At 43.7% G+C, this 144179-nt stretch overlaps 1 protein-coding gene across 1 annotated transcript; it reads right to left on the bottom strand.

Moving 5' to 3' along the window:
- Positions 1 to 45762: 45762 nt before the first annotated feature.
- LRWD1 (leucine rich repeats and WD repeat domain containing 1) lies at positions 45763 to 125267 on the bottom strand. The gene is made up of 10 exons (XM_078779540.1): positions 125179 to 125267; positions 112920 to 113043; positions 88157 to 88254; positions 79594 to 79795; positions 79243 to 79315; positions 78806 to 78946; positions 56839 to 56939; positions 53910 to 54077; positions 53685 to 53788; positions 45763 to 48407 (listed from the first exon to the last, which is right to left on the bottom strand). Exons 4-10 carry the CDS (start codon positions 79628 to 79630, stop codon positions 48231 to 48233), a joined length of 801 nt encoding a protein of 266 aa, XP_078635666.1. The 5' UTR covers positions 79631 to 79795; positions 88157 to 88254; positions 112920 to 113043; positions 125179 to 125267; the 3' UTR covers positions 45763 to 48230.
- Between the last annotated feature and the right edge of the window lie 18912 nt (positions 125268 to 144179).

Genomic DNA, 144179 nt, shown 5'->3' with positions numbered 1-144179 from the left:
CTTTTCGCACTTGTGTTAGTGTTGAAAAACCACTTTTCGCACTTGTGTTGGTACAGGAAACCACTTTTGCACTTGTATTAGTGTGGAAAAACCACTTTTCGCACTTGTGTTAGTGTTGAAAAACCACTTTTTGCACTTGTGTTAGTGTTGAAAAACCACTTTTCGCACTTGTGTTAGTGAAGGAAACCACTTTTCGCACTTGTGTTAGTGTTGAAAACCCACTTTTCGCACTTGTGTTAGTGTTGAAAATCCACATTTCGCACTTGTGTTGGTGCAGGAAACCACTTTTGCACTTGTATTAGTGTGGAAAAAACACTTTTTGCACTTGTGATAGTGTTGAAAAACCACTTTTCGCACTTGTGTTAGTGTTGAAAAACCACTTTTCGCACTTGTGTTGGTGCAGGAAACCACTTTTGCACTTGTATTAGTGTGGAAAAAACACTTTTTGCACTTGTGATAGTGTTGAAAAACCACTTTTCGCACTTGTGTTAGTGTTGAAAAACCACTTTTCGCACTTGTGTTGGTGCAGGAAACCACTTTTGCACTTGTATTAGTGTGGAAAAATCACTTTTCGCACTTGTGTTAGTGTTGAAAAACCACTTTTTGCACTTGTGTTGGTGCAGGACACCGATTTTGCACTTGTATTAGTGTGGAAAAACCACTTTTCGCACTTGTGTTATTGTTGAAAAACCACTTTTCGCACTGGTGTTGGTGAAGGAAACCACTTTTCGCACTTGTGTTAGTGTTGAAAAACCACTTTTCGCACTCGTGTTAGTGTTGAAAAACCACTTATCGCACTTGTGTTGGTGCAGGAAACCACTTTTGCACTTGTATTAGTGTGGAAAAACCACTTTTCGCACTTGTGTTAGTGTTGAAAAACCACTTTTCGCACTTGTGTTAGTGTTGAAAAACCACTTTTTGCACTTGTGTTGGTGCAGGAAACCGATTTTGCACTTGTATTAGTGTGGAAAAAACACTTTTTGCACTTGTGATAGTGTTGAAAAAACACTTTTTGCACTTGTGTTAGTGTTGAAAAACCACTTTTCGCACTGGTGTTGGTGAAGGAAACCACTTTTCGCACTTGTGTTAGTGTTGAAAACCCACTTTTCGCACTTGTGTTAGTGTTGAAAATCCACTTTTCCCACTTGTGTTGGTGCAGGAAACCACTTTTGCACTTGTATTAGTGTGGAAAAAACACTTTTTGCACTTGTGATAGTGTTGAAAAACCACTTTTCGCACTTGTGTTAGTGTTGAAAAACCACTTTTCGCACTTGTGTTGGTGCAGGAAACCACTTTTGCACTTGTATTAGTGTGGAAAAAACACTTTTTGCACTTGTGATAGTGTTGAAAAACCACTTTTCGCACTTGTGTTAGTGTTGAAAAAACACTTTTCGCACTTGTGTTGGTGCAGGAAACCACTTTTGCACTTGTCTTCGTGTGGAAAAACCACTTTTCGCACTTGTGTTAGTGTTGAAAAACCACTTTTCGCACTTGTGTTAGTGTTGAAAAACCACTTTTCGCACTTGTGTTAGTGAAGGAAACCACATTTCGCACTTGTGTTGGTGTAGGAAACCACTTTTGCACTTGTATTAGTGTGGAAAAACCACTTTTCGCACTTGTGTTAGTGTTGAAAAACCACTTTTTGCACTGGTGTTGGTGAAGGAAACCACATTTCGCACTTGTGTTGGTGTAGGAAACCACTTTTGCACTTGTATTAGTGTGGAAAAACCACTTTTCGCACCTGTGGTAGTGTTGAAAAACCACTTTTCGCACTTGTGTTAGTGAAGGAAACCACATTTCGCACTTGTATTGGTGTAGGAAACCACTTTTGCACTTGTATTAGTGTGGAAAAACCACTTTTCGCACCTGTGTTAATGTTGAAAAACCACTTTTCGCACTTGTGTTGGTGCAGGAAACCACTTTTGCACTTGTATTAGTGTGGAAAAAACACTTTTTGCACTTGTGATAGTGTTGAAAAACCACTTTTCGCACTTGTGTTAGTGTTGAAAAACCACTTTTCGCACTTGTGTTGGTGCAGGAAACCACTTTTGCACTTGTATTAGTGTGGAAAAAACACTTTTTGCACTTGTGATAGTGTTGAAAAAACACTTTTTGCACTTGCGTTAGTGTTGAAAAACCACTTTTCGCACTTGTGTTGGTGCAGGAAACCACTTTTCCACTTGCATTAGTGTGGAAAAAACCACTTTTCGCACTTGTGTTAATGTTGAAAAACCACTTTTCGCACTTGTGTTAGTGTTGATAAACCACTTTTCGCACTTGAGTTGGTGCAGAAAACCACTTTTGCACTTGTATTAGTGTGGAAAAACCACTTTTCGCACTTGTGTTATTGTTGAAAAACCACTTTTCGCACTGGTGTTGGTGAAGGAAACCACTTTTCGCACTTGTGTTAGTGTTGAAAAACCACTTTTCGCACTCGTGTTAGTGTTGAAAAACCACTTTTCGCACTTGTGTTGGTGCAGGAAACCACTTTTGCACTTGTATTAGTGTGGAAAAACCACTTTTCGCACTTGTGTTAGTGTTTAAAAACCACTTTTCGCACTTGTGTTAGTGTTGAAAAACCACTTTTTGCACTTGTGTTGGTGCAGGAAACCGATTTTGCACTTGTATTAGTGTGGAAAAAACACTTTTTGCACTTGTGATAGTGTTGAAAAAAGACTTTTTGCACTTGTGTTAGTGTTGAAAAACCACTTTTCGCACTGGTGTTGGTGAAGGAAACCACTTTTCGCACTTGTGTTAGTGTTGAAAACCCACTTTTCGCACTTGTGTTAGTGTTGAAAATCCACTTTTCGCACTTGTGTTGGTGCAGGAAACCACTTTTGCACTTGTATTAGTGTGGAAAAAACACTTTTTGCACTTGTGATAGTGTTGAAAAACCACTTTTCGCACTTGTGTTAGTGTTGAAAAACCACTTTTCGCACTTGTGTTGGTGCAGGAAACCACTTTTGCACTTGTATTAGTGTGGAAAAAACACTTTTTGCACTTGTGATAGTGTTGAAAAACCACTTTTCGCACTTGTGTTAGTGTTGAAAAAACACTTTTCGCACTTGTGTTGGTGCAGGAAACCACTTTTGCACTTGTATTAGTGTGGAAAAACCACTTTTCGCACTTGTGTTAGTGTTGAAAAACCACTTTTCGCACTTGTGTTAGTGTTGAAAAACCACTTTTCGCACTTGTGTTAGTGAAGGAAACCACATTTCGCACTTGTGTTGGTGTAGGAAACCACTTTTGCACTTGTATTAGTGTGGAAAAACCACTTTTCGCACTTGTGTTAGTGTTGAAAAACCACTTTTTGCACTGGTGTTGGTGAAGGAAACCACATTTCGCACTTGTGTTGGTGTAGGAAACCACTTTTGCACTTGTATTAGTGTGGAAAAACCACTTTTCGCACCTGTGTTAGTGTTGAAAAACCACTTTTCGCACTTGTGTTAGTGAAGGAAACCACATTTCGCACTTGTGTTAGTGTTGAAAATCCACTTTTCCCACTTGTGTTGGTGCAGGAAACCACTTTTGCACTTGTATTAGTGTGGAAAAAACACTTTTTGCACTTGTGATAGTGTTGAAAAAACACTTTTTGCACTTGTGTTAGTGTTGAAAAACCACTTTTCGCACTTGTGTTGGTGCAGGAAACCACTTTTGCACTTGTATTAGTGTGGAAAAACCACTTTTTGCACTTGTGTTAGTGTTGAAAAACCACTTTTCGCACTTGTGTTAGTGTTGAAAAACCACTTTTCGCACTTGTGTTGGTACAGGAAACCACTTTTGCACTTGTATTAGTGTGGAAAAACCACTTTTCGCACTTGTGTTAGTGTTGAAAAACCACTTTTCGCACTTGTGTTAGTGTTGAAAAACCACTTTTCGCACTTGTGTTAGTGAAGGAAACCACTTTTCGCACTTGTGTTAGTGTTGAAAACCCACTTTTCGCACTTGTGTTAGTGTTGAAAATCCACATTTCGCACTTGTGTTGGTGCAGGAAACCACTTTTGCACTTGTATTAGTGTGGAAAAAACACTTTTTGCACTTGTGATAGTGTTGAAAAACCACTTTTCGCACTTGTGTTAGTGTTGAAAAACCACTTTTCGCACTTGTGTTGGTGCAGGAAACCACTTTTGCACTTGTATTAGTGTGGAAAAAACACTTTTTGCACTTGTGATAGTGTTGAAAAACCACTTTTCGCACTTGTGTTAGTGTTGAAAAACCACTTTTCGCACTTGTGTTGGTGCAGGAAACCACTTTTGCACTTGTATTAGTGTGGAAAAATCACTTTTCGCACTTGTGTTAGTGTTGAAAAACCACTTTTTGCACTTGTGTTGGTGCAGGACACCGATTTTGCACTTGTATTAGTGTGGAAAAACCACTTTTCGCACTTGTGTTATTGTTGAAAAACCACTTTTCGCACTGGTGTTGGTGAAGGAAACCACTTTTCGCACTTGTGTTAGTGTTGAAAAACCACTTTTCGCACTCGTGTTAGTGTTGAAAAACCACTTATCGCACTTGTGTTGGTGCAGGAAACCACTTTTGCACTTGTATTAGTGTGGAAAAACCACTTTTCGCACTTGTGTTAGTGTTGAAAAACCACTTTTCGCACTTGTGTTAGTGTTGAAAAACCACTTTTTGCACTTGTGTTGGTGCAGGAAACCGATTTTGCACTTGTATTAGTGTGGAAAAAACACTTTTTGCACTTGTGATAGTGTTGAAAAAACACTTTTTGCACTTGTGTTAGTGTTGAAAAACCACTTTTCGCACTGGTGTTGGTGAAGGAAACCACTTTTCGCACTTGTGTTAGTGTTGAAAACCCACTTTTCGCACTTGTGTTAGTGTTGAAAATCCACTTTTCCCACTTGTGTTGGTGCAGGAAACCACTTTTGCACTTGTATTAGTGTGGAAAAAACACTTTTTGCACTTGTGATAGTGTTGAAAAACCACTTTTCGCACTTGTGTTAGTGTTGAAAAACCACTTTTCGCACTTGTGTTGGTGCAGGAAACCACTTTTGCACTTGTATTAGTGTGGAAAAAACACTTTTTGCACTTGTGATAGTGTTGAAAAACCACTTTTCGCACTTGTGTTAGTGTTGAAAAAACACTTTTCGCACTTGTGTTGGTGCAGGAAACCACTTTTGCACTTGTCTTCGTGTGGAAAAACCACTTTTCGCACTTGTGTTAGTGTTGAAAAACCACTTTTCGCACTTGTGTTAGTGTTGAAAAACCACTTTTCGCACTTGTGTTAGTGAAGGAAACCACATTTCGCACTTGTGTTGGTGTAGGAAACCACTTTTGCACTTGTATTAGTGTGGAAAAACCACTTTTCGCACTTGTGTTAGTGTTGAAAAACCACTTTTTGCACTGGTGTTGGTGAAGGAAACCACATTTCGCACTTGTGTTGGTGTAGGAAACCACTTTTGCACTTGTATTAGTGTGGAAAAACCACTTTTCGCACCTGTGGTAGTGTTGAAAAACCACTTTTCGCACTTGTGTTAGTGAAGGAAACCACATTTCGCACTTGTATTGGTGTAGGAAACCACTTTTGCACTTGTATTAGTGTGGAAAAACCACTTTTCGCACCTGTGTTAATGTTGAAAAACCACTTTTCGCACTTGTGTTGGTGCAGGAAACCACTTTTGCACTTGTATTAGTGTGGAAAAAACACTTTTTGCACTTGTGATAGTGTTGAAAAACCACTTTTCGCACTTGTGTTAGTGTTGAAAAACCACTTTTCGCACTTGTGTTGGTGCAGGAAACCACTTTTGCACTTGTATTAGTGTGGAAAAAACACTTTTTGCACTTGTGATAGTGTTGAAAAACCACTTTTCGCACTTGTGTTAGTGTTGAAAAAACACTTTTCGCACTTGTGTTGGTGCAGGAAACCACTTTTGCACTTGTATTAGTGTGCAAAAACCACTTTTCGCACTTGTGTTAGTGTTGAAAAACCACTTTTTGCACTTGTGGTAGTGTTGAAAAACCACTTTTCGCACTTGTGTTAGTGAAGGAAACCACATTTCGCACTTGTGTTGGTGTAGGAAACCACTTTTGCACTTGTATTAGTGTGGAAAAACCACTTTTCGCACTTGTATTAGTGTTGAAAAACCACTTTTCGCACTTGTGTTAGTGTTGAAAAACCACTTTTCGCACTTGTGTTGGTGCAGGAAACCACTTTTGCACTTGTATTAGTGTGGAAAAAACACTTTTTGCACTTGTGATAGTGTTGAAAAACCACTTTTCGCACTTGTGTTAGTGTTGAAAAAACACTTTTCGCACTTGTGTTGGTGCAGGAAACCACTTTTGCACTTCTATTAGTGTGGAAAAACCACTTTTCGCACTTGTGTTAGTGTTGAAAAACCACTTTTCGCACTTGTGTTAGTGTTGAAAAACCACTTTTCGCACTTGTGTTAGTGAAGGAAACCACATTTCGCACTTGTGTTGGTGTAGGAAACCACTTTTGCACTTGTATTAGTGTGGAAAAACCACTTTTCGCACTTGTGTTAGTGTTGAAAAACCACTTTTTGCACTGGTGTTGGTGAAGGAAACCACATTTCGCACTTGTGTTGGTGTAGGAAACCACTTTTGCACTTGTATTAGTGTGGAAAAACCACTTTTCGCACCTGTGTTAGTGTTGAAAAACCACTTTTCGCACTTGTGTTAGTGAAGGAAACCACATTTCGCACTTGTGTTAGTGTTGAAAATCCACTTTTCCCACTTGTGTTGGTGCAGGAAACCACTTTTGCACTTGTATTAGTGTGGAAAAAACACTTTTTGCACTTGTGATAGTGTTGAAAAAACACTTTTTGCACTTGTGTTAGTGTTGAAAAACCACTTTTCGCACTTGTGTTGGTGCAGGAAACCACTTTTGCACTTGTATTAGTGTGGAAAAACCACTTTTTGCACTTGTGTTAGTGTTGAAAAACCACTTTTCGCACTTGTGTTAGTGTTGAAAAACCACTTTTCGCACTTGTGTTGGTACAGGAAACCACTTTTGCACTTGTATTAGTGTGGAAAAACCACTTTTCGCACTTGTGTTAGTGTTGAAAAACCACTTTTTGCACTTGTGTTAGTGTTGAAAAACCACTTTTCCCACTTGTGTTAGTGAAGGAAACCACTTTTCGCACTTGTGTTAGTGTTGAAAACCCACTTTTCGCACTTGTGTTAGTGTTGAAAATCCACATTTCGCACTTGTGTTGGTGCAGGAAACCACTTTTGCACTTGTATTAGTGTGGAAAAAACACTTTTTGCACTTGTGATAGTGTTGAAAAACCACTTTTCGCACTTGTGTTAGTGTTGAAAAACCACTTTTCGCACTTGTGTTGGTGCAGGAAACCACTTTTGCACTTGTATTAGTGTGGAAAAAACACTTTTTGCACTTGTGATAGTGTTGAAAAACCACTTTTCGCACTTGTGTTAGTGTTGAAAAACCACTTTTCGCACTTGTGTTGGTGCAGGAAACCACTTTTGCACTTGTATTAGTGTGGAAAAATCACTTTTCGCACTTGTGTTAGTGTTGAAAAACCACTTTTTGCACTTGTGTTGGTGCAGGACACCGATTTTGCACTTGTATTAGTGTGGAAAAACCACTTTTCGCACTTGTGTTATTGTTGAAAAACCACTTTTCGCACTGGTGTTGGTGAAGGAAACCACTTTTCGCACTTGTGTTAGTGTTGAAAAACCACTTTTCGCACTCGTGTTAGTGTTGAAAAACCACTTATCGCACTTGTGTTGGTGCAGGAAACCACTTTTGCACTTGTATTAGTGTGGAAAAACCACTTTTCGCACTTGTGTTAGTGTTGAAAAACCACTTTTCGCACTTGTGTTAGTGTTGAAAAACCACTTTTTGCACTTGTGTTGGTGCAGGAAACCGATTTTGCACTTGTATTAGTGTGGAAAAAACACTTTTTGCACTTGTGATAGTGTTGAAAAAACACTTTTTGCACTTGTGTTAGTGTTGAAAAACCACTTTTCGCACTGGTGTTGGTGAAGGAAACCACTTTTCGCACTTGTGTTAGTGTTGAAAACCCACTTTTCGCACTTGTGTTAGTGTTGAAAATCCACTTTTCCCACTTGTGTTGGTGCAGGAAACCACTTTTGCACTTGTATTAGTGTGGAAAAAACACTTTTTGCACTTGTGATAGTGTTGAAAAACCACTTTTCGCACTTGTGTTAGTGTTGAAAAACCACTTTTCGCACTTGTGTTGGTGCAGGAAACCACTTTTGCACTTGTATTAGTGTGGAAAAAACACTTTTTGCACTTGTGATAGTGTTGAAAAACCACTTTTCGCACTTGTGTTAGTGTTGAAAAAACACTTTTCGCACTTGTGTTGGTGCAGGAAACCACTTTTGCACTTGTCTTCGTGTGGAAAAACCACTTTTCGCACTTGTGTTAGTGTTGAAAAACCACTTTTCGCACTTGTGTTAGTGTTGAAAAACCACTTTTCGCACTTGTGTTAGTGAAGGAAACCACATTTCGCACTTGTGTTGGTGTAGGAAACCACTTTTGCACTTGTATTAGTGTGGAAAAACCACTTTTCGCACTTGTGTTAGTGTTGAAAAACCACTTTTTGCACTGGTGTTGGTGAAGGAAACCACATTTCGCACTTGTGTTGGTGTAGGAAACCACTTTTGCACTTGTATTAGTGTGGAAAAACCACTTTTCGCACCTGTGGTAGTGTTGAAAAACCACTTTTCGCACTTGTGTTAGTGAAGGAAACCACATTTCGCACTTGTATTGGTGTAGGAAACCACTTTTGCACTTGTATTAGTGTGGAAAAACCACTTTTCGCACCTGTGTTAATGTTGAAAAACCACTTTTCGCACTTGTGTTGGTGCAGGAAACCACTTTTGCACTTGTATTAGTGTGGAAAAAACACTTTTTGCACTTGTGATAGTGTTGAAAAACCACTTTTCGCACTTGTGTTAGTGTTGAAAAACCACTTTTCGCACTTGTGTTGGTGCAGGAAACCACTTTTGCACTTGTATTAGTGTGGAAAAAACACTTTTTGCACTTGTGATAGTGTTGAAAAACCACTTTTCGCACTTGTGTTAGTGTTGAAAAAACACTTTTCGCACTTGTGTTGGTGCAGGAAACCACTTTTGCACTTGTATTAGTGTGCAAAAACCACTTTTCGCACTTGTGTTAGTGTTGAAAAACCACTTTTTGCACTTGTGGTAGTGTTGAAAAACCACTTTTCGCACTTGTGTTAGTGAAGGAAACCACATTTCGCACTTGTGTTGGTGTAGGAAACCACTTTTGCACTTGTATTAGTGTGGAAAAACCACTTTTCGCACTTGTATTAGTGTTGAAAAACCACTTTTTGCAATGGTGTTGGTGAAGGAAACCACATTTCGCACTTGTGTTGGTGTAGGAAACCACTTTTGCACTTGTATTAGTGTGGAAAAACCACTTTTCGCACCTGTGTTAGTGTTGAAAAACCACTTTTCGCACTTGTGTTAGTGAAGGAAACCACATTTCGCACTTGTGTTAGTGTTGAAAATCCACCTTTCCCACTTGTGTTGGTGCAGGAAACCACTTTTGCACTTGTATTAGTGTGGAAAAAACACTTTTTGCACTTGTGATAGTGTTGAAAAAACACTTTTTGCACTTGTGTTAGTGTTGAAAAACCACTTTTCGCACTTGTGTTGGTGCAGGAAACCACTTTTGCACTTGTATTAGTGTGGAAAAACCACTTTTTGCACTTGTGTTAGTGTTGCAAAACCACTTTTCGCACTTGTGTTAGTGTTGAAAAACCACTTTTCGCACTTGTGTTGGTGCAGGAAACCACTTTTGCACTTGTATTAGTGTGGAAAAACCACTTTTCGCACTTGTGTTAGTGTTGAAAAACCACTTTTCGCACTTGTGTTAGTGTTGAAAAACCACTTTTCGCACTTGTGTTAGTGTTGAAAAACCACTTTTTGCACTTGTGTTGGTGCAGGAAACCGATTTTGCACTTGTATTAGTGTGGAAAAAACACTTTTTGCACTTGTGATAGTGTTGAAAAAACACTTTTTGCACTTGTGTTAGTGTTGAAAAACCACTTTTCGCACTGGTGTTGGTGAAGGAAACCACTTTTCGCACTTGTGTTAGTGTTGAAAACCCACTTTTCGCACTTGTGTTAGTGTTGAAAATCCACTTTTCCCACTTGTGTTGGTGCAGGAAACCACTTTTGCACTTGTATTAGTGTGGAAAAAACACTTTTTGCACTTGTGATAGTGTTGAAAAACCACTTTTCGCACTTGTGTTAGTGTTGAAAAACCACTTTTCGCACTGGTGTTGGTGAAGGAAACCACTTTTCGCACTTGTGTTAGTGTTGAAAACCCACTTTTCGCACTTGTGTTAGTGTTGAAAATCCACTTTTCCCACTTGTGTTGGTGCAGGAAACCACTTTTGCACTTGTATTAGTGTGGAAAAAACACTTTTTGCACTTGTGATAGTGTTGAAAAACCACTTTTCGCACTTGTGTTAGTGTTGAAAAACCACTTTTCGCACTTGTGTTGGTGCAGGAAACCACTTTTGCACTTGTATTAGTGTGGAAAAACCACTTTTCGCACTTGTGTTAGTGTTGAAAAACCACTTTTCGCACTTGTGTTAGTGTTGGAAAACCACTTTTCGCACTTGTGTTAGTGAAGGAAACCACATTTCGCACTTGTGTTGGTGTAGGAAACCACTTTTGCACTTGTATTAGTGTGGAAAAACCACTTTTCGCACTTGTGTTAGTGTTGAAAAACCACTTTTTGCACTTGTGTTAGTGTTGAAAAACCACTTTTCGCACTTGTGTTAGTGTTGAAAAACCACTTTTCGCACTTGTGTTAGTGAAGGAAACCACATTTCGCACTTGTGTTGGTGTAGGAAACCACTTTTGCACTTGTATTAGTGTGGAAAAACCACTTTTCGCACTTGTGTTAGTGTTGAAAAACCACTTTTTGCACTGGTGTTGGTGAAGGAAACCACATTTCGCACTTGTGTTGGTGTAGGAAACCACTTTTGCACTTGTATTAGTGTGGAAAAACCACTTTTCGCACTTGTGTTAGTGTTGAAAAACCACTTTTTGCACTTGTGTTAGTGTTGAAAAACCACTTTTCGCACTTGTGTTAGTGTTGAAAAACCACTTTTCGCACTTGTGTTAGTGAAGGAAACCACATTTCGCACTTGTGTTGGTGTAGGAAACCACTTTTGCACTTGTATTAGTGTGGAAAAACCACTTTTCGCACTTGTGTTAGTGTTGAAAAACCACTTTTTGCACTGGTGTTGGTGAAGGAAACCACATTTCGCACTTGTGTTGGTGTAGGAAACCACTTTTGCACTTGTATTAGTGTGGAAAAACCACTTTTCGCACCTGTGGTAGTGTTGAAAAACCACTTTTCGCACTTGTGTTAGTGAAGGAAACCACATTTCGCACTTGTATTGGTGTAGGAAACCACTTTTGCACTTGTATTAGTGTGGAAAAACCACTTTTCGCACCTGTGTTAGTGTTGAAAAACCACTTTTCGCACTTGTGTTGGTGCAGGAAACCACTTTTGCACTTGTATTAGTGTGGAAAAAACACTTTTTGCACTTGTGATAGTGTTGAAAAACCACTTTTCGCACTTGTGTTAGTGTTGAAAAACCACTTTTCGCACTTGTGTTGGTGCAGGAAACCACTTTTGCACTTGTATTAGTGTGGAAAAAACACTTTTTGCACTTGTGATAGTGTTGAAAAACCAATTTTCGCACTTGTGTTAGTGCTGAAAAAACACTTTTCGCACTTGTGTTGGTGCAGGAAACCACTTTTGCACTTGTATTAGTGTGCAAAAACCACTTTTCGCACTTGTGTTAGTGTTGAAAAACCACTTTTCGCACTTGTGTTAGTGTTGAAAAACCACTTTTCGCACTTGTGTTAGTGAAGGAAACCACATTTCGCACTTGTGTTGGTGTAGGAAACCACTTTTGCACTTGTATTAGTGTGGAAAAACCACTTTTCGCACTTGTGTTAGTGTTGAAAAACCACTTTTTGCACTGGTGTTGGTGAAGGAAACCACATTTCGCACTTGTGTTGGTGTAGGAAACCACTTTTGCACTTGTATTAGTGTGGAAAAACCACTTTTCGCACCTGTGTTAGTGTTGAAAAACCACTTTTCGCACTTGTGTTAGTGAAGGAAACCACATTTCGCACTTGTGTTAGTGTTGAAAATCCACTTTTCCCACTTGTGTTGGTGCAGGAAACCACTTTTGCACTTGTATTAGTGTGGAAAAAACACTTTTTGCACTTGTGATAGTGTTGAAAAAACACTTTTTGCACTTGTGTTAGTGTTGAAAAACCACTTTTCGCACTTGTGTTGGTGCAGGAAACCACTTTTGCACTTGTATTAGTGTGGAAAAACCACTTTTTGCACTTGTGTTAGTGTTGAAAAACCACTTTTCGCACTTGTGTTAGTGTTGAAAAACCACTTTTCGCACTTGTATTAGTGTGGAAAAACCACTTTTCGCACTTGTGTTAGTGTTGAAAAACCACTTTTCGCACTTGTGTTAGTGTTGAAAAACCACTTTTCGCACTTGTGTTAGTGAAGGAAACCACTTTTCGCACTTGTGTTAGTGTTGAAAACCCACTTTTCGCACTTGTGTTAGTGTTGAAAATCCACATTTCGCACTTGTGTTGGTGCAGGAAACCACTTTTGCACTTGTATTAGTGTGGAAAAAACACTTTTTGCACTTGTGATAGTGTTGAAAAACCACTTTTCGCACTTGTGTTAGTGTTGAAAAACCACTTTTCGCACTTGTGTTGGTGCAGGAAACCACTTTTGCACTTGTATTAGTGTGGAAAAAACACTTTTTGCACTTGTGATAGTGTTGAAAAACCACTTTTCGCACTTGTGTTAGTGTTGAAAAACCACTTTTCGCACTTGTGTTGGTGCAGGAAACCACTTTTGCACTTGTATTAGTGTGGAAAAACCACTTTTCGCACTTGTGTTAGTGTTGAAAAACCACTTTTTGCACTTGTGTTGGTGCAGGACACCGATTTTGCACTTGTATTAGTGTGGAAAAAACACTTTTTGCACTTGTGATAGTGTTGAAAAAACACTTTTTGCACTTGCGTTAGTGTTGAAAAACCACTTTTCGCACTTGTGTTGGTGCAGGAAACCACTTTTCGCACTTGTGTTAGTGTTGAAAACCCACTTTTCGCACTTGTGTTAGTGTTGAAAAACCACTTTTCGCACTTGTGTTAGTGTTGAAAAACCACTTTTCGCACTTGTGTTGGTGCAGGAAACCACTTTTGCACTTGTATTAGTGTGGAAAAACCACTTTTCGCACTTGTGTTAGTGTTGAAAAACCACTTTTCGCACTTGTGTTAGTGTTGAAAAACCACTTTTCGCACTTGTGTTAGTGAAGGAAACCACATTTCGCACTTGTGTTGGTGTAGGAAACCACTTTTGCACTTGTATTAGTGTGGAAAAACCACTTTTCGCACTTGTGTTAGTGTTGAAAAACCACTTTTTGCACTGGTGTTGGTGAAGGAAACCACATTTCGCACTTGTGTTGGTGTAGGAAACCACTTTTGCACTTGTATTAGTGTGGAAAAACCACTTTTCGCACCTGTGTTAGTGTTGAAAAACCACTTTTCGCACTTGTGTTAGTGAAGGAAACCACATTTCGCACTTGTGTTAGTGTTGAAAATCCACTTTTCCCACTTGTGTTGGTGCAGGAAACCACTTTTGCACTTGTATTAGTGTGGAAAAAACACTTTTTGCACTTGTGATAGTGTTGAAAAAACACTTTTTGCACTTGTGTTAGTGTTGAAAAACCACTTTTCGCACTTGTGTTGGTGCAGGAAACCACTTTTGCACTTGTATTAGTGTGGAAAAAACACTTTTTGCACTTGTGTTAGTGTTGAAAAACCACTTTTCGCACTTGTGTTAGTGTTGAAAAACCACTTTTCGCACTTGTGTTGGTGCAGGAAACCACTTTTGCACTTGTATTAGTGTGGAAAAACCACTTTTCGCACTTGTGTTAGTGTTGAAAAACCACTTTTCGCACTTGTGTTAGTGTTGAAAAACCACTTTTCGCACTTGTGTTAGTGAAGGAAACCACTTTTCGCACTTGTGTTAGTGTTGAAAACCCACTTTTCGCACTTGTGTTAGTGTTGAAAATCCACATTTCGCACTTGTGTTGGTGCAGGAAACCACTTTTGCACTTGTATTAGTGTGGAAAAAACACTTTTTGCACTTGTGATAGTGTTGAAAAACCACTTTTCGCACTTGTGTTAGTGTTGAAAAACCACTTTTCGCACTTGTGTTGGTGCAGGAAACCACTTTTGCACTTGTATTAGTGTGGAAAAACACTTTTTGCACTTGTGATAGTGTTGAAAAACCACTTTTCGCACTTGTGTTAGTGTTGAAAAACCACTTTTCGCACTTGTGTTGGTGCAGGAAACCACTTTTGCACTTGTATTAGTGTGGAAAAACCACGTTTTCGCACTTGTGTTAGTGTTGAAAAACCACTTTTTGCACTTGTGTTGGTGCAGGACACCGATTTTGCACTTGTATTAGTGTGGAAAAACCACTTTTCGCACTTGTGTTATTGTTGAAAAACCACTTTTCGCACTGGTGTTGGTGAAGGAAACCACTTTTCGCACTTGTGTTAGTGTTGAAAAACCACTTTTCGCACTCGTGTTAGTGTTGAAAAACCACTTATCGCACTTGTGTTGGTGCAGGAAACCACTTTTGCACTTGTATTAGTGTGGAAAAACCACTTTTCGCACTTGTGTTAGTGTTGAAAAACCACTTTTCGCACTTGTGTTAGTGTTGAAAAACCACTTTTTGCACTTGTGTTGGTGCAGGAAACCGATTTTGCACTTGTATTAGTGTGGAAAAAACACTTTTTGCACTTGTGATAGTGTTGAAAAAAACACTTTTTGCACTTGTGTTAGTGTTGAAAAACCACTTTTCGCACTGGTGTTGGTGAAGGAAACCACTTTTCGCACTTGTGTTAGTGTTGAAAACCCACTTTTCGCACTGTGTTAGTGTTGAAAATCCACTTTTCCCACTTGTGTTGGTGCAGGAAACCACTTTTGCACTTGTATTAGTGTGGAAAAAACACTTTTTGCACTTGTGATAGTGTTGAAAAACCACTTTTCGCACTTGTGTTAGTGTTGAAAAACCACTTTTCGCACTTGTGTTGGTGCAGGAAACCACTTTTGCACTTGTATTAGTGTGGAAAAACCACTTTTCGCACTTGTGTTAGTGTTGAAAAACCACTTTTCGCACTTGTGTTAGTGTTGAAAAACCACTTTTCGCACCTGTGTTAGTGTTGAAAAACCACTTTTCGCACTTGTGTTAGTGAAGGAAACCACATTTCGCACTTGTGTTAGTGTTGAAAATCCACTTTTCCCACTTGTGTTGGTGCAGGAAACCACTTTTGCACTTGTATTAGTGTGGAAAAAACACTTTTTGCACTTGTGATAGTGTTGAAAAAACACTTTTTGCACTTGTGTTAGTGTTGAAAACCACTTTTCGCACTTGTGTTGGTGCAGGAAACCACTTTTGCACTTGTATTAGTGTGAAAAACCACTTTTTGCACTTGTGTTAGTGTTGAAAAACCACTTTTCGCACTTGTGTTAGTGTTGAAAAACCACTTTTCGCACTTGTGTTGGTGCAGGAAACCACTTTTGCACTTGTATTAGTGTGGAAAAACCACTTTTCGCACTTGTGTTAGTGTTGAAAAACCACTTTCGCACTTGTGTAGTGTTGAAAACCACTTTCGCACTTGTGTAGTGAAGGAAACCACTTTTCGCACTTGTGTTAGTGTTGAAAACCCACTTTTCGCACTTGTGTTAGTGTTGAAAATCCACATTCCACATTTCGCACTTGTGTTGGTGCAGGAAACCACTTTTGCACTTGTATTAGTGTGGAAAAAACACTTTTTGCACTTGTGATAGTGTTGAAAAACCACTTTTCGCACTTGTGTTAGTGTTGAAAAACCACTTTTCGCACTTGTGTTGGTGCAGGAAACCACTTTTGCACTTGTATTAGTGTGGAAAAAAACACTTTTTGCACTTGTGATAGTGTTGAAAAACCACTTTTCGCACTTGTGTTAGTGTTGAAAAACCACTTTTCGCACTTGTGTTGGTGCAGGAAACCACTTTTGCACTTGTATTAGTGTGGAAAAACCACTTTTCGCACTTGTGTTAGTGTTGAAAAACCACTTTTTGCACTTGTGTTGGTGCAGGACACCGATTTTGCACTTGTATTAGTGTGGAAAAACCACTTTTCGCACTTGTGTTATTGTTGAAAAACCACTTTTCGCACTGGTGTTGGTGAAGGAAACCACTTTTCGCACTTGTGTTAGTGTTGAAAAACCACTTTTCGCACTCGTGTTAGTGTTGAAAAACCACTTATCGCACTTGTGTTGGTGCAGGAAACCACTTTTGCACTTGTATTAGTGTGGAAAAACCACTTTTCGCACTTGTGTTAGTGTTGAAAAACCACTTTTCGCACTTGTGTTAGTGTTGAAAAACCACTTTTTGCACTTGTGTTGGTGCAGGAAACCGATTTTGCACTTGTATTAGTGTGGAAAAAACACTTTTTGCACTTGTGATAGTGTTGAAAAAACACTTTTTGCACTTGTGTTAGTGTTGAAAAACCACTTTTCGCACTGGTGTTGGTGAAGGAAACCACTTTTCGCACTTGTGTTAGTGTTGAAAACCCACTTTTCGCACTTGTGTTAGTGTTGAAAATCCACTTTTCCCACTTGTGTTGGTGCAGGAAACCACTTTTGCACTTGTATTAGTGTGGAAAAAACACTTTTTGCACTTGTGATAGTGTTGAAAAACCACTTTTCGCACTTGTGTTAGTGTTGAAAAACCACTTTTCGCACTTGTGTTGGTGCAGGAAAGCACTTTTGCACTTGTATTAGTGTGGAAAAACCACTTTTCGCACTTGTGTTAGTGTTGAAAAACCACTTTTCGCACTTGTGTTAGTGTTGAAAAACCACTTTTCGCACTTGTGTTAGTGAAGGAAACCACATTTCGCACTTGTGTTGGTGTAGGAAACCACTTTTGCACTTGTATTAGTGTGGAAAAACCACTTTTCGCACTTGTGTTAGTGTTGAAAAACCACTTTTTGCACTTGTGTTAGTGTTGAAAAACCACTTTTTGCACTTGTGTTAGTGTTGAAAAACCACTTTTCGCACTTGTGTTAGTGAAGGAAACCACATTTCGCACTTGTGTTGGTGTAGGAAACCACTTTTGCACTTGTATTAGTGTGGAAAAACCACTTTTCGCACTTGTGTTAGTGTTGAAAAACCACTTTTTGCACTGGTGTTGGTGAAGGAAACCACATTTCGCAATTGTGTTGGTGTAGGAAACCACTTTTGCACTTGTATTAGTGTGGAAAAACCACTTTTCGCACTTGTGTTAGTGTTGAAAAACCACTTTTTGCACTTGTGTTGGTGAAGGAAACCACATTTCGCACTTGTGTTGGTGTAGGAAACCACTTTTGCACTTGTATTAGTGTGGAAAAACCACTTTTCGCACCTGTGTTAGTGTTGAAAAACCACTTTTCGCACTTGTGTTAGTGAAGGAAACCACATTTCGCACTTGTGTTAGTGTTGAAAATCCACTTTTCCCACTTGTGTTGGTGCAGGAAACCACTTTTGCACTTGTATTAGTGTGGAAAAAACACTTTTTGCACTTGTGATAGTGTTGAAAAAACACTTTTTGCACTTGTGTTAGTGTTGAAAAACCACTTTTCGCACTTGTGTTGGTGCAGGAAACCACTTTTGCACTTGTATTAGTGTGGAAAAACCACTTTTTGCACTTGTGTTAGTGTTGAAAAACCACTTTTCGCACTTGTGTTAGTGTTGAAAAACCACTTTTCGCACTTGTGTTGGTGCAGGAAACCACTTTTGCACTTGTATTAGTGTGGAAAAACCACTTTTCGCACTTGTGTTAGTGTTGAAAAACCACTTTTCGCACTTGTGTTAGTGTTGAAAAACCACTTTTCGCACTTGTGTTAGTGAAGGAAACCACTTTTCGCACTTGTGTTAGTGTTGAAAACCCACTTTTCGCACTTGTGTTAGTGTTGAAAATCCACATATCGCACTTGTGTTGGTGCAGGAAACCACTTTTGCACTTGTATTAGTGTGGAAAAAACACTTTTTGCACTTGTGATAGTGTTGAAAAACCACTTTTCGCACTTGTGTTAGTGTTGAAAAACCACTTTTCGCACTTGTGTTGGTGCAGGAAACCACTTTTGCACTTGTATTAGTGTGGAAAAACACTTTTTGCACTTGTGATAGTGTTGAAAAACCACTTTTCGCACTTGTGTTAGTGTTGAAAAACCACTTTTCGCACTTGTGTTGGTGCAGGAAACCACTTTTGCACTTGTATTAGTGTGGAAAAAACACTTTTTGCACTTGTGATAGTGTTGAAAAACCACTTTTCGCACTTGTGTTAGTGTTGAAAAACCACTTTTCGCACTTGTGTTGGTGCAGGAAACCACTTTTGCACTTGTATTAGTGTGGAAAAATCACTTTTCGCACTTGTGTTAGTGTTGAAAAACCACTTTTTGCACTTGTGTTGGTGCAGGACACCGATTTTGCACTTGTATTAGTGTGGAAAAACCACTTTTCGCACTTGTGTTATTGTTGAAAAACCACTTTTCGCACTGGTGTTGGTGAAGGAAACCACTTTTCGCACTTGTGTTAGTGTTGAAAAACCACTTTTCGCACTCGTGTTAGTGTTGAAAAACCACTTATCGCACTTGTGTTGGTGCAGGAAACCACTTTTGCACTTGTATTAGTGTGGAAAAACCACTTTTCGCACTTGTGTTAGTGTTGAAAAACCACTTTTCGCACTTGTGTTAGTGTTGAAAAACCACTTTTTGCACTTGTGTTGGTGCAGGAAACCGATTTTGCACTTGTATTAGTGTGGAAAAAAACACTTTTTGCACTTGTGATAGTGTTGAAAAAACACTTTTTGCACTTGTGTTAGTGTTGAAAAACCACTTTTCGCACTGGTGTTGGTGAAGGAAACCACTTTTCGCACTTGTGTTAGTGTTGAAAACCCACTTTTCGCACTTGTGTTAGTGTTGAAAATCCACTTTTCCCACTTGTGTTGGTGCAGGAAACCACTTTTGCACTTGTATTAGTGTGGAAAAAACACTTTTTGCACTTGTGATAGTGTTGAAAAACCACTTTTCGCACTTGTGTTAGTGTTGAAAAACCACTTTTCGCACTTGTGTTGGTGCAGGAAACCACTTTTGCACTTGTATTAGTGTGGAAAAAACACTTTTTGCACTTGTGATAGTGTTGAAAAACCACTTTTCGCACTTGTGTTAGTGTTGAAAAAACACTTTTCGCACTTGTGTTGGTGCAGGAAACCACTTTTGCACTTGTCTTCGTGTGGAAAAACCACTTTTCGCACTTGTGTTAGTGTTGAAAAACCACTTTTCGCACTTGTGTTAGTGTTGAAAAACCACTTTTCGCACTTGTGTTAGTGAAGGAAACCACATTTCGCACTTGTGTTGGTGTAGGAAACCACTTTTGCACTTGTATTAGTGTGGAAAAACCACTTTTCGCACTTGTGTTAGTGTTGAAAAACCACTTTTTGCACTGGTGTTGGTGAAGGAAACCACATTTCGCACTTGTGTTGGTGTAGGAAACCACTTTTGCACTTGTATTAGTGTGGAAAAACCACTTTTCGCACCTGTGGTAGTGTTGAAAAACCACTTTTCGCACTTGTGTTAGTGAAGGAAACCACATTTCGCACTTGTATTGGTGTAGGAAACCACTTTTGCACTTGTATTAGTGTGGAAAAACCACTTTTCGCACCTGTGTTAATGTTGAAAAACCACTTTTCGCACTTGTGTTGGTGCAGGAAACCACTTTTGCACTTGTATTAGTGTGGAAAAAACACTTTTTGCACTTGTGATAGTGTTGAAAAACCACTTTTCGCACTTGTGTTAGTGTTGAAAAACCACTTTTCGCACTTGTGTTGGTGCAGGAAACCACTTTTGCACTTGTATTAGTGTGGAAAAAACACTTTTTGCACTTGTGATAGTGTTGAAAAACCACTTTTCGCACTTGTGTTAGTGTTGAAAAAACACTTTTCGCACTTGTGTTGGTGCAGGAAACCACTTTTGCACTTGTATTAGTGTGCAAAAACCACTTTTCGCACTTGTGTTAGTGTTGAAAAACCACTTTTTGCACTTGTGGTAGTGTTGAAAAACCACTTTTCGCACTTGTGTTAGTGAAGGAAACCACATTTCGCACTTGTGTTGGTGTAGGAAACCACTTTTGCACTTGTATTAGTGTGGAAAAACCACTTTTCGCACTTGTATTAGTGTTGAAAAACCACTTTTTGCAATGGTGTTGGTGAAGGAAACCACATTTCGCACTTGTGTTGGTGTAGGAAACCACTTTTGCACTTGTATTAGTGTGGAAAAACCACTTTTCGCACCTGTGTTAGTGTTGAAAAACCACTTTTCGCACTTGTGTTAGTGAAGGAAACCACATTTCGCACTTGTGTTAGTGTTGAAAATCCACCTTTCCCACTTGTGTTGGTGCAGGAAACCACTTTTGCACTTGTATTAGTGTGGAAAAAACACTTTTTGCACTTGTGATAGTGTTGAAAAAACACTTTTTGCACTTGTGTTAGTGTTGAAAAACCACTTTTCGCACTTGTGTTGGTGCAGGAAACCACTTTTGCACTTGTATTAGTGTGGAAAAACCACTTTTTGCACTTGTGTTAGTGTTGAAAAACCACTTTTCGCACTTGTGTTAGTGTTGAAAAACCACTTTTCGCACTTGTGTTGGTGCAGGAAACCACTTTTGCACTTGTATTAGTGTGGAAAAACCACTTTTCGCACTTGTGTTAGTGTTGAAAAACCACTTTTCGCACTTGTGTTAGTGTTGAAAAACCACTTTTCGCACTTGTGTTAGTGTTGAAAAACCACTTTTTGCACTTGTGTTGGTGCAGGAAACCGATTTTGCACTTGTATTAGTGTGGAAAAAACACTTTTTGCACTTGTGATAGTGTTGAAAAAACACTTTTTGCACTTGTGTTAGTGTTGAAAAACCACTTTTCGCACTGGTGTTGGTGAAGGAAACCACTTTTCGCACTTGTGTTAGTGTTGAAAACCCACTTTTCGCACTTGTGTTAGTGTTGAAAATCCACTTTTCCCACTTGTGTTGGTGCAGGAAACCACTTTTGCACTTGTATTAGTGTGGAAAAAACACTTTTTGCACTTGTGATAGTGTTGAAAAACCACTTTTCGCACTTGTGTTAGTGTTGAAAAACCACTTTTCGCACTGGTGTTGGTGAAGGAAACCACTTTTCGCACTTGTGTTAGTGTTGAAAACCCACTTTTCGCACTTGTGTTAGTGTTGAAAATCCACTTTTCCCACTTGTGTTGGTGCAGGAAACCACTTTTGCACTTGTATTAGTGTGGAAAAAACACTTTTTGCACTTGTGATAGTGTTGAAAAACCACTTTTCGCACTTGTGTTAGTGTTGAAAAACCACTTTTCGCACTTGTGTTGGTGCAGGAAACCACTTTTGCACTTGTATTAGTGTGGAAAAACCACTTTTCGCACTTGTGTTAGTGTTGAAAAACCACTTTTCGCACTTGTGTTAGTGTTGAAAAACCACTTTTCGCACTTGTGTTAGTGAAGGAAACCACATTTCGCACTTGTGTTGGTGTAGGAAACCACTTTTGCACTTGTATTAGTGTGGAAAAACCACTTTTCGCACTTGTGTTAGTGTTGAAAAACCACTTTTTGCACTTGTGTTAGTGTTGAAAAACCACTTTTCGCACTTGTGTTAGTGTTGAAAAACCACTTTTCGCACTTGTGTTAGTGAAGGAAACCACATTTCGCACTTGTGTTGGTGTAGGAAACCACTTTTGCACTTGTATTAGTGTGGAAAAACCACTTTTCGCACTTGTGTTAGTGTTGAAAAACCACTTTTTGCACTGGTGTTGGTGAAGGAAACCACATTTCGCACTTGTGTTGGTGTAGGAAACCACTTTTGCACTTGTATTAGTGTGGAAAAACCACTTTTCGCACTTGTGTTAGTGTTGAAAAACCACTTTTTGCACTTGTGTTAGTGTTGAAAAACCACTTTTCGCACTTGTGTTAGTGTTGAAAAACCACTTTTCGCACTTGTGTTAGTGAAGGAAACCACATTTCGCACTTGTGTTGGTGTAGGAAACCACTTTTGCACTTGTATTAGTGTGGAAAAACCACTTTTCGCACTTGTGTTAGTGTTGAAAAACCACTTTTTGCACTGGTGTTGGTGAAGGAAACCACATTTCGCACTTGTGTTGGTGTAGGAAACCACTTTTGCACTTGTATTAGTGTGGAAAAACCACTTTTCGCACCTGTGGTAGTGTTGAAAAACCACTTTTCGCACTTGTGTTAGTGAAGGAAACCACATTTCGCACTTGTATTGGTGTAGGAAACCACTTTTGCACTTGTATTAGTGTGGAAAAACCACTTTTCGCACCTGTGTTAGTGTTGAAAAACCACTTTTCGCACTTGTGTTGGTGCAGGAAACCACTTTTGCACTTGTATTAGTGTGGAAAAAACACTTTTTGCACTTGTGATAGTGTTGAAAAACCACTTTTCGCACTTGTGTTAGTGTTGAAAAACCACTTTTCGCACTTGTGTTGGTGCAGGAAACCACTTTTGCACTTGTATTAGTGTGGAAAAAACACTTTTTGCACTTGTGATAGTGTTGAAAAACCAATTTTCGCACTTGTGTTAGTGCTGAAAAAACACTTTTCGCACTTGTGTTGGTGCAGGAAACCACTTTTGCACTTGTATTAGTGTGCAAAAACCACTTTTCGCACTTGTGTTAGTGTTGAAAAACCACTTTTCGCACTTGTGTTAGTGTTGAAAAACCACTTTTCGCACTTGTGTTAGTGAAGGAAACCACATTTCGCACTTGTGTTGGTGTAGGAAACCACTTTTGCACTTGTATTAGTGTGGAAAAACCACTTTTCGCACTTGTGTTAGTGTTGAAAAACCACTTTTTGCACTGGTGTTGGTGAAGGAAACCACATTTCGCACTTGTGTTGGTGTAGGAAACCACTTTTGCACTTGTATTAGTGTGGAAAAACCACTTTTCGCACCTGTGTTAGTGTTGAAAAACCACTTTTCGCACTTGTGTTAGTGAAGGAAACCACATTTCGCACTTGTGTTAGTGTTGAAAATCCACTTTTCCCACTTGTGTTGGTGCAGGAAACCACTTTTGCACTTGTATTAGTGTGGAAAAAACACTTTTTGCACTTGTGATAGTGTTGAAAAAACACTTTTTGCACTTGTGTTAGTGTTGAAAAACCACTTTTCGCACTTGTGTTGGTGCAGGAAACCACTTTTGCACTTGTATTAGTGTGGAAAAACCACTTTTTGCACTTGTGTTAGTGTTGAAAAACCACTTTTCGCACTTGTGTTAGTGTTGAAAAACCACTTTTCGCACTTGTATTAGTGTGGAAAAACCACTTTTCGCAGTTGTGTTAGTGTTGAAAAACCACTTTTCGCACTTGTGTTAGTGTTGAAAAACCACTTTTCGCACTTGTGTTAGTGAAGGAAACCACTTTTCGCACTTGTGTTAGTGTTGAAAACCCACTTTTCGCACTTGTGTTAGTGTTGAAAATCCACATTTCGCACTTGTGTTGGTGCAGGAAACCACTTTTGCACTTGTATTAGTGTGGAAAAAACACTTTTTGCATTTGTGATAGTGTTGAAAAACCACTTTTCGCACTTGTGTTAGTGTTGAAAAACCACTTTTCGCACTTGTGTTGGTGCAGGAAACCACTTTTGCACTTGTATTAGTGTGGAAAAAACACTTTTTGCACTTGTGATAGTGTTGAAAAACCACTTTTCGCACTTGTGTTAGTGTTGAAAAACCACTTTTCGCACTTGTGTTGGTGCAGGAAACCACTTTTGCACTTGTATTAGTGTGGAAAAACCACTTTTCGCACTTGTGTTAGTGTTGAAAAACCACTTTTTGCACTTGTGTTGGTGCAGGACACCGATTTTGCACTTGTATTAGTGTGGAAAAAACACTTTTTGCACTTGTGATAGTGTTGAAAAAACACTTTTTGCACTTGCGTTAGTGTTGAAAAACCACTTTTCGCACTTGTGTTGGTGCAGGAAACCACTTTTCGCACTTGTGTTAGTGTTGAAAACCCACTTTTCGCACTTGTGTTAGTGTTGAAAAACCACTTTTCGCACTTGTGTTAGTGTTGAAAAACCACTTTTCGCACTTGTGTTGGTGCAGGAAACCACTTTTGCACTTGTATTAGTGTGGAAAAACCACTTTTCGCACTTGTGTTAGTGTTGAAAAACCACTTTTCGCACTTGTGTTAGTGTTGAAAAACCACTTTTCGCACTTGTGTTAGTGAAGGAAACCACATTTCGCACATGTGTTGGTGTAGGAAACCACTTTTGCACTTGTATTAGTGTGGAAAAACCACTTTTCGCACCTGTGTTAGTGTTGAAAAACCACTTTTTGCACTTGTGTTAGTGTTGAAAACCCACTTTTCGCACTTGTGTTAGTGTTGAAAATCCACATTTCGCACTTGTGTTGGTGCAGGAAACCACTTTTGCACTTGTATTAGTGTGGAAAAAACACTTTTTGCACTTGTGATAGTGTTGAAAAACCACTTTTCGCACTTGTGTTAGTGTTGAAAAACCACTTTTCGCACTTGTGTTGGTGCAGGAAACCACTTTTGCACTTGTATTAGTGTGGAAAAACACTTTTTGCACTTGTGATAGTGTTGAAAAACCACTTTTCGCACTTGTGTTAGTGTTGAAAAACCACTTTTCGCACTTGTGTTGGTGCAGGAAACCACTTTTGCACTTGTATTAGTGTGGAAAAACCACTTTTCGCACTTGTGTTAGTGTTGAAAAACCACTTTTTGCACTTGTGTTGGTGCAGGACACCGATTTTGCACTTGTATTAGTGTGGAAAAACCACTTTTCGCACTTGTGTTATTGTTGAAAAACCACTTTTCGCACTGGTGTTGGTGAAGGAAACCACTTTTCGCACTTGTGTTAGTGTTGAAAAACCACTTTTCGCACTCGTGTTAGTGTTGAAAAACCACTTATCGCACTTGTGTTGGTGCAGGAAACCACTTTTGCACTTGTATTAGTGTGGAAAAACCACTTTTCGCACTTGTGTTAGTGTTGAAAAACCACTTTTCGCACTTGTGTTAGTGTTGAAAAACCACTTTTTGCACTTGTGTTGGTGCAGGAAACCGATTTTGCACTTGTATTAGTGTGGAAAAAACACTTTTTGCACTTGTGATAGTGTTGAAAAAACACTTTTTGCACTTGTGTTAGTGTTGAAAAACCACTTTTCGCACTGGTGTTGGTGAAGGAAACCACTTTTCGCACTTGTGTTAGTGTTGAAAACCCACTTTTCGCACTTGTGTTAGTGTTGAAAATCCACTTTTCCCACTTGTGTTGGTGCAGGAAACCACTTTTGCACTTGTATTAGTGTGGAAAAAACACTTTTTGCACTTGTGATAGTGTTGAAAAACCACTTTTCGCACTTGTGTTAGTGTTGAAAAACCACTTTTCGCACTTGTGTTGGTGCAGGAAACCACTTTTGCACTTGTATTAGTGTGGAAAAACCACTTTTCGCACTTGTGTTAGTGTTGAAAAACCACTTTTCGCACTTGTGTTAGTGTTGAAAAACCACTTTTCGCACCTGTGTTAGTGTTGAAAAACCACTTTTCGCACTTGTGTTAGTGAAGGAAACCACATTTCGCACTTGTGTTAGTGTTGAAAATCCACTTTTCCCACTTGTGTTGGTGCAGGAAACCACTTTTGCACTTGTATTAGTGTGGAAAAAACACTTTTTGCACTTGTGATAGTGTTGAAAAAACACTTTTTGCACTTGTGTTAGTGTTGAAAAACCACTTTTCGCACTTGTGTTGGTGCAGGAAACCACTTTTGCACTTGTATTAGTGTGGAAAAACCACTTTTTGCACTTGTGTTAGTGTTGAAAAACCACTTTTCGCACTTGTGTTAGTGTTGAAAAACCACTTTTCGCACTTGTGTTGGTGCAGGAAACCACTTTTGCACTTGTATTAGTGTGGAAAAACCACTTTTCGCACTTGTGTTAGTGTTGAAAAACCACTTTTCGCACTTGTGTTAGTGTTGAAAAACCACTTTTCGCACTTGTGTTAGTGAAGGAAACCACTTTTCGCACTTGTGTTAGTGTTGAAAACCCACTTTTCGCACTTGTGTTAGTGTTGAAAATCCACATTTCGCACTTGTGTTGGTGCAGGAAACCACTTTTGCACTTGTATTAGTGTGGAAAAAACACTTTTTGCACTTGTGATAGTGTTGAAAAACCACTTTTCGCACTTGTGTTAGTGTTGAAAAACCACTTTTCGCACTTGTGTTGGTGCAGGAAACCACTTTTGCACTTGTATTAGTGTGGAAAAAACACTTTTTGCACTTGTGATAGTGTTGAAAAACCACTTTTCGCACTTGTGTTAGTGTTGAAAAACCACTTTTCGCACTTGTGTTGGTGCAGGAAACCACTTTTGCACTTGTATTAGTGTGGAAAAACCACTTTTCGCACTTGTGTTAGTGTTGAAAAACCACTTTTTGCACTTGTGTTGGTGCAGGACACCGATTTTGCACTTGTATTAGTGTGGAAAAACCACTTTTCGCACTTGTGTTATTGTTGAAAAACCACTTTTCGCACTGGTGTTGGTGAAGGAAACCACTTTTCGCACTTGTGTTAGTGTTGAAAAACCACTTTTCGCACTCGTGTTAGTGTTGAAAAACCACTTATCGCACTTGTGTTGGTGCAGGAAACCACTTTTGCACTTGTATTAGTGTGGAAAAAACCACTTTTCGCACTTGTGTTAGTGTTGAAAAACCACTTTTCGCACTTGTGTTAGTGTTGAAAAACCACTTTTTGCACTTGTGTTGGTGCAGGAAACCGATTTTGCACTTGTATTAGTGTGGAAAAAACACTTTTTGCACTTGTGATAGTGTTGAAAAAACACTTTTTGCACTTGTGTTAGTGTTGAAAAACCACTTTTCGCACTGGTGTTGGTGAAGGAAACCACTTTTCGCACTTGTGTTAGTGTTGAAAACCCACTTTTCGCACTTGTGTTAGTGTTGAAAATCCACTTTTCCCACTTGTGTTGGTGCAGGAAACCACTTTTGCACTTGTATTAGTGTGGAAAAAACACTTTTTGCACTTGTGATAGTGTTGAAAAACCACTTTTCGCACTTGTGTTAGTGTTGAAAAACCACTTTTCGCACTTGTGTTGGTGCAGGAAAGCACTTTTGCACTTGTATTAGTGTGGAAAAACCACTTTTCGCACTTGTGTTAGTGTTGAAAAACCACTTTTCGCACTTGTGTTAGTGTTGAAAAACCACTTTTCGCACTTGTGTTAGTGAAGGAAACCACATTTCGCACTTGTGTTGGTGTAGGAAACCACTTTTGCACTTGTATTAGTGTGGAAAAACCACTTTTCGCACTTGTGTTAGTGTTGAAAAACCACTTTTTGCACTTATGTTAGTGTTGAAAAACCACTTTTTGCACTTGTGTTAGTGTTGAAAAACCACTTTTCGCACTTGTGTTAGTGAAGGAAACCACATTTCGCACTTGTGTTGGTGTAGGAAACCACTTTTGCACTTGTATTAGTGTGGAAAAACCACTTTTCGCACTTGTGTTAGTGTTGAAAAACCACTTTTTGCACTGGTGTTGGTGAAGGAAACCACATTTCGCAATTGTGTTGGTGTAGGAAACCACTTTTGCACTTGTATTAGTGTGGAAAAACCACTTTTCGCACTTGTGTTAGTGTTGAAAAACCACTTTTTGCACTTGTGTTGGTGAAGGAAACCACATTTCGCACTTGTGTTGGTGTAGGAAACCACTTTTGCACTTGTATTAGTGTGGAAAAACCACTTTTCGCACCTGTGTTAGTGTTGAAAAACCACTTTTCGCACTTGTGTTAGTGAAGGAAACCACATTTCGCACTTGTGTTAGTGTTGAAAATCCACTTTTCCCACTTGTGTTGGTGCAGGAAACCACTTTTGCACTTGTATTAGTGTGGAAAAAACACTTTTTGCACTTGTGATAGTGTTGAAAAAACACTTTTTGCACTTGTGTTAGTGTTGAAAAACCACTTTTCGCACTTGTGTTGGTGCAGGAAACCACTTTTGCACTTGTATTAGTGTGGAAAAACCACTTTTTGCACTTGTGTTAGTGTTGAAAAACCACTTTTCGCACTTGTGTTAGTGTTGAAAAACCACTTTTCGCACTTGTGTTGGTGCAGGAAACCACTTTTGCACTTGTATTAGTGTGGAAAAACCACTTTTCGCACTTGTGTTAGTGTTGAAAAACCACTTTTCGCACTTGTGTTAGTGTTGAAAAACCACTTTTCGCACTTGTGTTAGTGAAGGAAACCACTTTTCGCACTTGTGTTAGTGTTGAAAACCCACTTTTCGCACTTGTGTTAGTGTTGAAAATCCACATTTCGCACTTGTGTTGGTGCAGGAAACCACTTTTGCACTTGTATTAGTGTGGAAAAAACACTTTTTGCACTTGTGATAGTGTTGAAAAACCACTTTTCGCACTTGTGTTAGTGTTGAAAAACCACTTTTCGCACTTGTGTTGGTGCAGGAAACCACTTTTGCACTTGTATTAGTGTGGAAAAACACTTTTTGCACTTGTGATAGTGTTGAAAAACCACTTTTCGCACTTGTGTTAGTGTTGAAAAACCACTTTTCGCACTTGTGTTGGTGCAGGAAACCACTTTTGCACTTGTATTAGTGTGGAAAAACCACTTTTCGCACTTGTGTTAGTGTTGAAAAACCACTTTTTGCACTTGTGTTGGTGCAGGACACCGATTTTGCACTTGTATTAGTGTGGAAAAACCACTTTTCGCACTTGTGTTATTTTTGAAAAACCACTTTTCGCACTGGTGTTGGTGAAGGAAACCACTTTTCGCACTTGTGTTAGTGTTGAAAAACCACTTTTCGCACTCGTGTTAGTGTTGAAAAACCACTTATCGCACTTGTGTTGGTGCAGGAAACCACTTTTGCACTTGTATTAGTGTGGAAAAACCACTTTTCGCACTTGTGTTAGTGTTGAAAAACCACTTTTCGCACTTGTGTTAGTGTTGAAAAACCACTTTTTGCACTTGTGTTGGTGGAGGAAACCGATTTTGCACTTGTATTAGTGTGGAAAAAACACTTTTTGCACTTGTGATAGTGTTGAAAAAACACTTTTTGCACTTGTGTTAGTGTTGAAAAACCACTTTTCGCACTGGTGTTGGTGAAGGAAACCACTTTTCGCACTTGTGTTAGTGTTGAAAACCCACTTTTCGCACTTGTGTTAGTGTTGAAAATCCACTTTTCCCACTTGTGTTGGTGCAGGAAACCACTTTTGCACTTGTATTAGTGTGGAAAAAACACTTTTTGCACTTGTGATAGTGTTGAAAAACCACTTTTCGCACTTGTGTTAGTGTTGAAAAACCACTTTTCGCACTTGTGTTGGTGCAGGAAACCACTTTTGCACTTGTATTAGTGTGGAAAAACCACTTTTCGCACTTGTGTTAGTGTTGAAAAACCACTTTTCGCACTTGTGTTAGTGTTGAAAAACCACTTTTCGCACCTGTGTTAGTGTTGAAAAACCACTTTTCGCACTTGTGTTAGTGAAGGAAACCACATTTCGCACTTGTGTTAGTGTTGAAAATCCACTTTTCCCACTTGTGTTGGTGCAGGAAACCACTTTTGCACTTGTATTAGTGTGGAAAAAACACTTTTTGCACTTGTGATAGTGTTGAAAAAACACTTTTTGCACTTGTGTTAGTGTTGAAAAACCACTTTTCGCACTTGTGTTGGTGCAGGAAACCACTTTTGCACTTGTATTAGTGTGGAAAAACCACTTTTTGCACTTGTGTTAGTGTTGAAAAACCACTTTTCGCACTTGTGTTAGTGTTGAAAAACCACTTTTCGCACTTGTGTTGGTGCAGGAAACCACTTTTGCACTTGTATTAGTGTGGAAAAACCACTTTTCGCACTTGTGTTAGTGTTGAAAAACCACTTTTCGCACTTGTGTTAGTGTTGAAAAACCACTTTTCGCACTTGTGTTAGTGAAGGAAACCACTTTTCGCACTTGTGTTAGTGTTGAAAACCCACTTTTCGCACTTGTGTTAGTGTTGAAAATCCACATTTCGCACTTGTGTTGGTGCAGGAAACCACTTTTGCACTTGTATTAGTGTGGAAAAAACACTTTTTGCACTTGTGATAGTGTTGAAAAACCACTTTTCGCACTTGTGTTAGTGTTGAAAAACCACTTTTCGCACTTGTGTTGGTGCAGGAAACCACTTTTGCACTTGTATTAGTGTGGAAAAAACACTTTTTGCACTTGTGATAGTGTTGAAAAACCACTTTTCGCACTTGTGTTAGTGTTGAAAAACCACTTTTCGCACTTGTGTTGGTGCAGGAAACCACTTTTGCACTTGTATTAGTGTGGAAAAACCACTTTTCGCACTTGTGTTAGTGTTGAAAAACCACTTTTTGCACTTGTGTTGGTGCAGGACACCGATTTTGCACTTGTATTAGTGTGGAAAAACCACTTTTCGCACTTGTGTTATTGTTGAAAAACCACTTTTCGCACTGGTGTTGGTGAAGGAAACCACTTTTCGCACTTGTGTTAGTGTTGAAAAACCACTTTTCGCACTCGTGTTAGTGTTGAAAAACCACTTATCGCACTTGTGTTGGTGCAGGAAACCACTTTTGCACTTGTATTAGTGTGGAAAAACCACTTTTCGCACTTGTGTTAGTGTTGAAAAACCACTTTTCGCACTTGTGTTAGTGTTGAAAAACCACTTTTCGCACTGGTGTTGGTGAAGGAAACCACTTTTCGCACTTGTGTTAGTGTTGAAAACCCACTTTTCGCACTTGTGTTAGTGTTGAAAATCCACTTTTCCCACTTGTGTTGGTGCAGGAAACCACTTTTGCACTTGTATTAGTGTGGAAAAACCACTTTTCGCACTTGTGTTAGTGTTGAAAAACCACTTTTTGCACTTGTGTTGGTGCAGGACACCGATTTTGCACTTGTATTAGTGTGGAAAAACCACTTTTCGCACTTGTGTTATTTTTGAAAAACCACTTTTCGCACTGGTGTTGGTGAAGGAAACCACTTTTCGCACTTGTGTTAGTGTTGAAAAACCACTTTTCGCACTCGTGTTAGTGTTGAAAAACCACTTATCGCACTTGTGTTGGTGCAGGAAACCACTTTTGCACTTGTATTAGTGTGGAAAAACCACTTTTCGCACTTGTGTTAGTGTTGAAAAACCACTTTTCGCACTTGTGTTAGTGTTGAAAAACCACTTTTTGCACTTGTGTTGGTGGAGGAAACCGATTTTGCACTTGTATTAGTGTGGAAAAAACACTTTTTGCACTTGTGATAGTGTTGAAAAAACACTTTTTGCACTTGTGTTAGTGTTGAAAAACCACTTTTCGCACTGGTGTTGGTGAAGGAAACCACTTTTCGCACTTGTGTTAGTGTTGAAAACCCACTTTTCGCACTTGTGTTAGTGTTGAAAATCCACTTTTCCCACTTGTGTTGGTGCAGGAAACCACTTTTGCACTTGTATTAGTGTGGAAAAAACACTTTTTGCACTTGTGATAGTGTTGAAAAACCACTTTTCGCACTTGTGTTAGTGTTGAAAAACCACTTTTCGCACTTGTGTTGGTGCAGGAAACCACTTTTGCACTTGTATTAGTGTGGAAAAACCACTTTTCGCACTTGTGTTAGTGTTGAAAAACCACTTTTCGCACTTGTGTTAGTGTTGAAAAACCACTTTTCGCACCTGTGTTAGTGTTGAAAAACCACTTTTCGCACTTGTGTTAGTGAAGGAAACCACATTTCGCACTTGTGTTAGTGTTGAAAATCCACTTTTCCCACTTGTGTTGGTGCAGGAAACCACTTTTGCACTTGTATTAGTGTGGAAAAAACACTTTTTGCACTTGTGATAGTGTTGAAAAAACACTTTTTGCACTTGTGTTAGTGTTGAAAAACCACTTTTCGCACTTGTGTTGGTGCAGGAAACCACTTTTGCACTTGTATTAGTGTGGAAAAACCACTTTTTGCACTTGTGTTAGTGTTGAAAAACCACTTTTCGCACTTGTGTTAGTGTTGAAAAACCACTTTTCGCACTTGTGTTGGTGCAGGAAACCACTTTTGCACTTGTATTAGTGTGGAAAAACCACTTTTCGCACTTGTGTTAGTGTTGAAAAACCACTTTTCGCACTTGTGTTAGTGTTGAAAAACCACTTTTCGCACTTGTGTTAGTGAAGGAAACCACTTTTCGCACTTGTGTTAGTGTTGAAAACCCACTTTTCGCACTTGTGTTAGTGTTGAAAATCCACATTTCGCACTTGTGTTGGTGCAGGAAACCACTTTTGCACTTGTATTAGTGTGGAAAAAACACTTTTTGCACTTGTGATAGTGTTGAAAAACCACTTTTCGCACTTGTGTTAGTGTTGAAAAACCACTTTTCGCACTTGTGTTGGTGCAGGAAACCACTTTTGCACTTGTATTAGTGTGGAAAAAACACTTTTTGCACTTGTGATAGTGTTGAAAAACCACTTTTCGCACTTGTGTTAGTGTTGAAAAACCACTTTTCGCACTTGTGTTGGTGCAGGAAACCACTTTTGCACTTGTATTAGTGTGGAAAAACCACTTTTCGCACTTGTGTTAGTGTTGAAAAACCACTTTTTGCACTTGTGTTGGTGCAGGACACCGATTTTGCACTTGTATTAGTGTGGAAAAACCACTTTTCGCACTTGTGTTATTGTTGAAAAACCACTTTTCGCACTGGTGTTGGTGAAGGAAACCACTTTTCGCACTTGTGTTAGTGTTGAAAAACCACTTTTCGCACTCGTGTTAGTGTTGAAAAACCACTTATCGCACTTGTGTTGGTGCAGGAAACCACTTTTGCACTTGTATTAGTGTGGAAAAACCACTTTTCGCACTTGTGTTAGTGTTGAAAAACCACTTTTCGCACTTGTGTTAGTGTTGAAAAACCACTTTTCGCACTGGTGTTGGTGAAGGAAACCACTTTTCGCACTTGTGTTAGTGTTGAAAACCCACTTTTCGCACTTGTGTTAGTGTTGAAAATCCACTTTTCCCACTTGTGTTGGTGCAGGAAACCACTTTTGCACTTGTATTAGTGTGGAAAAAACACTTTTTGCACTTGTGATAGTGTTGAAAAACCACTTTTCGCACTTGTGTTAGTGTTGAAAAACCACTTTTCGCACTTGTGTTGGTGCAGGAAACCACTTTTGCACTTGTATTAGTGTGGAAAAACCACTTTTCGCACTTGTGTTAGTGTTGAAAAAACACTTTTCGCACTTGTGTTAGTGTTGAAAAACCACTTTTCGCACTTGTGTTAGTGAAGGAAACCACATTTCGCACTTGTGTTGGTGTAGGAAACCACTTTTGCACTTGTATTAGTGTGGAAAAACCACTTTTCGCACTTGTGTTAGTGTTGAAAAAACACTTTTCGCACTTGTGTTAGTGTTGAAAAACCACTTTTCGCACTTGTGTTAGTGAAGGAAACCACATTTCGCACTTGTGTTGGTGTAGGAAACCACTTTTGCACTTGTATTAGTGTGGAAAAACCACTTTTCGCACTTGTGTTAGTGTTGAAAAACCACTTTTTGCACTTGTGTTAGTGTTGAAAAACCACTTTTCGCACTTGTGTTAGTGTTGAAAATCCACTTTTCCCACTTGTGTTGGTGCAGGAAACCACTTTTGCACTTGTATTAGTGTGGAAAAAACACTTTTTGCACTTGTGATAGTGTTGAAAAACCACTTTTCGCACTTGTGTTAGTGTTGAAAAACCACTTTTCGCACTTGTGTTGGTGCAGGAAACCACTTTTGCACTTGTATTAGTGTGGAAAAACCACTTTTCGCACTTGTGTTAGTGTTGAAAAAACACTTTTCGCACTTGTGTTAGTGTTGAAAAACCACTTTTCGCACTTGTGTTAGTGAAGGAAACCACATTTCGCACTTGTGTTGGTGTAGGAAACCACTTTTGCACTTGTATTAGTGTGGAAAAACCACTTTTCGCACTTGTGTTAGTGTTGAAAAACCACTTTTTGCACTTGTGTTAGTGTTGAAAAACCACTTTTCGCACTTGTGTTAGTGTTGAAAAACCACTTTTCGCACTTGTGTTAGTGAAGGAAACCACATTTCGCACTTGTGTTGGTGTAGGAAACCACTTTTGCACTTGTATTAGTGTGGAAAAACCACTTTTCGCACTTGTGTTAGTGTTGAAAAACCACTTTTTGCACTGGTGTTGGTGAAGGAAACCACATTTCGCACTTGTGTTGGTGTAGGAAACCACTTTTGCACTTGTATTAGTGTGGAAAAACCACTTTTCGCACTTGTGTTAGTGTTGAAAAACCACTTTTTGCACTGGTGTTGGTGAAGGAAACCACATTTCGCACTTGTGTTGGTGTAGGAAACCACTTTTGCACTTGTATTAGTGTGGAAAAAACACTTTTCGCACTTGTGTTAGTGTTGAAAAACCACTTTTTGCACTTGTGTTAGTGTTGAAAAACCACTTTTCGCACTTGTGTTAGTGTTGAAAAACCACTTTTCGCACTTGTGTTAGTGAAGGAAACCACATTTCGCACTTGTGTTGGTGTAGGAAACCACTTTTGCACTTGTATTAGTGTGGAAAAACCACTTTTCGCACTTGTGTTAGTGTTGAAAAACCACTTTTTGCACTGGTGTTGGTGAAGGAAACCACATTTCGCACTTGTGTTGGTGTAGGAAACCACTTTTGCACTTGTATTAGTGTGGAAAAACCACTTTTCGCACCTGTGGTAGTGTTGAAAAACCACTTTTCGCACTTGTGTTAGTGAAGGAAACCACATTTCGCACTTGTATTGGTGTAGGAAACCACTTTTGCACTTGTATTAGTGTGGAAAAACCACTTTTCGCACCTGTGTTAGTGTTGAAAAACCACTTTTCGCACTTGTGTTGGTGCAGGAAACCACTTTTGCACTTGTATTAGTGTGGAAAAAACACTTTTTGCACTTGTGATAGTGTTGAAAAACCACTTTTCGCACTTGTGTTAGTGTTGAAAAACCACTTTTCGCACTTGTGTTAGTGAAGGAAACCACTTTTCGCACTTGTGTTAGTGTTGAAAACCCACTTTTCGCACTTGTGTTAGTGTTGAAAATCCACATTTCGCACTTGTGTTGGTGCAGGAAACCACTTTTGCACTTGTATTAGTGTGGAAAAAACACTTTTTGCACTTGTGATAGTGTTGAAAAACCACTTTTCGCACTTGTGTTAGTGTTGAAAAACCACTTTTCGCACTTGTGTTGGTGCAGGAAACCACTTTTGCACTTGTATTAGTGTGGAAAAAACACTTTTTGCACTTGTGATAGTGTTGAAAAACCACTTTTCGCACTTGTGTTAGTGTTGAAAAACCACTTTTCGCACTTGTGTTGGTGCAGGAAACCACTTTTGCACTTGTATTAGTGTGGAAAAACCACTTTTCGCACTTGTGTTAGTGTTGAAAAACCACTTTTTGCACTTGTGTTGGTGCAGGACACCGATTTTGCACTTGTATTAGTGTGGAAAAACCACTTTTCGCACTTGTGTTATTGTTGAAAAACCACTTTTCGCACTGGTGTTGGTGAAGGAAACCACTTTTCGCACTTGTGTTAGTGTTGAAAAACCACTTTTCGCACTCGTGTTAGTGTTGAAAAACCACTTATCGCACTTGTGTTGGTGCAGGAAACCACTTTTGCACTTGTATTAGTGTGGAAAAACCACTTTTCGCACTTGTGTTAGTGTTGAAAAACCACTTTTCGCACTTGTGTTAGTGTTGAAAAACCACTTTTCGCACTGGTGTTGGTGAAGGAAACCACTTTTCGCACTTGTGTTAGTGTTGAAAACCCACTTTTCGCACTTGTGTTAGTGTTGAAAATCCACTTTTCCCACTTGTGTTGGTGCAGGAAACCACTTTTGCACTTGTATTAGTGTGGAAAAAACACTTTTTGCACTTGTGATAGTGTTGAAAAACCACTTTTCGCACTTGTGTTAGTGTTGAAAAACCACTTTTCGCACTTGTGTTGGTGCAGGAAACCACTTTTGCACTTGTATTAGTGTGGAAAAACCACTTTTCGCACTTGTGTTAGTGTTGAAAAAACACTTTTCGCACTTGTGTTAGTGTTGAAAAACCACTTTTCGCACTTGTGTTAGTGAAGGAAACCACATTTCGCACTTGTGTTGGTGTAGGAAACCACTTTTGCACTTGTATTAGTGTGGAAAAACCACTTTTCGCACTTGTGTTAGTGTTGAAAAACCACTTTTTGCACTTGTGTTAGTGTTGAAAAACCACTTTTCGCACTTGTGTTAGTGTTGAAAAACCACTTTTCGCACTTGTGTTAGTGAAGGAAACCACATTTCGCACTTGTGTTGGTGTAGGAAACCACTTTTGCACTTGTATTAGTGTGGAAAAACCACTTTTCGCACTTGTGTTAGTGTTGAAAAACCACTTTTTGCACTGGTGTTGGTGAAGGAAACCACATTTCGCACTTGTGTTGGTGTAGGAAACCACTTTTGCACTTGTATTAGTGTGGAAAAACCACTTTTCGCACTTGTGTTAGTGTTGAAAAACCACTTTTTGCACTGGTGTTGGTGAAGGAAACCACATTTCGCACTTGTGTTGGTGTAGGAAACCACTTTTGCACTTGTATTAGTGTGGAAAAACCACTTTTCGCACTTGTGTTAGTGTTGAAAAACCACTTTTTGCACTTGTGTTAGTGTTGAAAAACCACTTTTCGCACTTGTGTTAGTGTTGAAAAACCACTTTTCGCACTTGTGTTAGTGAAGGAAACCACATTTCGCACTTGTGTTGGTGTAGGAAACCACTTTTGCACTTGTATTAGTGTGGAAAAACCACTTTTCGCACTTGTGTTAGTGTTGAAAAACCACTTTTTGCACTGGTGTTGGTGAAGGAAACCACATTTCGCACTTGTGTTGGTGTAGGAAACCACTTTTGCACTTGTATTAGTGTGGAAAAACCACTTTTCGCACCTGTGGTAGTGTTGAAAAACCACTTTTCGCACTTGTGTTAGTGAAGGAAACCACATTTCGCACTTGTATTGGTGTAGGAAACCACTTTTGCACTTGTATTAGTGTTGAAAACCCACTTTTCGCACTTGTGTTAGTGTTGAAAAACCACTTTTCGCACTTGTGTTAGTGAAGGAAACCACATTTCGCACTTGTGTTGGTGTAGGAAACCACTTTTGCACTTGTATTAGTGTGGAAAAACCACTTTTCGCACTTGTGTTAGTGTTGAAAAACCACTTTTTGCACTGGTGTTGGTGAAGGAAACCACATTTCGCACTTGTGTTGGTGTAGGAAACCACTTTTGCACTTGTATTAGTGTGGAAAAACCACTTTTCGCACCTGTGGTAGTGTTGAAAAACCACTTTTCGCACTTGTGTTAGTGAAGGAAACCACATTTCGCACTTGTGTTAGTGAAGGAAACCACTTTTCGCACTTGTGTTAGTGTTGAAAACCCACTTTTCGCACTTGTGTTAGTGTTGAAAATCCACATTTCGCACTTGTGTTGGTGCAGGAAACCACTTTTGCACTTGTATTAGTGTGGAAAAAACACTTTTTGCACTTGTGATAGTGTTGAAAAACCACTTTTCGCACTTGTGTTAGTGTTGAAAAACCACTTTTCGCACTTGTGTTGGTGCAGGAAACCACTTTTGCACTTGTATTAGTGTGGAAAAAACACTTTTTGCACTTGTGATAGTGTTGAAAAACCACTTTTCGCACTTGTGTTAGTGTTGAAAAACCACTTTTCGCACTTGTGTTGGTGCAGGAAACCACTTTTGCACTTGTATTAGTGTGGAAAAACCACTTTTCGCACTTGTGTTAGTGTTGAAAAACCACTTTTTGCACTTGTGTTGGTGCAGGACACCGATTTTGCACTTGTATTAGTGTGGAAAAACCACTTTTCGCACTTGTGTTATTGTTGAAAAACCACTTTTCGCACTGGTGTTGGTGAAGGAAACCACTTTTCGCACTTGTGTTAGTGTTGAAAAACCACTTTTCGCACTCGTGTTAGTGTTGAAAAACCACTTATCGCACTTGTGTTGGTGCAGGAAACCACTTTTGCACTTGTATTAGTGTGGAAAAACCACTTTTCGCACTTGTGTTAGTGTTGAAAAACCACTTTTCGCACTTGTGTTAGTGTTGAAAAACCACTTTTCGCACTGGTGTTGGTGAAGGAAACCACTTTTCGCACTTGTGTTAGTGTTGAAAACCCACTTTTCGCACTTGTGTTAGTGTTGAAAATCCACTTTTCCCACTTGTGTTGGTGCAGGAAACCACTTTTGCACTTGTATTAGTGTGGAAAAAACACTTTTTGCACTTGTGATAGTGTTGAAAAACCACTTTTCGCACTTGTGTTAGTGTTGAAAAACCACTTTTCGCACTTGTGTTGGTGCAGGAAACCACTTTTGCACTTGTATTAGTGTGGAAAAACCACTTTTCGCACTTGTGTTAGTGTTGAAAAAACACTTTTCGCACTTGTGTTAGTGTTGAAAAACCACTTTTCGCACTTGTGTTAGTGAAGGAAACCACATTTCGCACTTGTGTTGGTGTAGGAAACCACTTTTGCACTTGTATTAGTGTGGAAAAACCACTTTTCGCACTTGTGTTAGTGTTGAAAAACCACTTTTTGCACTTGTGTTAGTGTTGAAAAACCACTTTTCGAACTTGTGTTAGTGTTGAAAAACCACTTTTCGCACTTGTGTTAGTGAAGGAAACCACATTTCGCACTTGTGTTGGTGTAGGAAACCACTTTTGCACTTGTATTAGTGTGGAAAAACCACTTTTCGCACTTGTGTTAGTGTTGAAAAACCACTTTTTGCACTGGTGTTGGTGAAGGAAACCACATTTCGCACTTGTGTTGGTGTAGGAAACCACTTTTGCACTTGTATTAGTGTGGAAAAACCACTTTTCGCACTTGTGTTAGTGTTGAAAAACCACTTTTTGCACTTGTGTTAGTGTTGAAAAACCACTTTTCGCACTTGTGTTAGTGTTGAAAAACCACTTTTCGCACTTGTGTTAGTGAAGGAAACCACATTTCGCACTTGTGTTGGTGTAGGAAACCACTTTTGCACTTGTATTAGTGTGGAAAAACCACTTTTCGCACCTGTGTTAGTGTTGAAAAACCACTTTTTGCACTGGTGTTGGTGAAGGAAACCACATTTCGCACTTGTGTTGGTGTAGGAAACCACTTTTGCACTTGTATTAGTGTGGAAAAACCACTTTTCGCACTTGTGTTAGTGTTGAAAAACCACTTTTTGCACTTGTGTTAGTGTTGAAAAACCACTTTTCCCACTTGTGTTGGTGCAGGAAACCACTTTTGCACTTGTATTAGTGTGGAAAAAACACTTTTTGCACTTGTGATAGTGTTGAAAAACCACTTTTCGCACTTGTGTTAGTGTTGAAAAACCACTTTTCGCACTTGTGTTGGTGCAGGAAACCACTTTTGCACTTGTATTAGTGTGGAAAAACCACTTTTCGCACTTGTGTTAGTGTTGAAAAAACACTTTTCGCACTTGTGTTAGTGTTGAAAAACCACTTTTCGCACTTGTGTTAGTGAAGGAAACCACATTTCGCACTTGTGTTGGTGTAGGAAACCACTTTTGCACTTGTATTAGTGTGGAAAAACCACTTTTCGCACTTGTGTTAGTGTTGAAAAACCACTTTTTGCACTTGTGTTAGTGTTGAAAAACCACTTTTCGCACTTGTGTTAGTGTTGAAAAACCACTTTTCGCACTTGTGTTAGTGAAGGAAACCACATTTCGCACTTGTGTTGGTGTAGGAAACCACTTTTGCACTTGTATTAGTGTGGAAAAACCACTTTTCGCACTTGTGTTAGTGTTGAAAAACCACTTTTTGCACTGGTGTTGGTGAAGGAAACCACATTTCGCACTTGTGTTGGTGTAGGAAACCACTTTTGCACTTGTATTAGTGTGGAAAAACCACTTTTCGCACTTGTGTTAGTGTTGAAAAACCACTTTTTGCACTGGTGTTGGTGAAGGAAACCACATTTCGCACTTGTGTTGGTGTAGGAAACCACTTTTGCACTTGTATTAGTGTGGAAAAACCACTTTTCGCACTTGTGTTAGTGTTGAAAAACCACTTTTTGCACTTGTGTTAGTGTTGAAAAAACACTTTTCGCACTTGTGTTAGTGTTGAAAAAACACTTTTCGCACTTGTGTTGGTGCAGGAAACCACTTTTGCACTTGTATTAGTGTGGAAAAACCACTTTTCGCACTTGTGTTAGTGTTGAAAAACCACTTTTCGCACTTGTGTTAGTGTTGAAAAACCACTTTTCGCACTTGTGTTAGTGAAGGAAACCACATTTCGCACTTGTGTTGGTGTAGGAAACCACTTTTGCACTTGTATTAGTGTGGAAAAACCACTTTTCGCACTTGTGTTAGTGTTGAAAAACCACTTTTTGCACTGGTGTTGGTGAAGGAAACCACATTTCGCACTTGTGTTGGTGTAGGAAACCACTTTTGCACTTGTATTAGTGTGGAAAAACCACTTTTCGCACCTGTGTTAGTGTTGAAAAACCACTTTTCGCACTTGTGTTAGTGAAGGAAACCACATTTCGCACTTGTGTTGGTGTAGGAAACCACTTTTGCACTTGTATTAGTGTGGAAAAACCACTTTTCGCACCTGTGTTAGTGTTGAAAAACCACTTTTCGCACTTGTGTTGGTGTAGGAAACCACTTTTGCACTTGTATTAGTGTGGAAAAACCACTTTTCGCACTTGTGTTGGTGAAGGAAACCACTTTTGCACTTGTATTAGTGTGGAAAAAACACTTTTTGCACTTGTGATAGTGTTGAAAAACCACTTTTCGCACTTGTGTTAGTGTTGAAACCCCACTTTTCGCACTTGTGTTCGTGTTGAAAATCCACTTTTCGCACTTGTGTTGGTGCAGGAAACCACTTTTGCACTTGTATTAGTGTGGAAAAAACACTTTTTGCACTTGTGATAGTGTTGAAAAACCACTTTTCGCACTTGTGTTAGTGTTGAAAAACCACTTTTCGCACTTGTGTTGGTGCAGGAAACCACTTTTGCACTTGTATTAGTGTGGAAAAAACACTTTTTGCACTTGTGATAGTGTTGAAAAACCACTTTTCGCACTTGTGTTAGTGTTGAAAAACCACTTTTCGCACTTGTGTTGGTGCAGGAAACCACTTTTGCACTTGTATTAGTGTGGAAAAACCACTTTTCGCACTTGTGTTAGTGTTGAAAAACCACTTTTTGCACTTGTGTTGGTGCAGGACACCGATTTTGCACTTGTATTAGTGTGGAAAAAACACTTTTTGCACTTGTGATAGTGTTGAAAAAACACTTTTTGCACTTGCGTTAGTGTTGAAAAACCACTTTTCGCACTTGTGTTGGTGCAGGAAACCACTTTTCCACTTGCATTAGTGTGGAAAAACCACTTTTCGCACTTGTGTTAATGTTGAAAAACCACTTTTCGCACTTGTGTTAGTGTTGATAAACCACTTTTCGCACTTGAGTTGGTGCAGAAAACCACTTTTGCACTTGTATTAGTGTGGAAAAACCACTTTTCGCACTTGTGTTATTGTTGAAAAACCACTTTTCGCACTGGTGTTGGTGAAGGAAACCACTTTTCGCACTTGTGTTAGTGTTGAAAAACCACTTTTCGCACTCGTGTTAGTGTTGAAAAACCACTTTTCGCACTTGTGTTGGTGCAGGAAACCACTTTTGCACTTGTATTAGTGTGGAAAAACCACTTTTCGCACTTGTGTTAGTGTTGAAAAACCACTTTTCGCACTTGTGTTGGTGCAGGAAACCGATTTTGCACTTGTATTAGTGTGGAAAAAACACTTTTTGCACTTGTGATAGTGTTGAAAAAACACTTTTTGCACTTGTGTTAGTGTTGAAAAACCACTTTTCGCACTTGTGTTGGTGAAGGAAACCACTTTTCGCACTTGTGTTAGTGTTGAAAACCCACTTTTCGCACTTGTGTTAGTGTTGAAAATCCACTTTTCCCACTTGTGTTGGTGCAGGAAACCACTTTTGCACTTGTATTAGTGTGGAAAAAACACTTTTTGCACTTGTGATAGTGTTGAAAAACCACTTTTCGCACTTGTGTTAGTGTTGAAAAACCACTTTTCGCACTTGTGTTGGTGCAGGAAACCACTTTTGCACTTGTATTAGTGTGGAAAAAACACTTTTTGCACTTGTGATAGTGTTGAAAAACCACTTTTCGCACTTGTGTTAGTGTTGAAAAAACACTTTTCGCACTTGTGTTGGTGCAGGAAACCACTTTTGCACTTGTATTAGTGTGGAAAAACCACTTTTCGCACTTGTGTTAGTGTTGAAAAACCACTTTTCGCACTTGTGTTAGTGTTGAAAAACCACTTTTCGCACTTGTGTTAGTGAAGGAAACCACATTTCGCACTTGTGTTGGTGTAGGAAACCACTTTTGCACTTGTATTAGTGTGGAAAAACCACTTTTCGCACTTGCGTTAGTGTTGAAAAACCACTTTTTGCACTGGTGTTGGTGAAGGAAACCACATTTCGCACTTGTGTTGGTGTAGGAAACCACTTTTGCACTTGTATTAGTGTGGAAAAACCACTTTTCGCACCTGTGTTAGTGTTGAAAAACCACTTTTCGCACTTGTGTTAGTGAAGGAAACCACATTTCGCACTTGTGTTGGTGTAGGAAACCACTTTTGCACTTGTATTAGTGTGGAAAAACCACTTTTCGCACCTGTGTTAGTGTTGAAAAACCACTTTTCGCACTTGTGTTGGTGTAGGAAACCACTTTTGCACTTGTATTAGTGTGGAAAAACCACTTTTCGCACTTGTGTTGGTGAAGGAAACCACTTTTGCACTTGTATTAGTGTGGAAAAAACACTTTTTGCACTTGTGATAGTGTTGAAAAACCACTTTTCGCACTTGTGTTAGTGTTGAAACCCCACTTTTCGCACTTGTGTTCGTGTTGAAAATCCACTTTTCGCACTTGTGTTGGTGCAGGAAACCACTTTTGCACTTGTATTAGTGTGGAAAAAACACTTTTTGCACTTGTGATAGTGTTGAAAAACCACTTTTCGCACTTGCGTTAGTGTTGAAAAACCACTTTTTGCACTTGTGTTGGTGCAGGAAACCACTTTTGCACTTGTATTAGTGTGGAAAAAACACTTTTTGCACTTGTGATAGTGTTGAAAAACCACTTTTCGCACTTGTGTTAGTGCTCCGCATCCCGGGCCACCGTCAAAAACCACCAGCCGCTCCGCGTCCCGGGCGAGTTCGTGCCCGACGCTACCAGTCCCTGGTCCACCGCTCGCCAGCGCTCGGACCTCCAGGAGGCCGCCCGGCGGTTTGCCCCTGTGCCAACGTCCCGCCACGGTGGCCCCCAGTCCTACGTCCCCCCGGCGCTTCGCACAGCGGAGTACGTCTTTGTGCGTCATGACGCGCACCGGGCGCCACTCCGGCCGCCGTACGACGGGCCCTTCCGGGTCCTGCGACGGGACGACAGGTCATTCGTCGTCGACTTCGGCGGCCGGTCGGACCGGATTGCTATGGACCGCCTCAAACCGGCGCATGTGGACGTCGACCGACCACCACGGTTGGCCCTTCCTCCACGGCGAGGTTCGCCCCCCGTCCACAGTTCCCCCCGCTTGACCACCCACCACCACATCGGACCCCCCCCCCCCCTACGTCCCTCCAGTGGTCGCTTCGGCCGGGTCATCCGGACCCCCCCTTAAATTGACCCTGCCGGTGCAGGTCGATTCTGGAGGGGCGTGTGTAGCGGTTACCGCTGGGTGTACACAATCGCCTTGCACCTGCCAGGACGCGGCCAGGGCGCAATCGCCATGCCGGGCATGCCCGAACTCGCTGTCCCTGGGCTCGCCCGAACCTCCCGGGCACGCCCGCTCTCGCCTTTCCAGGGCTCGCCCAGAGCGTCCGGGCATGCCCGCTCTCGCCTTTCCAGGGCTCGCCCAGAACGCCCGGGCATGCCCGCTCTCGCCTTTCCAGGGCTCGTCCAGGACGCCCTGGCATGCCCGCTCTCGACTTGCCAGGCCTCATCCAGCACGCCCGGGCAGGTCCAGACTCGCCTTTCCAGGACTCGCCCTTGACACCCGGGCATGCCCGGTCTCGCTTTTCCCGGGCAAACGCTCCGGCATAAATGTGTATATATATTGCTGCCCGATAAACGGGCTTTTCAGAGTACCCGAGTTTGATACGTGCAATAAAGCCACTCGGACGAATTTCCGTCTTTGGTCGCGTCAATTCTTTCGACTCGCGTTGGAGCACAGCTCCTTCAACCTCGAGGAAATGTTGTTCCATGCTTGAGGACATGCTCTGTGAGAAAGACAAAGCACACAAAGCTGCTCCATTGTTAAAGCTCATTCAGTTTATCTTAGTCGCTCGGCCAATCTAACAAGCAATTTCAACGTAAAATATCAACTTGAGTAGCAAAATCATGTCAATGTGAAGTTTAACAAGTACAAAAAGTTTTAATTAAAACAAAAGCCGCGTCGATGTTACACAATGCCTAGATGCAGCGTTGCCTATAACGTCGATGTTATAGGCACAGGACATTCCTATTGATTCGATTACTTGATGTTATTTTTGTGCAAAGTGAAAATATATCTCGGCAATTTCCCGTGTGTGGCGACGAATTTTTTATATATCTCGGCATTTTCCCGTCTGTTATTTCAGGCGGTGTATGACTGACCATGCCGCGATTTAAAAAAATATATATCTCGGCAATTTCCCGTGTGTGGCGACACGTGAACGAAGCTATGCTCCTCTCTCCACATTATTGTGACGACGTATAAATTAAATATTTCATCGTGACGATTGTCATCAAATGGACGAATTTTTAATATATCTCGGCATTTTCCGGCTGTTATTTCGGGCGGTGTATGACTGACCATGCCGCGATTTAAACAAAATATATATATCTCGGCATTTTCCCGTCTGTTATTTCGGGCGGTGTATGACTGACCATGCCGCGATTTAAACAAAATATATATATATCTCGGCATTTTCCCGTCTCTTATTTCGGGCGGTGTATGACTGACCATGCCGCGATTTAAAAAATATATATCTCAATGGACTTGAAGTTACAGGCCTTTGAGAATTCATTTCGTTCTATAAAGGGCAACTTTCATCGGATTTTCTTCACGTTTTTTTTCAACCGAGTCTAAAACTATGTTAGCGACTGTGAAAAATGAAATGATATATCGAATTTGATTTGAAAGCAAACTGTGTGAGAGAGCAAGACACCACGGGCCTACAAAACAGGCCTCAAAGCTATGCGAGTTAATAAAATGGTGTATATTTGTTTATATGAAGCCTCTCCCACAATGGGTGGAGCTATGGTTCCCAGAATGGGTGGAGCTTTGAGGTTTTGTCTTCTCTGCAAGAACAAGCAGAACAAGAAGAAGAACAACAACAACATCAGAGGGCACTCTATGAGCAGCGTCTGCGACGCGGCTAAAACTAATGGAGTAGAAATGTTAAACAATTCCATCAAAGGTTTCATTCATCCCCAACTTTCTCATCTATGGAAGTGTCTCTAAGTGCGATGGCTCCCACACTTCCTCGTAAATCTGCTACCAACTTCCTCTTTGCCTTACGTGGGAGTTGATCCATAAATTCTGTTTTGCAAGACAAGTGACCACAACTATTCACATTTCCTTGGTATTGACCAAAACAATTCACATTTCCTTGGTATTGACCACAACAATTCACATTTCCTTGGTATTGACCACAATAATACACAATTCCTTGGTATTAACCACAATAATACACAATTCCTTGGTATTGACCACAATTCACAATTCCTTGGTATTGACCACAATAATACACAATTCCTTGGTATTGACCACAACAATTCACAATTCCTTGGTATTGACCACAATAATACACAATTCCTTGGTATTAACCACAATAATACACAATTCCTTGGTATTGACCACAATTCACAATTCCTTGGTATTGACCACAACAATTCACAATTCCTTGGTATTGACCACAATTCACATTTCCTTGGTATTGACCACAACAATTCACAATTCCTTGGTATTGACCACAATTCACATTTCCTTGCTATTGACCACAACAATTCACAATTCCTTGGTATTGACCACAACAATTCACAATTCCTTGGTATTGACCACAATTCACAATTCCTTGGTATTGACCACAACAATTCACAATTCCTTGGTATTGACCACAATAATACACAATTCCTTGGTATTGACCACAACAATTCACATTTCCTTGGTATTGATCACAACAATTCACATTTCCTTGGTATTGACCACAATTCACAATTCCTTGGTATTGACCACAATAATACACAATTCCTTGGTATTGACCACAATTCACATTTCCTTGCTATTGACCACAATAATACACAATTCCTTGGTATTGACCACAATTCACATTTCCTTGGTATTGACCACAATTCACATTTCCTTGGTATTGACCACAATAATACACAATTCCTTGGTATTGACCACAATAATACACAATTCCTTGGTATTGACCACAATTCACATTTCCTTGGTATTGATCACAACAATTCACATTTCCTTGGTATTGATCACAACAATTCACATTTCCTTGGTATTGACCACAATTCACATTTCCTTGGTATTGACCACAATAATACACAATTCCTTGGTATTGACCACAATTCACATTTCCTTGGTATTGACCACAATTCACAATTCCTTGGTATTGATCACAACAATTCACATTTCCTTGGTATTGACCACAATTCACAATTCCTTGGTATTGATCACAACAATTCACATTTCCTTGGTATTGACCACAATTCACAATTCCTTGGTATTGACCACAATAATACACAATTCCTTGGTATTAACCACAATAATACACAATTCCTTGGTATTGACCACAATTCACAATTCCTTGGTATTGACCACAATAATACACAATTCCTTGGTATTGACCACAATTCACAATTCCTTGGTATTGACCACAATAATACACAATTCCTTGGTATTGACCACAATAATACACAATTCCTTGGTATTGACCACAATTCACATTTCCTTGCTATTGACCACAACAATTCACAATTCCTTGGTATTGACCACAACAATTCACAATTCCTTGGTATTGACCACAATTCACAATTCCTTGGTATTGACCACAACAATTCACAATTCCTTGGTATTGACCACAATAATACACAATTCCTTGGTATTGACCACAACAATTCACATTTCCTTGGTATTGACCACAATTCACAATTCCTTGGTATTGACCACAATAACACACAATTCCTTGGTATTGACCACAACAATTCACAATTCCTTGGTATTGACCACAATAATACACAATTCCTTGGTATTGACCACAACAATTCACATTTCCTTGGTATTGATCACAACAATTCACATTTCCTTGGTATTGACCACAATAATACACAATTCCTTGGTATTGACCACAATAATACACAATTCCTTGGTATTGACCACAATAATACACAATTCCTTGGTATTGACAACAACAATTCACAATTCCTTGGAATAATGCGCTACATTATAAACGCGCTTCACCAAGATAACCTTAAAAGGGTTACCATAAACTACAAGGGGAGTGAGGAGAGAAACTGGTACGAGCGGGTGGTGACGTTGCTGAGGATGGTGAGGATGGTACCACAGGGCTAGGCATGGGGATGGTGAGGATGGTACCACAGGGCAATCACTGGGAATGGTGAGGATGGTACCACAGGGCAATCACTGGGAATGGTGAGGATGGTACTACAGGGCAATCACTGGGAATGGTGAGGATGGTACCACAGGGCAATCACTGGGAATGGTGAGGATGGTACTACAGGGCTAGGCCTGGGGATGGTGAGGATGGTACCACAGGGCAATCACTGGGAATGGTGAGGATGGTACCACAGGGCAATCACTGGGAATGGTGAGGATGGTACCACAGGGCAACCACTGGGAATGGTGAGGATGGTACTACAGGGCTAGGCCTGGGGATGGTGAGGATGGTACCACAGGGCAATCACTGGGAATGGTGAGGATGGTACCACAGGGCAATCACTGGGAATGGTGAGGATGGTACTACAGGGCTAGGCCTGGGGATGGTGAGGATGGTAACACAGGGCTAGGCCTGGGGAGTACCACGCCAAATGCACACCGAGTTCTTGTTTGTTAAAGCTACCACAAAGCGCAACCGCGGATCCATTGCCAAGCTGTTAATGAGGAGATTCTCTTTTTCTTTTCTCTCATCATTTTCTTCCTCTTCTTCGCACTCGTTACCTTTTCCCGGCCACTGCACGATCTGTGAGGCGGCAGTCAGTGTGTTTGCGACATGTCAGGTGTGTACGTGTCACCAGCATTTGGCTCCATTTTAACAGGGTAAATGACGGATCAGTGATGAGCCATTTTAACAGGGTAATGGCGGATCAGTGATGAGCCATTTTAACAGGGTAATGGCGGATCAGTGATGAGCCTTTTTAACAGGGTAATGGTGGATCAGTGATGAGCCTTTTTAACAGGGTAATGGCGAATCAGTGATGAGCCTTTTTAACAGGGTAATGGCGGATCAGTGATGAGCCTTTTTAACAGAGTAATGGCGGATCAGTGATGAGCCTTTTTAACAGGGATAATGGCGGATCAGTGATGAGCCTTTTTAACAGAGTAATGGCGGATCAGTGATGAGCCATTTTAACAGAGTAATGGCGGATCAGTGATGAGCCATTTTAACAGGGTAATGACGGATCAGTGATGAGCCTTTTTAACAGAGTAATGACGGATCAGTGATGAGCCTTTTTAACAGAGTAATGACGGATCAGTGATGAGCCTTTTTAACAGAGTAATGACGGATCAGTGATGAGCCTTTTTAACAGAGTAATGACGGATCAGTGATGAGCCATTTTAACAGGGTAATGACGGATCAGTGATGAGCCTTTTTAACAGAGTAATGACGGATCAGTGATGAGCCTTTTTAACAGAGTAATGACGGATCAGTGATGAGCCTTTTTAACAGAGTAATGACGGATCAGTGATGAGCCATTTTAACAGGGTAATGACGGATCAGTGATGAGCCTTTTTAACAGGGTAATGGCGGATCAGTGATGAGCCTTTTTAACAGAGTAATGACGGATCAGTGATGAGCCATTTTAACAGGGCAATGGCGAATCAGTGATGAGCCTTTTTAACAGAGTAATGACGGATCAGTGATGAGCCATTTTAACAGGGCAATGGCGAATCAGTGATGAGCCTTTTTAACAGGGTAATGGCGGATCAGTGATGAGCCATTTTAACAGGGTAATGGCGGATCAGTGATGAGCCATTTTAACAGGGTAATGGCGGATCAGTGATGAGCCTTTTTAACAGGGTAATGGCGGATCAGTGATGAGCCTTTTTAACAGGGTAATGGCGGATCAGTGATGAGCCATTTTAACAGAGTAATGACGGATCAGTGATGAGCCATTTTAACAGAGTAATGACGGATCAGTGATGAGCCTTTTTAACAGGGTAATGGCGGATCAGTGATGAGCCTTTTTAACAGGGTAATGGCAGATCAGTGATGAGCCTTTTTAACAGGGTAATGGTGGATCAGTGATGAGCCATTTTAACAGGGTAATGGTGGATCAGTGATGAGCCTTTTTAACAGGGTAATGGCGAATCAGTGAGGAGCCTTTTTAACAGGGTAATGGCAGATCAGTGATGAGCCTTTTTAACAGGGTAATGGTGGATCAGTGATGAGCCATTTTAACAGGGTAATGGTGGATCAGTGATGAGCCTTTTTAACAGGGTAATGGCGAATCAGTGATGAGCCTTTTTCACAGGGTAATGGCGGATCAGTGATGAACCTTTTTAACAGGGTAATGGCGGATCAGTGATTAGCCATTTTAACAGGGTAATGGCGAATCAGTGATGAGCCTTTTTAACAGGGTAATGGCGGATCAGTGACTAGCCATTTTAACAGGGTAATGGCGGATCAGTGATGAGCCATTTTAACAGGGTAATGGCGAATCAGTGATGAGCCTTTTTAACAGGGTAATGGCATATCAGTGATGAGCCTTTTTAACAGGGTAATGACGGATCAGTGATGAGCCATTTTAACAGGGTAATGGCGGATCAGTGATGAGCCTTTTTAACAGAGTAATGACGGATCAGTGATGAGCCATTTTAACAGGGTAATGGCGAATCAGTGATGAGCCTTTTTAACAGGGTAATGGCAGATCAGTGATGAGCCTTTTTAACAGGGTAATGGCGGATCAGTGATGAGCCTTTTTAACAGGGTAATGGCAGATCAGTGATGAGCCTTTTTAACAGGGTAATGGTGGATCAGTGATGAGCCTTTTTAACAGGGTAATGGCGAATCAGTGATGAGCCTTTTTAACAGGGTAATGGCGAATCAGTGATGAGCCTTTTTAACAGGGTAATGGCAGATCAGTGATGAACCTTTTTAACAGGGTAATGGCGGATCAGTGATTAGCCATTTTAACAGGGTAATGGCGAATCAGTGATGAGCCTTTTTAACAGGGTAATGGCATATCAGTGATGAGCCTTTTTAACAGGGTAATGGCGGATCAGTGATGAGCCTTTTTAACAGGGTAATGGCGAATCAGTGATGAGCCTTTTTAACAGGGTAATGGCGGATCAGTGATGAGCCTTTTTAACAGGGTAATGGCGGATCAGTGATGAGCCATTTTAACAGGGTAATGGCGGATCAGTGATGAGCCTTTTTAACAGGGTAATGGTGGATCAGTGATGAGCCTTTTTAACAGGGTAATGGCGGATCAGTGATGAGCCTTTTTAACAGGGTAATGGCGGATCAGTGATGAGCCTTTTTAACAGGGTAATGGCGGATCAGTGATGAGCCATTTTAACAGGGTAATGGCGGATCAGTGATGAGCCTTTTTAACAGGGTAATGGCGGATCAGTGAGGAGCCTTTTTAACAGGGTAATGGCAGATCAGTGATGAGCCTTTTTAACAGGGTAATGGCGGATCAGTGATGAGCCTTTTTAACAGGGTAATGGCAGATCAGTGATGAGCCTTTTTAACAGGGTAATGGCGGATCAGTGATGAGCCTTTTTAACAGGGTAATGGCAGATCAGTGATGAGCCTTTTTAACAGGGTAATGGTGGATCAGTGATGAGCCTTTTTAACAGGGTAATGGCGAATCAGTGATGAGCCTTTTTAACAGGGTAATGGCGAATCAGTGATGAGCCTTTTTAACAGGGTAATGGCGGATCAGTGATGAACCTTTTTAACAGGGTAATGGCGGATCAGTGATTAGCCAATTTAACAGGGTAATGGCGAATCAGTGATGAGCCTTTTTAACAGGGTAATGGCATATCAGTGATGAGCCTTTTTAACAGGGTAATGGCGGATCAGTGATGAGCCTTTTTAACAGGGTAATGGCGAATCAGTGATGAGCCTTTTTAACAGGGTAATGGCGGATCAGTGATGAGCCTTTTTAACAGGGTAATGGCGGATCAGTGATGAGCCATTTTAACAGGGTAATGGCGGATCAGTGATGAGCCTTTTTAACAGGGTAATGGTGGATCAGTGATGAGCCTTTTTAACAGGGTAATGGCGGATCAGTGATGAGCCTTTTTAACAGGGTAATGGCGGATCAGTGATGAGCCTTTTTAACAGGGTAATGGCGGATCAGTGATGAGCCATTTTAACAGGGTAATGGCGGATCAGTGATGAGCCTTTTTAACAGGGTAATGGCGGATCAGTGAGGAGCCTTTTTAACAGGGTAATGGCAGATCAGTGATGAGCCTTTTTAACAGGGTAATGGCGGATCAGTGATGAGCCTTTTTAACAGGGTAATGGCGGATCAGTGATGAGCCATTTTAACAGGGTAATGGCGGATCAGTGATGAGCCTTTTTAACAGGGTAATGGTGGATCAGTGATGAGCCTTTTTAACAGGGTAATGGCGGATCAGTGATGAGCCTTTTTAACAGGGTAATGGCGGATCAGTGATGAGCCTTTTTAACAGGGTAATGGCGGATCAGTGATGAGCCATTTTAACAGGGTAATGGCGGATCAGTGATGAGCCATTTTAACAGGGTAATGGCGGATCAGTGATGAGCCTTTTTAACAGGGCAATGGCGAATCAGGGATGAGCCTTTTTAACAGGGTAATGGCGGATCAGTGATGAGCCATTTTAACAGGGTAATGGTGGATCAGTGATGAGCCTTTTTAACAGGGTAATGGTGGATCAGTGATGAGCCTTTTTAACAGGGTAATGGTGGATCAGTGATGAGCCTTTTTAACAGGGTAATGGCGGATCAGTGATGAGCCTTTTTAACAGGGTAATGGTGGATCAGTGATGAGCCTTTTTCACAGGGTAATGGCGGATCAGTGATGAGCCATTTTAACAGGGTAATGGCGGATCAGTGATGAGTCTTTTTAACAGGGTAATGGTGGATCAGTGATGAGCCATTTTAACAGGGCAATGGCGGATCAGTGATGAGCCTTTTTAACAGGGTAATGGCGGATCAGTGATGAGCCTTTTTAACAGGGTAATGGCGGATCAGTGATGAGCCATTTTAACAGGGTAATGGCGGATCAGTGATGAGCCATTTTAACAGGGTAGTGGCGGATCAGTGATGAGCCTTTTTAACAGGGTAATGGCGGATCAGTGATGAGCCTTTTTAACAGGGTAATGGTGGATCAGTGATGAGCCATTTTAATAGGGTAATAGCGGAGCCGTGATGAGCCATTTTAACAGGGTAATGGCGGATCCGTGATGAGCCATTTTAACAGGGTAATGGCGGATCAGTGACTAGCCATTTTAACAGGGTAATGGCGAATCAGTGATGAGCCTTTTTAACAGGGTAATGGCAGATCAGTGATGAGCCTTTTTAACAGGGTAATGGTGGATCAGTGATGAGCCATTTTAACAGGGTAATGGTGGATCAGTGATGAGCCTTTTTAACAGGGTAATGGCGAATCAGTGATGAGCCTTTTTAACAGGGTAATGGCGGATCAGTGATGAGCCTTTTTCACAGGGTAATGGCGGATCAGTGATGAGCCTTTTTCACAGGGTAATGGCGGATCAGTGATGAACCTTTTTAACAGGGTAATGGCGGATCAGTGATGAGCCAATTTAACAGGGTAATGACAGATCAGTGATGAGCCATTTTAACAGGGTAATGGCGGATCTGTGATGAGCCATTTTAACAGGGTAATGGCAGATCCGTGATGAGCCATTTTAACAGGGTAATGGCGGATCAGTGACTAGCCATTTTAACAGGGTAATGACGGATCAGTGATGAGCCATTTTAACAGGGTAATGGTGGATCAGTGATGAGCCTTTTTAACAGGGTAATGGCGAATCAGTGATGAGCCATTTTAACAGGGTAATGGTGGATCAGTGATGAGCCTTTTTAACAGGGTAATGGTGGATCAGTGATGAGCCTTTTTAACAGGGTAATGGTGGATCAGTGATGAACCTTTTTAACAGGGTAATGGCGGATCAGTGATGAACCTTTTTAACGGGGTAATGGCGAATCAGTGATGAGCCTTTTTAACAGGGTAATGGCGGATCCGTGATGAGCCTTTGTCAAATCCCAAGCATTCAGTCTTACCTGGGGATTGCATTTTCCTGCATTTTCATTTCCATCGATCATGTCTCTTAGGTTGTACACGTAGAGAGAGCCACCCACAGCTCCACTCACCAGGTAATGGTGGCCTAGCATGGAGGCACACATTAGCATACTCAACAACCACTCTATCAAACTTGTACCAACCAATCAAACACATCGTCGATCCACAAAGGCTAAAAAAAAGCAGATACGCAAATGTCCAATCACCTGGAACGGACGCCAGGCCGGTGTACAACTCCTGTGTGATCATCCAAGGTAGCACGGCGAGAATGACTGCCCGACATGGCCGACTAATCCGAGCGGGCCAACCCTCCACCTGTACACTCTGGGCCCAGCTCCACAGGTACAACGATCCCTGCCCCACACTCCTTGAAGCTTTGTGAAGGAAAATAATAAATTGTCACAAAATTACTGGTTGGGTAGAAAACGTGTGAACTGGCTATCTTGTACTGGTGTGTGTGTGTGTGTATGTGTGTGTGTGTGTGTGTGTGTGTGTGTGTGTGTGTGTGTGTGTGTGTGTGTGTGTGTGTGTGTGTGTGTGTGTGTGTGTGTGTCGTTGGTTGTTATCTCCATTTGCGGGTTTCAGGAGATGGATCGGAGTCCTCCAAGGACCCAAAGTATCCATCTCCTCTTCTGCAAGGGATCACGGATCATGGACCAAGCTGTTCATCTTTTTCACAGTTTTGTTCCAAGTTTTCTTTTCAGGATCGTCACTGAACCCCAGATTGCCTCCAGTTTTAGTTCATTTGTGGTAATATTCCCGGAGATGATTTTTTAAATCTCAGTGAGGTTCTTCTTCATCATTCCTATTGATCCAATTATCACTCGTACAATTTTGATGCTCTTCAGCTTCCAACATCTATTGACCTCATTTTTGAGGTCCTTCTATTTGGTCATTTTCTTCATTTATGCATTGTTTAAGCCAAAATCGCTGGGTACTGATATCTCAATCATCAATGCTGTCTTTTCCTTTTTGTTCCTGAGTACAATGTCCGGACGCGATGCTTTGTTTTCGATGTTCACATTCGATGGAATCATCAGGTTGTATATGAGCACGACGTCCTCATTTCCAATGATTGACCTTGGTTCGTGTTTCCATGAGTTTTCTGGTTCTGGGATGTTTACATTTTTTTGCAGATTTGCCAATGAATCGCTTGGCATACTTTGTTGTGTCGTTGTGTGTAAAGTTGTTCTGATAATAGTTTTTTGCATCCCCAGAGCAGATGACTAGTACTTCCTGTTTCTGTCTTGCAGAATCTACACTTGTCCGTCTGGCTCAGTCCCGCAATCTTTTAAAATCCATTGGTGTAATGTCCTTGATCTTGTGGATTTATTATGATTCGTTCTCCGTCCCAGTTGAGCTGACCTCTTCTTAGACATTCCAATGAGCCTTCTTTGTCTATCCCCACTCTGTCCAATTATTTTTTGGTTTTTGTCTGTTATTTTGTCATTCTTCCAGTTGTTGGTGTATATTTCTTGATATTTCTCTTTGTATATTTATTTTGTCTTTTTTTGCAATTTGTTGCCGTTTCATTTTCCTGTGCGGCATCTTCTATTCACACCTGTTATTGGAAATTATTTGCAAGGTGAGTTAGGGATACTTTTTCAGGTTTTGTTGTGTTCATGTTTGTTTACAAATTGCATCCGATAGTCTGTTGAACATTTCACATACTCGTCGCTCTGCGCACCTGGTTGAGTTCCATCAGGCCGCTCCCTCCCTCTCGTCACGGCAGGTACATTCTCGGGATGCACTGGTTTTTGTAGAACATTTTGTGGATGGTGAGGAGTTTTCTTGTTTTGATGTCTAACTTGTTGATTTCTGATTGGGCCCAGTTTATTATTCCGCAGCTATATTGTAACAGTTAGTGCGAGCTGGTTTATGGCTTTGATTTTGTTTCTTGGGGAGAGGTATGTTTTCAGGATCAGCTTCGTTCTACGTAAGTATTCTTTGGTGATTGTTTTGCACATTTGTTTGTGACATATTTGGTGGCCCTCTTCGACTCCGAGGTATTTGAATGATGCTTCGTTTTCTAACTGTTGTATTGTTGTTTCAAGGTCAATTTTTATGTTGTGTTTTTGTTGGTTTACCTTGTACAAATGTGCACTTGGCACACCTGTCTTGTCCAAATTCCATTTATATGTCCTCGGAAAACCACTTTACTAGTTTTAGTTGTTCTGTCAATTTTATTGTCATTTGTTGAGAAGAGCTTTAAATCATCCATGTATAGTAGATGTGTGACCTGTCCTATTTCTTTGGATGTTCTTCTATTGGTTGTTAAGGCGTATCCGCGTCCTTGTTCATTGATGAGGTTACTTAGTGGGTCCAGAGCCAGACAAAACAGAAGGGGGGAAAAACTGTCTCCCTAGAAGATCCCACAACGTATCGTCACATCTGGTATTTCGATATTCCCTTCCGAGTGCTGTAATATCGATGTGGTATTCCAGAGCTCCATTGCTTTCTCAATCGGTTTGATTATTTAAGGATTGATTTTGTATATTTGCATTTTATCATCCACGAATGTGGGACACTGTCAAAAGCTTTGTTATTGTCTATCCAGTCGGTGGACAATTTAGTTCTTCACATTTTGCAATTTTCATGTGTGGCCTTGTTCAGTAGTAGGTGATCATTTGTTCAATAACACCCTCTCTTACATCCCTTTTGTTCTGCCTCTAAACCTCCTTGCTGTGTTAGATGATGGTACATCATTTATGTGATGACTCCTGTCAGCAGTTTGTATGTTAGTATGTTGGTCGACATGTTATCGGCCTGTATTTGTGGGGAAGTTGGGTTTTCTCCCATTTTGGGATGAGAAGGTTGTTCTCTTCTCTGAGCCACTCATCCACTGCCTTTTCCTCTTGGATCAGTTTGTTAAATGTCCTGGCGTAGTGATTGTGAAGAGCATCAAGTTTGTTTCAACCAGAAATTTGGAATTCCATCTGGGCCTGGGCTTTTGAAGTTTCTGTGTATTTTTGTGTTTGTGTGTTTTTTTTGTGTGTTTGTGTGAATGTTTTTGTTTTTGCGTATGTGTGTGTTTGTGTGTATGTTTTTGTGTGCTTTTGTGTGTTTTTTGTGTGTTTGTGTGTGTGTTTTTGTGTGTTTGTGTGTGTATGTTTTTGTGTTTGTGTCTGTACCAACCAATGACATCATCTGACACAAAAACAAGAGCATCCACGGTCCTCCAATCAGCATTCTTGGTGTTTTTTACAACGGGAAAAGAGAACTTCACATGGTGATGCCTGGGGGGAAGCAGACCAACAACAGGGTAGAGGGATACTTCGTGGAAGAATGGGCATGTGGGGGAATGTGGAACTGGCAGGCAATCTTGTGGTGAGGCAGTTTACCTCAAACAACTTGCGTTCGCCTCTTGGAAGGCAAATACAACTGAAGATAATCTCAGTTCCTTTCACAAAGCCTGGAACAAGTGTGTGTCCACCCTCAGGAGAGCCAGGAAACAATATCTCTCTACTCTCAAGACTGAACTCTCAAACCTGTCTCCCTCCTCCAAATCCTGGTGGCATCTGGTCAAATCTGTTTCTGGTGTTTGTTCCCCCTCCATCCCCTGCCTCACCTCAAATGGATACACAGCTGACTCCGCACGTGACAAAGCCGAATGCCTCAACTCTGTTTGCCTCAAAATCTTGTGTCCCAAACCCATCTCTCTCTGTACCCACCTTACCCAGTCGAACCCACCTTACCCTTACCTTACCCAGTCGATCCTGGACTCTGTGTCCTTCTCTCCTGACAAGGTGGAGAAGTTTTTGTCAAATCTCGACTCTGATTCTGCAAATGGACCAGACGGCATCAGCCCACGGGTACTAAAATCCTGCTCTGCCGCTCTATCTCACCCTCTCTCTGCTCTTTTCACCCTATCTTTTCCTCAAGGTCATCTGCCATCATCTTCGAAATAAGCCAACATTACCGCTTTACACAAAAAAGGGGCAAAAACAGATCCTTGCAACTACAGACCAATCAGCCTGCTCCAAATAATCAGCAAAGTCATGGAATCCATCATCGCTTCTGACATCAAATCCTTCCTCTTCTCCAAAGGCTTGATCTCTGATCATCAATTTGGATTCAGATCAGGTCATTCTACTCTGGACATGTTGCTTCTGCTGTCTCAACAATGGATGGAGGTCCTCAATGCCAAACAGGAAATCAGAGCTGTCTCCCTTGACATCGATATGGTCTGGCACCCCGCTCTGCTCACCAAACTCTCCTCTGATGGTTTCCATGGAAATCTCCACGCATGGCTGGCGGACTTCCTCTCTGGTCGTAGTCAACGTGTGGCCCTGAATGGGGTTCTCTCATCTCCCCTTCCTGTTCAGGCTGGAGTTCCCCAAGGCAGTGTTCTGGGCCCTGTGCTTTTTCTGGTCTTCATCAATGATCTCTCCGACTCTCTTGAAAATCCTCTTTATCTCTTTGCTGAGGACTCCACTCTCTGCCGCTCCATTCCTCATCCCTCAGACCAGCAGTCTGCAGCCTCCTCACTCTCTGCAGACCTGGACAAAATCACAGACTGTTCAAACAAGTAGAACATGTCTTTCAATCCTGACACATCTCACACTCTTACAATGTCTCTCCGAAAAGACCGACTGGACAACCCTCCCATCTACGTTCTGAATAATCCTCTCCAAGAAGTTCTGTCGCTCAAGCTTTTGGGTCTCACTATCTGCCCTGATCTTTCCTGGGAAAACCACATTTCCAAGCTGGCCTCCAAACCCAGTCGCCGACTGGGCATCCTCCGTCGTGCAAAGTCCTCCCTTGGCACACCTGAGCTCCTCACCACATACAAGGCTTTCATCCGCAGCTCAATGGAATACTGCTCTCCTCTCTGGGCTGGTGCTCCTGCCTCACACCTAGCTCGGCTTCACACTAAAGAAACCAAAGCTTTCAGAATCATTGGAATCTCCCACGCTGAAGCTGATTCTGAGGATATTTCTCTCTCACCGCAGGCAGGTTGGTGGTCTTTCTGTCTTCGACCGACTCCTCTCCGGCCTTGCCCCCCCCCCCCCCAGCTCTCTCTGGGCTCTGTCCCCCCAAATATTCCTACAGGTCGCACAAGATCTGCCAGCAACCCTCTTATGGTCAAACTGCCAAAATCAAGACTCTCTGCTCACCTTCACTCTTTCATTCCTCTTTTTTCCCGCCTCTGGAACAAACTCCCTCACTCTCTTCAATCCATCTCCTCCCTCCAATTCTTTAAAACAGCTGTTCACCACCATCTCTTATCCTCCCCCATCCAAAACCTTCATCTTTCTCCCCCCATTAATACACCCCAAATCCACCTCCTTCAAATTCCATTTTCTTTCCTGAAATCCCCTGTAGTGTCCATCTTGTTTATCCCATGTACCTCCCTCACCCTCTCTACTGTTGTTGTGCTTCCCTCTCTCGTCTCCTGCTCCCTTTATTATATGTTCTTTTTGTTAGCTATTATACGAGCCTCAACTAGGTATACAAAAAAAGAAAAAAGGCAAATGCCTCACCACAGTATTCTGTGTACCAGTGGCAAGAATATTTTTATTTACAGTAGTGAGGCTCGGGGAAGAGGAAGGTAGAACTGACAGTGGGACAAACATCAAGGCAATGAAAAACCATGAAAAGAGGAGATGGAGAAGGTTAGGAAACACTGAACCTCACAAGTAATATGGTTGGGCTATGAAATGTTAATGGGGTAATGAAGATCATGGGCCAGGACTGGGGATGACAAGAGATGGTGTTACACTGAATACTTGAAGCCCTTGAGGGAAGAGAGAGACAGGACAGTCTCTGTAAGGTGAGGTGAGTAATAAAGGTGAGTATGGATGGGTTTGGTGAGTAATAAAGGAGTTGAGGTGTGCAGTCAGCCTGGATTTTAACCAGGATGAGTTTATTGAAATAACGCATCCTGGGTAGATGGGGAGGGTCAGAGGACAGAGAGCAAAGGGGAGCAATTTTGGAAAATAGACAGTGGAGAACAAAGACCAGAGACCTACCTGTGATGTGAGAGCAACATAACATACATTGTGCTTCATCCTCATCACACAGAATTCCAATAATTTTGAGAGCCTTAGTTTCAACAAAACCCAGGACAGACCGATGTGGTCCCGAGGTGCCAGCCTATAGGGGAGAGCAGTGCTCCACTTAGCCATGGACAAAGGTGTTGTATTGTGATATTCTGATTTTCCAAAGAACGTTGGATTGGCGTAGGATGCCATGTCTGCAGTTGGCTTTGGTGGCCAGCTTTGCTATGTGGTCCATCCAGGAAAGGTCATGACCGATGGCAAAGCCTAGAACTTCAAGACTGAACCTCTTCCAGTGGATGACCAAGGATTCAAAATATGGGTTAGTTTAACGATCCTTCTGGAGTTACAGGATGATACTGTGAGATTTTCTAGGTTTGAAGGACATATTTTCTAGGTCTGTACGACACAATGTGGAGTCATCTGCAAAAAGGAAGAGGGTTTTCTGGAGCATCAGCGAGGTCATTTATCTAGATGAGGATTGAGGACCAAGACTGGGCCAAAACACTGCATTGGGGAACTCCAGCCTCCACTGGGAGAGGGGAGGAAATGGCTCCATTGATGGCAACCCATTGACTGTGAAGTGGAGGAAGTCAGAAATCCAGGAATGAAGGCTACATTTTATGCCATAGGCAGAGAACCTGGCACACAAAGCAGGATTCCAGATTGTGGCAATTGCCCTCGACACTTGAAAAATACGGTTGTAACCTCATGATCGAGATTGAGCGCCTCCAACCATTGCTAAGAGGGGAGCAGCAGCAGTGCAGAGTTGTGGCCAGGATGGATGCCAAACTGATGGAAAGGGATCAGGTTGTTTGAAACCAGGAAATACTTGACATCATTAGCAATGATGGATTTCATGACTTTGCTTGAATTGGAAGGATGGGATGTCCTTACACTGTCTTACACTGCTTGGTATGGCAGTTCAACATGGGAAGACCGATCCCAACTCGACAGGATAGTAAAGACTGCTTATAAAACTAGATGGTATTCATAGAATACTTACTCTGCGCAGTCAACTTGATGTGATCCAACTCTTCTGTTTTTGAGCGTTTCTTTTTTTTTATCCAATATGGCTGCCAGACCACGTGAGCGATGACATCATAAATTTATATTCTCTAAATAATTGTTGCATAGATCATGCTCAATAAATTTCAAACTGATCAGACTAAGCGTTGTCCCTGTCGAATTATGACGTCATAATTATGGCACCAATGACGTCATCGTTAACAACACCTATTCCCCATATGTAGTTATTTACAATGAGCCACGTTTCAATTTTTTCCATAGAGTGGTTTTGGAGATATAGAGGTGCAACGTTTATCGGTTATTCCAAAATGGCGCCTGTAACACATGACCTATGACGTCATGACTGTCATTAAAATATTCTAAAGGAGGAGGTGCTCCTATGGTGAAAATTTCGTGTCCATCCGACCAACAGTTGCTGAAATTTTTGAAATAATGATCGGATGGATAAGTGTTATATTTGTCGAATTATGACGTCATAACAAAGAAACCGATGACATCATCATTAACATATCTTATTCCCCATGGGGAGTCGGTGACAATGAGCCAGGTCTCAATTTTTTCCATGGAGTGGTTTCAGAAATATAGAGGTGCGAAGTTTTTCCAAGACTGCACCTGTACCACGTGACCTATGACGTCATAATAATCATTGAAATATTCTACAGGAGGATGCCCTCCTATGGTGAAAATTTCGTGTTAATCGGACCAAGAATTGCAGAGAAAAAAATTCATACTGATCGAATCAAGCGTTGTACTTGTCAAATTATGACGTCATAATTAAAATCAAAGCAAGGTTGTATCAAAGCAAGGTTGTATCAAAGCGGGGTTGTATCAAAGCGGGGTTGTTTCAAAGCTTGGTTGTATCAGAGCGGGGTTGTATCAAAGCGGAGTTGTATCAAAGCAGGGTTGTATCAAAGCAAGGTTGTATCAAAGCAAGGTTGTATCAAAGCAAGGTTGTATCAAAGCTCGGTTGTATCAAAGCAAGGTTGTATCAAAGCAAGGTTGTATCAAAGCTAGGTTGTATCAAAGCAAGGTTGTATCAAAGCAAGGTTGTATCAAAGCGGGGTTGGATCAAAGCAAGGTTGTATCAAAGCGGGGTTGGATCAAAGCAAGGTTGTATCAAAGCTAGGTTGTATCAAAGCAAGGTTGTATCAAAGCAAGGTTGTATCAAAGCGGGGTTGTATCAAAGCAAGGTTGTATCAAAGCGGGGTTGGATCAAAGCAAGGTTGTATCAAAGCAAGGTTGTATCAAAGCAAGGTTGTATCAGAGCGGGTTTGTATCAAAGCAAGGTTGTGTCAGAGCGGGGTTGTATCAAAGCAAGGTTGTGTCAGAGCGGGTTTGTATCAAAGCAAGGTTGTGTCAGAGCGGGGTTGTATCAAAGCAAGGTTGTATCAAAGCAAGGTTGTATCAGAGCGGGGTTGTATCAAAGCAAGGTTGTATCAAAGCAAGGTTGTATCAAAGCAAGGTTGTATCAGAGTGGGGTTGTATCAAAGCAAGGTTGTATCAAAGCAAGGTTTTATCAAAGCGGGGTTGTATCAAAGCGTGGTTGTATCAAAGCGGGGTTGTATCAAAGCAAGGTTGTATCAAAGCAAGGTTGTATCAAAGCAAGGTTGTATCAAAGCAAGGTTGTATCAAAGCAAGGTTGTATCAAAGCAAGGTTGTATCAAAGCAAGGTTGTATCAAAGCAAGGTTGCATCAAAGCAAGGTTGTATCAAAGCAAGGTTGTATCAAAGGGGGGATGTATCAAAGCGGGGTTGTATCATAGCATGGTTGTATCAAAGCGGGGATGTATCAAAGCAAGGTTGTATCAAAGCGGGGATGTATCAAAGCGGGGTTGTATCAAAGCATGGTTGTATCAAAGCGGGGTTGTATCAAAGTGTGGTTGTATCAAAGCATGGTTGTATCAAAGTGTGGTTGTATCAAAGCGTGGTTGTATCAAAGTGGGGTTGTATCAAAGCGTGGTTGTATCAAAGCGTGGTTGTATCAAAGCGGGGATGTATCAAAGCGGGGATGTATCAAAGCGTGGTTGTATCAAAGTGTGGTTGTATCAAAGCGGGGTTGTATCAAAGCAAGGTTGTATCAAAGCAAGGTTGTATCAAAGCGGGGTTGTATCAAAGCAAGGTTGTATCAAAGCGGGGTTGTATCAAAGCAAGGTTGTATCAAAGCGGGGTTGTATCAAAGCGTGGTTGTATCAAAGCAAGGTTGTATCAAAGCGGGGTTGTATCAAAGCGGGGTTGTATCAAAGCAAGGTTGTATCAAAGCGGGGTTGTATCAAAGCGTGGTTGTATCAAAGCGGGGTTGTATCAGAGCAAGGTTGTATCAAAGCAAGGTTGTATAAAAGCGGGGTTGTATCAAAGCAAGGTTGTATCAAAGCAAGGTTGTATCAGAGCGGGGTTGTATCAAAGCGGGGTTGTATCAAAGCAAGGTTGTATCAAAGCAAGGTTGTATCAAAGCGGGGTTGTATCAAAGCAAGGTTGTATCAAAGCGGGGTTGTATCAAAGCGGGGTTGTATCAAAGCAAGGTTGTATCAAAGCAAGATTGTATCAAAGCAAGGTTGTATCAAAGCGGGGTTGTATCAAAGCGGGGTTGTATCAAAGTGTGGTTGTATCAAAGCGTGGTTGTATCAGAGCGGGGTTGTATCAAATCGGAGTTGTATCAAAGCAAGGTTGTATCAAAGCAAGGTTGTATCAAAGCAAGGTTGTATCAAAGCGGGGTTGTATCAAAGCGGGGTTGTATCAAAGCCTGGTTGTATCAGAGCGGGGTTGTATCAAAGCGGAGTTGTATCAAAGCAAGGTTGTATCAAAGCAAGGTTGTATCAGAGCGGGTTTGTATCAAAGCAAGGTTGTATCAGAGCGGGGTTGTATCAAAGCAAGGTTGTATCAAAGCAAGGTTGTATCAGAGCGGGGTTGTATCAAAGCAAGGTTGTATCAAAGCAAGGTTGTATCAAAGCAAGGTTGTATCAGAGTGGGGTTGTATCAAAGCAAGGTTGTATTAAAGCAAGGTTTTATCAAAGCAGGGTTGTATCAAAGCGTGGTTGTATCAAAGCGGGGTTGTATCAAACCAAGGTTGTATCAAAGCAAGGTTGTATCAAAGCAAGATTGTATCAAAGCAAGGTTGTATCAAAGCAAGGTTGTATCAAAGCAAGGTTGTATCAAAGCAAGGTTGTATCAAAGCAAGGTTGTATCAAAGGGGGGATGTATCAAAGCGGGGTTGTATCATAGCGTGGTTGTATCAAAGCGGGGATGTATCAAAGCAAGGTTGTATCAGAGCAAGGTTGTATCAAAGCGGGTTGTATCAAAGCAAGGTTGTATCAAAGCGGGGATGTATCAAAGCGGGGTTGTATCAAAGCATGGTTGTATCAAAGCGGGGTTGTATCAAAGCGTGGTTGTATCAAAGCATGGTTGTATCAAAGCGTGGTTGTATCAAAGCGTGGTTGTATCAAAGTGGGGTTGTATCAAAGCGTGGTTGTATCAAAGCGTGGTTGTATCAAAGCAGGGATGTATCAAAGCGGGGATGTATCAAAGCGTGGTTGTATCAAAGTGTGGTTGTATCAAAGCGGGGTTGTATCAAAGCAAGGTTGTATCAAAGCAAGGTTGTATCAAAGCGGGGTTGTATCAAAGCAAGGTTGTATCAAAGCAAGGTTGTTTCAAAGCGGGGTTGTATCAAAGCAAGGTTGTATCAAAGCAAGGTTGTATCAAAGCAAGGTTGTATCAAAGCGGGGTTGTATCAAAGCAAGGTTGTATCAAAGCAAGGTTGTATCAAAGCGGGGTTGTCTCAAAGCAAGGTTGTATCAAAGCGGGGTTGTATCAAAGCAAGGTTGTATCAAAGCGGGGTTGTATCAAAGCGTGGTTGTATCAAAGCAAGGTTGTATCAAAGCGGGGTTGTATCAAAGCGGGGTTGTATCAAAGCGGGGTTGTATCAAAGCGGGGTTGTATCAAAGCAAGGTTGTATCAAAGCGGGGTTGTATCAAAGCGGGGTTGTATCAAAGCGGGGTTGTATCAAAGCGTGGTTGTATCAAAGCGGGGTTGTATCAGAGCAAGGTTGTATCAAAGCAAGGTTGTATAAAAGCGGGGTTGTATCAAAGCAAGGTTGTATCAAAGCGGGGTTGTATCAAAGCAAGGTTGTATCAAAGCAAGGTTGTATCAGAGCAAGGTTGTATCAAAGCAAGGTTGTATCAAAGCAAGGTTGTATCAAAGCAAGGTTGTATCAGAGCGGGGTTGTATCAAAGCAAGGTTGTATCAAAGCAAGGTTGTATCAAAGCAAGGTTGTATCAAAGCGTGGTTGTATCAAAGCGGGGTTGTATAAAGCGTGGTTGTATCAAAGCGGGGTTGTATCAAAGCAAGGTTGTATCAAAGCAAGGTTGTATCAAAGCAAGGTTGTATCAAAGCAAGGTTGTATCAAAGCAAGGTCGTATCAAAGCAAGGTTGTATCAAAGCAAGGTTGTATCAAAGCAAGGTTGTATCAAAGCAAGGTTGTATCAAAGGGGGGATGTATCAAAGCGGGGTTGTATCAAAGCGTGGTTGTATCAAAGCGGGGTTGTATCAAAGCGTGGTTGTATCAAAGCGTGGTTGTATCAAAGCGGGTATGTATCAAAGCGGGGATGTATCAAAGCGTGGTTGTACCAAAGCGTGGTTGTATCAAAGCGGGGTTGTATCAAAGCAAGGTTGTATCAAAGCAAGGTTGTATCAAAGCGGGGTTGTATCAAAGCAAGGTTGTATCAAAGCAAGGTTGTATCAAAGCGGGGTTGTATCAAAGCAAGGTTGTATCAAAGCAAGGTTGTATCAAAGCAAGGTTGTATCAAAGCGGGGTTGTATCAAAGCAAGGTTGTATCAAAGCAAGGTTGTATCAAAGCGGGGTTGTATCAAAGCAAGGTTGTATCAAAGCGGGGTTGTATCAAAGCAAGGTTGTCTCAAAGCGGGGTTGTACCAAAGCGTGGTTGTATCAAAGCGGGGTTGTATCAAAGCGGGGTTGTATCAAAGCGGGGTTGTATCAAAGCGGGGTTGTATCAAAGCAAGGTTGTATCAAAGCGGGGTTGTATCAAAGCGGGGTTGTATCAAAGCAGGGTTGTATCAAAGCGGGGTTGTATCAAAGCGTGGTTGTATCAAAGCGGGGTTGTATCAGAGCAAGGTTGTATCAAAGCAAGGTTGTATCAAAGCGGGGTTGTATCAAAGCAAGGTTGAATCAAAGCGGGGTTGTATCAAAGCAAGGTTGTATCAAAGCAAGGTTGTATCAAAGCAAGGTTGTATCAAAGCGGGGTTGTATCAAAGCAAGGTTGTATCAAAGCAAGGTTGTATCAAAGCAAGGTAGTATCAAAGCGGGGTTGTATCAAAGCAAGGTTGTATCAAAGCAAGGTTGTATCAAAGCGGGGTTGTATCAAAGCAAGGTTGTATCAAAGCAAGGTTGTATCAAAGCAGGGTTGTATCAAAGCGGGGTTGTATCAAAGCAAGGTTGTATCAAAGCGGGGTTGTATCAAAGCATGGTTGTATCAAAGCGGGGTTGTATCAAAGCAAGGTTGTATCAAAGCAGGGTTGTATCAAAGCGGGGTTGTATCAAAGCAAGGTTGTATCAAAGCAGGGTTGTATCAATGCGGGGTTGTATCAAAGCAAGGTTGTATCAAAGCAGGGTTGTATCAAAGCGTGGTTGTATCAAAGCGGGGTTGTATCAAAGCAAGGTTGTATCAAAGCAGGGTTGTATCAAAGCAAGGTTGTATCAAAGCAAGGTTGTATCAAAGCAAGGTTGTATCAAAGCAAGGTTGTATCAAAGCGGGGTTGTATCAAAGCAAGGTTGTATCAAAGCGGGGTTGTATCAAAGCAAGGTTGTATCAAAGCAAGGTTGTATCAAAGCAAGGTTGTATCAAAGCGGGGTTGTATCAAAGCAAGGTTGTATCAAAGCAAGGTTCTATCAAAGCAAGGTTGTATCAAAGCAAGGTTGTATAAAAGCAAGGTTGTATCAAAGCAAGGACGTATCAAAGCGGGGTTGTATCAAAGCAAGGTTGTATCAAAGCGGGGTTGTATCAAAGCGGGGTTGTATCAAAACAAGGTTGTATCAAAGCAAGGTTGTATCAAAGCAAGGTTGTATCAAAGCGGGGTTGTATCAAAGCAAGGTTGTATCAAAGCAAGGTTGTATCAAAGCGGGGTTGTATCAAAGCAAGGTTGTATCAAAGCAAGGTTGTATCAAAGCGGGGTTGTATCAAAGCAAGGTTGTATCAAAGCGGGGTTGTATCAAAGCAAGGTTGTATCAAAGCGGGGTTGTATCAAAGCGTGGTTGTATCAAAGCAAGGTTGTATCAAAGCGGGGTTGTATCAAAGCGGGGTTGTATCAAAGCGGGGTTGTATCAAAGCGGGGTTGTATCAAAGCAAGGTTGTATCAAAGCGGGGTTGTATCAAAGCGGGGTTGTATCAAAGCGGGGTTGTATCAAAGCGGGGTTGTATCAAAGCGTGGTTGTATCAAAGCGGGGTTGTATCAGAGCAAGGTTGTATCAAAGCAAGGTTGTATCAAAGCGGGGTTGTATCAAAGCAAGGTTGTATCAAAGCGGGGTTGTATCAAAGCAAGGTTGTATCAAAGCAAGGTTGTATCAGAGCGGGGTTGTATCAAAGCAAGGTTGTATCAAAGCAAGGTTGTATCAAAGCAAGGTTGTATCAGAGCGGGGTTGTATCAAAGCAAGGTTGTATCAAAGCAAGGTTGTATCAAAGCAAGGTTGTATCAAAGCGTGGTTGTATCAAAGCGGGGTTGTATAAAGCGTGGTTGTATCAAAGCGGGGTTGTATCAAAGCAAGGTTGTATCAAAGCAAGGTTGTATCAAAGCAAGGTTGTATCAAAGCAAGGTTGTATCAAAGCAAGGTTGTATCAAAGCAAGGTTGTATCAAAGCAAGGTTGTATCAAAGCAAGGTTGTATCAAATCAAGGTTGTATCAAAGCAAGGTTGTATCAAAGCAAGGTTGTATCAAAGTAAGGTTGTATCAAAGCAAGGTTGTATCAAAGGGGGGATGTATCAAAGCGGGGTTGTATCAAAGCGTGGTTGTATCAAAGCGTGGTTGTATCAAAGCGTGGTTGTATCAAAGCGTGGTTGTATCAAAGCGTGGTTGTATCAAAGCATGGTTGTATCAAAGCGGGGTTGTATCAAAGCGTGGTTTTATCAAAGTGGGGATGTATCAAAGCGTGGTTGTATCAAAGCGTGGTTGTATCAAAGCGGGGTTGTATCAAAGCAAGGTTGTATCAAAGCAAGGTTGTATCAAAGCGGGGTTGTATCAAAGCAAGGTTGTATCAAAGCAAGGTTGTATTAAGGCAAGGTTGTATCAAAGCGGGGTTGTATCAAAGCAAGGTTGTATCAAAGCAAGGTTGTATCAAAGCGGGGTTGCATCAAAGCAAGGTTGTATCAAAGCAAGGTTGTATCAAAGCGGGGTTGTATCAAAGCAAGGTTGTATCAAAGCGGGGTTGTATCAAAGTGGGGTTGTATCAAAGCAAGGTTGTATCAAAGCGGGGTTGTATCAAAGCGGGGTTGTATCAAAGCGGGGTTGTTTCAAAGCGGGGTTGTATCAAAGCAAGGTTGTATCAAAGCGGGGTTGTATCAAAGCGGGGTTGTATCAAAGCAGGGTTGTATCAAAGCGGGGTTGTATCAAAGCATGGTTGTATCAAAGCGGGGTTGTATTAGAGCAAGGTTGTATCAAAGCAAGGTTGTATCAAAGCAAGGTTGTATCAAAGCGGGGTTGTCTCAAAGCGGGGTTGTATCAAAGCAAGGTTGTATCAAAGCGGGGTTGTATCAAAGCAAGGTTGTCTCAAAGCGGGGTTGTACCAAAGCGTGGTTGTATCAAAGCGGGGTTGTATCAAAGCGGGGTTGTATCAAAGCGGGGTTGTATCAAAGCGGGGTTGTATCAAAGCGGGGTTGTATCAAAGCAGGGTTGTATCAAAGCGGGGTTGTATCAAAGCGTGGTTGTATCAAAGCGGGGTTGTATCAGAGCAAGGTTGTATCAAAGCAAGGTTGTATCAAAGCGGGGTTGTATCAAAGCAAGGTTGAATCAAAGCGGGGTTGTATCAAAGCAAGGTTGTATCAAAGCAAGGTTGTATCAAAGCAAGGTTGTATCAAAGCGGGGTTGTATCAAAGCAAGGTTGTATCAAAGCAAGGTTGTATCAAAGCAAGGTTGTATCAAAGCGGGGTTGTATCAAAGCAAGGTTGTATCAAAGCAAGGTTGTATCAAAGCGGGGTTGTATCAAAGCAAGGTTGTATCAAAGCAAGGTTGTATCAAAGCAGGGTTGTATCAAAGCGGGGTTGTATCAAAGCAAGGTTGTATCAAAGCGGGGTTGTATCAAAGCATGGTTGTATCAAAGCGGGGTTGTATCAAAGCAAGGTTGTATCAAAGCAGGGTTGTATCAAAGCGGGGTTGTATCAAAGCAAGGTTGTATCAAAGCAGGGTTGTATCAATGCGGGGTTGTATCAAAGCAAGGTTGTATCAAAGCAGGGTTGTATCAAAGCGTGGTTGTATCAAAGCGGGGTTGTATCAAAGCAAGGTTGTATCAAAGCAGGGTTGTATCAAAGCAAGGTTGTATCAAAGCAAGGTTGTATCAAAGCAAGGTTGTATCAAAGCAAGGTTGTATCAAAGCGGGGTTGTATCAAAGCAAGGTTGTATCAAAGCGGGGTTGTATCAAAGCAAGGTTGTATCAAAGCAAGGTTGTATCAAAGCAAGGTTGTATCAAAGCGGGGTTGTATCAAAGCAAGGTTGTATCAAAGCAAGGTTCTATCAAAGCAAGGTTGTATCAAAGCAAGGTTGTATAAAAGCAAGGTTGTATCAAAGCAAGGTTGTATCAAAGCGGGGTTGTATCAAAGCAAGGTTGTATCAAAGCGGGGTTGTATCAAAGCGGGGTTGTATCAAAACAAGGTTGTATCAAAGCAAGGTTGTATCAAAGCAAGGTTGTATCAAAGCGGGGTTGTATCAAAGCAAGGTTGTATCAAAGCAAGGTTGTATCAAAGCGGGGTTGTATCAAAGCAAGGTTGTATCAAAGCAAGGTTGTATCAAAGCGGGGTTGTATCAAAGCAAGGTTGTATCAAAGCGGGGTTGTATCAAAGCAAGGTTGTATCAAAGCGGGGTTGTATCAAAGCGTGGTTGTATCAAAGCAAGGTTGTATCAAAGCGGGGTTGTATCAAAGCGGGGTTGTATCAAAGCGGGGTTGTATCAAAGCGGGGTTGTATCAAAGCAAGGTTGTATCAAAGCGGGGTTGTATCAAAGCGGGGTTGTATCAAAGCGGGGTTGTATCAAAGCGGGGTTGTATCAAAGCGTGGTTGTATCAAAGCGGGGTTGTATCAGAGCAAGGTTGTATCAAAGCAAGGTTGTATCAAAGCGGGGTTGTATCAAAGCAAGGTTGTATCAAAGCGGGGTTGTATCAAAGCAAGGTTGTATCAAAGCAAGGTTGTATCAGAGCGGGGTTGTATCAAAGCAAGGTTGTATCAAAGCAAGGTTGTATCAAAGCAAGGTTGTATCAGAGCGGGGTTGTATCAAAGCAAGGTTGTATCAAAGCAAGGTTGTATCAAAGCAAGGTTGTATCAAAGCGTGGTTGTATCAAAGCGGGGTTGTATAAAGCGTGGTTGTATCAAAGCGGGGTTGTATCAAAGCAAGGTTGTATCAAAGCAAGGTTGTATCAAAGCAAGGTTGTATCAAAGCAAGGTTGTATCAAAGCAAGGTTGTATCAAAGCAAGGTTGTATCAAAGCAAGGTTGTATCAAAGCAAGGTTGTATCAAATCAAGGTTGTATCAAAGCAAGGTTGTATCAAAGCAAGGTTGTATCAAAGTAAGGTTGTATCAAAGCAAGGTTGTATCAAAGGGGGATGTATCAAAGCGGGGTTGTATCAAAGCGTGGTTGTATCAAAGCGTGGTTGTATCAAAGCGTGGTTGTATCAAAGCGTGGTTGTATCAAAGCGTGGTTGTATCAAAGCATGGTTGTATCAAAGCGGGGTTGTATCAAAGCGTGGTTTTATCAAAGTGGGGATGTATCAAAGCGTGGTTGTATCAAAGCGTGGTTGTATCAAAGCGGGGTTGTATCAAAGCAAGGTTGTATCAAAGCAAGGTTGTATCAAAGCGGGGTTGTATCAAAGCAAGGTTGTATCAAAGCAAGGTTGTATTAAGGCAAGGTTGTATCAAAGCGGGGTTGTATCAAAGCAAGGTTGTATCAAAGCAAGGTTGTATCAAAGCGGGGTTGCATCAAAGCAAGGTTGTATCAAAGCAAGGTTGTATCAAAGCGGGGTTGTATCAAAGCAAGGTTGTATCAAAGCGGGGTTGTATCAAAGTGGGGTTGTATCAAAGCAAGGTTGTATCAAAGCGGGGTTGTATCAAAGCGGGGTTGTATCAAAGCGGGGTTGTTTCAAAGCGGGGTTGTATCAAAGCAAGGTTGTATCAAAGCGGGGTTGTATCAAAGCGGGGTTGTATCAAAGCAGGGTTGTATCAAAGCGGGGTTGTATCAAAGCATGGTTGTATCAAAGCGGGGTTGTATTAGAGCAAGGTTGTATCAAAGCAAGGTTGTATCAAAGCAAGGTTGTATCAAAGCGGGGTTGTCTCAAAGCGGGGTTGTATCAAAGCAAGGTTGTATCAAAGCGGGGTTGTATCAAAGCAAGGTTGTCTCAAAGCGGGGTTGTACCAAAGCGTGGTTGTATCAAAGCGGGGTTGTATCAAAGCGGGGTTGTATCAAAGCGGGGTTGTATCAAAGCGGGGTTGTATCAAAGCGGGGTTGTATCAAAGCAGGGTTGTATCAAAGCGGGGTTGTATCAAAGCGTGGTTGTATCAAAGCGGGGTTGTATCAGAGCAAGGTTGTATCAAAGCAAGGTTGTATCAAAGCGGGGTTGTATCAAAGCAAGGTTGAATCAAAGCGGGGTTGTATCAAAGCAAGGTTGTATCAAAGCAAGGTTGTATCAAAGCAAGGTTGTATCAAAGCGGGGTTGTATCAAAGCAAGGTTGTATCAAAGCAAGGTTGTATCAAAGCAAGGTTGTATCAAAGCGGGGTTGTATCAAAGCAAGGTTGTATCAAAGCAAGGTTGTATCAAAGCGGGGTTGTATCAAAGCAAGGTTGTATCAAAGCAAGGTTGTATCAAAGCAGGGTTGTATCAAAGCGGGGTTGTATCAAAGCAAGGTTGTATCAAAGCGGGGTTGTATCAAAGCATGGTTGTATCAAAGCGGGGTTGTATCAAAGCAAGGTTGTATCAAAGCAGGGTTGTATCAAAGCGGGGTTGTATCAAAGCAAGGTTGTATCAAAGCAGGGTTGTATCAATGCGGGGTTGTATCAAAGCAGGGTTGTATCAAAGCAAGGTTGTATCAAAGCAAGGTTGTATTAAGGCAAGGTTGTATCAAAGCGGGGTTGTATCAAAGCAAGGTTGTATCAAAGCAAGGTTGTATCAAAGTGGGGTTGCATCAAAGCAAGGTTGTATCAAAGCAAGGTTGTATCAAAGCGGGGTTGTATCAAAGCAAGGTTGTATCAAAGCGGGGTTGTATCAAAGTGGGGTTGTATCAAAGCAAGGTTGTATCAAAGCGGGGTTGTATCAAAGCGGGGTTGTATCAAAGCGGGGTTGTTTCAAAGCGGGGTTGTATCAAAGCAAGGTTGTATCAAAGCGGGGTTGTATCAAAGCGGGGTTGTATCAAAGCAGGGTTGTATCAAAGCGGGGTTGTATCAAAGCATGGTTGTATCAAAGCGGGGTTGTATTAGAGCAAGGTTGTATCAAAGCAAGGTTGTATCAAAGCAAGGTTGTATCAAAGCGGGGTTGTCTCAAAGCGGGGTTGTATCAAAGCAAGGTTGTATCAAAGCGGGGTTGTATCAAAGCAAGGTTGTCTCAAAGCGGGGTTGTACCAAAGCGTGGTTGTATCAAAGCGGGGTTGTATCAAAGCGGGGTTGTATCAAAGCGGGGTTGTATCAAAGCGGGGTTGTATCAAAGCGGGGTTGTATCAAAGCAGGGTTGTATCAAAGCGGGGTTGTATCAAAGCGTGGTTGTATCAAAGCGGGGTTGTATCAGAGCAAGGTTGTATCAAAGCAAGGTTGTATCAAAGCGGGGTTGTATCAAAGCAAGGTTGAATCAAAGCGGGGTTGTATCAAAGCAAGGTTGTATCAAAGCAAGGTTGTATCAAAGCAAGGTTGTATCAAAGCGGGGTTGTATCAAAGCAAGGTTGTATCAAAGCAAGGTTGTATCAAAGCAAGGTTGTATCAAAGCGGGGTTGTATCAAAGCAAGGTTGTATCAAAGCAAGGTTGTATCAAAGCGGGGTTGTATCAAAGCAAGGTTGTATCAAAGCAAGGTTGTATCAAAGCAGGGTTGTATCAAAGCGGGGTTGTATCAAAGCAAGGTTGTATCAAAGCGGGGTTGTATCAAAGCATGGTTGTATCAAAGCGGGGTTGTATCAAAGCAAGGTTGTATCAAAGCAGGGTTGTATCAAAGCGGGGTTGTATCAAAGCAAGGTTGTATCAAAGCAGGGTTGTATCAATGCGGGGTTGTATCAAAGCAAGGTTGTATCAAAGCAAGGTTGTATCAAAGCGGGGTTGTATCAAAGCAAGGTTGTATCAAAGCGGGGTTGTATCAAAGCAAGGTTGTATCAAAGCAAGGTTGTATCAAAGCAAGGTTGTATCAAAGCGGGGTTGTATCAAAGCAAGGTTGTATCAAAGCAAGGTTCTATCAAAGCAAGGTTGTATCAAAGCAAGGTTGTATAAAAGCAAGGTTGTATCAAAGCAAGGTTGTATCAAAGCGGGGTTGTATCAAAGCAAGGTTGTATCAAAGCGGGGTTGTATCAAAGCGGGGTTGTATCAAAACAAGGTTGTATCAAAGCAAGGTTGTATCAAAGCAAGGTTGTATCAAAGCGGGGTTGTATCAAAGCAAGGTTGTATCAAAGCAAGGTTGTATCAAAGCGGGGTTGTATCAAAGCAAGGTTGTATCAAAGCAAGGTTGTATCAAAGCGGGGTTGTATCAAAGCAAGGTTGTATCAAAGCGGGGTTGTATCAAAGCAAGGTTGTATCAAAGCGGGGTTGTATCAAAGCGTGGTTGTATCAAAGCAAGGTTGTATCAAAGCGGGGTTGTATCAAAGCGGGGTTGTATCAAAGCGGGGTTGTATCAAAGCGGGGTTGTATCAAAGCAAGGTTGTATCAAAGCGGGGTTGTATCAAAGCGGGGTTGTATCAAAGCGGGGTTGTATCAAAGCGGGGTTGTATCAAAGCGTGGTTGTATCAAAGCGGGGTTGTATCAGAGCAAGGTTGTATCAAAGCAAGGTTGTATCAAAGCGGGGTTGTATCAAAGCAAGGTTGTATCAAAGCGGGGTTGTATCAAAGCAAGGTTGTATCAAAGCAAGGTTGTATCAGAGCGGGGTTGTATCAAAGCAAGGTTGTATCAAAGCAAGGTTGTATCAAAGCAAGGTTGTATCAGAGCGGGGTTGTATCAAAGCAAGGTTGTATCAAAGCAAGGTTGTATCAAAGCAAGGTTGTATCAAAGCGTGGTTGTATCAAAGCGGGGTTGTATAAAGCGTGGTTGTATCAAAGCGGGGTTGTATCAAAGCAAGGTTGTATCAAAGCAAGGTTGTATCAAAGCAAGGTTGTATCAAAGCAAGGTTGTATCAAAGCAAGGTTGTATCAAAGCAAGGTTGTATCAAAGCAAGGTTGTATCAAAGCAAGGTTGTATCAAATCAAGGTTGTATCAAAGCAAGGTTGTATCAAAGCAAGGTTGTATCAAAGTAAGGTTGTATCAAAGCAAGGTTGTATCAAAGGGGGATGTATCAAAGCGGGGTTGTATCAAAGCGTGGTTGTATCAAAGCGTGGTTGTATCAAAGCGTGGTTGTATCAAAGCGTGGTTGTATCAAAGCGTGGTTGTATCAAAGCATGGTTGTATCAAAGCGGGGTTGTATCAAAGCGTGGTTTTATCAAAGTGGGGATGTATCAAAGCGTGGTTGTATCAAAGCGTGGTTGTATCAAAGCGGGGTTGTATCAAAGCAAGGTTGTATCAAAGCAAGGTTGTATCAAAGCGGGGTTGTATCAAAGCAAGGTTGTATCAAAGCAAGGTTGTATTAAGGCAAGGTTGTATCAAAGCGGGGTTGTATCAAAGCAAGGTTGTATCAAAGCAAGGTTGTATCAAAGCGGGGTTGCATCAAAGCAAGGTTGTATCAAAGCAAGGTTGTATCAAAGCGGGGTTGTATCAAAGCAAGGTTGTATCAAAGCGGGGTTGTATCAAAGTGGGGTTGTATCAAAGCAAGGTTGTATCAAAGTGGGGTTGTATCAAAGCGGGGTTGTATCAAAGCGGGGTTGTTTCAAAGCGGGGTTGTATCAAAGCAAGGTTGTATCAAAGCGGGGTTGTATCAAAGCGGGGTTGTATCAAAGCAGGGTTGTATCAAAGCGGGGTTGTATCAAAGCATGGTTGTATCAAAGCGGGGTTGTATTAGAGCAAGGTTGTATCAAAGCAAGGTTGTATCAAAGCAAGGTTGTATCAAAGCGGGGTTGTCTCAAAGCGGGGTTGTATCAAAGCAAGGTTGTATCAAAGCGGGGTTGTATCAAAGCAAGGTTGTCTCAAAGCGGGGTTGTACCAAAGCGTGGTTGTATCAAAGCGGGGTTGTATCAAAGCGGGGTTGTATCAAAGCGGGGTTGTATCAAAGCGGGGTTGTATCAAAGCGGGGTTGTATCAAAGCAGGGTTGTATCAAAGCGGGGTTGTATCAAAGCGTGGTTGTATCAAAGCGGGGTTGTATCAGAGCAAGGTTGTATCAAAGCAAGGTTGTATCAAAGCGGGGTTGTATCAAAGCAAGGTTGAATCAAAGCGGGGTTGTATCAAAGCAAGGTTGTATCAAAGCAAGGTTGTATCAAAGCAAGGTTGTATCAAAGCGGGGTTGTATCAAAGCAAGGTTGTATCAAAGCAAGGTTGTATCAAAGCAAGGTTGTATCAAAGCGGGGTTGTATCAAAGCAAGGTTGTATCAAAGCAAGGTTGTATCAAAGCGGGGTTGTATCAAAGCAAGGTTGTATCAAAGCAAGGTTGTATCAAAGCAGGGTTGTATCAAAGCGGGGTTGTATCAAAGCAAGGTTGTATCAAAGCGGGGTTGTATCAAAGCATGGTTGTATCAAAGCGGGGTTGTATCAAAGCAAGGTTGTATCAAAGCAGGGTTGTATCAAAGCGGGGTTGTATCAAAGCAAGGTTGTATCAAAGCAGGGTTGTATCAATGCGGGGTTGTATCAAAGCAAGGTTGTATCAAAGCAGGGTTGTATCAAAGCGTGGTTGTATCAAAGCGGGGTTGTATCAAAGCAAGGTTGTATCAAAGCAGGGTTGTATCAAAGCAAGGTTGTATCAAAGCAAGGTTGTATCAAAGCAAGGTTGTATCAAAGCAAGGTTGTATCAAAGCGGGGTTGTATCAAAGCAAGGTTGTATCAAAGCGGGGTTGTATCAAAGCAAGGTTGTATCAAAGCAAGGTTGTATCAAAGCAAGGTTGTATCAAAGCGGGGTTGTATCAAAGCAAGGTTGTATCAAAGCAAGGTTCTATCAAAGCAAGGTTGTATCAAAGCAAGGTTGTATAAAAGCAAGGTTGTATCAAAGCAAGGTTGTATCAAAGCGGGGTTGTATCAAAGCAAGGTTGTATCAAAGCGGGGTTGTATCAAAGCGGGGTTGTATCAAAACAAGGTTGTATCAAAGCAAGGTTGTATCAAAGCAAGGTTGTATCAAAGCGGGGTTGTATCAAAGCAAGGTTGTATCAAAGCAAGGTTGTATCAAAGCGGGGTTGTATCAAAGCAAGGTTGTATCAAAGCAAGGTTGTATCAAAGCGGGGTTGTATCAAAGCAAGGTTGTATCAAAGCGGGGTTGTATCAAAGCAAGGTTGTATCAAAGCGGGGTTGTATCAAAGCGTGGTTGTATCAAAGCAAGGTTGTATCAAAGCGGGGTTGTATCAAAGCGGGGTTGTATCAAAGCGGGGTTGTATCAAAGCGGGGTTGTATCAAAGCAAGGTTGTATCAAAGCGGGGTTGTATCAAAGCGGGGTTGTATCAAAGCGGGGTTGTATCAAAGCGGGGTTGTATCAAAGCGTGGTTGTATCAAAGCGGGGTTGTATCAGAGCAAGGTTGTATCAAAGCAAGGTTGTATCAAAGCGGGGTTGTATCAAAGCAAGGTTGTATCAAAGCGGGGTTGTATCAAAGCAAGGTTGTATCAAAGCAAGGTTGTATCAGAGCGGGGTTGTATCAAAGCAAGGTTGTATCAAAGCAAGGTTGTATCAAAGCAAGGTTGTATCAGAGCGGGGTTGTATCAAAGCAAGGTTGTATCAAAGCAAGGTTGTATCAAAGCAAGGTTGTATCAAAGCGTGGTTGTATCAAAGCGGGGTTGTATAAAGCATGGTTGTATCAAAGCGGGGTTGTATCAAAGCAAGGTTGTATCAAAGCAAGGTTGTATCAAAGCACTGTTGTATCAAAGCAAGGTTGTATCAAAGCAAGGTTGTATCAAAGCAAGGTTGTATCAAAGCAAGGTTGTATCAAATCAAGGTTGTATCAAAGCAAGGTTGTATCAAAGCAAGGTTGTATCAAAGTAAGGTTGTATCAAAGCAAGGTTGTATCAAAGGGGGGATGTATCAAAGCGGGGTTGTATCAAAGCGTGGTTGTATCAAAGCGTGGTTGTATCAAAGCGTGGTTGTATCAAAGCGTGGTTGTATCAAAGCGTGGTTGTATCAAAGCATGGTTGTATCAAAGCGGGGTTGTATCAAAGCGTGGTTTTATCAAAGCGGGGATGTATCAAAGCGTGGTTGTATCAAAGCGTGGTTGTATCAAAGCGGGGTTGTATCAAAGCAAGGTTGTATCAAAGCAAGGTTGTATCAAAGCGGGGTTGTATCAAAGCAAGGTTGTATCAAAGCAAGGTTGTATCAAGGCAAGGTTGTATCAAAGCGGGGTTGTATCAAAGCAAGGTTGTATCAAAGCAAGGTTGTATCAAAGCGGGGTTACATCAAAGCAAGGTTGTATCAAAGCAAGGTTGTATCAAAGCGGGGTTGTATCAAAGCAAGGTTGTATCAAAGCGGGGTTGTATCAAAGTGGGGTTGTATCAAAGCAAGGTTGTATCAAAGCGGGGTTGTATCAAAGCGGGGTTGTATCAAAGCGGGGTTGTTTCAAAGCGGGGTTGTATCAAAGCAAGGTTGTATCAAAGCGGGGTTGTATCAAAGCGGGGTTGTATCAAAGCAGGGTTGTATCAAAGCGGGGTTGTATCAAAGCGTGGTTGTATCAAAGCGGGGTTGTATTAGAGCAAGGTTGTATCAAAGCAAGGTTGTATCAAAGCAAGGTTGTATCAAAGCGGGGTTGTCTCAAAGCGGGGTTGTATCAAAGCAAGGTTGTATCAAAGCGGGGTTGTATCAAAGCGTGGTTGTATCAAAGCATGGTTGTATCAAAGCAAGGTTGTATCAAAGCGTGGTTGTATCAAAGCAAGGTTGTATCAAAGCAAGGTTGTATCAAAGTGGGAATGTGGAGGAAAACGGTTATCACTGCCAGCAGTTATAAAGTGGCAGTTATAGTTATTATTATTGTTATTATTATTATTATTGTTATTATTATTATGGGTAAGATAAGTGAAGACGAGGTGGAATAAATATATGGATTTAAGGGTGCGAATTACTTGAGGAGTGATGTCAGAATGAATGAAATAAATGAATTAATTTATTATTTAATTGTGGTTGTCTTGAGAAGAAAAGGAAGTGAGGGAATGGTTTTTAGGCACAGTTTAAAGGAAGAGTCTGACAAAAGATAATGTTTAGCAAAGAGTGAATGAGGAAGTAGGCCTATCAAACATGTGGCTAACGAAGAACGAAATGGACCATCAAAACAAGAGGTACGAGGCCTTTTTTTGTTTTTTTTATATGGAAGGGGTTGGGGTGAGGGAGTGAATTGCGATTGCGAGAAAGATAGGTGGAGAGAATGATGAACTCGTGTGTGAGGCGGGAGAAAATGGAAAGGCCTAACTAGGTGAGGCAGACACAAAAGATCAAAATAATCAAATGGGCACGCAAAAGACTTGGTAACGAGCACACGATACGAACAACAATCGACACAAACAAAACTTAACAACAACCGGTGGCACAGAGACGAGTGTGAAAAAGCTGCCACCACTGGAGACTATTTCAGCTGCTCACCTGTACGTTTTGGAGTCCTCCAGAGATATGTCCCAAGCCCAACAACCACCCACACCTGCTGCCAACAAGCCACGCTCTGGACAGGCCATTACGGAGGTGAGTTTCAGGGGCACACCGGCCACTGCCAAAGTCATAAGCTTCCTTTGGGTTCAACATGGAACAGGTGGACAGTGCGATGTCAGCAGGGATGTCAGCAGGGATGGCACAGGTTGGTTCATGGTGGGACATTGTGAAGAAATGTACTGGAGTCAAAACATCACGGTGTAAAGGTAACAGAAGGTCTGTAGTTGAATGGAGATGGTTTATATACAAGATGGTTCTCTGATCCCAAAATACAATAATTTTTAAGGGTAACCCTATCCTGATGATGGGCCAGGTGATTACTGTACTAACCAAGCAGGAAACCAAGAGAAGAAGAGAGTTTAACCATGACGTACAGGTGAGAGAAGTTCAGTTCTGTATCTGGAATCCCGATATCCCAAAGCGTCACCGTTTTGTCATAAGCAGCAGCTGCAGAGACGGGACAAGTTGTGTGTGAGAGAGAGAAAGAAAGATGGCGGCATGGCCACAGTTGAATATGATGCACGTACGGCCCAAAACACTCAACATAGGTGAGCGATCACGGTCAGCGGACATCCCACACCTGATCCCAGATGATGTTTAAGGTGGATGGATTTTGGAGGACGGAGTGTGCCAAATGAAAAACAGTGGTGAGGTGAATGTTTAAGATGGACGTGAAATGTCAATATGAACGAGTCTCCGTGCTTCACATCCCGAGTCGGACTTACTGAAGAGCAGGGACTCCTGGCTTGGATGGAAGCACATGGTCGACACGGGCTGCTTGTGAGCGTCGATTACTCCGTAACAGCAGTTTCCCGTTGGATACAAAAGGTGCAATTTCCCGGAGCCGCTGCCCACGACCAACACAGGCCGGCGCTGTCCACCTTGTCCCCGGAACCTAAGCAGTGTCCAAGCGAGCGCATAGAGCTCCTGGAAGGAAGAACAAGACTCATTACAGGAAGGGCAACACGGGCCGGTGCTGTCCACCTGGTCCCCAGAACCTAAGAAGTGTCCAAGCGAGCGCATAGAGCTCCTGGATGGAAGAACGAGACTCGTTACAGGAAGGGCAACACGGGCCGGTGCTGTCCACCTGGTCCCCGTAACCTACGCAGTGTCCAAGCGAGCGCATAGAGCTCCTGGAAGGAAGAACGAAAGACTCGTTACGGGAAGGGCAACACGGGCCGGTGCTGTCCACCTGGTCCCCAGAACCTAAGCAGTGTCCAAGCGAGCGCATAGAGCTCCTGGAAGGGACGGTAGTGTACCTCTTTACTCATCATCAACCTACACGTTATTGCCCTCGCCAGAGAAGAGTGTATTGCATTTGGGTCCGTTAGTTACTTGGCAAAAAATAATAATAATTGACAAGTATTTTGGTCACTCCAGTTTGTGTGTGTTTGTTTGTCCACCAAAGGTGGATGGAGGTTATGTTTTCACCCCTGTCTGTTTGTTTGTGAACAAAATATCACAAAATTGTTGACGGATTCGGACGAAATTTGGCAGATATGTAGCGTATGTGACAAGGACGAAATGATTAGATTTTGGTGAAGATCCGGATCCGGCTACTAGAATTTTTAAAGCGATTCTTCACCATTGGGAGATAGGGCCAAAAAGGATACATAGCAGGATATCTCAAAAGGTTATGGACGGACTTGGACGAAACTTGGTGGACAGGTTGGGTGTCTGACAAGGAAAAATAGATTCTATTTTAGTGAAGATCTAAATATGGATTAAAATATGAGAATTATTTAATTTTCTTAAGTGATTCTTCACCATTGGGAGATCGGGCCAAAAACTACATTGCAGGATATCTCAAAAAGTTATGGACGGACTTGGACGAAACTTGGTGACAGGTTGTGTGTGTGACAAGGAAGAATCGATTACATTTTGGTGAAGATCCGGATTCGGATATGAGAATTATTTAATTTTTTAAGTGATTCTTCACCATTGAGTGATATGGCCAACCAGGCGGAGGTATGTTCTCTACTGAGTGCCGTTCTAGTTTGTGTGTGTGTTTGCATGTGTGTGTTTGTTGTGTTTGCTTGTGTGTGTTTGCATGTGTGTTTGTATGTGTGTTTGTGTGTGTTTGTATGTGTGTTTGTATGTGTGTTTTGTGTGTTTGTTTGTGTGTGTGTGTGTTTGTGTGTGTTTGCTTGTGTGTTTGTATGTGTTTGTATGTGTGTTTTGTGTGTTTGTTTGTGTGTGTGTGTGTGTTTGTGTGTGTTTGTATGTGTGTTTGTATGTGTGTTTGTGTGTGTTTGTTTGTTTGTTTGTTTGTATGTGTGTTTTGTATGTGTGTTTGCATGTGTGTTTGTGTGTGTGTTTGTATGTGTGTTTGTATGTGTGTTTTGTGTGTTTGTTTGTGTGTGTGTGTTTTTGTGTGTTTTTGTTTGTGTGCTTGTATGTGTGTTTGTATGTGTGTTTGTATGTGTGTTCGTATGTGTGTTTTGTGTGTTTGTTTGTGTGTGTGTGTGTGTGTGTGTGTGTGTGTGTGTGTGTGTGTGTGTGTTTTTGTGTGTTTGTATGTGTGTTTGTATGTGTTTGTGTGTGTGTGTTTGTTTGTGTTTGTTTGTCTGTCCGCTCATTTATACTTGCCTACAGGTCACAGCTTTAAACCGATCTTCACAAAACTTCACCAAATGGTAGAGTTTGTGGTCTGACAAAATCCTATTTATTTTGGAGGTCAAAAGGTCAACAAAGGCAAAAAGGTCAACAACCTTTTCAAATTTCTAAAATCCTCAATTTTCATCCGATTGACTTGAAATCTGAATAGGATTTGCACATCAGCTTACTGAAACAAACCACCAATTATTTTTGAGGTCAACATAGGCCAAAGGTCAACAACAATTTAAAATTTCTAAAATCCTCAATTTTCATCCGATTGACTTGGAATTTGAATGGGATTTTCATATCGGCGAACTGAATTCAACCACCAACTATTTTTGAGATCAACATAGGCCAAAAGGTCAACAAAGGCCAAAGGTCAACAACAATTTCAAATTTCTAAAATCCTCAATTTTCCTCTGATTGACTTGAAGCTTGAATAGGATTTACATGTCGGCGAACCGATTTCAACCACCAACTATTTTTGAGATCAGTGTCGGCCAAAAGGTCAACATAGGCCAAAGGTCAACTACTTTTTTTTCGAATATCTAAAATCCTCAATTTCCATCAAAAGTACTTTAAATTTGAATACGATTTACATATCGGCTTACTGAAACCAACAACCAACTATTTTTAGATCAACATAGGCCAAAAGGTCAACATAGGCCAAAGGTCAACCACTTTTTTTTGAATTGTTCGGGTTAGGGTTAGCAACAATATAAAATTTTGAAAATTCTCAATTTTCATCCGATTAATTTGAACTTTGAAGACAATTTGCATATCAGGTTACTTAATTCAACCACCAATTATTTGTGAGGTCATAAGGATGCTCTCCTGAGTGTCATTCTACTTTGTTCTCTTTTGCCAAGTGTCGCTCTATGAGGGATTTTCATTCTGTCTGTCTGTTTGTCTGTCTGTTTGTCCGCACAGAATAAATATGATTTACTCTGCAACCGTTGGTCCGATTAACAATACATTTTCAACAATGCTGCACCTCCTGTAGAATTTTTTTTAATGATAATTATGACGTCATATGTCACATGGTCTTGGAAAAAACGAAAACCTCTGCACCGAAACCACTCCAAGGAAAAAATTGAAACATGGCTCATTGTCAAATACTCCTCATAGGGAACAACATATTTTAATGATGATTTCATCAGTGTCTTCATTATGACATCATAATTAGACAAGTAGAACGCTTGATCCGATTAGTTTGAAATTTCTTGTGCATGATCTACACAAAAATTGTGTGGGAGAATTAAATTAATGACGTCATCGGTCACGTGGTTCGGGAGCCACATTGGATTAAACATAAATCTATGTCATCAATAAACCACAAAAACACAGCAGCTAATAAACACCACACAAACTTTAAACACATCCTGGCGAGGGTCTGCAATCCCCGATTGCTCTTTCTTGTTGCTATTTTTAGTCCCCTACCGGTGTACACCGGAGGGGACTACAGGTTTGCACGCCGTCCCTCCGTCCGTCAGTCCGCCAGTCCGTCAGTCCGTCAGTCCATCACGCAAAGAACAGTTTTCCGGACTTTTTCTCTAAACGCTTAAAGCTAATGATTTCAAACTTGGCACATGGTTTCCCCATGATAAGTTACATGTCAAGTTCGAACTTCACGACGTTTCGATCATTTTTGACAAAGTTATGGCACTTTGAACTTTGGGAATTCTGATAATTCTGATGATCCTTAACTCAGTGCCATTTTAAGTTTTAATTTCCTTTAAAAACCAATTTCTCTGCAATAATTGGACCGATTGAGATAAAATTTTCACCATATGATGGACTCGGTCTGTAGAATATTTTACTGGTAATTATGACGTCACAGGTCACGTGGTTCGGACGCCATATTGTTTTTCGTGAAAACACGAAAACCCCTTTTTCTCTGCAACGGCTGAACAGATCGAGGCCAGCTTTGCAGGCAAAATCGCATACCCATGACGAACAAAAAAGTCAGCGAGCATGACGTCATGCGTCACATGGTTTCAGAGTTATGACGTTTTTAAGCATGAACCTTTAAAACCGAGCTCCTCCCTCATTTTTGATCCAATCGAGGGGAAACTTCACAGATCTGTTCAGCACTAAAATGTCCTTTTGGAATTTGCGAAAGGGCACGTGGTTTGGCAGATATCGTTAATTAAACGAAAATATTCTTAAAAATGGATATCTCTTGTTTATTCTCGAGTTCTCCTCAAGCCGCACTGCGCATCCTCAGCCTCGTCTCGTGAACATCAACAGCGCGACACAGCGCGCGCTTTCCGGAGGGGCGGAGCCAAGCCGAGCAACATATATATATACATCGATCATTGATCGTGAACCAGAAAATATACTGAAACGCAAAAGAAACTTACCACCTTTGAAACCTTTAAATATCAACAATAACACTGCGTGTAGTAAATGTGTGAACTTATTTGTGGACAATAGTGTCCTCACTATCAGACAAAATGGTCACGGATGGTCACCTGAACCTTCAATGGTCACTTCATAGCACAGCTGTTGAACAGCCGTTTTGACTGTCAGTGATTAGCCAGGGGGTACGGGATGATTTTAATGAGCTGCACGTGATGTCTTGATATTGGCTTTAAAAAGGCCAGTGCAAAATGGGCATTTCAATCAACATGCCACGATTGTCAAGGGATCAACGGCAGCGTGCCCTGGGCATGCTGCAAGGCGGACTGAGCTACCGTGAGGTGGCACGTCGCCTTGGCTGTTCACACCAGACGATATCGGCCCTGGTGGACAGACACCCTCCACAACTCTGCAGATGACAGACCTCGATCAGGGAGGCCAAGAGTCACCACTGCAAGGCAGGACAGGCAGATGGTCCGAAGTCACCTGCGGGATCGATTCCGTCCAGCATCCCGCACTGCGGCAGAAACTCCGGGGCGTGCAAACCCACGGATCTCCAATGATACTGCACGAAGACGACTGCATGACTATGGTCTGACTGCCAGAAGACCATACAGAGGCCCTGTGATGACGGCTGCCCATCGCCGCAACCGACAGAGATGGTGCCAGCAGCATCAGCGGTGGACCTTGGCGCAGTGGAACGAGGTCGCTTTCAGCGATGCGTCAAGGTTCTGTGTGGACAGTCCTGATGGGCGTGAGCGTGTCTGGAGAAGAACTGGCGAGCGATATGCCGATTGTTGCGTGCGTCAAGCCAACAGGTGGGGTGGCCCAAGTGTGATGGTGTGGGCCGCCATATCAGGCCGGTACAGGACGCCACTGGTGGTTGTGGATGGGAATCTTAACGCCCAGCGGTATGTGGATAACATCCTGCGACCTCATCTGCTGCCATTCCTGCTAGACCACCCAGAACTGAGAACCTTTCAGCATGACAACGCTCGTCCCCATGCTGCTCGCTTTACCACTGCATTTCTCCAAGGCGAGAACATCAACACCATGCAGTGGCCTGCGCTCTCCCCTGACCTGAATCCCATAGAGCACCTGTGGGATGAGCTTGGGAGACGCGTAGTTGGCAGGGCCAGGACACGGGCAGAGCTGCTTCAGACATTGAGGACTGAGTGGGACAGAATCCAGCAGCAATCCATCCAAAGACTGGTAGGCAGTATACGCCGACGATGCACTGCCTGTATCCAAAACAATGGTGGCCACACACGCTATTGAAAAGGGACTGACATTGCACCCTGTGTTGTTCTGTACTGTAGAACAAACTGATGAGATGGTGTATCTTGGTCAAAAACTTGACATGTCATCAATAAAATGCCAATGTTTCAATTAGCAATTGTTGGTTTGTTTTATTTTGAACTGTTACAATTTTATTACATTTCAAACAAGTGGTAAGTTTCTTTTGCGTTTCAGTCTATAATACATTACACATGGTTTCAGAGTTATGACGTTTTTAAGCATGAACCTTTAAAACCGAGCCCCTCCCTCATTTTTGATCCAATCGAGGGAAGCTTCACAGATCTGTTGAGCATGTCAGTCTACTAAAATGTCATTTTGGAATTTGCGATAGGGCACGTGGTTTGGCAGATATCGTTAATTAAACGAAAATATTAAAAAAACAAAAAGGGATATATCTTGAATCGCCAGTACCTCAGACCGTGAGTTGGTAATAATTTATATAATTCACACAGTGCAATACGTGCAGGCCGCTCCACGGAGCGACCTTGCGGGCTTATCAACGAGGCGAGGCATGACACACACGTGTCTCAGCATACCTCAGATCAAGTTTGAAAACCAGCATCAACCGTGCATAAATTTGCATATTCGATCATTTTTGACAAAGTTATGGCACTTTGAACTTTGGTAGGGGACATGTATTGCAGCGCAATATTCAGACTTATTATTAGTCCCCTACCGGTGTACACCGGAGGGGACTATAGGTTTGCACGCCGTCCCTCCGTCCGTCAGTCCGTCAGTCCGTCAGTTCGTCAGTTCGTCAGTTTGTCAGTCCGTCAGTCCGTCACGCAAAGAACAGTTTTCCGGACTTTTTCTCTAAACGCTTAACGCTAATGATTTCAAACTTGGCACATCGTTTCCTCATGATAAGTTACAGCTCAAGTTCGAACTTCACGACGTTTCGATCATTTTTGAAAAAGTTATGGCACTTTGAACTTTGGGAATTCTGATAATTCTGATGATCCTTAACTCAGTGCCATTTTAAGTTTTAATTTCCTTTAAAAACCAATTTCTCTGCAATAATTGAACCGATTGAGATACAATTTTCACCATATGATGGACTCGGTCTGCAGAATATTTTAATGGTAATTATGACGTCACAGGTCACGTGGTTCGGCCGCCATATTGTTTTTTCGCAACGGCTGAACAGATCGAGGCCAAACTTTGCAGGCAGAATCGCATACCCATGACGAACAAAAAAGTCAGCGAGCATGACGTCATACGTCACATGGTTTCAGAGTTATGACGTTTTTAAGCATGAACCTTTAAAACCGAGCTCCTCCCTCATTTTTGATTCAATCGAGGGGAAACTTCACAGATCTGTTCAGCATGTCAGTCGACTAAAATGTCATTTTGGAATTTGCGATAGGGCACGTGGTTTCGCAGATATCGTTAATTAAACGAAAATATTTTAAAAATGGATATCTCTTGTTTATTCTAGAGTCTTCCTCAAGCCGCACCGCGCGCCCTCAACCTCGTCTCGCGGACGTCAAAAGTGCGACAGCGCACGCTTTCGGGAGGGGCGGAGCCAAGCCGAGCAACATATATGTATATGCACATCGATCATTGATCGTGAACCGGAAAATATAATAAATTACTGATAATTAGCGACTCGAAAGGTTCTTTATCAACATTTTATTTTGTCGTGCTTCTGCTGACCTGTCTGCAAGGTGTATAAATCGAAGTCCCGAGTGCGAATCACGAGTGAGCCCGTCCTGAGGTAATTAGCGATTGGGAACGATTCAGAACCTGTGGGTAAATAACCCTTTGTAATTTCCCCAACAGTTTTCCGGACGACAGACTGCCGGTAGGGGACATGTATTGCAGCGCAATACTCAGAATGCTTGTTAGTCCCCTACCGGTGTACACCGGAGGGGACTATAGGTTTGCACTCCGTCCCTCTGTCCGTCAGTCCATCAGTCCGTCACGCAAAGAACAGTTTTCCGGACTTTTTTTCTAAACGCTTAACGCTAAAGATTTCAAACTTGGCACATGGTTTCCTCATGATAAGTTACAGGTCAAGTTCGAACTTCACGACGTTTCGATCATTTTTGACAAAGTTATGCACTTTGAACTTTGGGAATTATGATAATTCTGATGATCCTCAACTCAGTGCCATTTTAAGTTTTAATTTCCTTTAAAAAAAGATTCTCTGCAATAATTTGACCGATTGAGATCAAATTTTCACCATAGGAGGGACTCGGTCTGTAGAATATTTTAATTGTAATTATGACGTCACAGGTCACGTGGTTCGGTCGCCATATTGTTTTTCGTGAAAACACAAAAACCCCTTTTTCTCTGCAACGGCTGAACAGATCGAGGCCAAACTTTGCAGGCAAGATCGCATACCCATGACGAACACAAAAGTCAACGAGCATGATGTCATGCATCACATGGTTTCAGAGTTATGACGTTTTTAAGCATGAACCTTTAAAACCGAGCTCCTCCCTCATTTTTGATCCAATCGAGGGGAAACTTCACAGATCTGTTCAGCATATCAGTCTACTAAAATGTCCTTTTAGAATTTGCGATAGGGCACGTGGTTTGGCAGATATCGTTAATTAAACGAAAATATTTTTTAAAATGGATATCTCTTGTTTATTCTGGAGTTCTCCTCAAGCCGCACCGCACCGCGCGCCCTCAGCCTCGTCTCGCGAACGTCAACAGCGCGACACAGTGCGCGCTTTCGGGAGGGGCGGAGCCAAGCTGAACAACATTTATATGCACATCGATCATTGATCGTGAACCGGAAAATATAATAAATTACTGATATTTAGCGACTCGAAAGGTTCTTTATCAACATCTTATTTTGTCGTGCTTCTGCTGACCTGTCTGCAAGGTGTATAAATCGAAGTCCCGAGTGCGAATCACAGGTGAGCCCATCCTATTGTAATTAGCGATTGGGAACGATTCGGAACCTGTGGATAAATAACCCTTGGTGATTTCCCCAACAGTTTTCCGAACAACAGACTGCCGATAGGGGACATGCATTGCAGCGCAATACTCAGAATGCTTGTTATTTCTGTTTCGTACCTCTCGTGGAACTCTATACTTGCTGAGCACAGCACCTGAAGTGCAGTCAATGATGCAAACGGCATCTCCACCACACGCCGCCACATTGCTGCTTCTTTCTGCACACACAGTACGCACCATGTTAATAACACCATTTATTTTGATTTTCGGTACACGAGTCTGAAATTATTTTTTTGTTTCATTCCTGGTTTTTCCTGCCCCATGCTGTGCATCCCACTTTTTTTTTCCTTTTTTTTTTTTTTTGTATACTGAATCGAGGCTCGTGAAAGAGCTAACATTTACTTCACAAACAAATCAACCAGACAAACAAAATATATATAAAGAGGGAGCGGAAGACATGATGGGGAGAGAAGGGGAAGCACACAAACACAACATTTGAGAGCAGGGAGATGAGTGGAAGGGAGAGGGCTTGGGAAGAGGAGGCGTGGGAAGGGGGGGCGGGGGAGGGAGAAGGATAAAACACAAGGACACCAAGGACTTCCAGGACAGAAGTTGGTATTTTAAAAACTGGAATTGGGGTGAAATTAGCGGGGGTAGAAAAGATCAAGGTTTTGTATGGGGGAAGATAAGAGATGGTGGTGAACAGCTGTTTTAAAGACCTGGAGGGTGGAGTGGGATTGAAGAAAGTGAGGGAGTTTGTTCCAGAGGCGGGAGAAAAGAGGAATGAAGGAGTGAAGGTGAGCAGATAGTCTTGATTTTGGCAGTTTAACCATAAGAGGGTTGCAGGCAGATCTTGTGCGACCTGTAGGAATATTTGCGGGACAGAGCCCAGAGAGAGCTGGGGGGGCAAGGCCAGAGAGGAGTCGGTAGAAGACGGAAAGACCACCAACCTGCCTGCGGTGAGTGAGTGAGAGGCCCTTGGAGTTAGCTTCATCGCGGGAGATTCCAATGATTCTGAATGCTTTGGTTTCAACAGCGTGAAGACGAGCTAGGTGTGAGGCAGGAGCACCAGCCCAGAGGGGAGAGCAGTATTCCATTGAGCTGCGGATGAAAGCCTTGTATGTGGTGAGGAGCTCAGGTGTACCAAGGGAGGACTTTGCACGACGGAGGATGCCCAGTCGGCGACGGACTTATTCACCCCATGTGTCCTCCCCTGCATCTCATTTTACCCCATGTAGGCCGTAGGCCAAAATCTGTAGCTTCCCATCCCGTGGCAAGTTTTTGTTGGCAACCTGATATTAATAAGGTATACCGAGCTGCTAGTACTACCTTCTGTCAGTAAGGTATGCCAGAGCTGCTAGTACTACCTGCTGTCAGTAGTGTATGCCTAGCTGATAGAACTATCTGCTGTCAGTAAGGTGTGCTGATCTGCTAGTACTACCTGCTGTCAGTAAGATATGCCGAGCTGCTTGTACTACCTGTTGTCAGTAAGGTATGCTAAGCTGCGAGTACTATCTGCTGTCAGTAAGATATGCCAGAGCTGCTAGTACTACCTGCTGTCAATAAGGTATGCAGAGATGCTAGTACTACCTGCTGTCAGTAGTGTATGCCTAGCTGATAGAACTATCTGCTGTCAGTAAGGTGTGCTGATCTGCTAGTACTACCTGCTGACAGTAAGGTATGCTGAGCTGCTAGTACTACGTGCTGACAGTAAGGTATGCTGAGCTGCTTGTACTACCTGCTGTCAGTAAAGTATGCAGAGCTGCTTGTACTACCTGCTGACAGTAAGGTATGCTGAGCTGCTTGTACTACCTGCTGTCAGTAAGGTATGCAGAGCTGCTAGTACTATCTGCTGTCAGTAATGTATGCCTAGCTGATAGAACTATCTGCTGTCAGTAAGCTAGGCTGATCTGCTAGTACTACCTGCTGTCAGTAAGGTATGCCTAGGCCCTAGGCTTTACAATCATAAAATAATTAAATAATTAATCAATTGGCTAATAGAATACCTAAACCACCACCATTTCATCTGAATCTGTAACTTTTTAAAAATTAATGAATTAAGTGATTAATCGAATAATTAAATAATTAATTGATTAATTGATGAATCAATAAATCAAAATAGCCTTTACAGCCAATTACTTGGTCATTGTCATGTCCAAATATCAGCTTCCTAGCTCAAAAGGTGCATGAGATATTGCCCAGATGAGAAAGGAAATAAATAAGTACTTAATTAATCGATAATAATTAAATAACTAATCAATTAATAGATTAATCCAAAAACAAAAAAATTGTGTTTTCGCCAAAGCACTTGCTCACTATTGTGCAGAAATTTCAGCTAACTAGCTCAAAGGATGGCTGAGATATCGCCCAGAAAACGAACAAACAAACAAGAAAGAAAACAAACAAGAAAGAAACAGGAGTGAAAACTGAGTCCTCCCTTTCAGCGTGCGTCATTGCCGAGCCCCCTTCGGTGCCCGGCAATGATGTCATGCAGCGCCTGGGGATGGCATAGGAAAGGAACGGTATACAACAAGTACAGATACATTCAAAGTACACCGCCCCATGCCAAATAAATAAATATGCTGCAGCGTGGCAGGCGCCCCGGCAATACCGCAGTGCAGCTCATAGAGACTGTATTTGGAGGGAGAAGTGGACAATAATTCATTGATTAATTGCATAATTAAAATCAACAAGTAATGATCATACTGTGGAGCTATGCTCTCACGATAAAGCCGGACAAAATGGACGACACCAGGAACGAAGCTTCACTGAGCTATTTATTCTAGCTCAACTCGAAAGAACTTAAAAGCACTGAATAGCCCGTTAACACGGGCGGCAATTTATATCAAATGTTCACCACACAAAAGCCATGCCTCTCAGGCGGGGCGTGGTATGCAAATAAGTCAGCCACGCCTCTCAACGGGGCATGGTATGCAAATCGAGAGTCCGCCCGGGCAAGGCAAATCCGGACACGTCCGGGCAAGTAACCGCCCGCCGGTTACGTCATCGGCCGGTGCAAGGTGATTGTGTCATGCTTCCGGTAACCGCTACATGCGCCCCCCCAGAATTAACTTGCACCGGGAGAGTCAGTTTGAGGGGGGTCTTGATGACCCGGCCGAAATGACCCCTGGCGATTCGTGTGGGGGTGGTAGGTGGCGTGGCGGTGGATGGTCGGGCGGGGGGCTTGGTTGACGGGGTCAGCCCCGTCGTGGAGGAAGGGCCAACTGTGGAGGTTGGTCGAGGTCCAAATGGGCCGGCTTGAGGCGGTCCACGGAGATGCGGTCCAGTTTGCCGCCGATGTCAATGATGAACGACTTGTCGTCCCTCTTCAGGACTCGGAAAGGTCCAACGTACGGCGGCCGGAGCGGTCCCTGGTGTGCGTCATTCCGGATAAAAACGTACTCCGCAGTGCGAAGTGCTGGGGGGACGTGGGGTTGGGGGCAGCCGTGGTGGGACGTGGGCACGGGGGCAAATCTCCTGGCGGCCTCCTGGAGGACCAAGCGTTGGCGAGCCGCGGACCAGGGGCCGGTGGCGTCAGGGATGAACTCGCCCGGCACGCGCAGTGGCTGGCTGTAGACCAGCTCGGCAGTGGAAGCCTGGAGGTCCTCTTTAGGGCCCGTTCGGAGGCCCAATAGGACCCACGGGAGCCTGTCGGCCCAACCGTCATCCTGGAGGCTGGCCCTGAGAGCGGCCTTCATCGAGCGGTGGAACCACTCACACAAGCCGTTGGCTTGGGGGTGGTAGGCCGTGGTGCGGTGTAGCTTGACCCCCAAGGCCTGGGCGACCGCGCCTCAAAGCCCGGAGGTGAATTGCGGGCCTCTGTCGGAGGAGATGTCCGAGGGGGCGCCGAAACGGGCAATCCAGGTGCCAATGAAGGCCTGCGCCACGTCGGTGGATGTTGTTGATGCCAGCGGGACGGCCTCCGGCCACCTGGTGGTCCTGTCCACCATCGTGAGGAGGTGGGTGAAGCCCCGCGAGGAGGGAAGGGGTCCCATCAGGTCCACATTGACGTGGTTGAAGTGCCGCATGGGCACATCGAATGGCGCCAACGGGGCCTGGGTGTGCCGGTGGACCTTCGCGCGCTGGCAGGCGACACAGGCGTTGGCCCAGTCGCGGACGTCCTTACGGAGCCCGTGCCAGACGAACTTTGCTGCCACGAGCTTCTGCGACGCTTTCCGGCCCGGGTGGGAAAGGCCGTGGAGGGCGTCAAAAATGTGCCACTGCCACCCGGTGGGCACGATGGGGCAAGGTTGGCCCAGGGAAACGTCGCACAGGAGAACTGTGCCTGTGTCCTCGAAGGGGACGTCGGCCAACCGCAGGCCTGTGTCCGCTGTCCGGAGGGCTTGCACCATGGGGTCGGCGGTCTGGTCGGCCGCCATGAGGGCGAAGTCCACACCGGGGTGGACAGCGTTCGTGCCGGACCGGGAGAGGCAATCGGCCACAGCGTTGTCCTTGCCCGCGACGTGCCGGATGTCCATCGTAAATTCGGACACGGCGGAGAGGTGGCGCTGCTGGTGGGCCGAACACGGCTCTGCAACCTTGGCCATGGCGAAGACCAGGGGTTTGTGGTCCACAAACGCCATGAACAGGCGGCCCTCTAAAAGATGGCGGAAGTGGCGAACGGCCAGGTAAAGGCCGAGGAGCTCGCGGTAGAAAGCGCTATACTTGCGCTCATTAGGGCGAAGCTGCCGGCTGAAGAAGGCCAGCGGTTGCCAAGCCCCGTTCACCCACTGTTCATGCATGGCGCCCACCGCGTAGTCGGAAGCGTCCGTGGTGAGGGCGATGGGTGCGTCGAGCGCAGGGTGCGCCAGCATGGTCGCGTTGGCGAGGGCAAGCTTAGCGCCCGTGAACGCCTCGTCCATCTCTTTGGTCTAGGCGACGTCGTGCTTGGCCGGCTTGCCCCGGAGGGCTTCGTACCAGGGGGCGCATGAGTTTGGCGGCGCGAGGCACGAACCGGTGGTAGAAATTAACCATCCCCAAAAATTCCTGTAGGGTCTTGATGGAGCGGGGGCGCGGGAAACTTGTGACTGCCTCCACCTTGGTGGGCAGCAGCACGGCCCCGTGCTTCGTGATGCGGTGCCCCAGGAAGTCGACGGCCGTTACGCCAAACTGGCATTTCGCCGGGTTGATGATGAGGCCGTGCTGGCCGAGGCACTCAAAAAGCATACGCAGGTGGATGAGGTGCTCCGCCCGGGAAGTGCTGGCGATGAGAATGTCGTCCAAGTAGACGAAAAGGAAGGTGAGGTCGCGCAGCACGCTGTGCATCAGCCGCTGGAAGGCCTGGGCCACGTTCTTCAGGCCGAACGGCATGTGAAGGAACTCGAAGAGGCCAAAAGGTGTAATTACCGCCGTCTTCGGCACGTCGGCCGGCCGGACGGGTACCTGGTGGTAGCCCCGAATGAGGTCCGCCTTGGAAAAGTTCACCCGCCCCGCCAAACGGGCGGAAAAGTCCTGTATGTGTGGTATCGGGTACCGGACGGGGGTGGTGGTGTCGTTGAGGCGGCGGTAATCGCCGCATGGTCGCCATCCGCCACCCGGTTTGGGCACGATGTGCAGGGGCGAGGCCCACGCGCTATTCGAGCGCCGCACAATGCCCAATCGCTCCAGCGCGTCGAATTCCGCCTTCGCCACGGCGAGTTTGGTCGGGTCGAGGCGACGAGCCCTGGTGTAGACCGGTGGACCTGTGGTCGGGATGTGGTGTTCGACGCCGTGTTTGACGGCGACGGCCGAAAACGTCGGCTGCGTGAGGGCGGGAAACTCGGCGAGTAGGCGGGTGAAATCGTCCGCGGCTGGGAGAGCGCAGGCTAGCTTGGTTGGTGCGGAGCTGCTCAATGAGCAAGCGAGCGAGCTGAAGGTCTCCACGTTGATGAGCCGACGCCGTTTGACGTCCACCAAAAGCCCATGCGCGCACAGAAAATCTGCACCCAGCAAGGCCATGGGCACGTTCGCCGTGATGAAGTCCCACCTGAAGCGCTGGCCCCTGAAGCAGAATGCGACGCTGCGCAAACCGAAGGTGCGGATGGAGGAGCCGTTTGTGGCGACCATGGCGGGGCCGCAAAGCGCGGCCTGTTTGTCCTGCACCGAGGCGGGTATCATGCTCAGCTGAGCGCCGGTGTCGCACAAAAAACGCCACCCAGACGCTGTGTCCGTGATAAACAGAAGGCTGCCTGAATGGCCGACGCTCATGGCAGGCAGCGAGCGCCGGCCTGGTCGTTTCCCGACCTGCCAAAAGTGCACGGTGGGCGGCACATTCTGGCCTTCTGCCCGAACCTGGCGTGGTAGTAGCACATGGTCCGCTCTGGTGGAGACTCCGGCGGTCGCGTTGGGTTCGGTCGACGGGGCGTCGCGGCGGCCGCTGCCGCCAGTGGTGCTGACTCGGCCGGTGGTGGCGCCGGTCGTGGCACGGGCATTGCCTCGGTCGGCCCAGGGTTCCAGGCGGCCGCTCCGACGTGTCACCTGGCCGAGAAAAATTTATCGGCCTCCTTGGCCAGGGCGCGAGGGTCCGTGATGGGCGAGTTAGCCAAAGCTAACCGTACCTGCCCGGGTAGCTGCCGGAGGAACAGCTCACGGAAGAGGAAATCCGGGCTGTGGTCGTCGAGTAGAGCCAGCCTGTGGTCCATGTGCTCGGATGGACGGGCCTCATCCAGGTCCGGGAGGTCGAGCAGCTGTCGCGCGCGTTCGGTCTCCGTGAGTCCAAATGCACCGAGGAGTAGGCCTTTGTCGGCGTTCGGCGGGTTCTGTAGGAAGCTCAGGACCCGGGCAGCAGTGGAGGCATTGAGCGCGGAGACCACATGGTGGTAGCGCGTCGTGTCCTTCGTGATGTTCCGCAGGGCGAAGAGAGAATCTGCCTGGGCGAACCAGATGGCTGTGTGTGATTCCCAGAAGCCAGGGAGCTTCAAAGCTACAGATGACTCCATCGCCGTGTTCTCAAAAAGGGGTCACCAATTGTGGAGCTATGCTCTCACGATAAAGCCGGACAAAATGGACGACACCAGGAACGAAGTTTCAATGAGCTATTTATTCTAGCTCAACTCGAAAGAACTCAAAAGCACTGAATAACCCGTTAACACGGGCGGCAATTTATATCAAAAGTTCACCACACAAAAGCCACGCCTCTCAGGCAGGGCGTGGTATGCAAATAAGTCAGCCACGCCTCTCAACGGGGCATGGTATGCAAATCGAGAGTCCGCCCGGGCAAGGCAAGTCCGGACACGTCCGGGCGAGTCCGGGCAAGTAACCGCCCGCTGGTTACGTCATCGGCCGGTGCAAGGTGATTGTGTCATGCTTCCGGTAACCGCTACAATACAATATTTTCTTAATCAATTGGCTAATAGCATACCTGAACCACCAGTGCTTCATCCAAAGCTGGAACATTTTGAAAATTAATGAAATGTCATTAATCAAAAAAAAAAACCATTAATTAATTAATCAATAAATAATTAATCGATTGATTGATTAATCAATACATCAAAAATACCCTTTACAGTCAAATCACTTGGTCATTGTCATGTCCAAATATCAGCTTTCTAGCTCAAAAGGTGCCTGAGATATTGCCCATATGAGAAAGAAAATAAATAAATGATTAATAATGAAAATAAATAAATAATAATCATGAAATAATTAATCAATTGGCTAATAGAATAGCTAAACCACCTCCGTTTCATCCAAATCTGTCAATTAAAAAAATCAATTAATTAAGTCATCAATCAAATAGTTAAATCAAATTAATCGATTAATTGATTAATCAATACATCAAAAATAGCTTTTGCAGCTATATCACTTGGTCACTGTCCTGTCGAAATATCAGCTTCCTAACTCAAAAGGTGCCTGAGATAATGCTTCCCAGAAGAGAAAAGAAATAAATAAGTACTTAATTAATCGATAATAATTAAGGAACTCATCAATGAATTGATTAATCAAAAAAAAAATACCATTTTTGAAAAAGTACTTGCTCACAATTGTGCCCAAATTTCAGCTTCCTAGCTCAAAGGGTCGCTGAGATATTGCCCAGATGAGAAAGAAAATAAATAAATAATAATCATAAAATAATTAAATAATTAATCAATAGGCTAATAGAATACCTAAACCACCACCGTTTCATCCAAATTTGTAACTTAAAAAAATTAATTAACTAAACCATTACTCGTATAATTAAATAATTAATTGATTCATCAATAAATAATTAATCGATGAATTGATTCATCAATAATAATAATAATAATTCATTTATTTTGTATAGCGCTTTTCCAGAAGCCCAAAGGCGCTTGAAGGCAATAAATCCAAAGTATCCCTTATAGCCAAATCACTTGGTCACTGTCATGTCCAAATATCAGCTTCCTAACTCCAAAGGTGCCTGAGATATTGCCCAGATGAGAAAGGAAATAAATAAGTACTTAATTAATCGATAACAATTAAATAATTAATCAAAAGGCAAATAGAATACCTATAGCACCACCATTTCATCCGAAACTGTAACTTTAAAAATAATAATTAATTAAGTCATCACTCGAATCATTAAATAATTAATTGCCAAATTGCCAAATATAAAAATACAGTTTTTGACAAAGCACTTACTCACTATTGCAACGAACTTTCAGCTTCCTAGCTCAAAGGATGGCTGAGATATCGCCAGGACATACAAACAAGAAAACAAACAAACAAGAAAATAAACAAGAAAAAAAACAAGAAAGCAAACAACCAGAGTGAAAACTGAGTACTCCCTTTCAGCGTGCATCATTGCTGGGCCCCCTTCAGTGCCCGGCAATGACGTCATGCACCGCCAGGAGATGGCGTAGGAAAGGAGCAGTGTACAATAATTTGTTTCATGATATGTTGAACATCAGATACTCATTTAGTGGACGTATCCTCCATGTCCCAGGTTCACTGACGAAACTAAATTAACGAGATCAGAGAAGCTTTTATCATAAGCTGTATCGGCTTTTCAGCATCACTACCTGATCATGTGTGGATACTCTCTCCGAATGACGATGAGTGTCCATCACTACCTGATCATGTGTGGATACTCCCTCCGAATGATGATGAGTGTCCATCACTACCTGATCATGTGTGGATACTCTCTACGAATGACGATGAGTGTCCATCACTACCTGATCATGTGTGGATACTCCCTCCAAATGACGATGAGTGTCCATCACAACCTGATCATGTATCGATACTCCCTCCGAATGATGATGTGTCCATCACTACCTGATCATGTATCGATACTCCCTCCGAATGATGATGAGTGTCCATCACTACCTGATCATGTGTGGATACTCTCTCCGAATGACGATGAGTGTCCATCATTACCTGATGATGTATGGATACTCTCTCCGAATGACGATGAGTGTCCATCACTACCTGATCATGTATCGATGCTCTCTCCGAATGACGATGAATGTCCATCACAACCTGATCATGTATCGATACTCTCTCCGAATGACGATGAGTGTCCATCACAACCTGATCATGTATCGATACTCTCTCCGAATGACGATGAGTGTCCATCACTACCTGATGATGTATGGATACTCTCTCCGAATGACGATGAGTGTCCATCACAACCTGATCATGTATCGATACTCTCTCCGAATGACGATGAGTGTCCATCACAACCTGATCATGTATCGATACTCTCTCCGAATGACGATGAGTGTCCATCACAACCTGATCATGTATCGATACTCTCTCCGAATGACGATGAGTGTCCATCACTACCTGATGATGTATGGATACTCTCTCCGAATGACGATGAGTGTCCATCACTACCTGAACATGTATTGATACTCTCTCCGAATAACGATGAGTGTCCATCACTACCTGAACATGTAGTGATACTCTCTCCGAATGACGATGAGTGTCCATCACTACCTGATCATGTATCAATACTTCCTCCGAATGATGATGAGTGTCCATCACTACCTGATCATGTGTGGATACTCCCTCCGAATGATGATGAATGTCCATCACTACCTGATCATGTATCGATGCTCTCTCCGAATGACGATGAGTTTGTTTGTTTTTTTGTTTGTTTTTTTTTGTATACAAGATCGAGACTCGTGAAAGAGCGAACATTAATCACACAAAAGACAAACCGACACATAAAACATATAACATCGGGAGCGGTAGACAAGATGGGGAGAGAGGGGGAAGGACACAAACACAACATTTGAGAGCAGGGACCGAGAGACATGGAGACATCGAGAGATCTGAGAGAGGGCTAGGGCTTTGGGGGGGGGGGCATGGGAAGAGGGCGGTGGGAGAGGTATAAAACATATGGACACTGCCAGGACTTCCAGGAAAGAAGTTGGAATTTCAAACAAGGTGGATCTGGGGTGAATTAGCGGGGGTAGAAAAGATCAAGGTTTTGGATGGGGAACAGTTTTGGATGGTGGTGAACAGCTGTTTTAAAGACCTGGAGGGAGGAGTGGGATTGAAGGGAGTGAGGGAGTTTGTTCCAGAGGCGGGAGAAAAGAGGAATGAAAGAGTGAAGGTGAGCAGAGAGCCGAGATTTCGGCAGTTTAACCATCAGAGGGTTGCTGGCAGATCTTGTGCGACCTGTAGGAATATTTGGGGCACAGAGCACAGAGAGAGCTGGGGGTGCAAGGCCGGAGAGGAGTCGGTAGAAGACAGAAAGACCACCTACCTGCCTGCGGTGAGTGAGTGAAAGGCCCTCAGAGATAGCTTCATCGCAGGAGATTCCAATAATTCTGAAAGCTTTGGTTTCAACAGCGTGAAGCCGAGCTAGGTGTGAGGCAGGAGCACCGGCCCATAGGGGAGAACAGTATTCCATTGAGCTGCGGATGAAAGCCTTGTATGTGGTGAGGAGCTCAGGTGTGCCGAGGAAGGACTTCGCACGACGGAGGATGCCCAGTCGGCGACTGGCTTTGGAGGTCAGCTTGGAAATGTGGTTTTCCCAAGAAAGATCATGGCAGATAGTGAGACCCAAAAGCTTGAGCGACAGAACTTCTTGGAGAGGATTGTTGAGAAAGTAGATGGGAGGGTTGTCCAGTCGATCTTTTCGGAGAGACATAGTAAGAGTGTGAGATTTGTCAGGATTGAAAGACATGTTCCACTTGTTTGACCAGTCTGTGATTTTGTCCAAGTCTTCAGAGAGTGAGGAGGCTGCAGACTGCCGATCTGAGGGAAGAGGCATGGAGCGGCAGAGAGTGGAGTCATCAGCAAAGAGATAGAGAGGATTTTCAAGAGAGTCAGAGAGATCATTGATGAAGACCAGAAAAAGCACGGGGCCCAGAACACTGCCTTGGGGAACTCCAGCCTGAACAGGCAGAGGAGATGAGAGAAACCCATTCAGGGCCACACGTTGACGACGACAAGAGAGGAAGTCCGCCAGCCATGCGTGGAGATTTCCATGGATACCAAAGGAGGAGTGTTTGGTGAGCAGAGCGGGGTGCCAGACCGTGTCGAAGGCACGTGATATGTCGAGGGAGACAGCTCTAATTTCCTGTTTGGCATTGAGGACCTCCATCCATTGTTGAGACAGCAGAAGCAGCATGTCCAGAGTAGAGTGACCTGGTCTGAAACCAAATTGATGATCAGAGATAAAGCCATTGGAGAAGAGGAAAGATTTCATATCCAAAGCAATGATGGATTCCATGACTTTGCTGATAATTGGGAGAAGGCTGATTGGTCTGTAGTTGCTAGGATCTGTTTTTGCACCTTTTTTGTGCAAAGCGGTGATGTTGGCTGATTTCCAAGCAGATTTTTTTTTTTTTTTTTTTTTTTTTTTTTTTTGTATACAAGATCGAGGCTCGTGAAAGAGCGAAACCTTGGCAGTGGCAGTTGACCTTGAGCAAAAGAGAGGGTGAAGAGAACAGAGAGAGGGTGAGATAGAGCGGCAGAGCAGGATTTTAGGACCCGTGGGCTGATGCCGTCGGGTCCAGTTGCAGAATCAGAGTCGAGGGTTGACAGAAACTTTTCCACCTTGTCAGGAGGAAAGGACACTGAGTCCAGGAGCAGCAGGGTACGACTGGGTATGGTGGGTACAGAGAGGGATGGGTTTGGGACACAAGATTTAGAGGCAAACACAGAGTTGAGGCATTCAGCTTTTTCACGTGCGGAGTCAGCTGTGTAGCCGTTTGAGGTAAGGGAGGGGATGGAGGGGGAACAAACACCAGAAACGGATTTGACCAGACGCCACCAGGATTTGGAAGAGGGAAACAGATAAGAGAGTTCTGTCCTGAGAACGGAGAGATATTGTTTCCTGGCTCTCCTGAGGGTGGACACACACTTGTTTCGGGCTTTGTGAAAGGAAATGAGATTTCCTTCCGTTGGATTTGCTTTACAGGAGACGAAGGCAAGTTGTTTCTGGGCAACAGCCTCACCACAAGATTCCGTGTACCATGGACGGGAGGAAGGGTATGGCAACTGAAGACGAGATGGGATAAATCTGTGCATGAGAGAGAGCAATTTACTTTGGAAGAATGCCCAGGATGAGTTGATGTCAGAGGTGGTAGAGATGGGAGACCAGTCCAGATGATTGATGGCTGCTTGAAGACCGTGCCAGTTGGCCTGAGTGAAATGCCAGACTCGTCGACGCTGAGCAGGCTCCCTGAGGATGGTCAGAGAGATGTCCACTTTAACAAGGACATGATCAGATGATCCGATTGGAGCAGAAGAAGAGCAGCAGACATTTTCAGGGAAGTTAGTCATAACCAAGTCCAGAAGAGAAGATGTTCCGTTGACTGAGATCCGGGTTGGGAAATTGACAGATTGTGTCAGTCCCAGTGAGTCGCAGAAGTCCTTTGCTGAGGAGCCATGGCTGGTGAGAGAGGTACCCACACCCAGCCAACTGGCATGATGACAGTTGAAATCACCACATATGAGGAAGAGAGAGTTGGGATGAGTAGATAGAAGTTGGTCCATATTATCAGACAGCGAGATGTAGATGGAGTCATCACTGTTTGGTGGACGGTACAACACACATATGAACAAGAGGTGGGAGCGAAGGGGAAGCCGTAGCCAGAGGTATTCCTGGGGGTGAGGTGGAGAGAGTGCAGTGCAGGGCGAGTGAGGAAGAGAGTTTTTGATAAAGATAGCAACCCCACCTCCAGGACGAGGCTCAGGTCTATCATACCGGAGGAGGGAGTAGCCCGGGAGAGATACTAAGGAATCAGAGACATCATAAAGGAGGAAAGTTTCTGTTAAGCAGATCACGTCTGGTTTGACAGAAGCAACCTGTATGGAGAGATCAGTTAAGTTTGAACGAAGGCCCCGGATGTTTGAGGTCCATACCGTTAATGAAGAGGAAGGGGGAGCATCAGATACAGAACAGGGGGAAGGAGGGGTAGGGTAAGATGTGGAAGAGGTGGAAGAGGTAGGGAGAGCTGTTGAAGGTGTGTCAGAGATTTCAGAATAGCTCGGAGAAAGGGAAGGATGGGGCAGACAAAAGGTTTGATGGTGATTGGGTGAGGCACAATGAGGTGTTATTTGAGGAGGGGGAAGAGCGAGGCAGAAGGTTGGGGGAGATGGAGGTGAGAGTTGGAAGGGGGAAGAAGCGGGGAGGACGCTTTGAGGAGGGGGAGTGAGAGGGGGGTAATTGAGAAGCAATGAGGGTGGGGAGATTTGAAGGGGAGGGGTGAGGGGGGAGTTTGGGAGGGAAGGGACAAGGGGAGGGATTTGAAAGGGATGGGATATGGGGGAGATTTGGAGGGGAGGGGTGAGGGAGGAGTCCAGGAGGGGAAGGGCGAGGGGGCGTCTTGGCGGGGAGGGGTGAGGGGTAGTTTAGGAGGGAGGGGGCAAGGGGGGAGATTTTAAAGGGATGGGTGATGGGGAAGATTTGGAGGGGAGGGGTGATGGGGAAGATTTGGAGGGGAGGGGTTATGGGGAAGATTTGGAGGGGAGGGGTGAGATTGGATTTTAGAAAGTGTACGATTTATGGGAAACGAACATTTATTGCAAAATGCGTTTCTTGTGACCTTCGAGTTAAAAATACGTTTAAGGACGCTGGATGGAGGATGGAGTGCAGGAGAGTTTAGGGAATGTAGAAAAAAGGCACTATAGGAGATGGATATTTTTTTTGGGATGAATTGATTTGGTGAGCAAGTCGAAAGCAGCCTTTTAAAGAAGAAGAAGAAAAAGGTGTTATAATATATGACGGAATACATAACTTGAGGGGAAAGTGTAAACATTGAAGGTTAATAACAGTGAAAACTATCTGGGGAAATGGGGGAGAAACACGTGGTCGAAGAACGAACGAACGAATGAGAATGAATAAACGAATGAGAACAGAGAAGGAAATGTTTTTTTTTTTGTTTTTTTTTGAGTTGAGATTTACACAAGGAAGTAGGCTATGGGTGAAAAGACTGGGAATACAGAGAACGAAAGTTATTGGATCACTAACGACGGACCGCTGAGAGAAAAACAAAGCCTCAAGGTTGTACAGTGTACACTGTACAAGGCCTCAAGACACGACACGAATTAACACGATTTTCAATACAGGTATGAAAGATTTGCACCGAAAAATCTTCGTCGGGACACAATATACGTACAACACCATAAATAAATACAGTTTTAACGAAAATACAAATGGGAACAATCACTTAACTTCGATTTCAAATCGTTCGCGACGCGGCAAACAGACGATCAATTTATGAAAGAGAAACACCGAGAAACAACCAAAGTTGCACACAATAACTTCACACACCGAAAGATAAATACAGTTTCGACAAAATACAATTGTGAACAGACTTAACTTCGAAAAACGTGGAGACCGTGTGGAGCTTCGAAAATCCCTGCCACCGTCTCCGAGGATATCACATAAACATGATCAATCACAACCTGATCATGTATGGATACTCTCTATCACAACCTGATCATGTATGAATGAGTGTCCATCACAACCTGATCATGTATGGATACTCTCTCCGAATGATGATGAGTGTCCATCACTACCTGATCATGTGTGGATACTCTCTCCGAATGACGATGAGTGTCCATCACTACCTGATGATGTATGGATACTCTCTCCGAATGACGATGAGCGTCCATCACTACCTGATGATGTATGGATACTCTCTCCGAATGACGATGAGTGTCCATCACTACCTGAACATGTATTGATCCTCTCTCCGAATGACGATGAGTGTCCATCACTACCTGATCATGAATCGATACTCTCTCCGAATGACGATGAGTGTCCATCACTACCTGATCATGTATCAATACTCCCTCCGAATGATGATGAGTGTCCATCACTACCTGATCATGTATGGATACTCTCCCCGAATGATGCTGAGTGTCATCACTACCTGATCATGTATCGACACTCTCCCCGAATGATGATGAGTGTCCATCACTACCTGATCATGTATCAATACTCCCTCCGAATGATGATGAGTGTCCATCACTACCTGATCATGTCTGGATACTCTCCCCGAATGATGCTGAGTGTCATCACGACCTGATCATGTATCGACACTCTCCCCGAATGATGCTGAGTGTCATCATTACCTGATCATGTATCGACACTCTCTCCGAATGATGATGAGTGTCCATCACGACCTGATCATGTATGGATACTCTCTCCGAATGACGATGAGTGTCCATCACTACCTGATCATGAATCGATACTCTCTCCGAATGACGATGAGTGTCCCTCACTACCTGATCATGTATCGATACTCTCTCAGAATGACGATGAGTGTCCATCACGACCTGATCATGTATGGATACTCTCTCCGAATGACGATGAGTGTCGATCACCACCTGATCATGTATCGATACTCTCTCCGAATGACGATGTGTGTCCATCACTACCTGATCATGTATTGATATAATCTCTCCGAATGACGATGAGTGTCCATCACTACCTGATCATGTATTGATACTCTCTCCGAATGATGATGAGTGTCCATCACTACCTGATCATGTATTGATTAATCTCTCCGAATGACGATGAGTGTCGATCACCACCTGATCATGTATCGATACTCTCTCCGAATGACGATGAGTGTCGATCACTACCTGATCATGTATCGATACTCTCTCCGAATGACGATGAGTGTCGATCACTACCTGATCATGTATCGATACTCTCTCCGAATTATGATGAGTGTCATCACTACCTGATTGAATTATTGAATCTTGAGTGAATTATTGGCAATATGGACAAGTCCATTCATCGGAAACATGACAACAAGAGGTGAAGGAAAAACTTGTTACATTACATATGGCTGATTCGTACACCTTCTTACACGAAATATGGCTCATTCGTACATCCTCTTACATTACATATGGCTGATTCGTACATTCTCTTATATTAATATATGGCTCATTTGTACATTCTCTTATATTAAATACGGCTGAGTCATACATCCTCTTATATTAAATATGGCTTATTCGTACATCCTCTTATATTAAATATGGCTGATTCGTACATTCTCTTATATTAAATGTGGCTGATTCGTACATCCTCTCACATTAAATATGGCTTATTCGTACATCCTCTTATATTAAATATGGCTTATTCGTACATCCTCTTATATTAAATGTGGCTGATTCGTACATCCTCTCACATTAAATATGGCTTATTCGTCCATCCTCTTATATTAAATATGGCTGATTCGTACATTCTCTTATATTAAATGTGGCTGATTCGTACATCCTCTTATATTAAATATGGCTGATTCGTACATCCTCTCATATTAAATATGGCTGATTCGTACATTCTCTTATATTAAATATGGCTGAGTCATACATCCTCTTACATTAAATATGGCTGAGTCAAACATCCTCTTATATTAAATATGGCTGATTCGAACATTCTCTTATATTACATATGGCTGATTCGTACATCCTCTTATATTAAATATGGCTGATTGGTACATCCTCTCATATTAAATATGGCTGATTCGTACATCCTCTCATATTAAATATGGCTGATTCGTACATCCTCTTATATTAAATATGGCTGATTCGTACATCCTCTCATATTAAATATGGCTGATTCGTACATTCTCTTATATTAAATATGGCTGAGTCATACATCCTCTTACATTAAATATGGCTGAGTCAAACATCCTCTTATATTAAATATGGCTGATTCGAACATTCTCTTATATTAAATATGGCTGAGTCATACATCCTCTTTCATTAAATATGGCTGATTGGTACATCCTCTTATATTAAACTAGCCGATTGCACCCGGCGTTGCCCGGGTTCTTTTTGAATGAATTTACTACTATAATTCAGCTTTTACTCGCGGCCGTAGAAGATTGACTATTATAATTCAGCTCAGCTTTTAATTGCGAAATGGGCCCAGCCCGGCCGAAGCTGCCTCGACCGGCCTCGCCACCTAGCCTGTAACCTTCCCGGGGCCCATCCCGACATTTTTTGTTTCAGAGGTTTCCTCCTATCTTTCACCGTTCAGGAGATTAGCGCGTGCAGACAAATAAGCAAACAAACAAACAAACACTTTCTTTTATATACAGTCATGTGAAAAAGTAAGTACACCCCATGTAAAGTTTTGACTTTTTCAACATATTTCAACATACAGCTATTTGATCTTCATTTCAACAATATTGAGAGGTAAAGGTGATATAATATAACAAATATCATGAAACATTTACATTTTGTAGTCCATTGTATAATTTAAATAAACATAAATGCTAATTTCGCTTGTGGAAAAAGGAAGTACACCCTTACATTTATCACTACTTTAAATACCTAAAATTAGAATCAGGTGCACCAGCTCAGGTGCAAATGATTAGAACATCGTTAGAGAGGATCTTGGAGGAACCTGTCTTATTTAAACCTCAGACATTTCGTTTGGTTTGCTCTTTGTTGTTGAAGTGTGCGGTGTCACCATGCCTAGATCAAAAGAGCTCTCTGAGGCCTTCAGAAAGAAGGTTATAGATGCCTACGCGTCTGGGGGGGATTTAAAAAGATCTCCAAACAATTTGAAATCAATCATTCGACTGTCCGGAAGATCATCTACAAGTGGAGAAGATTCCAAACAACTGCCAACTTGTTCAGGCCAGGCCACCCCAGCAAGTTCAGCCCGAGAGCAGACCGCAAGATGCTGAAAGAAGTCTCTAATGAATGAATGAATGTCATCACGGGACCTACAGGTAGCTCTTGCCACTGTTGATGTCAAAGTGCACGAGTCTACCATTAGAAAGAGGCTGCACAAATTTGATCAACATGGGAGGTGTGCCAGGAGGAAACCTTTGCTGTCCAGAAAGAACATCAGGGCAAGACTAAAGTTTGCCAATGAACACCGAGGCAAAGACCAGCACTTCTGGAACAATGTGCTCTGGACAGATGAGTCAAAGGTAGAGTTATTTGGCCACAGTACCAGAAGACATGTTTGGCGAAAATCAAAGACAGCATTTGACCACAAGAACCTGATACCAACTGTAAAGCATGGTGGTGGAAATATTATGGTTTGGGGCAGCTTTGCTGCATCAGGGCCTGGGCAGCTCACCATCATAGAATCCACTATGAATTCTTCATTGTACCAGAGGGCGCTTGAGGATAATGTGAGGCCATCTGTCGGAAAGTTGAAGCTCAACCGAAGGTGGACCTTGCAACATGACAATGACCTTAAACATACCAGTAAATCCACCAAGGAATGGCTGCTAAGAAAGAAATGGAGGGTTCTAGAATGGCCAAGTCAAAGCCCGGATCTAAATCCCATCGAGATGTTGTGTGGGGATTTGAAACGAGCTGTGCATGCAAGAAACCCCTCAAACATCGCACAGCTGAAAAAATTCTGCATGGAGGAGTGGGCAAAAATTTCTCCCAGTCGATGTCAGAGACTGGTATACAGTTATAAGAAACGCCTACTTGAGGTTGTTTCTGCCAAAGGGGGCAATACCACCTATTAGAGCCAAGGGTGTACTTACTTTTTCCACATGCGAAATTTACATTTATGTTTATTTAAATTATACAATGGACTACAAAATGTAATTGTTTCATTATATTTGTTATATTATATCACCTTTATCTATCAACATTGTTGAAATGAAGATCAATTAGCTGTATGTTGAAATATGTTGAAAAAGTCAAAACTTTACAAGGGGTGTACTTCCTTTTTCACGTGACTGTATATACAGACTTGGCATTTAATATGGAATATTTTTTTGTGGGGGTGAACTTACTTTTCAAGATGTCTTAGAACCAAAAGTTCATTGCAATTATGTTGAAATTATTCTAGATTTTGTTAATGTGACCTTTAAAAGAAACAAAAACCACATTTGACATTTCGAAACAAATAAATTGATCCTTCAAAGTGATGTAAACTGATATCGAACTCAATTCATGGACAGTACTGTGTTAAACTTCTGTACGTTTTCCAGAAGTATCTCTTTATTTTGCACATTAGCCAAAAAAATTTTTAACAAAAACAAAAGTTAAATTACAACTGGGATTACGGACAGTAAAATTACAGTTCAGTACGTCGTGCAACCCCCACGAGCATTCAGGAGAGCACGTACACGTCGAGGCATGCTGTTCACGAGATTTGCCAAGGTTTGGACAGGAATCGCTTGCCATGCAGTTACAACAGCCTGCTGCAATTCACGCACAGAGGTCGGCTGCTGGTCCAAGTGGTCGATTTGCACGTTAATTCTGCCCACAAGTTCTCTATCGGATTCATATCCGGGGACATGGCAGGCCACTGCATATGCTCGACACCACGGTCAGCAAGAAAGTGTTGGATCATGCGAGCATGATGAGGCCGTGCATTGTCATCTTGGAAGACAAAGTTTCCTCGAAAGGCTGCACGAACAAATGGAAGCAATGTTTCTTCCAGAATGGCCCTGTACTTGAACTGGTTCAGGTTTCCATTCAGAACATCCAGGTCAGTTTTGCGCCCTGCATGAAAAGCAGCCCAAACGGTCACCCACCACCTCCAGCCTGGACGCTTGGCACTATACAATCTTTGTTGTAGGCTTCATGCACTTGTCTGCGCACTCGGACGTGGCCATCTTGACGATAGACCAGAAATCTAGACTCGTCACTGAAGATCACGTGATTCCAGTGTCCTGGCTGCCATTGATGGTGCTCTCTGGCCCACTGCAATCGGCGCTGGTGGTGTTGTCTGGTCAGGCGTGGCTTTCTCAGGGGACGCCTGGCACGATAGCCTGCTTGAACCAGTCATTGGTCGACTAGCCTTCTGGATACAGGCACATTTGTCAGTTGCTGCCACTCAGCCCTAAGCCGATTAGTTGACTTGGTACGGCCATTGCGGACTAACCGATGCAGCTGGCGATCATCCCTCCTTGTGGTTCTGCGGGGACGTCCTGGCCTCGGTATTGGAGTAGGGACACCCCTCTGAGCATTTCGTTTCAGGATCTTTGACACCTGACCTTGAGTGATGCCATACTGCCGAGCAATAGCACGCTGTTTCATGCCGGAATTTCGTAAAGCCACCACTCCATGACAAACCACATTGTCGAGTTGACGGACCATCTCCAGAGGAAGCAGCAATAACTTTTGCAGACATGCAGCAGTTGTTTTCCACTAATACAGAACGCAACAACCCTTGTATACCCGACTGTGAAGCCAATCATCAAATGCACCTGTCCGTACATTTTGCCACGCCACCTGTGATATAATCCTGTTGTTGACTTCTTGCTGCGACAGACAATCAGTGACATGGTTCTTTTAACAAATAAATCACGAAAGTGTAAAAGAAACTCACCAGATTGATATACTGAGTTAGGAAAGTAAACCCAAGTCAAGAAAAAAAAATATTCCATATTAAATGCCAAGTCTGTAGATAATAATAGAGAATAATAAATAATAATAATAATAATAAACTAAAAATAATAAGATAAGATAGAAGAAGATAGAAGAAGAAGAAGATATGGCTGATTCGTACATCCTCTTACATTAAATATGGCTGAATAGTGTGTGGGATTGTGTACGTGTAACAGGCCCACTAGCACAAATGTGTGTGGGATTGTGTGCGCATGACAGGCCCACTAGTAGAAATGTGTGTGAGATTGTGTACGCGTGACAGGCCCACGAGCAGAAATGTGTGTGGGATTGTGTACGCGTGACAGGCCCACTAGCAGAAATGTGTGTGAGATTGTGTGTGTGCGTGATAGGCACACTAGCACAAATGTGTGTGGGATTGTGTACACGTGACAGGCCCACCAGCAAAAATGTGTGTGAGATTGTGTACGCGTGACGGCCCCACCAGCAGAAATGTGTCTGGGAGTGTGTGTGCGTGACAGACCCACCAGCAGAAATGTGTGTGAGATTGTGTACACGTGATGGGCCCACTAGCAGAAATGTGTCTGGGATTGTGTGTCCATGACAGGCCCACTAGCACAAATGTGTGTGGGATTGTGTACGCGTGACAGGCCCACTAGCAGAAATGTGTGTGAGATGGTGTATGCATGACAGGCCCACTCGCAGAAATGTGTCTGGGATTGTGTACACATGGAAGGCCCACAAGTAGAAATGTGTGTAGGATTGTGTATGCATGACAGGCCCACTATCAGAAATGTGTGTAGGATTGTGTACGCGTGACAGGCCCACTAGCAGAAATGTGTGTGAGATTGTGTACGCGTGACAGGCCCACGAGCAGAAATGTGTCTGGGATTGTGTACGCGTGACGGGCCCACTAGCAGAAATGTGTGTGAGATTGTGTACTCGTGACAGGCCTACTATCAGAAATGTGTCTGGGATTGTGTACACATGGAAGGCCCACTCGCAGAAATGTGTGTAGGATTGTGCATGCGTGACAGGCCCACTATCAGAAATGTGTGTGAGATTGTGTACGCATGACGGGCCCACTAGCAGAAATGTGTGTAGGATTGTGTATGCATGACAGGCCCACTATCAGAAATGTGTCTGGGATTGTGTACACATGGAAGGCCCACTAGCAGAAATGTGTGTAGGATTGTGTATGCGTGACAGGCCCACTATCAGAAATGTGTGTGAGATTGTGTACGCGTGACGGGCCCACTAGCAGAAATATGTGAGATTGTGTACATATGGAAGGCCCACCAGCAGAAATGTGCCTGGGATTGTGTGTGCGTTACAGGCCCACTATCAGAAATGTGTCTGGGATTGTGTACGTGTGACAGGTTCATTTGGTTGGGTTGTCGACAACTAAATGGACATCCTTCACCTGCTTTGCTATTGGGGAGGGTGACTGTGACACCTGCCAGGACCAAAAACAACACCTGGCAAAGTGCGGATGAGCTTCCATAGGGAGCCAACGGCCATCCAGTAAGGAGATGGTGTCTCCTAAAAACACCCATCCGGTTTGGACCGGTTTAAGTCATACCAAAGACTTTTAAAAATAGTTCTTGCTGTTTCCTTGCTTGAAAAGGATAGATCACGGATAACCCCCATTGGTTGGCATCCATTGGGAGGTGGAAATTCCCCACTGAGTGCGGTGAGAAAAGCGGCGCCATTGTTATGACGTCGCTGGTACCCAGAGTATCCAGGGAAGTGACGGCACTTCCCCCAAGCTCAGTGGCTGTGTTAAGTGTTTGTCTCATCAGTGTGTGTGTGTGTGTGTATGTGTGTGTGTGTGTGTCAGCTATATTACGAGCCTTGGTCCAAGTATTATAAAATAACAAATAAAAAAAAAGAAGAAATAATTCGACGGAATTTTTCCATTTTACACACTTTTATTTAACTTCATCTGAACTTTGATTGTTTGTCCCATTTCAAACCTTTGAGCCGTTCGTTTTCTAGGTTCCATATGTCCAGAGAGCTGAAATGTGGCCCACGGTCCTCCTTTTTTGTACATTTTCATCTTTCAACATTTAATTTTTTAAAATGAAACATTTTAGAAATAATAAAAATAAATAGGTTTAAAACTTTAGAAAAAAAGTGTCTATCCCTAAAACATGTTTTTTTTGGTTTACTTGTTGAACTGGGCATACTTGATTTAGATGAAAAGGTGTTTTTGAAGTTATGAACACCTGCCACGGAATCTGTTTTGTAGCAATGGCGCAGATTATGGCCTAATACCCATTGTCCCTGCGAAGGTCCCTCTACCCTGCTGTTGATGTTACCCCACCCATTGCCCTTTTTCCCACTGTTCTTCTTCTTCTTCTGCTTTGTTCTGTTCCATTCTGTATTCTATCTCTTCCATGAACCTCAACGTTGTATAACAATAAAAATACTCATTACGTTGATGTGAAGTACCACATAGTCCCTACATTATCAACATCATGCAATTGTGAAATCTCAGGTCCTTGGTGCTTCAAAGCGCATTTATGAAACTAGTGAGATACCCGTGCTACGCACGGTTGGGAGGCCGGAAGCAAACAGACAATGCAGAAACGGCGAATGCTAAAGCATGACACCAATAAATTTCACATTCCTGTAGCACCTACAGTCGCACGTCAGATATGGACAGCAAGTTTGTGAAGGACTTCCATGAAAAATGTACCCGTTGGCAAACAAACAGGTACGTTTGTTCAATTCCCAGTCAATGGCGAATCTGCATATGGCAATCCGCGAATTCATGTTTAGAAAATAGAAACCGTCACGGCATTTCGTCATTCACTTGAACTCGATAGCTCTTTTTTCATTCCAAACAGCATAACTTCAATCACAAATGAAATAACATTGATATGAAAAATAAACTTTTAACAACATTCGTGACATAAACAAATATTTAAATCCTGATGTGAAGTTCCGCATGGTTGGGTGAATACAATTACGAATTCAAAATCGTAATTGTATTCACTCAATTCCAATCATCAATTGATACTTCAACAAAACGATTAACACGATTAACGTTTAACGATTTAACATTACGATTGAATGACGGTTGTATTGGGATATTATCAAACCCGCGCATTGCCGTCATCTGTCCACTTCCGCATTCGCAGCAGGTTCATAATTCTCATCAAAATCTAAACAGTATTTGTAGAACTTCAATAAGAGCCACATCACTGTTCATATCAGTAAATATTATTCCATCATGTTTCGAAAAACTGGAAAATTGGAAAAATTGGAAAAACAATATAGCAAAACATTGTAGCAATATAAACAAACAATATAGCCAATAATATTTTATTGCCAGGCTGGTCCCAGGCTGGTATTAGCCTGGTGTTGGCTTAGCGGTGAGGGTGCCGGCTTGGGATCCTAGGATCCTGGGTTCGAATCCGGTCGATCGCTGAATTAACGCCAGGCGGGTTGACTCAGCCTGTCATCCTTCCGAGGTCGGCAAATTGAGTACCAGCTTGCTGGGATGAATGATCCCGGTGTGTACCCCGGTTTAGAATAGGTACACCGTATCCCTGTGCATCGTAAGAGCGTGACCAAGGGTTGGCGTCAGGAAGGGCATCCGGCCATAAAAACATTGCCTCAAACAGGGAACCATGATTGTCATGGGGCCCGCAAGGCTAACCCCCACTCTAGCGGGGAAAATGGCCTTAAAACGATCATTCATTCATTCATTCATTCCCAGGGGTCCCAGGAATATCCACCCAAAATACCGTTGCGTTTTTGCGGTACCTTCAAACAGACGGACAGACATTTGGTGAATTATAGTAAGATACCACAGGAATACTGAACCACCTTTCGAGGCCATTTTTCCCGCAAAGCCTGCTTCGGGCACCGTGGGTCCCCTTTGTTGAAGCAATGTTTTATGGCCGGATGCCCTTCCTGCCACCAACCCTGTTGGTCGCCTCTGGCGACACACAGGGAATTACCAGTGAACTGGTACTCAATTTTCCGACCTCGGAAGGATGACAGGCTGAGTCAACCCCTCTGGAGTTAATTCAGTGATTGACCGGGATTCGAACCCAGGATCCTAAGATCCCAAGCCGGCACCCCAACCGCTAAGCCAACACCAGGCTTCACCACAGGAATACTACTACTTTATTTATCATTACAATGAGTCATATCAAACAAGTGATTTTGACAATCTCAGCCATCATACCAGCAAAAGGAGTGCGGCCGAGGCCTGGCTCGAAGGCGCATGCCCAGAGCTCTGTGCGGTCATCGTCTGGACGATCTCCGTTACTGTGACAACGCAGGAGATGCAACGGTTCAAGCACCAGATGCTGTCCAGTCACACAAGGTGCATTTATCAGAACACTTTTTAATAATCAAATAATGATGTATCAAGAAAATAACACCAAAACTACATCATGAGTATGTGTATATACAGTGCTCTCCCTCCATAAGTATTGGAACAGTGAAGTCAAATTTGTTATTATTGCTACATACAGTCAGACCCCACATTTGCGTGGGTATCACTTCCTGGAAAATGTCGGGAATGTCGAATCTGTGAATGTGGGGGCATTATTTCAATGCGGAAAAGGGGGATAGGTTCCTGGCGGTTCCTGATTCATATAAGAAGAAAAAATTGAAAGTTTAAAATGATTTGGACCGCAAATGCACAAGATTACAGTTTCATAAAAAAATGCTTACAGAAAAAAAATGACAACACCAGGTACTGTTTCCAATTTATTGAAGGAATGTGCTTAAGTTTATTGAAAGTGCTTAACCAGCTTGACCAAACCGTACCGTGAAACGAAAAAAACCACAACAACATCATGTGCCGTTTAAAATATTTATTTTACAAACACACGCAACTTTTCAAATGATGATGACAGAAGAACCACCTTTGGAGGCCATTTTTCCCCACAGAGCAGGGGTTGGCCTTTTTCGGGCACCGTGGTCCCCTTTTTGAAGCAATGTTTTATGGCCGGATGCCCTTCCTGCCGCCAACACTGTTAGTCGCCTCTTGCTACACGCAGGGAATTACCAGTGACCAGGTACTCAATTTGCCGACCTCGGAAGGATGACAGGCTGAGTCAACCCCCTGGCATTAATTCAGCGATCGACCGGGATTCGAACCCAGGATCCTAGGATCCCAAGCTGGCAACCCAACCGCTAAGCCAACACCATGCTATGATGATGATGATAACGAAGAATTAAAATCCAGCGAACTCCTTAACTCTGAAGATGACCCAGGTAAGGGTACTGATTAGTCGTGCACTAAGGGGGAGACAGGAGAGGGTGCTGAAGAGGGCGCAGGTGAGGTTGCTGATGAGTTGTGCACCAAAAGGAAGGTAGGTGAGGGCACTGAAGCCGACACGGGTGAGGGTGCTGATTAGTCGTGCACTAAGGGGGAGGCAGGAGATGGTTCTGAAGAGGGCACATGTGAGGTCGCCGATTAGTCGTGCACTAAGGGAGAGCCCGGATGGTGCTAAAACTGTTGAGGTGGAGCGACCAGGGCGCAATAAATGCGTGATGGAGAGCTACCTAGCAGATTGCCGCAGGTTTCTGTGCAGCTTTTTTTTTTTTTTTTTGTATACTGAATCGAGGCTCGTGAGAGAGCTAACATTTATTTCACAAACAAACAAACAAAACAAACCAGACAAACAAAATATACAAAAAGAGGGAGCGGAAGACAAGATGGGGAGAGAAGGGGAAGCACACAACCAGAACATTTGAGAGCAGGGAGAAGTGTGGGAGGGAGAGGGCTTGGGGGCAGGAGGCGTGGGAGGGGGAGGGGGGGGGGGGGGAGAGGTATAAAACACAAGGGGACCGAAATTAGCGGGGGTAGAAAAGATCAAGGTTTTGGATGGGGGAAGATAAGAGATGGTGGTGAACAGCTGTTTTAAAGACCTGGAGGGTGGAGTGGGATTGAAGAGAGTGAGGGAGTTTGTTCCAGAGGCGGGAGAAAAGAGGAATGAAGGAGTGAAGGTGAGCAGAAAGTCTTGATTTTGGCAGTTTAACCATAAGAGGGTTGCAGGCAGATCTTGTGCGACCTGGAGGAATATTTGGGGGACAGAGCCCAGAGAGGGCTGGGGGGACAAGGCCAGAGAGGAGACGGTAGAAGACGGAAAGACCACCAACCTGCCTGCGGTGTGAGTGAAAGGCCCTTGGAGTTAGCTTCATCGCGGGAGATTCCAATGATTCTGAACGCTTTGGTTTCAACAGCGTGAAGACGGGCTAGGTGTGAGGCAGGAGCACCAGACCAGAGGGGAGAGCAGTATTCCATAGAGCTGCGGATGAAAGCCTTGTATGTGGTGAGGAGCTCAGGTGTGCCAAGGAAGGACTTCGCACGACGGAGGATGCCCAGTCGGCGACTGGCTTTGGAGGCCAGATTTGAAATGTGGTTTTCCCAGGAAAGATCATGGCAAATAGTGAGACCCAAAAGCTTGAGTGACAGAACTTCTTGGAGAGGATTATTCAGAAAGTGGATTGGAGGGTTTTCCAGTCGGTCTTTTCGGAGAGACATCGTAAGAGTGTGAGATTTATCAGGATTGAAAGACATGTTCCATTTGTTTGCCCAGTCTGTGATTTTGTTCAGGTCTGCAGAGAGTGAGGAGGCTGCAGACTGCCGATCTGAGGGATGAGGAATGGAGCGACAGAGAGTAGAGTCGTCAGCAAAGAGATAGAGAGGATTTTCAAGAGAGTCAGAGAGATCATTGATGAAGACCAGAAAAAGCACAGGGCCCAGTACACTACCTTGGGGAACTCCAGCCTGAACAGGAAGAGGAGATGAGAGAAACCCATTCAGGGCCACACGTTGACTACGACCAGAGAGGAAGTCCGCCAGCCATGCGTGGAGATTTCCATGGATACCAAAGGAGGAGGGTTTGGTGAGCAGAGCAGGGTGCCAGACCGTATCGAAGGCACGTGAAATGTCAAGGGAGACAGCTCTAATTTCCTGTTTGGCGTTGAGGACCTCCATCCATTGTTGAGAAAGCAGAAGCAGCATGTCCAGAGTAGAGTGACCAGGTCTGAAACCAAATTGATGATCAGAGATCAAGCCATTGGAGAAGAGGAAAGATTTCATATCTGAAGCAATGATGGATTCCATGATTTTGCTGATAATTGGGAGAAGGCTGATTGGTCTGTAGATGCTGGGATCTGTTTTTGCACCTTTTTTGTGCAAAGCGGTGATGTTGGCTGATTTCCAAGCAGATGGCAGATGACCTTGAGCAAAAGAGAGGGTGAAGAGAACAGAGAGAGGGTGTGAAAGAGCGGAAGAACATGATTTTAGGACCCGTGGGCTGATGCCGTCAGGACCAGTTGCAGAATCAGAGGTGAGGGTTGACAGAAACTTTTCCACCTTGTCAGGAGGAAAGGACACAGAGTCCAGGAGCAGCTGGGTACGACTGGGTATGGTGGGTACAGAGAGGGATGGGTTTGGGACACAAGATTTAGAGGCAAACACAGAGTTGAGGCATTCATCTTTTTCACGTGCGGAGTCAGCCGTTAAGCCGTTTGAGGTGAGGGAGGGGATGGAGGGGGAACAAACACCAGAAACAGATTTGACCAGACGTCACCAGGATTTGGAAGAGGGAGACAGATAAGAGAGTTCGGTCTTGAGAACGGTGAGATATTGTTTCCTGGCTCTCCTGAGGGTGGACACACACTTGTTTCGGGCTTTGTGAAAGGAAATGAGATTTCCTTCCGTTGGATTTGCTTTCCAGGAGACGAAAGCAAGTTGTTTCAGGGCAACAGCCTCACCGCAAGATTCCGTGTACCATGGACGGGAGGAAGGGTATGACAACTGAAGACGAGATGGGATAAATCTGTGCATGAGAGAGAGCAATTTACTTTGAAAGAATTCCCAGGATGAGTTGATGTCAGAGGGGGTAGAGATGGGAGACCAGTCCAGATGATTGATGGCTGCTTGAAGACCGTGCCAGTTGGCCTGAGTGAAATGCCAGACTCGTCGACGCTGAGGAGGCTCTCTGAGAATGGTCAGAGAGATGTCCACTTTGACAAGCACATGATCAGATGAGCCAATTGGAGCAGAAGAAGAGCAGCAGACATTTTCAGGGAAGTTTGTCATAACCAAATCCAGAAGAGAAGATGCTCCGTTGACTGAGATCCGGGTCGGGAAATTGACAGATTGTGTCAGTCCCAGTGAGTCGCAGAAGTCCTTTGCTGAAGAGCCATGGCTGGTGAGAGAGGTACCCACACCCAGCCAACTGGCATGGTGACAATTGAAATGGCTCGTTGTATGGGCATGGCTCTTTGTATGGGAGCAGCATCATCTAATCCAACGCCCTCTTAAACTTGAGGTAACGCTCCATGACCGGGTCGGATTCTTGCACCCTGTCAGAGCAGGAGGATTTCGATGTAATTAGCAGGGGAAAATGTAGCTTGAGGGTATGTTTTGATGTTCATCATACGAGGGATGATGCCGTGTTAATTAGTAGTAGGGTTTAAGGTTACTTTCCCCTGTTCATGATACCCCTAGCGGCCATCCCTAACATGTATAACAACCGCTGACCGAGCAAAACATCAGCCGGCTAGTATTCACACACTATGGACACATACGGCAAAGGCCCCTCTAGGAGATGCGGAGCTACAATGGTCCAATGGGCGGGGGACGGGACAGGCAGGCCACGCTCTCCCGAGTGACGTGGCCGGAGGAGGTGGGCGGAGCGAGAAAGTGAAGTGAGCATGTCGGAGAAGAAGCCTGGACATTTTGTTTCTGAGGAGAGCGTTTTTGTGTGGTGACAGTGAGGATGCTTGTGCTGCCGTCGCTCGTGGGCTGAAAGCCGCGCTGTCCTTCCCCAAGAGGAGGGTGTTATCTCATAAAAAAACGAGAGCAATGCGACTGTGTCGCCAATATGCCTCCACATAGTCCCACAATGGGTAGATGCCCTCGTTCGCTGTTCTAAAAATAAACAAGTTTGATTGAAATCCCTTCAGCTGTTTTCAAGTCTCATTTTCACCAGCCATGACAGGTTTCACATCGATCGGTGAAGCAGTTTCAGAGAAGGGATTTTTGAAAATATCAGCTTTCAAGCTAATATGGCTGCCACATCATGTGAAATATGACCTTAAAACATGTACGCTCTGCATATGTACACTACATGACCAAAAGTATGCGGACACCCCTTCTAATTAGTGGATTCCCCTGTTTCAGCCACACCCATTGCTGAGAGGTATATATCATCAAGCACACAGCCATGCAATCTCCAGAGACAAACATTGGCAGTAGAATGGGCCGTACTGAAGAGCTCAGTGACTTCAACGTGGCACCGTCATAGGATGTCACCTTTCCAACAAGTCAGTTCGTCAAATTTCTGCCCTGCTAGTGCTGCCGCAGTCAACTGTAAGTGCTGTTATTGTGAAGTGGAAACGTCTAGGAGCAACAACAGCTCAGCCGCGAAGTGGCAGGCCACACACGCTCACAGAACGGGACCGCCGAGTGCTGAAGTGCGTAGCATGTTAAAAATCGTCTGTCCTCGGTTGCAACACTCACTACCGAGTTCCAAACTGCCTCTGGCAGCAACATCAGCACAACAAACTGTTCCTTGCGAGCTTCATGAAATGGGTTTCCATGGCCGAGCAGCCGCACACAAGCCTAATATCACCTTGCTCAAAGCCAAGCGTCGGCTGGAGTGGTGTAAAGCTCGCCACCATTGGACTCCGGAGCAGTGGAAACACCTTCTCTGGAGTGATGAATCACGCTTAAACATCTGGCAGTGTGACGGACGAATCTGGGTTTGGCGGATGCCAGGAGAACGCTACCTGCCCGAATGCATAGTGCCAACTGTAATGTTTGGTGGAGGAGGAATAATAGTCTGGGGCTGTTTTTCATGGTTCGGGCGAGGCCGCTAAGTTCCAGTGAAGGGAAATCCTAACGCTACAGCATACAATGACATTCTAGATGATTGTGTCTTCCAACTTTGTGGCAACAGTTTGTGGAAGGCCCTTTCTTGTTTCAGCATGACAATGCCCCCATGCACAAAGTGAAGTCCATACAGAAATGGTTTGTCGAGATCGGTATGGAAGAACTTTACTGGCCTGCACAGAGCCCTGATCTCAACCCCATCGAACAACTTTGGGATGAATTGGAACGCAGACTGCGAGCCAGGCCTAATCGCCCAACATCAGTGCCCGGCTTCACAAATGTTCTTGTGGCTGAATGGAAGCAAATCCCCGCGGCAATGTTCCAACATCTAATGGAAAGCCTTCCCAGAAGAGCAAATATTTAGCAGCAAAGGGAGGGACCAACTCCATATTAATGCCCATGATTTTGGAATGAGATGTTCGATGTTCAGGTGTCCACATACTTTTGGTCATGTAGTGTATGTGTCGGGGATCACATTTGTGAAGTTTCGTGTGGTTCGGATAAGGTTCGTTTTTCTATCCAAGATGGCTGCCAAACCACGGGACCTACGACATCATCATTTTCAAACGATATGCAACAATGGTGTTAGATGATGTTTGTAAAATTTAGCATCAATAGAGTAAGTGGTTTCAGAGATATAATTATTTAATATTTTCCTTCAATCCAATATGGCTGCCACACCATGTGACCTATGATGTCATAAATGCAATATTTCAATACAAATGGGTCATCGATCATGTGCATGTAATTTCAGATTTTTAGGATAAGGAATTTGATTCAAACATTTTTGGCTGGTATACCACTTCACCTATGATGTCATCATTATCATGCTTTTGTTTCCCATTGGGAGTACTTGATAATGTGCCAAGTTTCAAATTTTTCCATTCAGTGGTTTCCGAGAAATAATTTTTTAATTATTTGCGTTTGATCCATGATGGCTGCCATACCATGTGACCTATGACATCACAATGATCATAAAAACATTCTGCATGGGTGTCACTCCTACCCTGAAAGTTACGTCTCAATCGGCCTTGTGGTTGCTGAGAAAAATGAGGTTTAGCCCGTACGGACGGACTGACAACCCAAAAACATAATGCCTCCGGCCATCTTCGGGGGCGGAGGCATAAAACGGAGAGGAAACTTTCAGAGACCGGACAGAAAGAGGGCCGTCTACGCCACTCGCCTTGGTACCGGGCGCCCTCGGCGTTCGACGTTGCCGCCATCTTTCCGAGCTTCCTGCCCGGGCGGCTGCTGGATCCATATTGGGCCAGCTAAGTGCCGGAGGGGAATTTTCATTTTATTACTTTACCCTTTGTGTGTGTTTGTGTCTGTGTTGAGGGAGGTACCTCAATTTATAACTCCATTCACTGACTACTACATAGTCCTCATTGAGGCCAGGCCTAAATGCATTGATATATGCATTAAATGCATTGAGCTGCATTGACAGAAAAAGTGAAGAAAGAGAGAATAATCTAAGAGTTTATCACCAAGTACTTGGGAGCAGAAACCGAAGTAATATCTGTAGAAAAGAGTAAAGAGCCAACTTAGTAGCGTAATTCGAGCGGGTCGAGTTTTGAGGTCAGATTGGGAGAGGTGTATGGAAGACTTCTATTAATCATTAGGGTCGGTGAGTTATGCAAGTAGTTAAATTGTACGTCAATGTGAACTTTGTTCTTAAAGCATGTAAGGATATGGAAAGGCAAGTTTTGGCCCATTGTTAAATTAGTATTTACAAACCAGAGGGTGCTTTTAAGCTCGCAGTCTGAGCAAGGCCTTGGGAATGGAACCGAAGCGATAAGGGGACATCTGTAAATAGTGTTTTGCCCTTAAGTGGAGAGCCCCAGCGCTGAGGGTTGACTCAAGCCCAGGGTGAATGCATTAATCAAGTAGTGAGATTGTGCAGGTCAGAGTAGGTTGACATATAGGGGATAAGACCATGGTTTCTTCTCCTTTGCCTGCGATAGTATCTTATGTAAAGCTTTTAGTGACTGTAGAATAGAAACCAGACAGGCTTTTGGTGCCAAGAAGACGGAGTCGACCAAGTTCTGTGTTGACCTCTACATTCCAATCCCACTACTTCAAAGTAACAGAGGTCTACTTAAGGAGAATGCTCTGGGAGGACGAGAGAGGAGAGAAGAGAAGGAAGAAGTCTTCAACCAAGCGACGCGTCATATCTTGGTGATATTTTGTGTAACAAGTTCTCTCTAAATTCGGAATAAACCTTGGCTTGAATAGACGAGTCTGAGTTCTTTGAGTCCGAGTCTCGTCTTGAGAAATTTACTTTAGGGTTCAGTTAAAAGTTCCCTAACAGGTGATAAGTCCGATTACTTTGGATTCAATTCTGTCCAGTAAGTATGTGGAGCTAGAACCTCCACAGATGTGAGAGAAGTACTCTATACAAGGACAAATCAATCCTTTATATAGTTGAAGCAACTGTTGAGAGAAGAAGAATCTTCGACATCTGAACAGGACTCCTATTTTCTTAGAGACAGACTTAGCTACTTGTGTAATGTGTGGATTCCAGGATAAATTTGTTGTTAGGGTAATACCTAGTAGGTTTATTGAATCACTTGGTGTAATTGTGGAGCTTTAAAAGGAGATTTGAGAGTTGAGAGGAGTTTTAGAGAGAGAAATGGGAAGAAATTGAGTTTTAGAAACATTAAACATAACCTGATTGCATTTGTCCCACTGAGAAATGTTGTCCAAATTCGAATTTAAAGAGGAGGCTGTGATCAAACGAGGTGTATATATATGTATATACACACCTGGTCACAAGTATAAACATGTTCAAAACACACCTGGTCACAAGTGTGCCGCACTGACCGGGTCCTCAGTCGAGGTGTATATATATATATATATATATATATATATATATATATATATATATATACATCTATCTATAATTCCAGTAATCTCTGTGTGTATGTATGTATGTATGTATGTATGTATGTCTGTGACCGCTGTTTCTCGACAACCACGGGTCCGATATACTTTAAACTTGCCAGGTATATTGCTGGGGACCCGAGGATGTGTCTTTTCAAGGTTTCATATTAATCGGACAAGTAGTTACCGAGCTATGTCCAAAAAACGATTCAACCAATCAGAGAGCAGCGAGCTATCACGTGTGCCGAACGTGCCGAACAGACTCTGCCTCGGACGGCACATTTGAGAGCGTATTCATTTATTTCACGTTGGCAAACTATGTTGGCGTTCAACTATGTTTTAAAACTAATTAAAACTAATTTGCGATTCTTTCGCTTTCCTGCGCGTTTGTGCATGCTATGGCGATTTCTTTACCAAACTCCGCAAGCCGTTCGCTTTGGACCAAACCATTTCATGTAAATAGAGGGGGGGGATTGTCACCGTACTCGCAAGCCGTTCGCTTTGGACCAAACCATTTCATGTAAATAGAGGGGGGGGGGATATAATTTTAGATATAGATATAGTACGGGCATGCACCTAGTATTATAAACACTAACAGGAATCAAATTCCTGCGATGGGCTAAGTGTGGAAAAATTCTGACTCGATGCGGGGCTCGAACCACGGACCTCCGTTGATTACGCGTCAACAACCCACTGCGCTATTGAGCCAGCCGCAATCTCCTCAGAACTTTTCCACACTTAACACTGCGAGCTTTATAAGATTGTGGCTGGCTCAATAGCGCAGTGGGCTGTTGACGCGTAATCAACGGAGGTCCGTGGTTCGAGCCCCGCATCGAGTCAGAATTAGTCCACACTTAGCCCCTCGCAGGAATTTGATTCCTGTTTATAAAATCGTAGATGCATTAATCTTCAATGCATTTCTACTTATACACACATACATCGTACATACGCATACATATACTTACGCTAACATTTGGGGTCTGCCTAGCAGGCACGTAAGACATCGGCCATTATAAAGCTCGCAGTGTTAAGTGTGGAAAAGTTCTGAGGAGATTGCGGCTGGCTCAATAGCGCAGTGGGCTGTTGACACGTAATCAACGGAGGTCCATGGTTCGAGCCCCGCATTGAGTCAGAATTTTTACCACACTTAGCCCCTCGCAGGAATTTGATTCCTGTTTATATATTTAAAATATATATATATATATATATACATATATATATATATAAGTTCAAAACACACCTGGTCACAAGTGTGCCGCACTGACCGGGTCCTCAGCATCATCCCGTTTTGGCCCTTCAACCTCGATACGGTCAGCTAAGGTGGGCCAGCAGGGGCACATACACATCCACATGCAGCAACTACACCTGGATGCGTACATACCCCCACCCCCAGGCAGTGCGAACGCAGACTACAACAACAACACCTCTGCATCCAGAATCCACAGCACCAAACAAACATGGTGGAACACTCAAACACCCACCTTTATACCCTTCACCACTCACCAACAAAACACACCAGATCATTCATACACACACACACACACACACACACACAACACCAAACAACCAACCACCTACCCTTACAACATACACCACTCAACATACAAAAACACACACTCATGCAAAAAGTAATTCATGCAAAAACACACACCCTCACCCACTCACTCATATACACAAAATAAAAAATAATAATCGTAACAAAAAAAAAAAAAAAAAAAAACACAACCAACCTACACCGTTTGACGTGCCTCCATAAACTTCCTCCATATCCAAAATGAGCCTTTCAAGGCAACCTGGGCCACCTTGTCACACATCCTCCATCTTTCTGTCCCACACACTCCAAGCCAAGCAGGAAATGCAGAAAAGGAATTGCCAATATACCCTGTACAGTGTACACCCCACCTCAAATGGCTGACACGAAACTCGCCAACCCTTCTCCCGGCACTCTGCCTCCAGCTCACTGTACTTTCCTCTCTTCCTCTCATGCACCTCCTCCATGTTCTCTTCCCAAGGTACCGACAATTCCCCTAAGATGACCTGTCTTGTTCCACCTGACCAAATGACAATGTCAGGCCGCAACCTTGTCACACAGATCTCCTCTGGGAATACCAATTGTGGCTTTAGGTCTGCCACCACCTGCCAATCACAAGCATCTGACAGCCCTCTTGCTTTCCACCTCCTCCTCTTTCCACCTCCTACCACTTGGCCCTCTTTGACAAACCACACCTCTCCCCCATCAGTCTCCTTCTCCACTCTTCTTTCTCTCGACCTCAGCACCTCTTGTTGCACCATCTGCACCACCACTGCCAGCACCTGATCATGTCGCCACCTGTATTGTCCTGCTGCCAATGCTACTGAACATGCACTCAGTGCATGCTGCACTGTTCCCACACCTCCACACAAATAACATCTCTCCTCCTGCAACAACCCCCACAATCTCAAGTTTACTGGTGACGGAAGCACATCATACATTGCCCGCAACAGGAAATTCAACAATATTGGCTCCATCCTCCAAATCTCTTGCCACTTCAATATCCTCATCCGCACACCTTCCCACTTAGTCCAAGCACCTTGCTGTGCCTGACCGACTGCTTTCACATATCTCCCCTCCTCTTCCTTTCTTCTCACCTTCCTCTCAACCATCTTCCGCCTCTCTTTCACACATGCCTTTCCCCATCGCTCATGCTTCATCCACCCCAAGCCATGCTTCCCATGCTGTACCATCCCCATGACCTCCTCCTGTTGCAACCGCTCCTCCATCTCGTCCACCTCTGCTCTTGCATTCCACTTCCGACTTCCCTTCTTCTCTGGGAGAGCATTCTTTACCACTGCATCACTTGAATCCCGCAACATCATGAACTCCCGCAATCTCACCACCTTAAACTCCTCGGTTAATGATGTCAAGGGAAACTGGAGTTTTCCACCCTGACCATAAAAGGCAATGTTCGTCAAACAGCGTGGCACTCCCAACCACCTCCTCACAAACCCGCTCACCACAACCTCCATCCTCTCTACATGCCCAATCACAATATCATACATCATCAATGGCCACAATACTCGTGGCATCAATCCAAACTTCAAACACCATACCTTCAACTTACCTGGCAAACCACATCCATCAATCCTCTTCAAACCTCTCAAAAGCTTGTTTCTGACCTCCTCCACTCTTCCCACATCATTCAACTCCACTGTATACCATCTTCCCAAACTCTTCACAGGGGCCTCTACCAATGATGGAACCACCTCCCCTCCCAGCTCAAACCTGTGCATGTTATCCACCACTCCTCGTCTCACTACCACACTCCTCGACTTTCTTGCTTTAAATCCCATTCTTACCCACCGCATCAACCTTTCCAGTCATCCCAGTACCTCTACTGCTGCATCAGCGGACTGTTGGACAACTGTCAGGTCATCCATGAAAGCAAACATTGCTGGCAAGCTCTGACCAGGGGCTCGCTCCACTTCTTTCCCATGTCCACTCACCGCACCTATCAACAACTCCATAACCAGCACAAACAAAATAGGGGAGATGGTACATCCCATCGGGTTCCCCACTTCCAACTTCTGCCACTCTGTTACATAGGACTGTGTCGCAAACCGCATCCAAAACTGATCATAATATGCCATCAAAAAATCCCTAAATCTCCGTGGCACCCAAAATAAATCCATGGCATACCTGATCAAGGCATGCGGCACTGACCCATATGCATTCTCCAAATCCAGCTGTACCACCGCAACGTCCTTCCTTTTCCTCTTTGCCTCCTGTAACACTTGCCAGACCATTGCTGAGTGTTCAATGCATCCTGGTGATCATGGTATTCCTGCCTTCTGCACAGAACCATCCACAAAACCATTCCCTCTGATGAAACCTGAGAGCCGTGCTGCAAAGACACTCATCAATATCTTCCCATCTACATCCAGCAATGATATTTGTCTAAACTGCTCCAGTGTCACAGCCTCCTCCTGCTTTGGAATATAAACTCCTTCACATATAATATAAATAAATATATACAATATAAAATATATACAATAAATATAAATATATACAATAAATATATACAATATAAAATATATACAATAAATATAAATATATACAATAAATATATACAATATAAATATATACACACATATATATATATATATATATATATATATATATATATATATATATATATATATATATATATATATATATATATATATTATTATTATTATCTATATTATAATAGCCGTAGATGATTCTGTCTGTTGGGTGTCTGTCCGGGGTGTGGCTTACTCGGTTTGCAGGGTAGCTCCACCCATAGCTCCACCCATTCTGGGAGTGGCTGCATATAATTATAAACAAATATCCACCATTTTATTAACTCGCATAGCTTTGAGGCCTGTTTTGTAGGCCCGTGGTGTCTTGCTCTCTCTCCCAGTTTTATTTCAAATCAAATTCGATATATCATTTCATTTTTCACAGTCGCTAACATAGTTTTAGACTCGGTTGAAAAAAAACGGGAAGAAAATCCGATGAAAGTTGCCGTTTATAGAACGAAATGAATCCTCAAAGGCCTGTAACTTCAACTTCAAAGGCCATTGAGTCTCTCTCACGCCTTTATCTCCAATCTAACTCACCATATGATTTCATTTTTATCGATGGTTTCAGACTCGGTGTCAGCAATAATTGAGAACATTCCACACACGCGGGAAAATGCAGAGATATATTTTTTTAAATCGCGTCATGGTGTATCATACACCGCCCAACATGACACCGATGGCAACGTGTCGATATATATTAAAAATTCGCTTTTGGTTTTCCGTTAAGATATACAGTATTACTTTTTCGTTTCATGACAGTCGTCACAAAAACGTCAACAATGATGCCGACATATATTTCTTCATTTTTATTTCATTCAACATTATTAGCCGGAAGTAAAGGTTCACATGTTCATTTCACGTGTGCAAAAACAAACTCCATTTCACGTGTGCATGGACGTGTAATTCACATTTGTAAAACTAGGGCATTGCCCGTACTATATCTATATCTAAAATTATATCCCCCCCCCTCTATTTACATGAAATGGTTTGGTCCAAAGCGAACGGCTTGCGAGTACGGTGACAATCCCCCCCCTCTATTTACATGCAATGGTTTGGTCCAAAGCGAACGGCTTCCGGAGTTTGGTAAAGAAATCGCCATCGCGTGCACAAACGCGCAGGAAAGCGAATGAATCGCAAATTCGGTTTTATTAGTTTTAAAACATAGTTTAACGCCAACATAGTTTGCAAACGTGAAATAAATGAATACGCTCTCAAATGTGCCATCCGAGGCAGAGTGTGTCCTCCACGTTCGGCACACGCGATCGTTCGCTGCTCTCTGATTGGTTGAATCGTTTTTTGGACATAGCTCGGTAAGTAATTGTCCGATTAATATGAAACCTTGAAAAGGCACATCCTCGGGTCCCCAGCAATATACCTGGCAAGTTAAAAGTATATCGGACCCGTGGTTGTCGAGAAACAGCGGTCACAGACAAACGTACAGACGTACAAACGTACAGACGTACAGAGATTACTGGAATTATAGATAGATATATAAATTAACAGACAGGAAATTGCTGAGAGATATTTCTTCGTTTTTATTTTATTAGTTACGAGCAGAAGTACCCAGCGTTTCTGGGCGGAGGAGGGAGGAGGGATGGGCACGTACACTTTAAACATGTATATACATGTGGGATGTGGGATATATACATCACATGTGCCGGTGTACGTGTGTGTGTGTGTATACATGTGTGTATGCGTGCGTGTGTGTGCGTGTGTGTGTGTGTGTGTGTGTGCGTGCATACTGCATATGTGCATATATATATATGTGTGTGTGTGTGTGTGTGTGAATATATATAGATATATATATATATATATATATATATATATATATATATATATATATATATATATATATATATATATATATGTGTGTGTGTGAGTATGTGTTTATATATGTGTGTGTGTGAGTATGTGTTTATATATGTGTGTGTGTGAGTATGTGTTTATATATGTGTGTGTGTATATGTGTGTATGTGCATATGTGTGTGTACGTGTGTGTGTGTACGTATGTGTGTGTATATATGTGTGTGGGTGTACATGTGTTTGTGTGTGTATATGTGTGTATGTGTGTGTGGGTGTGTACGCACATGCATTCACATGTTATCAGAAGTAAATACATTGTGTAGATTACATCATTTGTGCATCTGATAAATTGCCAGTAACCATTTTGTGAAACTGAATGTGCAGGTGCAGCATCTAACTCAATATGTCGAAATGTCACACACGTCCATGCCCGTGGGATTCCCACGGGTGACCCCACTAGTTATTATATAATAGCCGAAAGCACCCGGCATTGCCCGGGTTCTTTTTGAATGAATTTACTACTATCATTCAGCTTTTACTTGTGGCCGTAGTAGATTGACTACTCCAATTCAGCATAGCTTTTAATTGCGAAATGGGCCCAGCCCGGCCGAGGCGGCCTCGACCGGCCTCGCCACCTAGCCTAAAACGTTCCCGGGGGCCGTCCCGACATTTTCTGCATCAGAGGTTTCGTCCTATCTTTCACCGTTCAGGAGATTAGCGCGTGCAGACAAACAAACAAACAAACAAACAAAAACTTTATTTTATGTATATAGATATGTACATATATATGTATATGTATATAGATTATTACGTTTGTGTTGTGGGGGGGGGGGGGGTAGGCAATGCAATACCTTAGTCCAGGTAGAATTGTATAGGTAGTGTGCTCCGACTGTCATGAAGCAGAGGAGCCCCCATGTACCATAAGTAGGGATCCGTTTAGACCGGATGTCGTGTAACAGTGTATCTTTATCCCCATGACGAGGAGTGGGGTTATGTTAATTAGTTAGAGATTAAGGGTTATTATGTATAATAACCCTGGTGTTGGACCCTGGTGTTGGGCTAGCGGTTGGGGTGCCAGCTTGGGATCCTAGGATCCTGGGTTCGAATCGCGGTCGATCGCTGAATTAACGCCAGGGGGGTTGACTCAGCCTGTCATCCTTCCGAGGTCGGCAAATTGAGTACCAGCTCACTGGTAATTCCCTGCTTGTCGTTAAAGGCGGCAAAAAGGGTTGGCGTCAGGAAGGGCATCCGGCCGTAAAACATTGCTTCAAAAAGGGGATCAAAAAACAACAACAACCACGGTTCCCGAAAAAAGGCCAACCCCCGCTTGCGAGGTAAAAATGGCCTCTAAAGGTGGTTATTTTTGTTTTTATATATAATCCCCTGTATGTAATCGCATCTGTACTTTTCCCCTTGTTCCTTATGACACACACCACACCCACCATGCACTCCACACCTAAAATAAACATTAAATAAAAGTAGCAGGAAACAGGACATTGAGCACCGCCAATGATACGATCAGCCGCCACATCACAAAGGCAGGTCCGTGAGGCCCCACCCCGAAGAGCAGTGATTGATCCGGTACCATCGACCGATGCGATGGGACTCACTGATAGGGCCACGCACGGGGATCGTCGGATGACGTCAGAGCCTTGAGAACAAAAGACTGTGTTCCGACATTTTCTGCCTCTTGGGTCCTGGCTTTGGTGGTGAACGGTCGCAGCAACAATCCTCTTGCGTTGGGACATTGGTGGCAAGCAGACATGGATTCATTATCGTCCTCTTGCGTGGGTACAGTCATTACAAACAGACGCAGTTTATACGCTCTTGCGCGAGGGACATTGAAAGTGCACGGTCGTAGATATCATCCGGGAGAGCGCAATATATGGTGTCAGGAAGAGCGCAAGACAGCGCGTCGCTAAATTTAAATATTATTTTTGTCTGAGGTAAAATAAGCGTGAGGGAGAACTGCTTTACCACCGCAGATGGCGGAAGTGAGTGAGATGGCCGAGCGGGTGGAGGGTCCCGAAGAATATGGAGGTGAGCCTGGGGTAGAATTTGATGAGAAGAGGAGTGGAACCTCAACCCGTCCTGAAGCGATCAAACATGGGAGCAGGTGCGATATCCGACCAGGTCGGGTTTCAAATGGTAATGAAGACACTGAGAGAATTTGATGAACAAATGAAGGCTCAGAATGAGCAAGAGGAATGAATAGAAAATATAATGGATGGAATGGGGGCTAAATTGGATGCCCAGATTAAAGAAACGGAAACCCAGTCTGTTAAATTTGGGGGCACAGGAGATGGAAAACTTAAATTTAAATGGGGAATGTTTGGAAGCAAATGGGGAATGTTTGGCTGGAAAGGACCCGGAAGGCTATCGGGCTTGTGTGGATGTCAGAATGCACCAACAGGGAGAGGAATTTGGACTTTTGCAGCACCAGGGTGGTGGTTCGGAGTAACAGGGGGTAAAAGCTGGATTCGGACATGGAGGAGTCGAGAAACAGAGCCTCGGAAAAAACGATCCCCTTAGTGAATTTGGAACAGCTGCAGGGAGGGGCAGAAAAACCCGAAGAAGGGCTTGTGACCTGCAGCTGCGGTTGGGCACATGAGGCCAAAATTTTTAAAAGGACATTTAAATTTAAATTTAAATGGGAATCTAATTTGGAGAAGCCTCTCCTCAGTGAAAGACACATAAAAGCCCACTTGGAGTTTGCAAAAAAGCACCTGAAGGACTCTCAGACTGTGAGAAACAAGATTCTGTGGTCTGATGAAACCAAGATTGAACTGTTTGGCTTCCGTCTGGCCACTCTGCCATAAAGCCCAGATCGGTGGAGTGTTGCAGTGATCGTTGTCCTTCTGGAAGTTTCTCCCATCTCCACACAGGATCTCTGGAGCTCAGCCACAGTGACCATCGGGTTCTTGGTCACCTCTCTTACCAAGGCCCTTCTCCCCCGATTGCCAGTTTGGCCGGGCGGCCAGCTCGATGAAGAGTCCTGGTTGTTCCAAACTTCTTCCATTTAAGAACTATGGAGGCCACTGTGCTCTTGGGAACATTCAATGCAGCAGACATTTTTTTGTAGGCTTCCCCAGATCTGTGCCTCGACACAATCCTGTCTCTGAGCTCAGCAGGCAGTTCCTTGGACCTCATGGCTTGGTTTTTGCTCTGATATGCATTGTCAGCTGTGAGACCTTAGGCTTATATAGACAGGTGTGTGCCTTTCCAAATCATGTCCAATTAATTGAATTTATCACAGGTGGACTCCAATCAAGGTGTAGAAACATCTCAAAGATGATCAAGAGAAATGGGAGGCACCTGAGCTAAATTTCAAGTGTCATAGCAAAGGGTCTGAATACTTATGTAAATGTGATATTTCAGTTGTTTTTTTTAATAAATTTGCAAAACTTTCTAAAATCCTGTTTTCTCTTTGTCATTATGGGGTATTGAGTGTGGATTGATGAGGGAAAAAATGAATTTAAACGATTTCAGCAAAAGGCTGCAACATAACAAAATGTGAAAAAAGTGAAGGGGTCTGAATACTTTCTGAATGCACTGTACATATATACACACTAGCAAAGCTCCCTATGAATGAAGGGGTTCATAGATGTCTCACTTGAAATGAGCAATTTCCTTTGGTGTGTGTATTGGTAGAAATGGGAATTCAGTGTAAATATTCAGTGAGCATATGTCACAATGGGTGCAGCTGGTTGCCTCGACAACCTCGTTCCATTCTCCCAGCTAAGATTTCCAATCCATACTTCTTGTACATTTTAAGTACTGCTCGGGAGTGTGGGTGATATTATGAAAGCTCCGCTGGGAAGCAGGTTTCGACATGTTTTGGGCCTACTGCCTGACGGAAGATCACCAAAGTTCTTTCCATACCAACCGACCACCTCCAGACACCTATCCCTCTCCACATTGTTTCTTCAGCTCTGACCTTCCCCCTCTCTCTATACTCCCCACAGCTTTGCTTTCAGCAATTTCCCACAACATTTCATTCTGGTTTCCCATTTGATGATCCATAGATCAGTAGTTTCAGTTTCACGTTTCAACATCAGTTTCACTTTGAGATATCAGTTTAGGTTAGTCGTCGGCTCATCACAACTTGTAATACGACACGAATAGTGCATGAAAAGGTTGTCAAAACAGATTGTGGGAGGAAATCTTTTCGAAATTTCTTAGGTTTGTAAAGTGTTTTTAGTGTCATAAAGTGGACTAAATTCCCTGAAGACCCATAAAGACCCCAAATACCCAAAAGTCATTTAAAGACCACAAGTCCCTAAAACATCCAAAATACCCAAAGACCACAAAGACCTTTAAATGCCATGAATACCGAAAAGATCAAAAAGACCCAAAGACCCTGGTGACTGAAAAGATTGAAAAGACCCTGACGACCAAAAAGACCTCAAAGACCCAAAATACCCCAAAGACCCAAACAATCCAAGACCCAGTGGACCCCAAATACCCAAATTACTACCAATACCTAAAATACCCCAAATACCCTTAAATATCCCAAAGATCCAGAGGACCCAAAAGATTCAAATGACTCAAAAGACACTGAAGACCCAAAAGACGCACATCACCCCCGTCCTTTACAAGCTTCACTGGCTCCCCATCCCCCAGAGAATCCAGTACAAAATCCTCCTCTTGACATACAAAGCCCTCCATAACCTGGCCCCATCCTACCTGGCTGACCTCCTCTCCAGACACACTCCCACCCGCAACCTCCGCTCTGCTGGTACCAACCTCCTGACCCCCTCCATCCGAACCAAATTCAGATCCTGGGGGGACAGGGCCTTCTCCATCGCTGCTCCCACCCTCTGGAACTCACTACCTCACACCATCAGAGACTCCTCCTCACTCACCACATTCAAAACATCACTAAAGACCCACCTGTTCAACACTGCATTCAACATTCAACCCACAGCATTTAACCCCTGACTATCTCTTCTCCTTTTGCTTTAAATATTTCCCTATTGATTCTTGTCTTTTTGCAATTGTTGTTTTCATGTATTGTTATGCATTATGTTTGCCACTCTGTCAAAGCGCCTTTGGGCTTCTGGAAAAGCGCTATACAAAATAAATGAATTATTATTATTATTATTATTAAGACCCAAAATAACCTGAAGATCCAAAAAGACCTCGAGGACCCAAATGACCGAGAGGACACAAAAGACCCCGAGGACTCCGAAGACCCAAAAGAAGAGTAATTATGTCTCTTACATTGGAATTGTAGATGGTGGCTTGCAAACTGAGCCTCAAGGTCGGTGTACATAAGCGGGATTTTTAATCACAATAAATACAAGGCACATGGAAGTGAAATTTGCTGCACATGATGTGCAACGTGCGCAGAGTAAAACGAGTGTTAATTTACGTCTGTAGGATGTCTAATAAATAAAGAAGATAAACCACACCGGACACTAGGCCCAGGCTTCAGACTTTGGCACGCTCACTCATGCGGCTGCACCATCAAATAAACTGTTCTAGCCCGTCATTTTAACGGGCTTTATACTAGTTATTTAATATGTATTGTGAGATAGAAAAATGAAAAAAAAATACAAAGAACATTAGACAAAGGTATCAAGGATCAAGAACAAAATGGGGCAAAGGGAAAACAGTGGGACAACAAACGGACGCACCACAGCACAACAAGAGAAGAGTGAGGGTCAGGGTCTTGGCAGGTTTGGTAAAGATCAGTCACATAAATGTGACAGAGTATGATGTGATGGTGGGCAGCAGGAAGATGCTGGAAACAACGGATTCACATGGGGAGTTGTACAGGTGAGATGAGGGGTATGCGGGAATGGATGCGAACATTCGATCTAGATTCGGGGAGGATAACGGTGAAAGGATGTCTGGGAGAATGCCCCAGTATAAGATGAACCACATCCGAGTGCAAACCTCAACCGACGTGTGTGTGTCTGCGAGCTGAGCAATTGTGCAGTTAATGTGGAGGAATTCTTCAACATTCTCCTCGAGCTTTCAATGATCCTCACGTCTTTCTTTTGTTCCCTTCTATGTTGTTTTCGTGGTGTAGCCATGGTGATGAAGATGGTGACAATCCACAGTTTCACCTCTCAAAGTCGTGGCCTTAGTAAGATTTTCTCCCTGGGTGAGAGATAGTCTGACTAAGATCATTCAGTCAATATGTACATCAAAACATTCCGGAGACCAAATACGCCTTCTTGAGTGCATCATGGATCATACATCAGTCAAGAGTGGATCATATATTACATGCACATGTCATGTAACATTACATATTACTACATATATGGGACCACAGAGAATCATGAGTGGATTATATATTACATGCATGTCATGTAACATTACATATTATTACATACATGGGACCACACAGAATCACAAGTGGATCATACATTATATGCATATGTCATGTAACATTATATATTACTACATATATGGGAACACACAGAATCACAAGTGGATCATACTGTTACGGATCGCGGTTAGATGTTATTTCGACCGAGCGGTGGTGTATTACCGCGACCTAACAGTTATTCCCCGACTAGACCCCGATTCCACCCAAACGTTGACCAAATCGCGCTATGCTAAATCAATGATGGAAAGGACACAACGACTGGGATAGATGAAACGACGCAAGGGGTACAGTTCTCAAGACCTCCGGAGGAGGATATTGTTGCGGATATGGCATTTGGCCTCCATATCCGCTTGTAAATATTCCCCTATTTCCCCAATACTCCCCAACTATCCCCAATCCCCCATTCCCTAGTCCCATTGCCTGTAAATAACACTCTGTAGAACCGACCTTCCCCTTTTTCCCCCATTAAATGTCGTGCCCAGGTCCACCGCATCTCACGTAGACAACTTTCGGACATCTTGCTAGTTATTCTTAGTCTATGTCAGTTAAGGACTCGTTTCCATTAATTCTGACTCTTCGTTGCACCAGAATGTGATTGTATGGCACCAGTAGTGAGTTTAGGACCTCCCCATACCTCCTCCCATCTTCCCCATGAAACAACAACAACAACAACAACAACAACAACTACAACAACAGAGGAGATTGGGGGCGGCGCGGCGCGGGGAGTGTGCGTCCTCACTCCGGCGTGGTTAGCCGCCATTGCCCATGCGCTCCACGGGGTTACCACGAAGGGGCTGGCTGTCAGCTCCTCGTCAGGGGCGGAGCCGGTAACTCCCCCGCACCCAATAAGAAGGGCGGACCGATTCCATCTGGGGCGGAGCTAACTAGCCGAGGGCGTGTCACTCCCCGCCGGATATACGCAGCGACTTACCGGACGTGACGTCAGCTTGGATGCGCCCCCAGCTTGGAAAGACAAGTCGCGACCTCCGAGCGCTGAGCGACCTCCCCGCATCTCTGGACCGGACCGGGTCGATTCTGTCCCTGAGCCAAGAGTGCACCTTGAGCCATCGACTACCCGCTTTCCTTGCCATGAATCCCCGTGTGAGTCAGTCTTTGTCCTGTTTATCTGTCGTCTGTCGGGGCTACTATAAGACCGTAATTAAGTGCCTATCTTTCTATGATGTCTCTCTTGTCTTTGTAATCTAACCTTCCGCAATATTATAACCTCCTCCGGAGGTCTTGAGAACCGTACCCCTGGTGTCGTGTGATTTTAACCCAGCCGTTGTGTCCTTTCCTCAATTGATTTAGCGTAGCGCGACTCGGCCAAGGTTCGAGTATAATCGGGTAACTTGTGCGAACACGGCGGCCATTCCGCTCGGCCCACCATAACATCAAAGTCGTGTCCGTAACAATTGGTGTCAGGAGTGTCGGATTCGGACCTGGGACTAAATTCATTTAGCCCAAATTTTGGAACACCAATTGTACCATTAGGGTAACAATTGGTGTCGAGGAGTGAGATTCGATCCGGAGCGCGTTTTACGCGCTCAAAATTATAACGGCGAAATTTGATTGTGTTTTACAAAATATAAAAACCCGAATTTTGAAAGTCGCGCTATGGCAGACCAAGTCGGCTGGGTTCCGGTAGAGGAGAGTGAGGCAGGGTCGGTCCAGGACCAAATTGAGGGACGTGAGGAGAGCGAAGCAGCGAGGGTAGCAGACGCGCGAAATAGCGCCTCACACATGGCCACGGCGCCCACGCCCGCGACCGTAGTAGCGCCGCTGGTATATTTGGACCTTTTTTTTATACAAATGAAGGCCCTTATGGCCCAGAATAGCGAGAAATTGAGGGAGGACATGGGGTCCAATAGCGAGAAAATGAGAGAGGACATGGGGGCCAATAGCCAACGGTTAGAACAAAGGATGGGGGCCCAGATCGGGGGGTTAGGGAGTAGAATAGAGGGATTAGACAATAGATTAGGGGAAATACAGGAGGGGTTAACGGGGGTAGAAAACAGAATGGCCGCTCAAGAGAATCAAATGGAAGGGATGAAAAAGGGGTTAGAGGGGTTAGAAAACAGGATGGAAGGCAAATTGAGGGACATGAGGGACCAAGCGGAAAGGGAAGTTAACCAAATGGGGCAGCAGATAGAGGGGGTCAGAATGGGGGTAGAAACCAAACTGGATGCTCACAGGGAGGAAATGGAGCAGATGAGGGTGGCATCTGGGCAGGAGATGCAAGTGATGGGAGAGGAGATCAGAAGAGGAGTGAGTGAGGAGGTCGGAGGAGTGCGCGAGGAGGTGAGGCACTGTAAGGAGCGCATGGAGAAGGAGGTGAGCCAGGGGACTGTAAAGTTACAAGGGGGCATAGAGGACCTGACGCAGGAGGTGGAGCAGCTGACGGTGGGACAGACGGAGTTAGTGGAGCAGGTACAAAGGAACACTGCGGTATTAGGAGGGTTAAAAGCGACACAAAATGACCTAAAAAATGACTTGGTAGCGACGAAGAGGGAATGTCAGATGGTACGTGAGGGATTGACAACGAGGTTGGACGAGGTGATAGAGGTAATGGAGACGAAGGACCGGCAGGTGAGGACGCACATGGAAACGGTCAAGGTAGCCTTGGAGGACGAGCTTGAGGAGACGTACCGGGGAATAAAAGAGGTGAAGCAGAAACTAGAAGAAGTGGAAGAAGGGATGAGCGAAATTAAGAAGCGACGGAGAGGGGATAAGAAAGAGATAAAAGAGGAGATAAAAGAATTGGTCCAAAGTCTGTGTTTGGATCGTGATGATGTGCTCATTAACCGGATGAGGGATTCGCAGGTGATGGAGGAGAAGCGAAGAGGAAGAGGACCCGGTGTAAGTGGTGACCAATATGGTCGTGCGTATGATGCGCCAGGTGATTTAAGAAGCTTGGGGTTCGAGATAGACCCGGGTGTTCGTGAGAGGCCGTTGGTGAAGTGTGCGACAGGTCTGGTGTGCGAAAAAAGAGGTGTGCGAGAAAGTCCGACTCTGGGGTGTGTGAGGAAAAAGTGCGTGCCAAGGAGTGAGGGTGCTGGCGAGAGTGAGTCGGTCGTAGCGCGCGTGCGAGGGAGCACATGGAAGCGCGGTGTTGTAAGTGTTACAGAGGGTGTGACGGGAGAGTGTGCGCAAGAGTGTGCGCGAGAAAGGTGTGTGACGGACAGGTGCATGGGGAAAGAGTGCGCTGTCAAAGGCAAGGAAGAATGCACACCTGTGGTGAGTGTTACAGAGGGTGTAACGGGAGAGTGTGCGCGAGAAAGGTGTGTGACGGACAGGTGCATGAGGAAAGAGTGCGCTGTCAAGAGTAAGGGTGAGTGCGCTGTCAAGAATGGAGGTGAGAGTAGTGAGAGTGACAAGGAGAGTGAGTTGGTTGTGACAGGTGAGAAAGGATGCACACTTGGAATGGTAGAGCGTGAGTGGGAATGCACGCTGGAATTGGTAGTGAGCCACGTGGTTGGGTGTGCGAATGAGAGCACACCTGTGATTGTCACAGAGGAGGGGGCGCGAAGAGGTGTGTTGGTGAGGTGTGCGACCAACGAATGTGTGCCAAAGTGTTCGGTGGTCAGGTGTGTGACCAAGGCTGTGAGTGGAATGGGTGTACCTGGGTGTGTAAGGAAAGGTACGAGGAGCATGGAAACGGCTGGATGTGTGAGCAAGGAACGGGCTGCGGGGTGTAAGCGTCCAGGTGAAGCATCGACGGTAACCGGTTTAGAGGTTAGAGCGACTTTTAGCCGAATCGGGGCCTCGGTGCGTGCTGGGCCTCGCTTTGAACGGCCGCGTCCGTGCTCCACTAGGCGGAGCGGGCAGCCCGATAGAAAGGGTCGTCATGGCGACCACCTTTTGTTGAGGCAGTCCGGCAGGTCGAGATCGGGACATTGGATGGCTCCACGCCGAGATGGTGCGTGGGATCTCGGCCCGGGTAAGCCCCCGTCCCTGCACCGAGTGCCGGACGCATCCAGCCGCTGGCACAGAACAACCCGCATTCATGGCTTGGCTTTACGAAGCCGGGCTTTGGATAGGAGTTGGCGCACCGAGAGGCATTAGTGAGTAGACTGGGTGATGAGGTTAGTGTTTTGGACCCAAAATTAGAGAAAAACAAAATTTGATGATTGGCAAGGGATTGGCAGTAGTGATTGGCAGATGATGAGTAGTGATTGGCAAATTTTTGATTTGTTGCAATTTGATGTGCAAAATTGGTAGTGAGCGATGGGCCCGGTGGGTAAGGGGGGCATCCCTGCCACCCTTCCCATGGTGGGGGCAAAGGAGCAATAGCTTATGGGGTGTATGGCAGTGAAAACTAGCCCGGGTGGGTTAGGATATTGATAGGGATCTAGCGAAGATGACATTAGGTGACGTTAAGTTTAGTTAGTGACTGATACCTGTAGTGGGGACGCAGGTAGATTAGTATGGATGATAATGACGTGGGAGCGCAATAGTTTAAAGGGACGACTGGGAAGCGCAAGTTTCAGAAGGGAGTAGTTAGCTGAGATGATGCCGTGTGTGTGAGAATTGAACAGGTGTGATTGCACAGGTGTGCAACTGGACAGGTGTGTGGAGCAGTGTGTGAGTAGTGAGTGTTGTGGATCAGCGCGAATGCGCTTGGGGAGAGAAGGGTGCAGGTGGCACCAGGTGTGAGAGCACAGGTGTGCAGGTACAGGTGTGTGGAGAGAGTTGGAGTAAGTGGTACGGAGTGGTGTGCATGGTGCGAAGGTGTGGATGGGGGAAGAGTGGACCCCTTTCACGAGTACCCGGGGCGGGTAGTGTAAGTGTTAGGTAGAGGGTATAGGTAAATTGTGGTTGGATATTGGCATTTGTGGTGCGGTTGCAGAATGGTATTGTGGATGGGTGCATTAGTGTTGTGGAAATGGCTGGGCGTGTAGCCTGTTAGTGTGTGTAGTTGGTTGGGCACTCCACCACTGTGAGGATGTCGGCCAGGTGAGGCCGCAGGTGGGCTCTGGGAGCCGGTAGTTGTGAGTGGGTGCCTGAGGATTCCGGGTGTGGATCGGGCAGCCCAGTGCCAGAGAGGGCACCGAGTGGGGAGAGCGCCAGAGGGCCTTCCCCAGGTAGTTAGGTTAGGGTAAGGAGCAGGTAAGCTCGGAGGCAACTGCAGTGGTGGAGGTGTGCAGGTGGGTAGACCCGCTGGGAGAGGTACACGCCACAGCCCAGAAATTGTGCGAGGGCACCGGGAGATGAATCGGGGGAGTGAGACCCCAAATTGAAAAGCACCACAAGTTGGTCAATGGGAATTGGTTTTTAGAACCCATAGTGTAAGTTGGCCAATGGTTTGGCAGGAGAAAGACCCCGGGTAATGTAAAGTTGTTAAAGTCATTTAGGAAATAGTTAGGATTGATGAACCTGTCGCACCATACGCAGCCACTTACCTGTGGTGATGATGATGACTCCACACCTGTGTTTTCTTTGTTTTGTGTTGCAGGAAGTAAGGACTGCTGTTGGATTTGTGAGACGCATCACGACGTGGATGAGACATTGGGGTGATTCCATCTCTCCCTCCCTAGGAGGGACTGATGATGAATTGGTGATAGCAAATTATGATGTTGAGTTGGAGATGGCAAATTTTGATGAGAGTTGAAAATGGCAAATTTGATTGGTTAGGAGGGAGAGAAGACGAATTTGGTATCTGGGAGGAACGGGGAAGACAGTAGGGACGTTTGTTGATTTGTAAAGTAGATGTTTATGGGTAGTGTTGTGTTTTGTGGATACAGTAAGGGGTAAGGGAGGGGCCATGTAGGTTACCTGGTGGGGGGGGGGGTGTACGGTAGGAACGTACCTGTCTCACCTGGTTCCCATGTGCCCCCAGTGTGCATTACCTTGCATTGCGTGCACTTTTGCGCCCTTACCACCTTACTCACTTGTCTGCTTCTTTTGTCTCCCACCTCCGAGGATCTGGCTTTGGGGCAGAGAGAGAGGAGAGAGAGGTGCTGGATCCGCAGTTGTGGGCCTGCACTTTCGCTGCTTGCTGCCTGGATCGATACACCATATGGACCGCAATGTTGGTGGCCACCCACAATGGACCGCAGTTCTTTTGCGGCCAAGCACCACCCATTGATGGACCTCTGGGTCAACGTGGCACCTATGCCAAACAGGTGAACCACTAATAGTTGGCCCCCTGACGGCCACAATAAAGAAATGGACGCGGTTGGCGCCTTTCTTTATTTTTAAAGAAGCCAGAAGGCCAAGTGCACCACACGAAGAGCAAGAGACACCTGCAGGGTTAGGGGTTGTTGTTTTTATTTTAATGAACAATGGTGACTGCACCGGATGGTGCTGACTGTGTGATGGGGTGGTGCTTTTGGTGCTTGGAAGGGGTGCTCTGCACATTATTAAAGGCCGTAAGGCCACAGAGCACTCGTGGGTTGGTGTATCGATGCTGGCATGCGTGCTCTCTCTCTATGCATAACATCTGCATGTGTTCCTCCAAAAACAGGTCCTGGATCGTTGTGTAAATATCAGTGTAGTATTGTAAATAATGCTCCCTACCGGCTGTATGTTTAGTTTGCGAATTCTTTCCGCAATTCGGTTATCCTGTGGGCGTGTTTCTGTGAGGAGAAGGGTGCAACGTCGCAGGGGGACATATTTACTCATTTGCGAATATCTGTAAAACTGTCGCACTCAGGGTAGAGTTAATAGTAGAGGGAACTACATCTGAGTGCCACACTAAAATAGGTAAAAATTTATCGGGTCGGGACGCCCCGAGGGTAGAGAAGGGTGCAATGTTGCGGATATGGCATTTGGCCTCCATATCCGCTTGTAAATATTCCCCTATTTCCCCAATACTCCCCAACTATCCCCAATCCCCCATTCCCTAGTCCCATTGCCTGTAAATAACACTCTGTAGAACCGACCTTCCCCTTTTTCCCCCATTAAATGTCGTGCCCAGGTCCACCGCATCTCACGTAGACAACTTTCGGACATCTTGCTAGTTATTCTTAGTCTATGTCAGTTAAGGACTCGTTTCCATTAATTCTGACTCTTCGTTGCACCAGAATGTGATTGTATGGCACCAGTAGTGAGTTTAGGACCTCCCCATACCTCCTCCCATCTTCCCCATGAAACAACAACAACAACAACAACAACAACAACTACAACAACAGAGGAGATTGGGGGCGGGGCGGCGCGGGGAGTGTGCGTCCTCACTCCGGCGTGGTTAGCCGCCATTGCCCATGCGCTCCACGGGGTTACCACGAAGGGGCTGGCTGTCAGCTCCTCGTCAGGGGCGGAGCCGGTAACCCCCCCGCACCCAATAAGAAGGGCGGACCGATTCCATCTGGGGCGGAGCTAACTAGCCGAGGGCGTGTCACTCCCCGCCGGATATACGCAGCGACTTACCGGACGTGACGTCAGATGCGCCCCCAGCTTGGAAAGACAAGTCGCGACCTCCGAGCGCTGAGCGACCTCCCCGCATCTCTGGACCGGACCGGGTCGATTCTGTCCCTGAGCCAAGAGTGCACCTTGAGCCATCGACTACCCGCTTTCCTTGCCATCAATCCCCGTGTGAGTCAGTCTTTGTCCTGTTTATCTGTCGTCTGTCGGGGCTACTATAAGACCGTAATTAAGTGCCTATCTTTCTATGATGTCTCTCTTGTCTTTGTAATCTAACCTTCCGCAATATTATAACCTCCTCTGGAGGTCTTGAGAACCGTACCCCTGGTGTCGTGTGATTTTAACCCAGCCGTTGTGTCCTTTCCTCAATTGATTTAGCGTAGCGCAACTCGGCCAAGGTTCGAGTATAATCGGGTAACTTGTGCGAACACGGCGGCCATTCCGCTCGGCCCACCATAACATCAAAGTCGTGTCCGTAACAATATAATTACAGTGGGGGAGAAAAGGGGTAGATTACAAGGTAGTGAGGTAAAGACACAGAAGGGATAGGCACTTAAATACAACCTTATTTTATCCCAGACAGACCACAGACAAACGGGACAAGGCTGACTTACACAGGGATTGATAGCAGGGAAGGACAGGTAGTTCGATAGCACAAGGTGCACCTTGGCTCGGGGACAGGATCAAGCACGGTCCAAGAGATGCAGGGAGGCCTCACTGCGCTCGGAGGTGGCGTCTTTCTTTCTCCAAGCTCAGCGCGCATCTGACGTCACCTCCCTCTTCCTGCGCATGCTCAGCGGGGAGTCACACGCCCTCGGCTGGTTGGCTCTGCCCCAGATGGGACCGGTCCGCCACTTCTATTGGGTGCGGGGGTTACCGGGCCCCGCCCTTGACGAGGAGCTGACAGGGAGCCCCTATTTGGTAACCCCGTCGAGCACATGTTCGATGGCGGCTCGTTGGAAAGGCCTGGTGCCCTCCCAACACCCCCTACCAACCAAGCCGGAGTGAGGACGCGCACTCCCCGCGCCCGCCGCTGCTGTTGTTGTTGTTGTTGTTGTTGTTGCTGAACCGTGAGGAAGAGCTGCGGGGAGGTATTGGGAGGTCCTAAACTTCCTAACGGTGCCATACAATCACATTCTGGTGCAACGAAGGGTCAGAATTAATGGAAACGAATCCTTAACTGACATAGACTAAGAATAACTAGCAAGATGTCCTATAGTTGTCTACGTGAGATGCGGTGGACCTGGATGCGACATTTAATGGGGGGAAATAGGGGGAGGTCGGGTCTACAGAGTGTTGTTTACCGTAAAATGGGACGAGGGAATGGGGGATTGGGGATAGTTGGGAAGTATTGAGGAAATAGGGGAATATTTACAAGCGGATATGGATGGATGCAAATCCCATATCCCCAACATTGCACCCTTCTCTACCTCGGGGTGGTCCCGACCCGATAAATTTTTACCTACGTTAGTGTGGCACTCAGATGTAGTTCCCTCTACTATTAACTCAACCCTGAGTGCGACAGTTTTACAGATGTTCACAAATGAGTAAATATGTCCCCCTGCGACGTTGCACCCTTCTCCTAACAGAAACACACCCACAGGATAACCAAATCGCGGAAAGCATCCTCAAACTAAACGTACAGCCGGTAGGGAGCATCATTTATACAAGACTGATATTTACACTACGATCCAGGACCTGTTCTTTGAGGAACACATGCAGATGTTATGCATAGAGAGAGCACGCATGCCAGCATCGATACACCAACCCACGAGTGCCCTGTGGCCCTACGGCCTTTAATAATGTGCAGAGCACCCCGTCCTAGCACCAAAAGCACCACCCCATTATGCACAGTCAGCACCATCCGGTGCACCAATAAAGTGTTCAATAATAAATGCACAATCAAGTGTCCATGGTCACCGGTGGTGTCGCAGCCGGCCGATGTTCTGCCGCTGGTCTTGCCTTCATGGAGTGCACTTGGCCTTCTGGCTTCTTTAGAAATAAAGAAAGGCGCCAACCGCGTCCATTTCTTAATTGTGGCCGTCAGGGGGCCAACTAAAAGTGGTTCACCTGTATGGCATAGGTGCCACGTTGACCCAGAGGTCCATCCACGGGTGGTGCTTGACCGCAAAAGAACTGCGGTCCATTGTGGGCGGCCACAAAAATTGCGGTCCATATGGTGTATCGATCCAGGCAGCAAGCAGCGGAAGTACAGGCCCACAACTGCGGAGCCAGCACCTCTCTCTCCTCTCTCTCTGCCCCAAAGCCAGATCCTCGGAGGTGGGAGACAAAAGAAGACAAGTGAGTAAGGTGGTAAGGGCGCAAAAGTGCACGCAATTCAAGGTAATGCACACTGGGGGCACATGGGAACCAGGTGAGACAGGTACGTTCCTACCGTACGCCCCCCCCCCCCCCCCCACCAGGTAACCTACATTGCCCCTCCCTTACCCCTTACTGTATCCACAAAACACAACACTACCCATAAACATCTACTTTACACATCAACAAACGTCCCTACTGTCTTCCCCGTTCCTCCCATAAACCAAATTCGTCTTCTCTCCCTCCTAACCAATCAAATTTGCCATTTCCAACTCTCATCAAAATTTGCCATCTCCAACTCAACATCAAAATTTGCCATCACCAATTCATCATCAGTCCCTCCTAAGGAGGGAGAGATGGAATCACCCCAATGTCTCATCCACGTCGTGATGCGTCTCACAAATCCACACAGCAATTCTCCCTTCCTGCAACACAGAACAAAGGAACACAGGTGTGGAGTCATCATCACCACCTCAGGTAAGTGGCTGCGTATGGTGCGACAGGTTCATCAATCCTAACTATTTCCTAAATGACTTTAACAACTTTACATTACCCGGGGTCTTTCCCTGCCAATCCATTGGCCAACTTACACTATGGGTTCTAAAAACCAATTCCCATTGACCAAACTGTAGTGCTTCTCAAGTTGGGGTCTCACTCCCCCGATTCATCACTCGGTGCCCCCGCACAATTTCGGTGGCTGGGTCGTGTGACGCTCCCAGCTGGTCCGCCCACCTGCACACCTCCACCACTGTTGTTGCCTACCGAGCTCACCTGCTCCTCACCCTAACCTAACTAAC

Source organism: Myxine glutinosa, chromosome 6, assembly GCF_964187855.1.
Source record: "Myxine glutinosa chromosome 6, kmMyxGlut1.1, whole genome shotgun sequence".
In the NCBI taxonomy this organism is placed as follows: Eukaryota; Metazoa; Chordata; class Myxini; order Myxiniformes; family Myxinidae; genus Myxine; species Myxine glutinosa.
Note: the sequence above shows the minus strand (reverse complement) of the source record. Positions and strands in the feature narration are given on the sequence as shown.

Bases quoted from the DNA above. Each gene is read 5' to 3' on its own strand.
- LRWD1 (XM_078779540.1), bottom strand. From the start codon at position 79,630: ATGTGCTTCCATCCAAGCCAGGAGTCCCTGCTCTTCA. The intron at 79,316-79,593 runs GTAAGTCCGACT...CCGTCTCTGCAG, and splicing joins CCAGGAGTCCCTGCTCTTCA to CTGCTGCTTATGACAAAACG. The intron at 54,078-56,838 runs GTTGGTACAGAC...TCCTTCACAAAG, and splicing joins TGTGTCAGATGATGTCATTG to CTTCAAGGAGTGTGGGGCAG.